General features: G+C 47.6%; 2 protein-coding genes across 2 annotated transcripts in view; both read left to right on the top strand.

The window, feature by feature from the left end:
• Positions 1–48,169, top strand: part of RSPO4 (R-spondin 4) — a 54,791-nt gene extending 6,622 nt beyond the window's left edge. Inside the window, exons 2-5 of the mRNA XM_084851775.1 lie at positions 19,897–20,085; positions 35,161–35,304; positions 39,193–39,378; positions 47,943–48,169. Of these exons, the coding sequence (XP_084707901.1) occupies positions 19,897–20,085; positions 35,161–35,304; positions 39,193–39,378; positions 47,943–48,169 (746 nt within the window). The remainder of the gene's footprint in view (positions 1–19,896; positions 20,086–35,160; positions 35,305–39,192; positions 39,379–47,942) is intronic.
• Positions 48,170–64,011: 15,842 nt separating this feature from the next.
• ANGPT4 (angiopoietin 4) lies at positions 64,012–121,672 on the top strand. Its single transcript, XM_084848433.1, has 9 exons — positions 64,012–64,735; positions 93,930–94,085; positions 98,109–98,230; positions 104,785–105,017; positions 106,819–106,934; positions 107,715–107,816; positions 108,420–108,586; positions 115,733–115,863; positions 118,081–121,672. The coding sequence occupies exons 1-9, from the start codon at positions 64,415–64,417 to the stop codon at positions 118,251–118,253; spliced, it is 1,521 nt and encodes a 506-aa protein (XP_084704559.1). The 5' UTR covers positions 64,012–64,414; the 3' UTR covers positions 118,254–121,672.
• The last annotated feature ends 22,507 nt before the right edge of the window (positions 121,673–144,179 follow it).

The following is a 144,179-nucleotide window of genomic DNA, read 5'->3' as shown; positions in this document are numbered from 1 at the left end:
CTGAACTATACCTCTGGCCCTGGGTGGATTCGGAGTTAGAGCAGGCTCTGGAGGCTTAAGCCAAACATTCAGCCGCTCGATTCTAGTAGTGACAACTCCAGATGCAAATACTTTCAGCGAAGCTCTGCTTTTCTTGAATTCCTGTTGTTTTTTTGTTGGGATAAAAGAGATGACAGGCAAGCCGAGATCAGCGACAGAGAGCAGGCCTCAGAAGCCTCTGGCTTGCTCTGCCAAGCTCTGCTTGCAAACCAAACACACCTGCTCTCAAGGTCAGAGGTGTTGTTGTGAAACAGCCTCCTGCCCATGTCTTCCAGGTGAGGGTACCAGAGTAAGAAATGGAGAGGGGAATGCATTGAGAGGTGCCGCGTCTGCCTCTTTTGCTTTTCAGTACACGGGTGGGGAACAAGGGCTTCTGGCATCCAGCAATGAGCATCCAATGGTCCGTCAACTGAATGCCAGATCTTACTGGATCACAGCAACTGCATGTCTGCAATGACAGCTGGGCAGTTTCTCTTTCGAGGGATTTGTTATTATCAGAAATATGGTGGTGTGAGCCTCAAAGAATGTTTAATTATCTGTACCTGCCCTGGTTGCCTGCAGTGGGAAGGAAGGAAGAGAAGGAATAAAAGAGAAAGAAGGAAAGAAGGGAAAGAAAGAAGGAATGAAATTAAAAGAAAAGAAAAGAAGAGAGAGAGAGAGAGAGGGAAGGAAAGAAAGAAAGAAAGAAAGAAAGAAAGAAAGCAGTAGGAACAGAAGGAAGGAAGGAAGGAAGGAAGGAAAGAAAAAGAAAGAAAGAAAGAAAGAAAGAAAGAAAGAAAGTAAAGGAGGGAGGGATAGAGAGAATGAACAGGGGAACTTTGTTTTTAACATTTCCCCCAAGTATGCATTTTGTATACATTTTACCTAAAATATGCATTTTACCCTAAAATGCATTGTGTATGCATTATACCCTAAAATACATGTTTGTGTACACAATTTTACCCTAAAATACACATTTCTCTATGCATTTAAACCTAGAATATGCATTTTTATATCCCCTTTGGTAAATTTTGGGCCAAACACTGTACTGCAAAATTCAGAGAAGTGTAAAACCTAAAGGATAACTATACTCCACTTTGCATATTAGTCCAGGAAGGAAGTGCGAATCAGGTTGGTCCACTTAAAAATGGAGGGAAGATGAAATCCTGGAGCATCCCTCCTTCTGAGGTATGGTTAGAGATGAAGGCCTGGTTTGTTCCTGTGTTGGTTCCCCACATGGACCACTCTGGATTTCACTGGGACACCTCTGGGGTCATGACCTGACAGGAACAGTGGTGGGGTCCCTGCAGCCCCCAGTCTGATTTCATGTGGCTTTCCAGATAGTGCAGGCCCACTCTTGCTCTCCAAACCACCCCTCTGGGAATTGCTTCTGGAGTGTGTGTGTGTGTGTGTGTGTGAGAGAGAGAGAGAGAGAGAGAGAGAGAGATGCATCTACCACAGGGTGGGGGGAGCCAGGAGGGAGAGGAGGACGGTGGGAGGGGGAAAATGGAAATAGATGGAGCTGAAACAGGCGGAATAATGGAAGTACGTATGGGGGGGGCTCTGCAAGCAATCAGTTCTGACCAGTGTTAATTGGGGGGACGGGACAGGGGAAAAGCCAAAGCAGGTGGCAAAAAGGAAGGTGGAGAGAACACAGAAAGGGGGTGGGAGGGATGGAGGAGATCGGGGGGGCACAGAAGAAGAGAGAGTTATGCAATGCGACTACAATGCTTCAACTCCACCTGTACTTGGCTCTTGCTCCGTGCATAATCAGAACCAGCTCTACCACCATCAGCTGTGCCTCACCCCATAGACTGTTCCAGTGGGTAAATGGCCCTTCACAGGAAAAAACGGCCCTCCACCTTTGGCACAGAGGGTCAAGGTTTTGTGCAGAGAGCCTAGTGGATACTTCGGAGTATTTTGTAATATATATTGAGCAGGAGGTTGGACTTGATGGTCTTATAGGCCCCTTCCAACTCTGCTATTCTATGATTCTGTGATTCGATGTTTATTTTAGGGATGAACAGAAATTGGCCCCTATTCCACTGCCCCACTTGCAGCTGGTGAAGAGGGGATTTTGTCTCCCCTGCATTGGCTGGGGGTGGTTTTGAGGGTGGGGGCATGAAACTCGCCAGCACTCTTCCTGGCATCCAGTTGCTCTCAGCCACTATGTTTAATTCTCCATAATGACCCCCCAACGACGCTGTCATGGCGTAGTGTCACTCTGAGGGGCATTGTGGCGGCCGGGAGCACCGTGCTGCCTGCGTTGCTGCCGTCGTTGCTCACTCCCCGGTAAGTCATGTTGCAGTTAGGGTGCCAGACTAGGACTGGGGAGACCTGGGTTCAAATGTGTTGGACTGCAACTCCCGTCATTCCCAGCCAGCATGGCCAGTCACCAGGTTGGGCCAGGCTGAACTTGTTGGGACTGTGAAAGTGACAAGCCCAGGATGTCTAGTGCTGTTCTCCACTCTGGCTTACTGGCTTACACCTCCCGCCCTTCCATAGTGGTAAGTATGGGCCAAGCAGATCTGACTCGGAATACCTGTGATATGGTAATAGTGGTAAATATGGGCTAAACGGATGTGACTCAGAATAACTGTGATTGGAATTCTGGAATGCTCCCCACCCCTATGCTATTAGCTGTGCTGGGGGAAAAACAGGCACATCTCCCCCAACCCCCAGTGGATAGTAGCAGGGGTGTGTGTGTGTGTGTGTTTCATTGGGAAAATAACCTAGGGAGCTAGCATTAAACACTACCTCCTCCACTGCCTCTGCGCCAGTCCAATTCAGAACTCCCTGTGGACGCTTATAAGATTCCGTGTTGGCCCCAAGATGCCTACTTTTGACAGGCAGTAAAGATTTCCTCTCCTTATCTCAGGAAGAAAGGCTGTTGTGGTCACATTCCCAGGGTGCGTCCAGGTGGAGGGCTCCTACCACTGCTAGCTGGAAGGCCTTGGGCAGCTCCTCTGTCTTTTTCTGCTTAGCAAATTTTCTGGCATAAGAGAAAAGGCAGAAGTGGTGGGAAAACATGGGAGGGTTATGAGTGGAAGAGGTTGTCGTCTGGACCCCCTGTAAGATTCCATGGATGAGGCAGGGCAATGGCACCATAAAAGCCTAGTCTGAAAGCACCCTGAGAGATGGAGGACATATGACTTCCATTCCTTAGAAGCACCGGTTATGCCTCATTTTGAGTACTGTGTCCAGTTCTGGGCACCACACTTGAAGAAGGATGCAGACAAACTGGAGAGGGTTCAGAGGAGGGCAATGAGGATGATCAGGGGACTGGAAACAAAGCCCTATGAGGAGAGACTGAAAGAACTGGGCATGTTTAGCCTTGAGAAGAGAAGACTGAGGGGAGATATGATAGCGCTCTTCAAGTACCTGAAAGGTTGTCACAGAGAGGAAGGCCAGGTTCTCTTCTCCATCATCCCAGAGTGCAGGACATGGAATAATGGGCTCAAGATACTGGAAGCCAGATTCCGGCTGAACATCAGGAAAAACTTCCCAACTGTTAGAGCAATACGACAATGGAACCAATTCCCTAGGGAGGCGGTGGACTCTCCCACACTGGAGGCATTCAAGACGAGGCTGGACAGCCACTTGTCAGGTATGCTTTGACTTGGATTCCTGCACTGAGCAGGGGGTTGGACTCGATGGTCTTATAGGCCCCTTCCAACCCTACTGTTCTATGACTCTATGACTCCTTGGAGACTGCTGGAAGCAGCCTTTGCACAAGGGCCTCTTCTATGCCAAACTGTCCTTTGCATTCTGGTCCTCCCACAAGCTGTAGAATCTCCTTTTGCCAAGCAGCAAGTGGCTGATACCAGGATCCTGCTCACTTCATGCCAGGATTGTCAAACCTTTTTTTGTTGGGGGAAGGGGCAGATTCTCTCCCAGACCAATCTAGGGGGGGGGGAAGCAGATAATGTCAGAAGGGTGGTACCCCACCCCAAATCCCCATCCCCACCCTCATATCATCCAGTCCCACCCATTTTGCTTTTCTCCGTAGCTCTCTCTGCACAGAGAAAAGGACTCTTGCAAGCACCAGTCGAGACCCTGGGTTTGCATGCTGCTCATTGGGACAATGAGCGACATGCAAAGCTGAATCCTCGCTGTTATCTCCTATCAGTGAGTGGAGATAACAGTGGGGATTCTTCCAAGGGATGAAGCTTGGAGGATGGGCTACAACGATAGTGCTGCTTTTCTGCAATCATACTGCCCTTACACAAATCTATGGTTCAACCACACTTGGAATACTGTGTACAGTTCTGGTCACCACACTTTAAAAAAGGATATTGGAGAGCTGGAAAAAGTGTGGAAAAGGGCAACTAAAATGAAGAAGGGGCTGGAGCAGCTCCCCTTTGAGGGAAGGTTACAACAGCTGGGATTGTTTAGCTTAGAAAAAAGGAGGGTAAGGGAAGACATGACAGAGGTGTACAAAAAATCATGCATAGTGTGGAGAAAGTGGATAGGGAGACATTTTTCTCCCTCTCTCAAAATGCTAGAACCCAGTGGGGCCATCCTATGAAGCTGATTGGTGGAAGATTCAGGACAGATAAAAAGTTTTTTTTTTTTTTTCACACAGTGCATAGTTACAGTATGGAATTCACTACCATAAGATGTATGATGGCCACCGACTTGGATGGCTTTAAAAGGGGGTTAGACAAATTCCTGGAGGAGAAGGCTATCAATGGCTATTAGTCTTGATGGCTGTATGTTTCCTCCAGTATTAGAGGCAGCATGCCTATGTACATCAGTTGCTGGGGAACATGGGTGGGAGGTGCTGTTGCATTCATGTCCTGCTTGTGGGTTTCCCGTGGGCAACTGGTTGGCCACTGTGTGAATAGAATGCTGGACTATATCTATATGGACCTCGGTCTGATCCATCATGGCTCTTCTTATGTTCTTCTGGACTATCTTCTCAATATCTTCATCACCCTCCAGTGCTACCTCCAGTACCAGAGGCAGTGTGCTTAGGTAGACCAGTTGCTGGGGAACATGAGCGGAAGGATGCTGTTGCAGTCGTGTCCTGCTAGTGGTTTCCTTGTCGACAGCTGGTTGGCCACTGTGTGAACACAATGCTGGACTGGATGGACTCTTGGTCTGATCCAGCAGGGCTCTTCTGATGTTCCTATGCAGTTTTCTGGGAATAAAAACAGAGCTTCTGCATGTGTTGCACAACCCTGGTTTCAAGTATAGTTATTGAGAACACTAGTGAGAACAAACCAGGATTGAGCTGTGGTTTCAGAGCCTGGCTTATTCTGAAACTGCTGTTTAAACAAGCCAGAGTTCCGCAAGTTTGGACATCACAAGGAACTGTGGTTGGTTTAAAACTGGAAATGGATGCTTCCACTCTCTTCCTTTAGTGTGCAAAAGAGGAGGAGAGGGGAAGGAGAAGCGTGCAAGTGTGAGGTTCACCGTGGCTTGTTCACATAGTGGTTTCCTGAGAAGTCTAAACTGTTTCAGCTTCATGAAGGGGCTCAGGGTGGGGAAACAATTCCAGTTAGCAATAGGGTTCCATCGGGAATCACATTAAGCTGTTTCTTTGTTTTGATTTTCAAACTAAGGTGGCAGAAAAGAGAGGAAAGAAAGAATATATAAAAAAGGAGAAGTTGAAAGAAAAATAGACTCAAATCAAACATGCCATGAAGTCAGATTGGAGTCCTGGGAGATGCAGTCTGCAAAACAGATGTAGCCGGCAGTTAGCAAATATGTAATGCAGACCATAAACTCTTATAACTCCCAGGTGCTGTAGTAACTGGAAGAGAGGATGTTGAGCTCTCGGTAGCAACAACCATATCAAATCACACTCTTGTCTAGGAGGAGCTTGCTTTGCTTAGGACGGATTCGCTACAGCATATAGCTGTGTGCTTAATGGCCTCTCAGAGTTCTCCACTCTCTTTGAGGGCAGAGAAACCATTTAACTGAATTTCTCCAGGGCGAGGAGAAATTCTCTGATGGTTTCTCGAGTGGGGCTCACCCTTAGCAGTGGTTGCTGCACAGCTTCTTTTTTCCTACAGGTTTTTTTGGGGTGGTGGTGGGGGTTGTGCTGCCACCATTTCATGGTAGGTTTTTCAAAATTTAATTAATTTATTTATTACATATAAACCTCTTTCCAGGGGGCTATCAAAGCCATTTAAAGAAATGAAAACCTCATAAAATACAGCAATAAAAACACAGTAAAATAATCACTGGTCAACTACAACCATACTAGCTGGGACACCCTTCATGGAAAGCCTGCATTGAGCAGACATCTGCAGATCATAAGAACATACGAAGAGCCATGCTAAATCAGACCAAGGGTCCATCTAGTCCAGCATTCTGTTCCCACAGTGGCCGACCAGCTGCCCATGGGAAACCCACAAGCAGGACATGAGTGCAACAGCATCTTCTTGCCATGTTCCCCAGCAATTGGCATACTGCTTCTGATCCGGAGCATATAGCCATCAGGACTAGTAGCCATTGATAGCCTTCTCCTCCAGGAATTTGTCTAACCCCGTTACGAAGCCATCCAAATTGGTGGCCATCGCTACATCCTGTGGTAGCAAATTCCATAGTTTGACTTTGCACTGTGTGAAGAAATATTTCCGTTTTTCTGTCCTGAATCTCCCACCAATCAGCTTCACCAGATGACCCCTTTGGGTTCTAGTATTATGAGAGAGGGAGAAAAATGTCTCCCTGTCTACTTTCTCCAACAGAAAACATAGCCTGGTAGCTTACTGGCAGCCAGTGCAGTTCTTTTAACAGACATGTAGCATGATGCCAAAAAGAGGCCTCTGTTAGTAGTCTTGGAGCTGCATCCTTCATCAGCTGCAGCTTCCAAACCAGGCCTAAGGGCAGCCCCACACAGAGCATACTCTAATCATCCAGTCTGGAGGTTGCCATTGCCTGAACCACAAAGGCCAAGGTATCCATGGTCCAAGAACAGCTGTAGCTGGAGAACCAGTCAGAGCTGGTCAAAGGCACGCCTAGCCACCAAGGCCGCCTGAGCCTCTAGTGACAAAGACGGATCTAGAGGTTTTCTTCAGCTTACCTTATTGTGGTGAGGGGGCTGAGGGGGCAGCGTGTGTTATTTCCTCCTATTATATATCTCTTCATCACTCTGCAGCCTCCCTGGGTGCATGGGCATCCTGATCTGAAAAAGCCCCAGCGGGAGGAGTTACCTCATGGTGCCTTTCCCTGGGCCTTAATTGACGTGTAGGAAGCTGGGGATGCCGCAGGCTGCCAGGGAGATGATTGTACAATGAAAGACAGGACACCTGTGCACACACTCCTCAGTCACCTTATAAGTAAATTAAGCACAAGAACCCTGAACCCCACCTTGAGAATTTCTCTGAAATTTTCTTCTCCATTGAACATTTTTTCAAAAGCAATTTCTTTTCTATGAAATGGCATGAGAATGGTTGAAAAAAATGTGGAAGAAATTTTCAGCACAGCACTAGAAACCTACTTGCAAGTTGCCACTATTCCAGAGAATATTAAGTCATTACCAGCTTGTCCAGCCAAAGTTCAGTGACAGTGCCCACGCTTTGCATGCAGGATGTCCCATGTTCGATTCCTGGTATCTTCAGCTAAAAACAATCACAGTTAACAGAAGAATGTAAGAACAGCCCTGCTGGATCAGACCGAAGGTACATCTAGTCCAGCATTCTGTTCACACAGGGGCCAACCAGCTGCCCACAGGAAACCCACAAGGAGGACACGAGTGCAAGAACACGCCCCTGTCCATGTTCCCCAGCAACTGGTGTACATGGGCATACTGCGTCTGATACTGGAGGTAGCACCATCAGGTTAGTAGGGCTGGGGAAGGCTGACACTTGTGAACTGTTGCCAGTCAGAGTAGACAATGGTCACCCAGCTTCCAAAGTGGCAGTGAGCATCCCTGCTGAGATTTGAACAAATCCCAAAGGTTTTTCAGTGTTTAGGTCCCTTCCCCTAAACATCTGCTTCCATACAATCTCACCTAATCCTTCGGATCTGCTGGAGCGGTTCTCCTCCACATCCCACCAACATCGGAATTGCATTTGGATGGGGCATAGATGTAGGGATGTCCGGATTTTGTGAAATCCGACCCATGTGCGTTTCATGGATTGTGCAGTGTCATTCGTTCCTGCATCTGATCACAGTCAAATTCAATTTTTTCTCGTTATGTGGAAAAATACGCAAATAATTCTGTAACAGGGTTCACAACAATTTACGTAATTTACATTAGCACGTAACATTTAGCGTATTGTCCCCATTCCATTCCACTTTTCCCTGCGTATATTTACCAGTCTCAGCAGAAACGTGTGTATCTTCCTATGACTATATTTGCATAAATTTTGGGAAAGTAAAAAATAAAAAAGATCTAAAAGTCCACGAACTCTGTGTGGCCGGAGGAGGCCAGTCTGCAGCAGATTCTGCAAGACAGATGCTTAGAAATCCAAACTCATTTTAGCTGTCTTAAATTTCTCCAGCATCCCTACATGGAAGAGGGCCTTCTCTGTAGTCAAGCCTAGACTGTAGAACTGAGGGAAGTCGACTTGATCCCTACCCGATGGCCTTCTGTTGGCTTGCAAATATTTTCTTTTCTCAGGCATTTGGCTTGCCACGCTACTGATATTTTAAACCCCTTGGTTTTTCCGTTTTAACCTGCTCTCTCCTAATCTTGTTTTTATCACTTCTTTTCTATTACTACTACTACTACTACTACTACTATCTCCTGCATTTTTTCCTCTTGCAAGGAACCCAAGGTGACTTACATGGGTCTCCTTCTCCCCATTCTACCCTCACAACAACCCTGTAAGGTAGGTTAGGCTGAGAGTCAATGACTGGTCAGTGAGATTCATGGCCAAGTGGGGACTAGAATCCTGATCTCTGGAATCCCAGTCCAATGCTCTAACCACTACATTACACTGTCTCTCAAAAAATTATTATTTTAACTGTTGTTTTAAACCACCTTGAGCATTTTAATGGAAAGGCAGAGTATATCTATATATGAAAGATAGACTTTCAACAGAGTAATTTCAAAATATATTCAGTGCTAAACGTTTCAGCTTCTTCCTTCATCAGTAGCTGCAATACATACACACACTAACTTAAATCTAGAATTTTCCATGCCAGCTGATACTTGCCACAACGTTCCCTCCCACCCCATTTTGTTCTCTCTGTTGAAGTGTAATAATTAATTCAGGCTCCACACAGTTGTTGGCAATGAAACAAGTTATGAAATGGCAGTGCCTGCCCAAGACATTTTTTTGCCTGAGGTGAAGAACAAGATGGCGCCCCTTCCCACGTGGAGCACAAAAGCTAGCTGGACTGGGCGATGAATCTGTCTTCATCATTGATTATGAGACAGCACCCTCTGCTGCACCTGAAGGCAGCAGGCTAACGTAGGGGGTGGAGAGCTGGCATCACAGCATACAGGTCTCTCCCCCAACTTCTTGCTGTCAAGAAGGGAAACTCTGGATGTCCACTCTGGAGACAGGCCTGTTGCGCAACTAGACCTCCTTTCTCTCCTTTGTCAGGTGTGGATAGCATCTCTCTTAGCATTAGTCTCTTACGGACTAATGCCAGCGTACTGGAAGAAGCAAAGATCACCAGCATTGAAACAATTATTCTCCAACATCAACTTCGCTGGACTGGCCATGTTGTTCGAATGCCTGATCATCGTCTCCTAAAGCAGCTACTTTACACCCAACTTATGAATGGAAAATGGAATATTGGTGGACAGCAAAAGAGATTTAAAGATGTTCTCAAAGCATTGAGAACTGGGAAGCTCTAACCAATGAGTGTTCCAGCTGGAGGTCAGCCTATATTAAAGGCGCTATGGACTTTGAAGAAGCACGAGTACGGGGCGAAAGGGAGAAACGAGCTCAACGGAAGGCACGTCAAGCAAACCCTCACCGTGATCGCCTTCCACCTGGGAACCTATGTCTTCACTGTGGGAGGCTGTGTGGATCCAGAATTGGCCTTTACAGCCACCTGCAGACCCACTGCTAAGACTCTACTCTTGGAAGACAATCTTACTCGATCACGAGTGATCGCCATGATGATGATGATGAGCATCTCTCTCCCTTGTCCATCTCCACACCAACATCTTTGCTCTTTCTGGATCAGGGGAGCTGAACCTCTTTCAGACTGAGGATCATATTCAATTTCAGAGAACCTCTTGAGGGCCACATTCCAGTGGTGGGAGAGGCCAAAGGCAAAAGGGGCTGGATGCTATTTTTAAACCTGAACTACTAGGAAAAATGGTTTTGCTTTGTTTTTACAGCTGGAGTTCTTTCTTTCTTTTTTAAGTCTTCTAACCCAAAGATTCTTTATTGGCAAGACCAAAAGTTTTAAAAGGCAACCCATGCTTGGGTGGTGGGTGGTGGGTGGGAGGAAATCAGAGACTGACAGTATAATCCTATGCAGGTCTAATCAGATGGAAGTACCAAGGAGTACAATAGCAATTCATCCCAATGTGATGAAGAATCCGCAAAACGATTCAGAGAAACAAAGTTGGGGGAGGGGCCATTTCATGAACTATTTATCCTCGAATTACTAGGCCAATTACATGATTTTCTAGTCGAATCATTGCTGTCCCTGGTTCTGTTAGGAATCTGCAAAGGTCAACAGATGCTCGCTTGATGTGACATTGGCAGGATGAGACATTATGGCCCATCTGGAATTTAGCTTTGTTGTTTGGTCTTTCCTTGCCCCCTACCCCGATCCCAGTGACATTTAGACAGTAGTGTGGCCAGGTGTCCTACTTTACAGGCAACAGACCTCAACTTGGAGGCCTGTAAGAGAATAGATGTCTGTTCAAAGATGTCCTCCATCCTGGAGGAAAAGGCTATCAATGGCTACTAGTCTTGATGGCTATGTTCTACTTCCACTACCAGAGGCAATGAGCCTGTGTACACCAGTTGCTGGGGAACATGGGTGGGAGGGTGCTGTTGTACTCATGTCCTGCTTGTGGGTTTTCCATGGGCAGCTGGTTGGCCACTGTGTGAGCAGAATGCTGGACTAGATGGACCCTGGGTCTGATCCAGCAGGGCTCTTCTGATGTTCTTATGTTTGAAGGGCTGTCCAGTCCAAGTCCAGTTTAAAAATAAAGAACTATAGGGAAGAGAGCCACAAGGGGATTGAGATTGCCCATCAAGAATTAACACCTGGACAGCTGACTAACCAGGCACATAGGTCACATGGTCATTCTTCCTACTATAGTGAGATGTGTGATATTTCTAGTTATATTATAATTCATTTCTAAACTTGCATCTGTATGTATAAATAAGCATACGCACATGTTACGCAAACTGTTGTCCCCTTTTGTCCTCTTTTTGGGTGATGCATTTCCTCTTGTTTGGCAATGTGTCAGTGGCCACTCTATTAAGCAGGCATCAACTAATCATTTCAGGAAGTTCCATTCCTAACTGCCAACCAGTTCTTGATTTTCCGTCCTCTGGAATAATTGCAGCTGGATGTGGAGTGGCGAAAACGTCCTCCTACGTAAACTCAGTCTTATGAGTGTCGCCAGATGAAAGGTGCTGCCCACTGTCCCTGGTTGCCAGGCTGGTGAGCATTCGGAGTATGAGGCAGGACTCCCTAGGGAGGTGCAGGTGGACACCCCAGAAGTCTGGACTTCTTGTTAAGATACTGTAACCTGCTGGACCCAGTTGACCAGAGTTGGGAGAGGGACAAAAGAAAGGAGGAATGCATTTATTTCTTGCGTAAGAGCGCAATCCTAGGCACGTTTAGACAGAAAAAAGTCCTACAGCTCCCAGCATTCCCCAGCCAGCACAGCTGGGAATGTAGGACTCTTTTCTGTCTAAACGTGCCTAGAATTGCATCCTTCAGCTATTGGGCAGTATAGAAATGAAATGAAATAAATAAACAAATAAATAAATAAAATCCTACATTTCTTAAATGCCTCATAGACAAAATATCTCTAAGTGCCATATAGATTAAAACAAAAGTACAGTAAAATCCACAATCAATTAAAAAACAGCAATGCTTTTTTTTAAAAGTCCAGCTAACACATGACAACCTAATACCAATCGTTAGAAAAATAAAAATGTCAAAAACAGCCAACAGGAACAGGGGTTAAAACAAAGCCATAAGGGCTAACATGCAAATCTTAAAAGTCTGGGTGAAAAGGAAATTATTGGCCTGGCACTGAAAAGACAGTAATGTAAGTATCAGGCAGGGCTTCTTCAGGAGAGCATTCCAAAGCCAATGTGGCCACCACTGAGAAAGCACTCTCTCTCTCTCTCTCTCTCTCTCTCTCTCTCTCTCTCATGGCCACAGTGACAGTCCAAATAGGAATAGGTGAATCTGTCAGTTTTGATTTTGCCCACATTTGATTTTTTTTTTTAATCTCAAGTTCGTTCTCTCCCAGATATGAAGAACTTCACAAATTTTGGTAAATTCATTTCAAAACCAAACTAAAATAGAATTCTCACCCCTCTGCAACAGCCAAATTCAAAAGGTATGGCTATTCCTAGGATGGGGAGGAGCACGATGTACCTTCCTGCCATGTATATCATGTACATGGCAGGAAGATGAGGAGTTAAAGATGAGGAGCTTGGCAGAAAAGAAATGGTGGCAGCCCTGATTCAGCAGTAACACAGTAAACTAGACCGGGGGCCTGTCGTCATGGCTGATTTGCTGAGGACTGGGACCATTTGGAGGTCCTTTGTGGCACACGATGTTGTGGCTGGTCTGCAGCCACCTCAGAGTTTCCTTGTGAGGAAGCTGCATTTTTGCAGAGTACTTTTATTCCATTTTTTCCCTTTAATTCAGCTCCCCTGCTGTTCAGCTGCTGTGTGCCCATCCTTCCACTTTAAATTTGGTGTGATCAGGTGTTCCTAGGGGTGTGTCTTTCACCTGGCCGTGATCTTGGTAACCTTGGTAACTAGAATAACTAGCCTGCCATTCCAACCCATCAAAGCAGTAGAGCGCTCTACGAAGATGATCAGGGGACTGGAAACAAAGCCCTATGAGGAGAGACGGAAAGAACTGGGCATGTTTAGCCTTGAGAAGAGAAGACTGAGGGGAGACAGGATAGCGCTCTTCAAGTACTTGAAAGGTTGTCACAGAGAGGAAGGCCAGGATCTCTTCTCGATCATCCCAGAGTGCAGGACACAGAATCATGGGCTCAAGTGACAGGAAGCCAGATTCCAGCTGAACATCAGGAAAAACGTCCTGACTGTTAGAGCAATACGACAATGGAACCAATTACCTAGGGAGGTGGTGGGCTCTCCCACACTGGAGGCATTCAAGATGAGGCTGGACAGCCATCTGCCAGGGATGCTCTGATTTGGACTCCTGCATTGAGCCAGGGGTTGGACTCAGTGGCCTTGTAGGCCCCTTCCAACCCTACTATTCTATGATTCTATACTTCGTTTTCGCCAGTGGGAGTAAATTGCCTTAATTTCCCGGCCTGGCCCCCTTGAGAGCCTTCTCCGATGCTTGTGAAATTTTGCTTCAACTGATACTTGTGTTACTTTGCTGCTTCTCGGCATGGTGGGAAAGGGCTGGCTGGAGTTGCCTCCCTCTGCTAGCACTGCTGCTGCCTCTGCTAGCCGCCTCCTCTCCTCCCTCTATTGCGTTCTTTAGTTTTCATTGTATCGTCATATCACTACAGAGAAATATGTCTGCATATCTGAGGTTGTTGATAATTCTCCCAGCAATCTTAATTCTAACCTGTGATTCATCCAACCCGGCGTTTCTCATGATGTACTCTGCATATAAGTTAAATAAGCAGGGTGACAATATGCAGCCTTGTCGTACTCCTTTCCCAATTTTGAGCCAATCGGTTGTTCCATGTCTGGTTCTTACTGTTGCTTCTTGACCTTCGTACAGGTTTCTCAGGAGACAGGTAAGGTGGTCTGGTACTCCCATCACTTTAAGAATTTGCCACAGTTTGTTGTGATCCACACAATCAAAGGCTTTAGCGTAGTCAATGAAGCAGAAATAGACATTTTTCTGGAATTCTCTTGCTTTCTCCATGATCCAGCGAATGTTGGCGATTTGATCTCTAGTTCCTCTGCCTCTTCGAAACCCAGCTTGTACTTCCGGTAGTTCGCGGTTCACATTAGGGGTGGACAAAACTCACTTACCTGTCCTCGAAGTTTTTCGCGGTGGGGGGGAGGCGCTTCTCTGCTCCCCCTGCGAAGTTCAGGCTGGGGGGGGGAGGCTTCCCACCTCGCCCGGCCGAAATTCAGGCCGGGGGGGGAGGCTTCCCGCCTCGCCCGGCCGAAATTCAGGCCGGGGGGGGGAGGCTTCCCGCCTCGCCCAGCTGAAATTCAGGCCGGGGAGGAGGCGCCTCGCCTCGCCTGGCTGCGAACTCAAAAGTTTTTTTTAAAAAAAATAAACGCCCCCGTGATAGGCTACGTGACGATTAACGTAGCCTATCATGGCTAGATCTGCAAAGTCAGCCGTGATAGGCTACGTTAATCGTCACGTAGCCTATCACGGGTGACTTTTTTAAAAAAAGAAAAAAGCGCGTACGCAAATGGCGGCCCCCATAGGGAGCCGCCATTCGCGTTCCTTATTTGGTCGCTGTAGTCTACGTAAAGGTTTACATAGACTACGGCAAAAATAAGGGCAACGCAAATAGCGTTGCCCTTATTTTCACCGTAGTTTACGTAAATCTTTATGTAGACTACCCGAGCCCAAATAAGGAACGCAAATGGCGGCGCCCATGGGCACCGCCACTTGCGTATGCGTTTTTTTTTCAAAGTCACCCGTGATAGGCTACATGACGATTTACGTAGCCTATCACGGCTGACTTTGCAGATCTAGCCGTGATAGGCTACGTTAATCGTCACGTAGCCTATCACGGGGGCGTTTTTTTTTTCTTTTTCTTTTATTGGAATGGCGGCGGTGGCAGCCGGTCGAAAGACCGGCTGCCCCTCCCGCTCCGGACGAACACCTGCCGAACCGCCGGCCGGACCCGCCACCGGGAGGGACATTCGGCAAAGGTAAGTCCCGTCCTGGGGGGGCACGGGGGGTGGGGGGGGCGGAGAATTTCTTCCCGAAACTTGTTCGGGGGGCTGAACATGTTGGCGCTCGGCCCCCCGAAGTTTCGGGGAGAAATTCTCCGCCATCCCTAGTTCACATACTGCTGAAGCCTAGCTTGTAGGATTTTGAGCATCACCTTGCTGGCATGTGAAATGAGCACAATTGTACGGTAGTTTGAACGCTCTTTGGCATTGCCCTTCTTTGGAACTGGAATGTAAACTGACCTTTTCCAGTCTTGTGGCCATTGTTGAGTGTTCCAAATGTGTTGGCATATTCAGTGCAGCACTTCAACAGCATCATCTTTTAGGATTTTAAATAGCTCAGCTGGAAGACTGTCATCTCCACTAGCTTTGTTGTTAGTAATGCTTCCTAAGGCCCACTTGACTTCACTCTCGAGGATGTCCGGCTCAAGTTCAGTGACCACACTATCATGGCTATCAGGGACATTAAGATCTTTCCTGTATAGGTCTTCTGTGTATTCTTTCCACCTCTTCTTAATCTCATCTGCTTCTGTTAGGTCCCTGCCTTCTTTGTCCTTTATCATGCCCGTCTTTGCACAAAATGTTCCCTTCAGATCTCCGATTTTCTTGAAGAGATCTCTAGTCTTTCCCATTCTGTTGTTTTCCTCTATTTCTTTGCATTGTTCTTTTAAGAAGGTCTTCTTGTCTCTCCTTGCTATTCCCTGGAAATCTGCATTCAGTTGGGTATATCTTCCCCTTTCTCCCTTGCTTTTCGCTTCCCTTCTTTCGTCAGCTACTTGTAAAGCTTCATCAGACAGCCACTTGGCTTTCTTGCACTTCTTTTTCTTTGGGATGGATTGAGTTGCTGCCTCCTGAACAATGTTACGGACCTCCGTCCATAGTTCCTCAGGCACTCTGTCTATCAGGTCTAATCCCTGAAATCTATTCCTCACCTCCACTGGATATTCATAAGGGATATGATTTAGGTCATACCTGAATGGTTTAGTGGTTTTCCCTATGTTCTTCAATTTCAGCCGAAATTTTGCAATAAGAAGCTCATGATCTGAGCCACAGTCAGCTCCAGGTAGGGATGTACGAAAGTCACTTACCTGGTCTCGCAGCTTGCTTCGCGGTGGGGGGGAGGCGCTTTGGTTCTCCCCCCGAAGTTCAGGCTGGGGGGGAGGCACCCCGCCTTGACCGGCCGAAATTCAGGCCGGGGAGAAGCGCCCCATCTCCCCGGCCGCGAAATACAAAAGTAAATGTAAAAAAAAAAAACCACACACAAGTGATAGGCTACGTAACGATTTACGTAGCCTATCACGGCTAGATTTCCAAAGTCATCCGTGATAGGCTACGTAAATCGTTACGTAGCCTATCACGGGTGACTTTGAAAAAAAAAACGCATTCGCAAGTGGCGGTGCCCATGGGCGCCGCCATTTGCGTTCCTTATTTGGGCTCGGGTAGTCTACATAAAGATTTACGTAAACTACGGCGAAAATAAGGGCAACGCAAATAGTGTTGCCCTTATTTTTGCCGTAGTCTACGTAAATCTTTACTTAGACTACCTGGGCCCAAATAAGGAATGCAAATGGCGGCGCCAATGGGCGCTGCCATTTGTGTACGCGCTTTTTCTTTTTTTTTTCAAAGTCACCCGTGATAGGCTACGTAACGATTTATGTAGCCTATCATGGCTGACTTTGGAAATCTAGCCATGATAGGCTACGTAAATCGTTACGTAGGCTATCACGTGTGTGGGGTTTTTTTTTTACATTTACTTTGTAATGGCGGCGGCGGCAGCCAGTCGGAAGACCGGCCGCCGCCCCCGCCGAACCGCCGCCGAACCGCCGCCGGGACCTGCCGCCAAGAGGGATATTTGAGGGAGGTAAGTCCCATCCCGGGGGTGGCGGGGGGGTGGCGGAGAATTTCACCACCAATTTCGGGGGGCCGAATGCGTTGGCATTCAGCCTCCCTGAGATTCGTGGAGAAATCAGAGCAGCCCCCCTCTCTGGGCACTTTTGCAGGTTGGGCCCAGAGGGAGCCAAGCAAATGGGCCACAGTGACAATGGTGATGAGGGGGAAGGAGGCCCATGCAGGGCATCTTGCCGAAGTTTCCCCAAACCCAAGCCCAGCACTGGTGATGCTATTGCTTATTTTTATTCTTTGCAACGTGTACTTGCTCAGTAGAACTGTCTCCTCATTCAAGCTGAGCAGGTGAGTGGCAAACTGCAGGCTTGCAGTTCTGAAAAGTCCAAACTGGATCTGGATTAGTGTCACAATTTGCTTCCAAACATATCAACAGCAAGGACCTTTAGAACGGATGCATCTGGCTCTGATGCGCTTTTCGACTGGAAAGTTGACCTGCCACTACTAGTCTTCTAATTGAGGACAGCTTCTTAAGCTTCCAAGAAATGTGGTATATTCATCTAACACATCTATGTTTACAATAAAATGAGATGACTGATCCCTGCCCCAAGGGGCTTACAACCTAAACATATAGAAGGACAAGCCTAGCCTGTGTTGATTTCTAACAGCCCCAGCCTGAGTAAGGGTGAATGTGTACATACAGCGGCATGTGCAAGATTTGGAGTGGGGTGCATTTAACTGTGCTGGAGAAGGGGCAGAAAATGGCAACTAAATGATCCAGGGGCTGGAGCAATGCCCCTATGAAGTTTTCAATGTCTGGAGCTGTAAAGCTTAGAAAAAGGGTGAGCAAAGGGTGACATAATTGAGGCACACAAAATTATTTAGGGTGTGGAGAAAGTGGATAGAGAGGCATTCTTCTCCTACCCATTATATGACCATGTTCCCATGGAGCTGATTGGTGGGAGATTCGGGACAGATAAAAGGAAGGGCTTCTCTTCACACAGAAGTGATGGAATTTGCTACCTCAAGATGCAGTGATAGCCACCAACATGGATGGCTTTAATGGGGTATTCGAGACATTTATGGAGGAGAAGGCTACCAATGGCTACTAGTTCTGCTACCTCCAGTGTCAGGGGCAGTGTGCCTCTCGCGCTTAATGCAAGTTGTTGGGTGCTGAACTGGAAGGTACTGTTGTGCTCATGTCCTGCTTAAGGGCTTCCCATGGGCTTCTGAAAGGCTGTCATAGAGAGGAAGGCCAGGACTTCTTCTCAATCATCCCAGAGTGCAGGACATGGAACAATGGGCTCAACTTACAGGAAGCCAGATTCCGGCTGAACATCAGGAAAAACTTCCTGACTGTTAGAGCAATATGACAATGGAACCAGTTAGCAGGGAGGTGTTGGGCTGTCCCACGCTGGAGGCATTCAAGACGAGGCTGGACAGCCACCTGTCAGGGATGCTCTGACTTGAATTCCTGCATTGAGCAGGGGGTTGGACTCGATGGCCTTGTAGGCCCCTTCTAACCCTACTCTTCTATGATTCTATGATCTGGTTGGCCACTCTATGAACAAACAGAATGATGGACTAGAGAGGCCTTTGGTCTGATCCAGCGCAACTCTTCTTATGTTCTTGTGTGCTTCAGAAATACATTTTAACTCCATCGTAAATATTTCCATATGAAATATTTAACTCTGTATTCCTAGACGGTTGTGTTATTTGGTCTTTGGCATGCTATTTTTTCCCTAGAACTTTACCACAAAGTTCTTTCTTGCAGCCTCAGGGTTGATTATGCAAGCTTCTTCTTATTTTTTTACATGGATGTAAAAACAAGATCACTTTTTCCAAGGAGTTTGCCATGTTCAGCTTGTCTTCTGAATGTTCAGACATGAGCTGTTTCACCTCCCTGAGGTGGTTCTGCAGAACTGATTTTGCTACTAGCCTTGATCCAGCCAAAGGCAGCAGGTGTCTGTAGCTGAATGGAGCATTGTGAATCCATTCTGGGCATTGTTCCCCAGACACAACCAGCCTCTGGGGTTGTTTATGCATAACCCTTTAAAGGAAGCTAGAATTATCCATATCTGGGAAAGGATGTGGGAAGAGTGACCATGAGTCCTACTTTACAGAGGGCAGTCCTCTATTTCAATTCATCCTATGTTTGAAAGGCCCTCCAGTCCAAAGCCAGTTTAAAGCTAAAGAACCGTAAGAAGGAAAACCAGTGGCTTTGACTTACCTGTCAGAAGTTAGCACCTTGACACGTAACTGAGCAGCTAGGGTGGCCATTTGTGAATCCCCCCCCAAGACATGCATCATCAAAAAAGAGGACAAAATTGCACACTGATTTGCATAACATTTGCATTTATAGATGCCAATTTAGAAATAATCATTATAATTTAAATAGAAATGCGGAGCATCTTGCCATAGAGCATGTCCAGATGCTGCTGATGGGCAACTTCAAGGCCCTTTAGTTCTTCGTTCTGACGGTTCTTGATCTTTATCGTGGACTTGGACTAGACAGCTCTTCAGACACTGGATGCTTTCAAAACGGAGGATACACCTCTGATAGCCCTTCAAACAGAGGACTGTCCTCTATAAAAGAGTACACATGGCCAACCTTTGAGCAGCAGGCACACAGGTTACCTTCTTCCCCACTCTGGTGAGATGTACTGTATTTCTATTTAAATTCTAGACATTATGTCTAAATTTGCACCAATACCTATGCATTCGCATATGCACATTCCATGCAAATCTGTATCCCCTTTTGTCTCCTTTTTGATGTTGCATTTCCTCTTTTTTGGCTCTGCATATGTGGCCACCCTAGACATGGGGTGGTGGTGAATTCAGTTCCCTCTCCTTGCCACACAGATCACTGGTGTAACTCTGGCTTCCTTAAGGGACTGTGCATCTATTTGCACAGTTGGACTGGGGGTTGTTAAAAGCTGTGTCTCATTCAGTGGCGCAACTAGGTGACTTCAGAACCTGGACTTAACAGTCTGGTCCAAAATTATTGTTGCAATTGTTGTTTTGTGTGGTACTGACTTGCATCCTGTATTTATTTCCCTTTCAGTGAGTGCTGCGTTGTTTGAGAACTGCACCGGATGCGTTATGTGTTCAGAGGACAACGGATGCATCTCCTGCCAGCAGAGGCTCTTCCTGCTCATCTGGAGGGATGGGATCCGCCAGTACGGCGCCTGCGTCCATGCCTGCCCACCAGGGCACTTTGGGGTGCGAGGCCAAGAGGTCAACCGATGCATTAGTAGGTGGCCGATTACACAGATGTGGTTTCTACCCCATGGCACTCCTTCTTCACTGCTTGTCCGTTATTTATATGTGTCGCCTGTCTATTCTTCAGGGGTTGTGCAGGTTCCAATTTAAAGCTCACCTAAACATGCTGGATGCCCATCTGTAACCACATCCTTTATTGCAGAGCCTGTGCTGAGCAGGGGGTTGGATCTCCATGGCACCTTCCAGATCTATGATTCTGTGTTGTGTGTGTAATATAGCAAGAGCTTATGTGGTGGGACAGCCAAGAGGCTGAGTTCGAATCCAGACGTTCTTGGCTTGAACCTCTTACCTCTGCTATGAACTCAGCATCTGACATAAGGCAAGCCACCCTCTCAGGCTTGCTCCCACCCATACCCCAGAAATATGGGGATAATAATGCTGGCCTACCTTGCAGGGTTGTATGTATTAGTTTAAAACATTTTTAACCAAACCTTACCATAAAAAATTCAGAAGTAGCTAACGTTATTTCTAAACAATTAAATAATGCAACAATGATAATATCAAGGTGGAAAACAACAGAGAAAATTGACATATATTTTTTAAAAAGCAGACCTGCTGAAGTTAAAAAGCAATTTCCCATAGAACAGCTTTAAAATCTAATACTAAGAGGGTCACAACAATGTCTGATGCATTTTCCTCGCTCAGGGCAGCTTGCAACAATTTAAAACAAAATAAGGGTGTAATCTTATGCATGTTTAGACAGAAAAAACTCCTACAACTCCCAGGATTGTAAGAGGTTTTCCATCTGACCATGCATATGATTGTATCCTAAAAGAAATAAAGCAATAGCATACAAATGGAAATAGGTTTTACAGATAAAAACATTCTAAAATGAGGATCCCCATGCAAATAACATCTGCCCAACAAGATAAATCCTTGCTGGAGAAAGTTTGCACAAGTCAGCAAAAGACAGTAAGGGCTTGATCCTATCCATGTTTAGACGGAAAAATGTCCGACAACTCCCATGCTGGCTGGGAAACACTGGGAGTTGTAGGACTTTTTTCTGCCTAACATGCATTGGATCGTGCCATAAGGGAGGGAACCAAATGGAACTCATAAGGCATTCCACAATCTGGGCGAACTGAAGTGGTTTAGGTTTACACACTCTAGAATTCTGCATCAATGTGAAGTAAGCAGCAGACAGAATAATAAGTATGTTTGCCCCTTCCCCCTCGTTAATCTTGGTTGGCCAAAATTAGAAGGCTTATGCAATCCTATTCAAGTAGGCGGCTGCCTCTGAACTCGGAGGCGACCGCCTACCCAATGCAGGGCAGGAGAAGCACGGAGGGGATCATTCCCTCCACACTTCTCCTGCCCTGCATTTTCAGCTAGACAGCCAATTGCAGGTGTCTAGCCGCGAGAGGGCAGGGTGGGGGATGAGGCTGCTGTACGACACATGGGATGTGTCGCACAAGGCATTTCCTTGACCCTAACCCTTTTAGGCCGCTCCGCACTCCTCTTGCGAGTGCGGAGGATGGGGATGTTCCTCACTGCCTCTGAGGCAGCGTGGAAGTGGGGGGAGGTCAGTTCTCTGGGAACTGACTTCGGAGCGCGGGCTCTGAGGTCAGTTCCTGGAAAACCAGATATCCTATGGTCGTCTAGCTACTGTGTAGCGGCTATAGGATTGCTCCCTCCATAGATCTTTTTAAAATACAACCATAAGTTCTGTTCTGAAAAGTGAATGAGATTACGGGAGACCACTTTTTCCAACCCATAGCTCTGAACAAATTTAAGGAGTTCCTAGTAGAACCTTTATGTGGACTAGTACTTAATTGTGAAAACATTTTAGGCTGCTTTTCCATATGCTTAAAGTGGCTTACAACAACAGACTTTTTAAAAATGCCAGTGCATAAGACAACACATTAAAATGGTTAAAGCCTTCAAGGCAAGAGAGCCACCAGTAGCTAAAACTGCAGCATTAGAACGTAAGAACATAAGAAGAGCCCTGCTGGATCAGACCAAGGGTCCATCTAGTCCAGCATTCTGTTCACACAGAGACCAACCAGCTGTTGACCAGGGAACCACAAGCAGGGCATGAGCGCAACAGCACCTTCCCATTCATGTTCCCCAGCCACTGGTGTACATAGGCTCACTGCCTCTGGTTCTGGAGGTAGCACACAGCCATCAGGACTAGTAGCCATCGATAGCCTTTTCCTCCAGGAATTTGTCTAGCCTGCTTTTAAAGCCATCCAAATTGGTGGCCATCGCTAAATCCTGTGGTAGCAAATTCCATAGATTAACTATGTGCTGTGTGAAGAAGGACTTCCTTTAGGTTTTGACCACCCTAAATAATTTGGTGTCATCCACAAACTTGGCCACTTCACTGCTCACTCCTAATTCCAGATCATTTATGAACAGGTTGAAAAGCATTTGGTCCTAACACAGATCGCTGTGGGACCCCACTATTTACTTCCCTCCATTGGGAGAATTTACCATTTATTCCTACTCTGCTTTCTGTTCTTTAACCAGTTACTGATCCATAAGAGGGCCTCTCCTCTTATTCCATGACTGCTAAGTTTGGTCAGGAGTCTTTGGTGAGGAACTTTGTCAAAAGCCTTTTGGAAGTAAACAATGTCTACTGGATCACCCTGTCTATATATTTATTGACATTCTCAAAGAACTCTAAAAGGTTAGTGAGACAGGACTTACCTTTGCGGAAGCCATTTTGATTCTTTTTCAGCAGGGCTTGTCCTTCTATATGCTTACTAATTTTATCTTTAATAATGCCTTCAACCAATTTACCTGGAACAGACGTTAAGCTAACTGGCCTGTAATTTCCTGGATCCCAACTGGATCCCCTTTTGAAAATTGGTGTTACATTGGCCATCTTCCAGTCCTCTGCTATAGAGGTTGATTTTAGGGACATGTTGCATATTTTGGTTAGAAGATTAGCAATTTTATATATGAGTTGTTTGAGAACTCTAGGATGGATACCATCTGGGCCCAGTGATTTATTTGCTTTCAATTTATCAATAAGGTTGAGAACTTCATCTTTTGTCACTACTGTTTGCCTCAGTTCCTCAGACTCCCTTCCTGAAAACATCAGTTCAGGCACAGGTTGTTCAGTTGTTAAGTCGTGTCCGACTCTTCGTGACCCCATGGACCATAGCACGCCAGGCCTTCCTGTCCTCTGCTCTCTCCCGGAGTGTGCTCAAGTTCATATTCATTGCATCGGTGATGCTATCTAGCCATCTCATCCTCTGCCATCCCCTTCTCCTTTTGCCTTCAGTCTTTCCCAGCATCAGGGTCTTCTCCAGGGAGTTTTCTCTTCGCATTAGGTGGCCAAAATATTTGAGCTTCAGCTTCAGTATCTGTCCTTCCAATGAGCAGTCAGGGTTGATTTCCTTTAGGATTGACTGATTTGACCTCCTTGCAGTCCAGGGGACTCGTATCTGTCCTATATCTTCTGCAGTGAAGATGGATGAAAAGAATTCATTCAGCTTCTCTGCAATCTCCTTGTCCTCCTTCAGTCCTCCTTTAACTCCATTGTCATCCAATGGTCCAACTGCCTCCCTAGCTGGTTTCCTGCTTCTGCTATATTTAAAGCATTCTTTATTGTTGGCCTTGATGTTCTTAGCGATATGCTCTTCAAAATGTTTTTTTGCATCTCTTATTGTCTGCTTGCATCACCTCTGTGCAAGGTTGTGCTCCTGTTTGTTTTCCTCACTTGGGCAAGATTTCCATTTTCTGGAGGAAGCCCTCTTTTCTCTAATAGCTCCCTTAACGCTGCTTGTTAACCCTGTCGGCGACCTCTTGGACTTGGTGCTACCTTTCCTAAGCTGTGGTATACATTTTAGCTGGGCTTTTATTATTGTGGTTTTGAGTAGTCTCTAAGCCCTTTAAAGGGATTTAATCCTCTTGACTCCCCCTTTTAACTTCCTTTTCAACAGTTCCCTCATTTTAGAGAAGTTCCCTCTTTCGAAGTCAAATGTGACTGTGTTGGACTTCCTGGGCAATTTTCCAGTTAAATATATATTAAATCTGATAGCACTGTGATCACTGTTTCCAATTGGTTCAACAACATTTACATCTCATACTAGGTCCTGGGAGACACCACTTAGGATTAAATCCAAGGTCACCTCCCTTCTGGTCGGTTCCATGACCAACTGTTCTAGGGCACAATTGTTTAGGGCATCGAGAAATTTAACCTCTTTGTCATGGCTGGAACATGCATACATCCAGTCAATGTGGAGGTAATTGAAGCCGCCCAACACTTCCTCGTTTGGAGGCCTCCCTGATTTAGTTTTCCATCTCAAAGTCACCCTGAGCCTTCTGGCTTGGGGGACGATAGCACGCTCTTAGTACTAAATTAGTTTCAGAGCCCCATATTGTCATGATCCACAGCACTTCTGTGGCAAGGTCTGCCCCTTTTAGGTCTTCTAGTCTGCTCAGTACTATGCCCTTTTTGACGTACAGAGCAATACCTCCCCAGTACGCCCTCCCCTGTCCTTCCTGTAGAGTTTATATCCAGAGATGACTGTACCCCACCGGCTCTTGCCATTCCACCAGGTTTTCATAATGCCCACTATATCTAGGTTCTCTTTTAAAACCAAGAAATCCAACTCTCCCAGTTTGGCATGGAGGCTTCTAGCATTTGCATAAAAGCACCTATACATGGTGTCCCTCCCCAGTTGCCTCTGGTGTGTATCTTTTGCCGTGGGACGCTGGCCCCTCTGATTGGCTATTATGTTCTACCATGTGCTCCTGGGCTATTTCCTCCCCTTTTACATTTGGGCAATCAAAAACATTTTCATCTTCATCCCTTTGGGATGATTTAACCCGAACCAGATACTTCCCAGCTCCTGTTAGTTTTCCACCAGGTTTTAGTTTAAAAGCTGCTCCGCCACCCTTTTTATGTTTGGTGCCAGCAGTCTGGTTCCATTTTGGTTCAAGAGGAGCCCATCCCTCTTGTACAGGTCCGGTTTGTCCCAAAATGTTCCCCAGTGCCTAACAAATCTGAACCCTTCCTCCCTGCACCACCATCTCATCCATGCATTGAGACTCCTCAGCTTCGCCTGTCTAGCTGGCCGTGCGTGTGGAACAGGTAGCATTTCAGAGAAAGCCACCTTGGTGGTTCTGGACTTCAACCTCCTACCTAGCAACCTAAATTTGGCTTCCAGGACCTCACGACTACATTTCCCCACATTGTTGGTACCAACATGGACCATGACCACTGACTCCATCCCAGAACTTTATACTAGGCTATCTAGATTGCATTTGATATCTGCAACCTTTGCACCAGGCAGGCAATTCACCATGCGGTCTACATACCCATCACAAACCCAGCTGTCTATGCGTCTAATGATCTAATCTCCCACTACCACAAGCCCCCCTCCCCCTGGAAGCACATCCTCAGTGCAAGAGGATATTTGTTCATCTTCTGAGGAGTGGGTCCCATTTCCCTCTCCCTCAGAATGATGCCCCCCTTCCCCGAGACCCGCATTCTCCACGACAACAGAGGAGCTGTCACCTTGGGAGTGGGACACAGCTAATAGGTCCCTGAAGGTCTCATCCACCAACCCCTCTGCTTGTCTTAGCTTCTCCACATCAGCAACCTTGGCCTCAAGGGAACGCACTTGTTCCCTGAAAGTAGGGATGTATGAATCCCTTACCTGGCTCTGTTCAGGGGCATCCGCGGTCAGGGGGAGGCTCTCCATCCCTTCCCCCGGAATCCTCCCTGGCCGGCTCCACAGTGGCTCTGCGGAGCTGCTGGCTGGGGCCAGCCGCAGCTGGATTCCGGCTGCTGCCGGGCTGCTGCGGTCGCAAATGGCCATTTGTGCCCCTGCTCTTTGCTGTAATAGGGTACGTAGCCGCCATTTGCGTGGCTGCCTTTTGCCATGATAGGCTATGTAAAAACTTATGGAGCCTATTACAGCAAAGAGCAGGGGTGCAAATGGCGTAGCAGCCACCATTTGCGCCCCTGCTCTTTGCTGTAATAGGCTATGTAAATACTTACATAGCCTATCGTTGCAAAAGGCAGCCACGCAAATGGCGGCTGCTACGATAGCTGCCATTTGTGGCCACAGCAGCCCGGCAGCGGCTGGAAGAGGAGCCGGAGCTGCCGCCGCCGCCGCATCTGCCGCCGCATCCGCTGCTGCCACATCTGCCACCAGGTAGGCTCTGTCCCAGGGGGATTCCACGGGGTGGCAGGGGGGGATTGCTCCGTTCCGCCATGGACTCTGGGGGGCCAGATTCTAAAGAATCCAGCCTCACTGGAGTCCATGGCGGAATTCTCCAACATCCCTACCGGAAAGCCAGGAGCTCATTACACCGAGCACACACCCACAACCTCCATCCAGCAGGTAGATAGTCGTATATGTGGCACTCAGTGCAATACATTGGATAGCCCCTGCCCCCCCGCTGGCTTTCTACTTTCATAACTATTTTTTATTAGCCTCTTGGGTCATGGGGAAAAGATGAACAATCAAAAAGTAACAGGGAACTCTGCATGAACAGAGTGCCTTACCCTAATAAAGACAAACCCCTTCCTGAATTTGTAATAGGCAGACATGCCCCCCAGAAGAGAATTGTTGAATTTGTGTTTGTTCCAAGAAAGTAGGATAGTTCACTAATTAAGACAAACAGGAGCCCCACGTGCAGCTTTTGCTGGGCTGCACCGTTTTAGACTGAAGGTGATAGACTGCAGGGCTGTGCACGGACCCCCTGATTCACTTCGGATGCTGCTTTGGATCATCCCAAGCAACCCCGATCTGCCTTGGACCGATTTGGAACCCCTCCGATCTGACTCGGATCTAAATTCGAAGCGAGATGTGGAAATCCAGATCACCCGTTGGGGGCATTTTCCCATTGACTTGCATGGGAAAACACTAACAGTCAAAACTTTTTCAGTTCTTAAACAGGCATGAAAATTGGGGACCTCTCTACCCCCCTGGAGAGGAGGCCACCTGCAAAATTTCAGACACTTTGGCCCAGTGGTTTTTTTGCTACGCCGAGTTAAATTCTGAGGTTTTCCAAAGAAACTCTCCAAACAAAGAGCTGTAACTTCTCGCTGTTTCCAAGCATGCACGTGACACCTTGGCCCCTCTCAGATCCCTTCCATGGCATGCTCCTCGCAAAGCCCAGGCAGTCTGGCCCACGGGCTTGTGTACTAGGTGCAGGCGAAATTTGACTTTTCCCAGCAAAACTCCCAAAGCGAAGAGCTGCCAGTGCCACTTCTCCCTGTCTCCACAGATGAGTGTGAAATCTGGGCCCCTCTTAGCCCGCTCCAGGGCATCACTCCCCCACAGCCCAGGCAGTTTGGCCCACTGGCTTGAGTGGTAGGCACTGGTGAAATTTGAGTTTTCCCAGGAAAACTCCCAAAGCTAAGAGCTGCAACTTCTCCCTGATTCCACACACACACATACACATGACACCTTGGCCTCTCTCAGCCCCCCTTGAGGGCATTGCACCCCCTAAAGCCCAGGCAGTTTGGCCCACTGCCTTGTGTGCTAGGCGCAGGTGAAATTTGACTTTTTCCAGGAAAACTCCCAAAGCAAAGAGATGCAACTTCTCCCTATTTCCATGGAGATGTGTGACACCTGGGCACCTCCCAGCACCCCTTGAGGGCATCACACCCACCAGAGTTCAGACACTTTGGCACACTGGTTTTTGTGCAAGGCACTGGTGAAATTGGAGGTTTTCCAAAGAAACTCAGAAAGCAAAGAGCTGTAACTTCTTCCTGTGCATGTGTGCATGCGTGACATCTGGTCCCCGCCCAGCCCCCCTCAAGGGCATCCCACTTGCCAAATTCCAGGCACTTTGGCCCACTGGCTTGTGTGCAAGGTGCAGATGAAATATGATTTTTTCTAGGAACACTCCCAAAGCAAAGAGCTGTAACTTCTCCCCACCTCTGCCCCTGCCAACACCCTGAAGATGCTTCATATTGCGCTGAATTGCTTTGCCGCACAGTGGACTGTTATTGGAATAAGAAAGTAATTAATATAAATACTATTTTTCTCGGGCTTTTTCAACACTGCCTTGAAATCTGGATGTATAGTGTTGGTGGAACTACAACCTAGCACACACGCACACATGGACACAGACACACAAGAGGTAAAGAAAAGCAGAACTACCTAAGCAAAGAATAGCTATCTTTAATTTATTGTTTTATATTTCATGTTCTTTTATGGAAGGCAGGATAACTTCAAGAAGTACAGGGTGACAGGCCAGGCAATTAGATAACAGCCAAATCAAACCCTATTTTTTTTTTTTTTAAAAAAACCTTCTTTAATTTCTGTTTTGGGAGGATCAACACAAAGAAGACACAGATGGTTCACTTCAGTACAGCGGTGGGGTGGGTGGGGGAACAAACACTACACACATGGGCTGGTATAATATTCCTTTCTTTAAGAATTTAGAAAGACAAAACTAAATGCTTGAATATGAGTTAAAGGGTGGGGGATATGCCCAGCACTCGATGTTTGTTTTGTAAAAACGCAGTAAGACTGGGTTTGTAAAAATGTAAAAGAGACAGCATTGACTGACAAAAATGACAAAGAAATAGAATGGAGAAAGCAGAAGTAAGGGTCGACGTTACACAACAACAGCTCCCATTTATGGAGTCCAAAATCGAGATAAACAAACAAACAAACACAGGACTACCGGGGGGGGGGGAGCGTAGCAGCAATTTGCAAGGAAAAGCTATGTCAGTTTGAACAAATATGGAAAGGAGAGATGAATCTAATCAAATACAAATAACAAATGAGTTGGAAATATAGGAGAAAGAGGCTGGAAGAGGTGCTGCAAAAGGCACCATCCCAGTGATCAAGGAGCAAGGGAAGGGAACGCTCCCACTGCAACCAAGCGGTTTCCTATAAATATAAATTCTGAGGAAAGCCTAAGGGCGATCAAAAATGAAGAAATAGAGGGAACAACTCCAAGGAATGCACACTAGGGGTGTATGAAACCCCAATTACCTGGCTACGCTGGGGTCCGCGGGTGGGGGGAGGCGATCTGTTCCTTTCCCCAGAATCCTCGACGGGGGGGGAGGTGATCCAGTCCTCCCCCCCCCCCGGAAACCTGCCCGGCTGGCCATGCTCCGCGGCCAGTCCGTGGAGCCGCTGGCCGGGCCAATCAGCAGCAGGGCCTCCACCCGCTGCCGGGCTGCTGCAGATGCAAATGGCGTCCTGCGTAGCAGATGCCATTTGCATCCCTACACTAGCCCATGATAGCCTACATAAATATATACGTAGCCTATCACGGGCTAGCGTAGGGACGCAAATGGCGGCTGCTACAATGCCCACCATTTGCGGCCGCAGCAGCCCGGCAGCCGCCGCCACCGCCACTTCATCCACCGCTTCATCTGCCGCCGCTGCATCTGCTGCTGCCACCGCATCCACCACCAGGTAGGTCCATCCCGGGGGGATTCCGCAGGGTGGCGGGGGGGAGGCCTTTCCTCAACGGACTCCGTGGGGCTGGATTCTTTAGAATCCGGCCTCACTGGAGTCCGTGGCGGAATTCTCTGACATCCCTAATGCACGCATGCATAAACACACACACACACGATCATCTACCTAATAGACCAGCCCTCTTCCAAAGACACAGCTAGTGCGATGACCGAATGCAGCCTTTCACCGAAGTATATATACCCCCTTCCTCCATCGCTCTCTCTGATTGGAGACTTCTAGCGTCAGTTCTGGCTGAGGGTTCCTATTCACCAAAGCACACTCCCTCTTCCTCCTGCACTTGCCTTCCTGCCTCCCTCCATCTTCCTGTGTTCACTCGCCTTCCCCCTCTTCCCCTCCTCCTCATGCCCCTCCATGTGAACATTGAGAAGATACATTTGGGAAACAGCCTGTCTGGACTGCTGTGGCATTCAGTAGACCACTGAATATACTAGGCGGAGGAGGCACTTCACCCCAGGGCACCTTGGTACTGCTCTGACTTGCCTCGTATCATGAGGCTTTTGCTCTGAAACAGCCCGCTTTGCCTCGTTATTCGGGCTTTGTAATGAGGTGGTGCACAGCCCTAGTAGACTGTATCTTTGAATGCTCTGTCATATTAAACACATGCACACGCACAACTCAGTGTGAGGGCCAGTGTAGTGTAGTGGTGAGAGTGTTGGACTGAGACTCGGAAGATCCAGGTTCAATCCCCCACTCAGCCATGAAGCTTCCTGGGGGACTTTGGCAGTGCTAGGGGCATGCTGGTGGGAGAGGAGGGAGTAGCTGAGGATCTGATGGACCCTAAACCCTCTCATTTGGCTTAAATTGAAGAACGTAGGGAAAACCACTAAACCATTCAGGTATGACCTAAATCATATCCCTGATGAATATACAGTGGAGGTGAGGAATAGATTTCAGGGATTAGACCTGATAGACAGAGTGCCTGAGGAACTATGGACGGAGGTCCGTAACATTGTTCAGGAGGCAGCAACTCAATCCATCCCAAAGAAAAAGAAATGCAAGAAAGCAAAGTGGCTGTCTGATGAGGCTTTCCAAGTAGCTGAGGAAAGAAGGGAAGCGAAAAGCAAGGGAGAAAGGGGAAGATATATCCAACTGAATGCAGAGTTCCAGAGAATAGCAAGGAGAGACAAGAAGGCCTTAAATGAACAATGCAAAGAAATCAAGGAAAACAACAGAATGGGAAAGACTAGAGATCTCTTCAAGAAAATCGGAGATCTCAAGGGAACGTTTTGTGCAAAGACGGGCATGATAAAGGACAAAGAAGGCAGGGACATAACAGATGCAGATGAGATTAAGAAGAGGTGGAAAAAATACGCAGAAGAACTATACAGGAAAGATCTTAATGTCCCTGATAGCCATGATAGTGCGGTCACTGAACTTGAGCCGGACATCCTCGAGAGTGAAGTCAAGTGGGCCTTAGGAAGCATTACTAACAACAAAGCTAGCGGAGATGACAGTATTCCAGCTGAGCTATTTAAAATCCTAAAAGATGATGCTGTTAAAGTGCTGCATTCAATATGCCAACAAATTTGGAACACTCAACAATGGCCGCAAGACTGGAAAAGGTCAGTTTACATTCCAATTCCAAAGAAGGGCAACGCCAAAGAGTGTTCAAACTACCGCACAATTGCGCTCATTTCACATGCCAGCAAGGTGATGCTCAAAATCCTACAAGCTAGGCTTCAGCAGTATGCGAACCGAGAACTACTGGAAGTACAAGCTGGGTTTCAAAGAGGCAGAGGAACTAGAGATCAAATAGCCAACATTCGCTGCATCATGGAGAAAGCAAGAGAATTCCAGAAAAATGTCTATTTCTGCTTCATTGACTGCGCTAAAGCCTTTGATTGTGTGGATCACAACAAACTATGGCAAATTCTTAAAGTGATGGGAGTACCAGACCACCTTACCTGTCTCCTGAGAAACCTGTACGAGGGTCAAGAAGCAACAGTAAGAACCAGACATGGAACAACCAAGTGGTTCAAAATTGGGAAAGGAGTACGACAAGGCTGCATATTGTCGCCCTGCTTATTTAACTTATATGCAGAGTACATCATGAGAAATGCCGGGTTGGATGAATCAGAGGTTGGAATTAAGATTGCTGGGAGAATTATCAACAACCTCCGATATGCAGACGACACCACCCTAATGGCAGAAAGCAAAGAGGATCTCAAGAGCCTCTTATTGAGGGTGAAAGAGGAGAGTGCAAAAGCTGGTTTGAAACTCAACATTAAAAAAACTAAGATCATGGCATCTGGCCCTATCACTTCCTGGCATATAGAAGGAGAAGAAATGGAAGCAGTGACAGATTTTACTTTCTTGGGCTCCAAGATCACCGCAGACGGTGACTGTAGCCATGAAATTAAAAGATGCTTGCTCCTTGGGAGGAAAGCTATGGCAAACCTAGACAGCATAGTAAGAAGCAGAGACATCACCTTGCCGACAAAGGTCCGTCTAATCAAAGCTATGGTTTTCCCAGTAGTAATGTATGGCTGTGAGAGCTGGACTATAAGGAAGGCTGAGCGCCGAAGAATTGACGCTTTCGAACTGTGGTGCTAGAGAAGACTCTTACGAGTCCCCTGGATTGCAAGGAGGTCAAATCAGTCAATCCGAAAGGAAATCAACCCTGAGTGCTCATTGGAAGGACAGATACTGAAGCTGAAGCTCAAATATTTTGGCCACCTAATGCGAAGAGAAAACTCTCTGGGATGCTGGGAAAGACTGAAGGCAAAAGGAGAAGGGGAAGGCAGAGGATGAGATGGCTAGATAGCATCACCGATGCAATGAATATGAACCTGAGCACGCTCCGGGAGAGAGCGCAGGACAGGAAGGCCTGGCGTGCTATGGTCCATGGGGTCACGAAGAGTCAGACACGACTGAACGACTGAACAACAAACCCTCTCAGCCCTCAGCCATCCCCCCAGCATGAAAGGAAAATTAGAAGTGCTCTAACAGAAATTCCCCTTTTGGATGGTGGTGTATTGGATTTGGTTTCAGAAGAATGGTGGGCAGTCAGGCGTGAATTTACACAGAGATATGCAGTATTTAATGCAGTGTTTAATAGCATAAGTACATGGAGAGGCAAATGATGCCACCTCTGTTCCTCCCACCCTACCAGCAAGAGTGAGATCGGAGTGCTCCGTCGATAGAGCTCCTCTCACCCTCCAGATTGTTCTGTGAGGGTGCTTCCAGACGAGGCTTCTGTTGTGCGATTTACCTCATTCACATCATCACCTTCCACTTGTAAATCCCCCCACACATTGTTTTCCCTTCTGTCTTTTTCTTTCCACAAAAAAATCCATAAAGAGAGGAGAGACGGACTAGCTGCATAATGCGAGGAGCCCTTCGTCTGGGAGCAGCCTAGAAGTCTTTTTCTGCCATACTGGTATTCCAGGAGGCTTTGCTTTTGATTTTAAGTAATGAGGGAGCATTTCTGGATTGCCACTTGCACTCTTCTAGTCCTGCAGATATTGCACAATGTAACTGTTCCAATGGTACTTTTGGGCTCATCGATTGTTAGTCTAGCCTGTCTCTGTGGCTCCAAGTGAGTAGCAAGCAATACAGTAGAACAGTACTGAGCAGCTAAGTCAAAAGGTGAAATAGCCACAACATAACAAATGTAAACGCACCTCCACCTGCACCCGGGATGGACAAACCTGTCACTTTCACTTTCTCCCCCATGCCAAGTTCCCCACTTACTGGGGAGCCATGATTTGGCCAGGAGCACAAGCTGGCAGCAAAGGCAGGAAAGGCTGCTGAGCTGCGATGCTGGAACCTTCCCAGGAAGAGGCCCTCTGAGCCGATCGGCCCTCTGATGGGATCGATGGAGGCCTCCCACAGGACTGCAACATTGCAGTCACTGCCTTCCCCACCCACCCACTGCCGGTAGCAAGGTGTCTTGCAATGGCAGTAGTAGTCACCAGTTAATGGGGCTGGGAAGGAATTCTATCTGCACAGCAATTGACAAACACGGTCCAGGGTTTTCTTTTGCATTCCCCACTGCAAGATTGATTCCATTGTAAATAAGTTGATCTGGACTCTCAGTACATTCTTTGTGTGGATGCTTCATTTTATAACATGTATCACAACTATGTAGGTGTGATCTGCACTGGGCTGGATCCATTGGTGAGGGGGAGCGGGATTGGGCTCCCATAAGGGACCTCGGGAAGTGGCACCAGATAAGCACGGAGGCTGTGAGCTGGCCACGTCCGGGGTGGTGGAAAGGGGTTCATATTAGCAGTCTGCGCTGTGGTGAGCCCCTGGTCCTGCCATCCACCAAAAACGCTCCTGGCATTTGGGCCAGGAAGGGGAATTGGAGAGCAGGTGGGCTGGCCGATGACCTGATCCACACCATATGCCTCCGCCAAGCCTGTGCAAGTGGACGTCAATAAAGCAGTGGCCAATTTATTAACCCAGTGAAGTCTCTGTGTCTAATTTGTTCCCTTCCGTTCGACACCTGTCTGGGATGCTCTGACTTGGATTCCTGCATTGAGCAGGGGGCCTTGTAAGCCCCTTCCAACCCTACTATTCTATGATTCTATGATTTATGAAGACATTTGCAAATTTTAGTAAGTCCTTATATTTAAAAAACACAAACCCAACCAAACAAAATTCCGACCCATCCCTAATACTAGATATGGGAGAGAAATCTGTTTGGTTTGGATTTTAATGCACACTTACTGAATTTTATACATTTGAACTATGATATGAACTGAAACTTGGTTATCCTTCAAAATTTGCACTTCTACAAATTTTGCAATGGGGTTCTCCATTCAAAAAAATGCATACATTAGGGGAACGTCCATACAAAAATACATATATTCATGACAATAGCATTAAAATGCATTATATTAGGAAAATTTCATGTAAAAAGTGAATATTAGGCCAAACCTCATATACAAATGCACAATTTGGAGAAATGCATAAAAATGCATACACATTTTCAAGCAATTTCTAAAAGAATCTCAACGTTTAGGATGAACCAAGTTTAAGAGTGGAAAAATTAGAACCGGAGAGAAACTGAAATGGACAGATTTGTCCTAACACAACTTATATGTGGATATCTGGTCTGCTTTTACTGAAGTCTGTGTGTAACCTATTTCTCCCCTTTTTTCTTTCTAGAATATTGTAAAATTTGAAACTGAGGATTTTAGAATATGTTGTTATATTTTTATTTTTATTTTTTGGGTTTTGTTATGTTTTCTATTTGTTTTGTTTTGTTAAAATTCACAACAAAAAAATGAAAGGAAAAAAAAAAGATTTGTCCTAATACATGTGCGGAAGGGGGAAGAGAGAGCTTAAACTCTGGTCACCAAAAAGTAATGGTGCCGTCTTCTTCTTCTTCTTCTTCTTCTTCTTCTTCTTCTTCTTCTTCTTCTTCTTCTTCTTTTTAAGAGCAAATGAGTACCTCTACTGTCCTGGAAACTGGACTGCTGAAATTCACTGTAGGGGTGGGGTGGGGAGGAGGAAAAGCCAAATATGTGATCTGCATTGCAAGTCCCCACCCTCACCCCATTAGCCTTGTGATTGTTTCCTGGTATCCTTTGGTATTATTTCTTTCTCTCTGTGTGTGTTTTGTTTTTTACTTTGCAAACTTTTACTTTTACTTTGCAAACCACTCATTCTCTCCTTTGCTGTTTGTGCAGAGTGCAAATCACCCAGCTGCGACAGCTGTTTCAGCAAAGATTTCTGCATGAAATGCAAAGAGCAGTTCTACCTGCACAAAGGCAAGTGCTTCAACACATGCCCTCCTGACACCATGGCTCAGTCCGGGACCCGGGAATGCCAAGGTAAGTCAGGCAGGCCATCTTCTTTCCTTTGGGGAATGAGCGTCATCATCGTTGAGGCTGCTCAAGGTTCTTGTCCCATTGAGGCTCCCACATGAAAGGACTCCAAAACCCAAGGTGATTCTGTTGCACCCAAAAAAAGAAAGCGTGGAGTTGGGGAAAGTATAGAAAACAGCAGCTAAAATGATCAAGGGGCTGGAGTCACTCCCCTATGAGGGAAGGTTACAACAGCTGGGACTGTTCAGCTTACACTTACTAAGGTGAGACATGATAGAGGTTTAGATAAAGTGGTTAGGAGACATTTTTCTCCCTCACTCATAATATTAGAACCCAAGGTCATCCCTGGAAGCTGATTGGTGGGATTATTTATTTATTTATTGCATTTATATCCTGCCTTTTAAATTAAAGCTCATTGAAGAGAGGGCATGGTGGCATTCCCTAGGGAGGGAGTTCCAAAGAGTGGGGCCCTCTCCCTCATCCCCACCAGCCTAGCTGTCCTGGCTGATGAGACAGAGAGAACGCCATCCGAGGCTGATCTTGTTGAACAGCCTATCTGATGTTGCTGGAGGTGCTCCTTGAGATAGGCTGGGCCAGAACCGTATAGGTTTTTAAAGGTCAAAACCAACACCTCGAATTTGGCCCAGAAAGCAACTGGTAACCAGTGCAACTCCTTCATCACTGGAGTGACGTGATCACACCAGCAGCTGCCTTTAATCAGGTGAGCCGCTGCATTCTGCACCAGCTGCAGCTCCCGAACCATCTTCAAGGGTAACCCCACGTACAGCACATTACAGTAGTCTAGACGAGAAGAGACTAGGCCATGTACTACCAATGGGAGCAGATGGTCAGGAAGGTAGGGGTGCAGCTGCCGTATCAGATGGAGTTGGTACAGTGCTGTCTGGATCACAGCTGACACCTGAGCCTCCATGGTCAGCTGGGAGTCTAAAATGACCCCCAGGCTGCAGACCTGGTCTTTCAAGGGTAGCCGTATCCCATTCAACACCAGGAATATCCCTCAACCTCCTCTTGTCTCCCACCAAAAGTACCTCGGTCTTGTCAGGGTTCAGCTTCAGCTTATTCCTCCCCATCCAGCCACTCACCATCTCCAGACATTTGGACAGGGATTCTATGGCCAACCTTGGTGAAGATTTGAATGAGAGGTAGAGCTGCGTGCCATCTGCATATTGATGACACTGCACCCAAACCTCCTGATGATAGCCCCCAGCGGCTTGACATAGATGTTAAATAGCATCGGGGAGAGGATGGAACCCTGAGGCACCTCACAAGTGAGCAGCCACAGGTCCAAAACCTCCTCTCCCAGCGCTGCCCTCTGGTACCTGCTGGAGAGGAAGGACTGGAACCACCGTAATACGATGTCTCCAGTGCCCAACCTCTCCAGGCGGTCCAGGAGGATACTGCGGTCAACGGTATCAAAAGCCACTGAGAGGTCAAGGAGAACAAGGAAGGAGCATTCGCCCCTATCTAAAGCCTCTTATCATATCATCCACCATGGCGACCAAGGCCGTTTCTGTCCCATGCCCAGGCCTGAAGCCCAATTGAAATGGATCTAGATAGTGATAAATTTAGTTCATTCCAGACACTGAGATTTACACACGAGAGAGAGAGAGAGAGAGAGAGAGAGAGAGAAAGACAGAACTGCGTGACAATTCCTATGCATTCTTGTGCACTTCTTTTGAATAATACTTTAAATGTTTTTACCCAATTTTGCCTAATGTACACATTTTTGCAAGCAGTTTTCAAAATATATTGCATTTTTTAACATCATTTTCACTAACAAGCATGTTTTTGCATACACTTATTCCCAATTTATACTTCTTTGGTAAACATTTTTGGACTGGAGAACTCCACTGCAAAATTTGGAGAAGTACACATTTCAAAGGATAACTGAATTTTGGTTCATGTAAATGTGAAACAAATGAAATGTGAAACCAATGAATTTCTTCCCCATCTCTAGCCCACTGGAAGCACGAATGACTATGTTTTTCCTTTTGTTAAGAGAGGATCTCTAACTCAGTTGTAAAGCACCTATGTTGCATGCAAAAAGTCCTGGTTCAATTCCTAGCATGGGCGTTATAAAAAGGCACACCAGAGCATGTGCCCTGGAATGATGAGCTGAGCCCTGGATCTTTTGAGTAGCTCCAGTGAAATCTTCTGCCTTAATACAAGCCTGCCTCTTCCCTCTGAACTCACTAGCCTTGCAGTGACTAGGAGACTTTAGGATCACCCCCTTAGCAGACCACTAGGGGTGTAGCATGAAGGCAGGAGTCTTTTAAACTGCAGGAGACCCTGCCACCTTTCCTGACACAGTATGTTCACTGTTGTTTTTACCTCTTTATTCTTACATGCCCAGAGCTGGGAGGGAGAAGGCAGGAAGAAAGTATAAATGAGTTTTAAGTGATCACCTGAGGTAGTTTAATAAATAAAGCAGTAAATAGCACTCACCTTCTCCTTGCATGGGTGCTTAACTCACTTGTATGCTGATGCTTTGTCACTGGGGCTCCTTGTGCTCAGAGAGCCCAAGTTACTTTTGTGGCTAGGTTTGCAGCCTGATACTCTGCATGTTTACTCAGAAAGAAGCCCTGAATTATGAGCGTGATACTGCAGGCTTAATAAACTCTGTTCCCCATTCCATTCTGCTGACTTGGCTACTCTTTCAGCCCACTCCTATGCGTGTTTTGTCATTTGTGTTTTTCCCTTTTTGTATGTACTCTAGCTTCAGTGGTGAGGGAAAGGCACTTGGTATATGAAGTAGTGAGGGATTTTGTTATATTCAGTGGTATATAAGTGTCACAAATAAATACATACATACATACATAAAATGCTCAGAGGTGCTTTCTCCATAACTTGTCCCCAGTTAGATGCTATTGCACTCACGTCCTACTTGTGGGTTTCCCACAGGCAACTGAGTGGCTACTGTGTGAACAGAATGCTGGACTAGATGAGTGTGTGGTCTGATCCAGCACGGCTCATCTTATGTTCTTCTTATGTCCTTTGGAGGCTGGGAAGCAGGGTTTCTCTTGAGTTTGTGCTCAGCATGGCTTATCTTATGTTCTTAGTATTGAAAACAGACTCCTTGGCTGAATCCTGGTGAAATCTTGGCACAAATTAAGTTATGTGGAGGAAGAGACAAAGAGAGCTTGTACATAACAAGGAAGAGGTAGAGTAGAGTTACAAAAAACCAAAAACAAAACATCTGATTTTATGAAGAGTTGCCGGAGGATGGAAAAGTGAAGAGGGATTATTGTGTGAAGGGGAACAGAATGTATATGATCTGGTTGTAGTTTCCTTGCAACAAGTATGGTCAATATTCAGTCTCTAAAAAGTGGATGCTGATCTGTGTGGGATATATTCCATCACTATTAAGTGTGTGGGGAGGGGGAGGCTATAATTGCTCAGTGGTGAGAGAAAATCATTCTGCATATGCTCAGAGGCACTCTTTGTTTCACTGTTATTTTTGCTAACATTGGTGAAATGTAAATGAATTCTAGTAATTCTAAATTTCCATGTGTATGTGTGTGTGTACACACTCACACTCATACTCTCTCTCTCTCTCTCTCTCTCTCTCACACACACACACACACACACACACACCTATTGGCACATGCAAATTTGTATCATGGGCCTATGCCCCAGATCTTTTAAGTACCTAATGAGGCCACTGTTTCCTGGCCTCTTCAGTTAACAGTGAAAGGATCATGTAGCAAGTAATGCAGAAGACTCTTCTCTGCCTGAGACTCTGGAGAACCGCTGCTGACAGTCAGAGTAGGCAATTCTGGGACAGATAAACAAAGTGTCTGGCCTGGGATGAGGCAGCGTCCTAAATTTCTATATCCTGATGGTGGATTTCTCTTCCTATCTCATCCCTGCCAGAAAAGTGTGAGATGGGTCCGTGGGGCGACTGGAGCCCCTGCACCAACCAAGGCCGTGTGTGCGGCTCCAAGTGGGGCTCAGCCACGAGGGCCCGTGAGATCATCAGGAACAGCAGCGAGGATGCGGCAACATGTCCGATGCTCTCCGAGTCCAGGAAATGCCGGATGAAGAAGCACTGCCCTGGAGGTGAGGCAGGGCAGGAGGGGACAGAGGTGGGGATGTCTGCTAGGTGGCCAAAGACACAGGAACATGCCATTGTTTTATCATTCCAAGCTGCTTTCTTAAAGTTTGCAATGATGTGGATGGTTTGGGCAAGATGCCCTTCATCTAAGGATGGCGGAGAAATCCACCACGGACTCCAATGAGGCTAGATTCTTTAGAATCTGGCCCCCGGAGTCCGTGGTGGAACAGACTACCCCCCCGCCACCCTGCAACATTTTTCCAGGACGGATCCTACCTGCCGCCATCCGGTCTGCGCATCCGTTGCCCCAGTCTGCGGAGGCAAATGGCATCCAGCATAGCGGACGCCATTTGCATCTCTGCTTTAGCCGTGATAGGCTATGTAAATCTTTATGTAGCCTATCACGACAAAGAGAAGGGACGCAAATGGCATCTGCTACGCCATTTGCGTTGCTACTCTTTTCGTGATAGGCTACGTAAAGATTTATTTAGCCTATCACGGCTAAAGCAGGGATGCAAATGGCGTAGCGGACGCCATTTGCATCCCTGCTCTTTGCCGTGATAGGCTACGTAAAGATTTACGTAGCCTATCACGGCTAAAGCAGGGATGCAAATGGCATCCGCTACGCCGGACACCATTTGTGGCCGCAGACCAGCAGCGGACGGAAGTTTGGCTGCGGATGGGCCCGGCCGGTGGCTGTGCGGACTTGCCGTGGAGCGGAGCCGGCCGGGGAGGATTCCGAGGGGAGGGATGGATCGCCTTCCCCCCCTGAGAGGATGCCCCAACCAGATGGGTGCATGTGTTTCGTACACCCCTACTTTCATCTCATGGAATACGCTACACACACACCTGACAGTGTGGTGGCTCCAGGTTTTTGAGGGCTGTCGAGGTCCCCCTTACGACTTGTAGCCCCTGAGCAACTCCTTAAGGATCTCTTGCCTCCTTGAGTGTCAGCCTGTCAGGAGTGAATCTGAGCTTGTGGAGATGTTTAGTAGCTTGGATTTAGAATGGGAACAGGCAGAACAGGGGGAAGCTCCCTCCCTAGTGAGCTCAGATATGGCAAGGCCTTTTCCCCAAGACCTTGACTGACAGATGGCTCAGTCTGAATGCCCCCCCCTTTCCTCCTCCATGAGAACCAAAGTTTTGGGGGAGGAGGAGAGTGAGGGGTATGACTTGAGGGATGCTAGTGTCCATTGCAGAGTGAAGTGGGAAAAGTTAGAGGCGGAGCTCAGATGCTCCACCAGGTTGGCTATGAGTGAAAGCCTACATGGGAGGGAGCCACCGTAAAGAAGCGGCATCCCTCCTAAGCTAGTCTGGCTGAGTAGTTCTTGTTCAGACTGCTGGCAACTTCTCTAACTTCAGCTCCTCTGTTGATATTTGTAACTGTGTGGAGTAGCTGTTTTCATTGCAGTCTGAGAGTTTCCTAGAGTTTGCATTTGTAAAGAAGCTAGTTGTTAACTAATAAAGTAGCGAGACTGAAGCCTGGTATCCTGGAGTGTGTTGATTGTGAAAAGGGAGGACAAAGGAACATAACATTAAGAGCCCCACCTTCCTTCTTTTACCTTCCCCTTTCCAGTAACGTGGGGTTTAGGCTGTAGGCATGGCGTGACTGACACTCTAGACACAGGATTTAACCTCAACAGTTTACTGGTAAATTAAAGCAAGCAAATCACAAGTAAAAAGTTTTTACACAATAGAGCTAAGTGATACAAAAGACCTTTAAAAAAAGTTGCATAATGCAAGTTCCTTTACCCTAGCTGTACTTAGAATCCTCTAGGCTGCTTCTTCCTGCTCCCTCTTCAGGCTCTGGTCTCCTGACTCTGCTCTTACTGGCTCTCTCACTCACTTTATATACCCTTTATGTAAAGGGTATATAATATTATATATTTATATTTCATTTATATGAAATGAAAGTACTGTTTCAAACCTGAAGAAATATGTAACTGAGGAAATGAAACTGAAACTTAACAGGGGAAATGTCACTACTCTCAGAGTTACCCCTCCCAACAGAAAACTCCAGGCCTCTAGGCCTGACCTTTTTCCTTGCCTCTGTAGGCCTCAAAACTTCACAAGGGCCCTTGAGCAAGACACCCTCTCTAAGTCTACCTTCTTGCCACCAGTGTCACCAGCTCCTGCTCCTCCTCTTCCTCTTCCTCATCATTATGACCACTTGCTTGCTTGGCAGGCAGGCAGAGAGCCAGGGAGCAAGCAGGCAGGGGCATCTCCTGCTCCTTCTCACCACCACCTCCGTTGTCTGGGCCATAGTGAGAGGCAGCTGAACAAGCAGGTTGCAATGATGAAGGAGAGGAGCAGGTCCAGGGAGCTCTTGCCAGTGGACTCCTGCTGAGGTGTGGGCCCTGAGCAGGTCCCTGATCACGCCTACCCTTGATGCCAGACCTGATGTCTGGTTTGTGTGTTTCCCTGGGACAATTCTCTGTGTGAAGACCATTCTGAGTGGAAAAACGTGTGCATGTGTGGGGTGGTCATAAATGGGGGGGGTCATAATAGGTTAAGCAACCTCTCTGCACCCCACCATTCCTCCACTCCAACCAGTGATGCAATGGAGCCAGGGCTCACTGGGGCACAGCATTTTTTTAGGGGGGCAGAAGATGAATTTTCCCAACAACAATATATCGTTTCCTGTTGTAATGCAAGGTATCTTGGGATGGCTTCATCGTGAATGGCCAAGTCAGACCCATTAGCTTTTCAAAGGACCTGCTCTTGTTGGAGATAGTGTTACTAGAATTGGTTGGTTGGTGCAGAGCACCACAGCTGCCTGCGTTTTTGGCCTCTCCACAGTGGCGTAGCTATGGGGCCTGTCATGAGGAGCGCCTGCACTTCAGAATTTACCACTACACCACTTGACTCCAGTTGGCAGTATGCTGAGGCTGATTTGGAAATCTATGGTGTGCAGAGGAGGCTGGAAGCTCCAACGTCAGTGGGGCAATAAATCCGCTCCGGGTTTCAATCAGAACCAGTCAGAACTCTAAAAGAGCCAAGCCAAGATAACTCCTTTAGAGTTCTGACTGGTTCTGACTGAAGCCCAGAGCAGATTTATCGCCCCACTGACGTTGGAGCCTCCAGCCGCCTCTGATGGTGTGTGTGAAGTATACTTTGGCCCTGGAGGCCCTAGCTTCATGTGGAATGTTCCCGCCTGGTTCAATCTCTCACATGCCAGGTTAAAAGATCTCGGGTGTCAGGCCTGCGAAAGAGGGCTGGAGGCCTTGCAGAGGCGCTGTCAGTCAGCAGAAACACCTGGTCTGTTCTAGATTACGGCCAAGCCAGAATTTTGAGAATGGCCACTTTCATATCACCTCTTACTTTCCCAAGATGGATGGCTTTGTTCTGAATTGTCCCACTTTTTAGCGCAAGCCCTCACGAGGCAGCATGGTGTGGGGGAACTTCCCAAACAGACCCCATGCAAATCATGTGAAAACTGGAAGTTAATTTGCTCTTTTACATCCCTGAGCAAAATGCGCACGTGCACACCCACCCACCTGGACACCCCCCCCCCCCACACACACACACAAACACACAGGTTTTGCCAGTGGCTGTGCAGAAATTCCAAAGAGCTGGTTGTTGTTTTGTCCTTGTTGTTCTAAGTCTCGAAGGAGCTGAACTCTTCTACAAAGACCAAGCTGAAGGAAGCTCCTTGACCCCCCAAATGTCAAGTGGCTGATGAAAAGGCAGAGAAAAACAGAAGCGTTTTGTTTTGTTAATGACAATCTTAAAAATGAAACGGTGTGGGTAGTTTTGTCTCAGTTCTGGATGAACCATTTGGTTTTGGTTTCGCTTAGGGCTGACGTTCTCAACCTGGTAGCCTCCAGAGGCATTGGGCTGCAATTCCCATCACCTTCATTGGGGATGATGGGAGTTATAGTCCAACCTGAAGACCACCAGCTTGGGGAAGGCTGGTTTAGAATATTAAATAGATCCCTGTACTAACTTGATTCTGTTTTTGTCTTTCAGAAAAGAATGAAAACAAAAGAAAAGAGAAAAGGGAAAAGAAACAAAAGAAGAAGAAAAAGTTGGAATCCCAAATGGTCACTTAATCGGCTTCAGAGCAAGTGGAGTGTCGGGGGGGGGGGGAACACATGAGGCAGTCCAGCAGAGGGCACTGTAGTGGACAAAAATACCTCTCTCTGCCTCAGCAAAGTTTGTTCCACAGCTACTATATTTTCCCCCATCTCCTCCTTTCCATCCAGATCCTGTTGCACAATACTTCTCAGCCTTTTTTTCCAGCATGCTCTGACAAAGAAAGAGAGAAGAGGGAGCATTTACAGCCTGTTACATACATCCCCATTTACAGTTTCAAATCTGAAGCATCACCCCCACCCCACCCCACACACAACAACTCCCCCCAACCCCAATTTGTTGGAACGCTCATGAGATTGCACAAATAGGACAGCACCGAAGGAAACATCATGGCTAAATATGATGGCCCTTCTGTTACTGAAATGGAGAGACTCTACAACAGGATTCACAGAAGAGTGGAGAGAAGAAAGCCTCCCATGGCATGTGGGCAGAAGGAAGCTTTCATAAAGCCCTTGATCCAGAGACAGCAGGACATCCTAACTCGGTTAGGGACAGGAAAAATTAATGTATCATAGGCCTTAGACTGCCTTTCCCCCTGCTCTGTACATCTCCCTGCACAGCAACACAGAAATGGTCGCTCACAAGTTTATGCTATCACAGATTCTTCCGCAGATGGAGGGACAACTCCCTGCCTTTCCCAGATGGGCCAGCTCCCCTGTTTCTCCACATCCTTTACCTAGAAGCGGAATAGGTTGTCTAACAGAAGTGACCTCTTCCAGAGGGAAGAACCTGGCTGGGATCTAGCAGGCACCCTGTTTCTCACTGGAGAAGAGGATGGACAGAACTTTGAGCAGTTGCTAGGCTACCATCCCATGCTTTTTCATCCCCTTCCACTGGAGCCAATAAAGACAGTAGCCTTTCTACACAGAAGAGATGCCAAAGGAAATTGCTAGAAGCATCTCTTGAGGCCATTATGGATTCTTGATCTGTGGTGAGGACAACTGAGTTCCTGTGCTGGTTCTGCTTAGCTTCATCCTAATCTCCCAGGTGGTCATCAGGTGGGATAATGCTACACCCACCTCTGAGCAGTAAGATGTTCCAGAGGTGCAGCACTGCTTGGGGTTGGTAACTTCCTTTCAGTAACTTTGAAAGGAAGTTACTGGGCACTTATTGGTGTTTTATAATATTTGGTTATTTACGTTGAGCATAGACGGAAGTGCAGCTTTAAGACTCCAATTTTGTTGTTGTTGTTCAGTCGTTCAGTCGTGTCCGACTCTTCGTGACCCCATGAACCATAGCACGCCAGACCTTCCTGTCCTCCGCTCTCTCCCGGAGTGTGCTCAAGTTCATATTCTTTGTATCGGTGATGCTATCTAGCCATCTCATCCTCTGCCGTCCCCTTCTCCTTTTGCCTTCAGTCTTTCCCAGCATCAGAGTCCAAAATGCACTGCTCTCACAGCAGAAATCCAGGGAGATGGCCAGCACCTGAAGACGTTATCATTCCAGAACCCCAAACTCAGATCTCTGACCCTGTCTGAATTACAACTGCAATCTGCCAGTCTATCCATTTATTTCCTATATACACACAGAACTAGCTTGCCCCCTCCCCTGGAGAGGGGGAGGGAATAATGTGGGGTGGCAAGGTGTCCTATTTCAACCCAGATAATCCTCTATTTTAACTTCTGCTGGGTTTCTATTTCTAAGCGGGTCTTAGCCCCTGCGCTGCCCTCTTCCATTAAAAGTGTGCTCCTGTGCACATTTACAGGATCTTCTGTCACCAAAACACTCTAAAATTTAACGATGCAGTTGCTGGGTCATGGGTTGGAGACCTTTTGTATTTGGAACTGGATAGTTTGTGTGTGCTTAACCAGTTTTCCATTCATTCATTCATTCATTCATTCATTCCATTTCTATAAATGAATGAATAAAAAGAAAATTGATTAAGAACACACACACAAAATTGTAGGCCACCTTAGGAGGGCTTTACCCTGAAAGGCAGAAATTTGTGAATGTTTGTGTGTGAAATTAATTGGCTTGCCTTGCCTTCTATAAAATTTTAATTCTAGTAATTATTTATAAATATGCATCTATGCATATAAATGAGCATAGTCAGATTTGATGCAAATCCTAGCCCTCTTTTTTGTTGGTGCATATCCTCTTATTCAGGGATGTGTAAGTGCCCACCCTAGAATAATGATGAGTCATCTCCACCCATCACCTATTCCTCTTAGCCAATTTTGTCCCCATAGCAATGTATCACCTGTATTTGCCTAACAAAAGATATGCTGGTCCAGGGCCATTATGGTAATCTTGTCTATCCGAACCCCAATCTTAGAATCATGAGTTGGAAGGTACCCTTGAGATCATCCAGTCCAACCCTCCCCCAGCTTACAACAATAATTTAATCAGGAATTTAAAGAAAAGCAAGTGGTACATATGTTTCAAGTGTGTGACATCCCCAAGGTTGTTTCCACACATGCATTTCATCTACCACTTGCTAAATGCTGTTGCAGATATTCCTAGTCAACCTCAGAGTAACGTTTTACAGCATTTTTTTAAAAAGCTAATTAATTAAATATCACCACCTAATTCAGCTTGACAGTTCCACAGCCATAATCCTTCATCCTCCAAAATCTCAGATTTGAAAATGAACCAATGTATTAGGATTGCATAGACCTGGAATGATGGGATTATATAGTGGGCACAATCCACCAGGAAATGCTCCTGTGCAAATGATTTTCAGAGGCTTGCATAGGACAATGTCCTAGTAGACAATGCCCATTATGTCTATAGTTACTTCTGAGTAAACATGCACTGTAAATCTAGATGGGTCCACTTCTTCAGCAAGGTGTGGATTTCATATAGGTTTCTGTGATTCTGGATGAAAGAAAAAGACATTTTATTGTTTCTATAAATAATAAATAAATATATATTAAAATATAGAGAATTTATTTCTAGAATGTCAATGTATTTAAAAATGCCCTTCATGATATATATATATATATATATATATATATCTTAATTTTTTAAAAATTATATTTTTGTCTTTTGAGTTGGTTTCTTTTTTTTTTTATGAATGATGCATTGTAAATAGCTGTCTGGATTTCAATCTTCATCAAGACTTAGGCTGAAAAACAAATAAACCAAAAAGCATGCAAGACTGACACAAGCTTTGCCCCTTACTTTTTATCTTGGCAAAAAAGTTATCTAAGCAAAATTCATTCCTTCTCCACATACATTTTTATTGGCAACCACATGGAGGTGCTACAGAGTAGAGGATGACTGATGTTGCTTTTCCGTATTCCTGCTTGTACTTAATAATATTTTTAAACTGTTGCTTTCTGGTGAGTGCAAGAGAAACACTAAAGCATCAGCGATTACAGTTTTATATATTGTCTGTATTGCATCAAAAAGCAGGGCAGCTGTCTGGTTTACTCACTATTCAATAAAGACTTTAAAAAAACAGTTTGGGCTGTGTGCGTTATAGATCCTTGTTTTTTAGAGAAGTACTACAGTTAAGGCAGCCTTCTCCAATGTGGCGCCCTCCAGATGTTTTAGACTACATCTCACATCATCCCCACCTAGCTAGGCAGGGATGATGGGAGTTGCAGTCCAACACCACATTGGAGAAAGCTTTCTTACGTCATGAGCTATTCAAAGTTAGGAACTTTTAAGTCCCAATGACTTCACACCCTTGTTACCTGAGGGCAAGCCCTCGGGTACTTTACTTACTTACTTTGTACATTTACTGTGCTTCAGATGGAGGGGGTATTTGGAGAAAGTGCATGATCTTAAGGCATGGGTCGGTACATATATAGGGGAGGAATAGGCAGGGGCAGTTTGACTGAACAAAGTGGGATTGAGGGAGTAAGTTCCACTTTTTTCAATGGAACTGTCTCTGCATAAGTCCTCTGCATGGTTACTTAGGGAGTAACATGCAGGATTGGGTTGTTAGCAGAGCTTAATTTTGGGTGGATCATACCATTACGCCTCAGTCTTTTCAGCCTCAGGACCACCTTATCATAGAATAATAGTGCTGGAAGGGACTGCAAAGATCAACTAGTCCAACCCCCTGGTGATTCAGGGAACTCACTACTCCAGCATTCGTGATCGGTGGGAAAGCAGCCTCTGCTTCAAAGCCTCCAGTGATGAATTGTCCACCACCCTCTGAGGCAGCCTGCTTCCTAACATTTAGGGCACAATCCTATGCATGTTTAGACAGAGAAAAGGCCTGCAACTCCCAGCATTCCCCAGCCAGCTTTGCTAAACATGCATGGGATTGTGCCCTAAACTTTTCTTGTGTTTTGATTGAACCCATTGATGTGGGTCTTGCCCTCTGGAGTAACAGAAAACTAATTTTCTCCATCGTTCATGTGACAGTCTTTCAAATGTTCGAAGATGGCTATCATATTGTCCCTTGATCTTTGGCTATTGGGTGGTATAGAAATGAAATAAATAAAAAATAAAAATAAATAATATTAATCTTCTCTTCTCCAGGCTAAACATACTCAACTCCTTCAACCTTTCCTCCTAGGACATGGTCTCCAAGGCCCTCACCATTTTTGTTGCCCTCCCCTGGACCTGTTCCAGGTCATCTGCACCCTTCTTAAAGTACAGTATCCTTTGGACCCTGACTTGGGGATCCACATTCACATCTTGGTCAGGGGTGTGGAGAACTTTTCAGCCCAAGTGCTGCATTGCCCTGGTGGAAACCTGTCGGAGGCCACAGGCTGGCAGTGGGTGAGGCTGAAACTGAATTGAGTCTGGCCAAAACTAAAGTGGGTGGAGCCATAGCTAGTGGTGGGTGGGGCCATCCCTCCCTTACACACACGCGTATATACCCCATGCACATGCAGCAGCCTTCCCCAACCTGGTGCCTGGCAAATGTGTTGGACTACAATTCCCATAATCCCCAGCCAGCATCGCACCAGAAGCGATCGCACCAGCATCGCACCACCTTTCGCACAAATAGTGGATGAGGAGGGTGGGGAAAGGTGCTGATCAACCGAACACAAGGTTCTTTCCCTCCACGCCCCAACTGTTTCCCAGCGAGCAGCAGGCAGGGTGAGTTTTAATGTTCCCCTCCCCTGCAACCTCCCTCCTCCTGCGCTGCTCAGGTCAGTGGGGCAATGAGTGAGTGTCTTGAGTGGGGATAGGCGGTTTCACTTTCTCCCGCATTCGAATTTTTAAAATCTCAAGTTCTTTCTCTGCCAAACATGAAGAACTTTGCGAATTTTAGTACATGCTTATAAAAAAGGAACTAAAACGATATTCCCGGCATCTGTACCAGCCAAATTTAATAGGTACCACTGTTTCCCGCATGGAGGGGACCACACTGTACCTCCTGCCATATAGCTGCTAAAGATGAGAAGCCTGTCAGAAAAAAAGAGGTGGCAACCCCAGTTCACCACACAAGGATCCAAACCAGAATTTTAAGAGCTAAGTACTCAAAGCCCTGGGCCTAGATGGACTAATCTGTCCGTTTTGGTTTCTCCAACATTCAATGTTTCTTCATCTCAAATTATTTTTGTCCCAACTATGGAGAGCTCTGCAAATTATGGTAAATACAAAATCCGCATCCATCCCTATCCTTCAGGTGGGGGCTCATGACTGGGCTGGCTTCACTTGCCTGGGAAGGGAAAGGGGTGAGGCCACCCTTCAGGAACCACCTCAAGGCACTTAGATGGCAGCTTCCAACTGAGCGAACTTCCCTTCCTCCCCCCGCCTTTCCCCTTCAGATGAGCAAAGCCACTTCAAGATGTTCTCCGGATCCTTGGAGGAGGCTGCGGCTCTCAGTTGCAGGGCCAAAAGGCAGGGCTTCAGGAAGGGGAAGGTCTGGTGGACCATAAAGGGCCCACAGGATGGAGGCTCCTCACTGCTGATATAGGCCCATGTCACTAGGAAAACAGCCCTGTAGAGGCTTGCATACGCACACACGCACCTGGCTCACATGCACACCTGGCTAAATGTCCTATTGTGCGGGAAAATGTAGAGACACAAAATGATGTATTTGAACTCAACTGGTTTGCTAGGCAGGCCTAGTTTTTGCGAGGGAGTGGGAGAGACTTCAGAATCCTGTTCTGCCTGACTGGGGAGGTGGCAGGTTGGACAGTCAGCTTGTTTGCGGGCCACATGGTCTTCATGGACCAGGACTGGGGAAGTATCATGTTTGATTTGTGATTCTGGATTCTGGGGGCCCTTCCTCCTCCTCCTCCTCCTCCGAGAATGAAGCCAGCTTTGATAAATCAAACCAACCAATGCCACCCATGCTTGGACTCCACCCCCATCTCACGTGCTCACGACATCCCTACCCTGGCTTGCTGTTGGGTTGTTCAGAGTGGCTTGTTTTTGGAGTGGCTTGTTGTGACGTGTGAACCCAGCAGAGTGGCTTATGTGTGGCTTGTTGGAAAGGGCTACAGAGCTACCTGGCAAGAGCAGCAAAAACTGTGGTTGCTCCTTGCAATCTCACTACTGCCACCCCCTGCCTTCATCCTTCCTTCTCCCTCACCATCCACCCCTCCTCCTATACATCAATAAGAAATGACACTTGTCAGTTTACTCCTCAGCTTCATCACCTTCCTAGACAGTGACACTTTAAAAAAAAATCTTTGGGGAGATTTGCACGTATTTACCATTATTTTTTTTTACCTTCAGGGAGATTTGAGGTAATTTAACATTAGTTTTGATTTCATCTTTCAGGGAGATTTGTGCAAATTTGCAGTAAATACTGCACTTTAATACATTTGTGCAAATCTCCCCAAAAGTTTTTTTTAGAAAATAAAGTTATATTTGCACAATATATTATTTGACTTGTACCCCACCTTTCTGTCAAAAATGGCACTCAGAGTCCTCAAGGGCACTCAAGGGCACTTCCTGAAGGTGGGTGGAGGGAGTCAAATTTGGGCACATCTGCCTAAAGGTGAAAATAAAATTATACCATAAAACAAACACCAACTCTGCTGATGAGACCATATGCGCTCCTTGATGGAATACTGGGGTTGGCTGCTGAGGTTGTGCCACAAAAGCCCCTGCGATATGTGCTGGGAGTGGGCATGAGGACAAAAGGGAAAAGACTACAGCAAGTCACAGAGTGCTTGATCATCTGTTGGGAATAACATGGGTTAGTGATCGAACAACCCACCCACCGTGGTTTATTTTCAGCATGGCTTATCGTGATGTATGAACCAGCCCTCTGTCTCCATCCCCAAACTGCTTCATTTGTGTTTCCCCCAGTGGAGATTGGTGGCTTTGATTTTGCTGGGGCTTCAGTCAGAACCAGCCAGAACTCTAAAGGGGCTATCCAAGGTGCTCAACCCCAACCCCAAAATAGGTTTAGCACCTTGGATAGCCTCTTTAGAGGTCTGGCTGGTTCTGACTGAAACCTGGAGTGGATTCACAGCCCCACCAAAATCAGAGCCACCAAGTCTCCAGTGGTGTCCCGTCCCCCCCCATCATACACACACACACACACACACACACACTTACTTTAGTTGGAGGTCTTGGGGTGCATCACAGAAATAAAATTCAAAGTGATCTTGATAGGCTGGAGTGCTGGGGAGAAAACAACAGAATGAAATTTAACAGGGACAAATGCCAAGTTCTACACCTGGGAAAAAGACACCAAATGCACAGTTACAAGATGGGGGATATGAGCCCACTACCTCCCTAGGTTCCAGTGTCGTATTGCTCTAACAGTCATTAAGTTTTTCCTGATGTTCAGCCAGAATCTGGCTTCTGGTAACTTGAGCCCATGATTCCGTGTCCTGCGCTCTGGGATGATTGAGAAGAGATGCTGGCCTTCCTCTCTGTGACAACCTTTCAGGTACTTAAATGCCATAGATTCTCATAGAATGCCATAGGTCATGGGCTCTACTTCTGTGCCACTATTGCACTCTTCGTTCTAGGTGGTGGTCCTCACATTTCTATTCTAGCGAAAAACGAAGTCAACTGCACAAATCCCGAGCCCTATCCTATGTGAAGCATGGTGAAGCCCACGGATTTCTGCCAGTTTTCATCTATCCAGCCTTGCACAAGATTGTAGCATAAGTATGACAATTTGCATCGGAGAGCAGGGGAGGCCGGGCCAGTTCTCTTTCCAAATGTGGACCAAAGGGCAGGGCCTTGGAGCAGCAATGAGTCCAAACATGTAAACAGAACTGGCCAGGATGTTTACTTGCCCAGCTGGCATGGCCCCAGCGCGCCTGGCAGAATGGGGAGAATTCCTCAGAGCTTCTGTTGCAACATCTCTGACAAGGACTCAGCCTCTTGTGCTGCTTGGACAAAGCCTTTGCATTCCTCTTAAGAAAGGGGAAAGTTACAGAACAAACACTTCATTATCGATGAACATAAATAAAACCAACTCCAAAACAGCATTGCAGAATCTTGGGTCTGATTATTTATTTTCATTTATACAATTTCTGAGGCCACCCTTTAACCAAAGTTCTCGGGGTGGCTTACAAGGCTTAAAGCAAAAGAAATTACAATAAACCAACACACTACAACCAAAATACCATGATAAAATCTCAAATCACTTTAAAACAGAGAACAGAGGAAAATAAACTTTGCGGCAACAAGGCAATTGACTAAGGACCGAGAAATAGATCCAGAGAGCTAAAACAGTGTTGAATGATTTAAAAAACCAAACCCTGCTGGTTGAAGATGTGCCGCGGTCACCAGTAATGATGTTGTACAGTGTCACTAATTGTGCTTACTTACAACTTACCCCACCCCCCCACCCAACATGTCCTCACTTTTTCTTCGTCTTTCGAGTCCAAATCCAGATGGGGAGGAGGATGGCGTCCCTGGGATCGCTCCACAGATGCCCCATGTTGCCTTGGTCCTCTGTTACCTTATGAAGCACCTGAAGGTATTGCTAGAGCAGCATTCCCTGACCTGGTGCCCTCCAGATGTGTTGGACTACAACTCCCATAAGCCTCAACCGGCATAGCCAATGGTCAGGAATGCTGGGAGTTGTAGTGCAAAAGATCCGGAGGGGGCCAGGTTGGGGAATGCTGACTTAGTTCCATAGGGACTTTCTCCCTGTTTTGGTTTATTTACTGGCTTAGCAGCTCACTCTCCCTCCTGTCTCCTCCTCCCCACTTTGCCACACAGGCCATATTAAAACCACAGGCTTAAACAGATTTAATAGTCATTCCTTCTCCCCCAGGGAATTGTAATTCTGTGATGGGAAAGAGGGATCTCTTCCTAACAGAACAGTCTTAACATTCTCAGTAAACAACAGATCCTATGAGTCTTTGTGGGAGGCCATGACTGGTATAAAATTGATATCGCTTTGGAATGGAGGTGAGTCCACAGTGCTAAGACCTGTACCTGTAAAACGCTGACCCACCCAATTGGGCTTTGATGCCATTTTAACTTAGAGTGTGCTGTGTGTGTGTGGGCAATGAACACCATCCAAACAGGCACATTTGGAAGCTTATATTCCATGAGTAGGCTACAAATCTACAAATCTACAAGTACAAATCTACTATGCACCAGAAACCTCTGTACAAAGTAGAGTTGCCAACTTTTTTTCCTGGCCCTGCTCCTGTGTGTTTAACAGCAGCTCAAAGCACATAAATCTACCAAGTCAAGCTTCTGCTTGGACAGCAATAATGTTACAGGGAAAGTTTTGCCTGCTTAATTTCGGGCTACTTTTAAAAAGGAGGAGGACTAGTATAACAGATGGCAGACCCAGCACAAAAGAAAACAAAGTTTTACTCCGGGTGAGTCTACAGAAGTGATTTATTGCACACTCGTGATTGGTCATTCACGGAGTTTTGTGGATCCTTTACATGTTGTTGTCAACCTCCGGGACGCCTTGTGCACATTTTCCCCTTTATTGTGCTTTCAGAAAGATCAGAGATAATCTAGTAATAAAAGCTAATGGCGCCATATTGGCAGTGTGTAATGCCAGGTTAGCACCAGGAACTTGCTGAGGAAGGTCTTTCCTTGATTCATACCATGTGTCTCTCAGAGTAAAATGCCTCCCTGCAAGGAAGGGAGACAGATCTGCTCCCCCACCCCACTAAGCTCAGAATCAACATCCTCTGTGGATTCAGAGCGCCCCATTAAGTTCAGTGGGGCCCACTCCCAAGTAAGTGTGCTGTGGGTTGCAGATTTACAGTGTGATCTTATGTCTACTCAGAAGTAAGTCCCATTGACTTCAGTGGGGCTTACTCCCAAGTAAGTGTGCCTAGGGCTGCAAGGAGAAAGTACAGCACAAGTTAGGTGAGGAATGCAAGACTCCCCGCCCAGCCCCATTCTTTTGTGACCTGCCCAGAATGCTTTGGCTATGGGGTGGTATAGAAAAATAATGAATGAATGAATGAATGAATGAATGAATGCACTGAGCAGGGGGTTGGACTCGATGGCCTTGTAGGCCCCTTCCAACCCTACTATTCTATGATTCTATGAATGACTGCCAGGGACGGAGGTGCTTCCTCTATGCAAACCACATGTCTGCTGGGTAAAGAACCCCATCCTAACCCCACAAAGAAAGCAAAAGCAGAAAGCCCCGGAAAGGATGTGGGTTTATTTGCTTAACGTAGAGACACCCCCAGGCTGTAGGCAAGATGCTTGAGTTCACTGGTAAGAACTGGCATGTTGACAATCCAAGGTGTGCTGATTCCTGATACCTACAGGTAAAGCCGGGCTGCAGAACGTCAGGCCCTCCTGGGATCTGAATCCAGCACTCTGGGGTTCCCCAGACAGTCTTGTCCCCTTCCCCGCCCTCCCGCCCCGCTTTCCCCGACCACTGATCATTGGGTGGTTTTTGTGCAGTTTTCTCCTCATTCTAAAAGGCTGAAATGCATCTGCTGAAGCTCAGGTGCTGGCAGTCGGAGCCTTAAGCTATATGGGCTCCTATAGCATGGTTCCAGGCCGTAGTCTGACGGCACGTGAACCAGCCACTTCGTTGAAGCTCAGCAGGTCTGGGTCTGGTCAGTGCTGGAGACCACCTGGGGACTGCACGTAGTCACCTTGACTTCCACAGTGCAAGAAACGTGGGATATATGGTATTTGGGGTATTTGGGCCCCCGTCCCTTCCCCCCCGGCACCGCCCCCCACTGGGCTGCGGCCCCCGAGAGCTTCGCCAAAATGGAATTGGGCCCCTGGGCCGGAAGAGGCACAGCACTCCGAGTGGAAGCATCCCACGCAGCAGGACTGACAACACACCCTGCTGGAGAGCCACGGCAGGCCTCAGGAGAGGATCCTGGGCCAAAGACAGCATTCTTCTCCTTCGCTATACAACATCTGCAAAGGTCAGACCCAGTTGGTCCTCACTAGCCCCACCACCAGAAACCACCGTTCGGGCTGCTGCCTTTCTCTCTTTCCCACCGAAGAGGAGCTGGCCCTGCAAAGGAGAGGACTGCTGAGGCAGCCTTCCTGCAGTAGCAACACCAACACCATTGGGTTACCTGGTAAACTGAGGCAGATAGAAGGCCATTTGTCCAGGGCACCACACATTGATCGCTGTCAGAGGTGAAATTTGAACGCAGCTCTCCTGAAGCCAAACCCCCACTCTACCCAGTAGGTGATACCAGACGTCTTTAACAGAAGCTGTACTTATTCATAGCATCATAGAATTAGAAGGTTCCTTGGAGCTCATCTAGTCCAGCCCCCTGCTCAGTACAGGCTCTGCAACAGTGTTTGCTATTTTGGCTTTTGCTATTAGCTCCTTTCCCCTATCAGGTCCTGTCTCTGAGCCCCTAGTCACAGCCTGGCTCTGACTGCTGACCCACTCTTGAGTCCTGCCTCGACACTAGGCGCCCCTCCTTACTAAGGATGTTGGCAAGATCCTCAATGGATTCAAATGGATTTGGATTTCTATGAATCGGACCTGCTGATTCCACAGCGGACCAGCATATTCTGAGTTGTGCGGACTTCCAGACCAGTTTTTCACTTGGAGGAGTGGGGGGGATTTGTGCAAATGCGCATCAGCACAAATGCACACTTGCAAACAGGAATGAAATTCTTGCACAGAAATCCAGTTCCGTCAGTGAGCAGGGGACGGGAAGAAAGATGCCTGACAATCCACAAAGCACAGATGGAACGGATGTAACAAAGGCCAGATCTACGCCTTGTGTCATATCGATCCCATCATGGTGACACTATATCCCTATTGCCCATATATACCTCATAGGACACACAGTGACATTTGTTGCGGTATACTGGATAATGTGGAATAAAAGCAGGAAATAACACTACAGAAGCAGTATACTGAATGGGCAATGTGCCCCAGCAGTTATCAGAGCACTTCAGTACTGCGATAAAGCAGTAGCGTAGCCGCTGTCCGTACATCCCTACCCCTTTCCTATGTTTCTCTACTCCTGGTCTTTCAGGATCCACCCATTCTGTCCAAGGTTCCTTCCTCTGAGATTGAAGGTCCAAGGACCAGGCAGCCCTAGATGAGACCAGAGTGTTCAAGCCAAGCAGAAAATGGCCTGGTTCTGCCCTTCCCCCTGAGAGTTTACTTTTTTTCCCTAGAGCCTCAGAGGAAGCTAAAACCCCAAAGGCTCAAGCCAGCCCTTGAGACTTGGCAACCCTCATCCTGCCACAATGTTTCCGCTGCTAAGCTGAGAGGTGAAAAGTCTTGAGAAGACGGGATTGCACTTTGGCCTGGCTCTGGCAAGTCCCCTGGGCCCTCAGAAAAGGCTAAGGGAAAATATAAACAGATACTATCGGAAGCACAAATGCTGCACTGCCTCTCTTCCCCAGGGGCCAGAAGGCACTTTGCCGTCCTAGTCTCCCCTGCAAGTTGGAACAGTTGGGACAGCAAGTCGGGCTCAAAAGTCAGCAAACGGACACATGGAAGAGATGGGACAGTTTCACAGTGCAATCTTGATTGTGTTCAAGTTAGAGCTGAAAGTGATTCACTCCCCTAAATTCCTCTCAATATATTCTTCTTTTCAAATTTGGTGGTGAATATTTCTCCAGATGCAAAAAATACACTCATATATTGGCTGAATACACGGTGCCTGTATTTGAAACCTGGAGGTATTTGATTTTTAACATTTGATGGCTGACATGCAATAGTTTTTAGTATTTGGCAGTATTGGTTGCTGAGATATGATGGGGTATCACAGTACTTTTCACCTTTTCTATCTTGAAGGAATACCCCAGAAAGTTCTCTGTTTTTCCCCACAGGGAACAGGGACTAATTGAGTGGCAACTCATCAGTAATGATTTGGCCACCTTGAACAGTTAACAGTAATAATAGGCAGCAGGCAAAGGCAAGCCAATAGCTGCAGAAACATCTCACAGCGTGCTTGCTGCCGAGCCATGGGGGAATCCTTATACATCTGGAAAAGAACAATTAGGAGAGCTGCCCAGTCCCCATATGGTAGCCTCCCCCAGTTTGGTGCCTGCCAGATGTTTTGGATTTCAACACCCATCAGCCCCAGGCAGCATGGTCAGGAATGTGGGGGAGTTGTAGTCCAAGACATCTGGAGGGCACCAAACTGGGGGAGGCTACCATATGGCATTTCCTTGGAAAGAGGCCAGTTAGCACTAAGGAAACTACCCTGTTGTACCCATTGAAGACTCTGGGACTGGATCTACATGGGGCTTTTACGCCAGTCCTACTGCACCCCGAAATTGATAGAGTCAGATGATGCATGCCCTTCTCTGTAGCCAGCAGCCTGTTTCTAGCTCTAACATCTGGTGCTTCTGAAACTGCTTTTCTGATGGGTTATCCCATTGCAGGGCTTTCATGGCGCTTTCAGGGACTGTGTGAGCTCAACTGCCCCCGCTGTGGGCTGCTGGAGCAGCGCTGATCGGGCCGGCTGAAGGGAAAGTGGTGGTGGGAGCGGGGAGAGCCGAGTCATGCCTACCTGGAAGTAACTTCAAATTGCACTTTGCCGAGTACAGGAGCAGAGGGGTTGGGAGAATCCCTTTGCCTCTTGTTATAATGTTCATTGAGGGCAGGAGTGAGGAGTGGGAGTGATGAAGAGCCTGCCTCAAGCCTGCCGTTTTAAAACCACACATCCCTGCTTGGAAGTAACTCGGCCCTTTTGCAGTTCACTGCCTGCAGGGGTGCGGGGAGAGTGGCAGAGAGCAAGCCTCAAACTGCAGGAGAGGGACGGAATGGAAGGAGTTAACCTTCCGCTTCTCCCTATCTGCACACTTACGAATATTTTTTAATCAATCTTTTGTTGTGAGTTTTAACAAAACAAAACAAAACAAAACAGACAAACAAACAAAAAACAGAACAAAACCAAAAATATTAAAAATATAGCAACAGTCAACATAACACACCTTCTAATAGGGCTGAGGCCAGTTCTCTCCTTTCTCCCTTTTAATTTCTTTGCCTGAAGGAACAATGAATTGGCGTGGATAACCATGTCTACTCAGAAGTAAATCACTTTTTTTTTCCAATGAGGCTTACTCCTGAGAAAGTCAGCAGGTTGCTTTTGGATTCCCTTTGTAAATATATATATATCCACACAGCATGGTGTTTTATACTCATTATTGATTTTGAGCTGATGGTTTGAATCTGTGCATATACGGGATCATCCCCACCTCCACCCCGCAATAACTCAAGACCTTTAATTCACCCCAACTTCCCTTGAGAGAGGGAGCACATGAGGGGAGGTGTTCACTAAATGTGCCTACCCGGACGTAAGTCATGCACATCCATGGAACGTGACGGAGCAGGCAAGGAGAAGGGAGGCAGAGAGCGAGCCTCTGCTCATTGGCTGCCCCACACCTATGCAGTTCATGACATCACTCTCCGCGCCCAACTCCAACCCCAAAGTAATGCGGCTTCAGCTGCCACTGGCCCAGTGCAAGCAGGTTTTTTAAAAAAGAGGTATACATCGCTTTACTGGCTACCGTGTGCCACCGAAGACACAAACCTGAATTGATGAAACTCCTGATTAAAATGGAAACAGATCGTGAAGCGCCTCTAGAACTTGGCTCAAAACTTGAATCACCCTCTAGCTGTGGAAGTTGGTGGCTCTGATTTCAGTGAAGCTGTGAACCCATTTTGGGTTTCAGTCAAAACCAGTCAGAACTCTAAAGGAGCTATCCAAGGTGCTCAATCCAACCCACAAAATGACTGAATTAGCATATGCACATTTTATGCAACCCGTGCCTCCTTTCTCCTTCTTTTTTGGCAATGTGGAAATGGCCACCCTAGTTCATTAGTGAGCCAACCCTGCAGGCACATCATAACAGTGTGGTGTCGTGGTGAGAGTGTTGGACTGGGACTCAGGAGACCCAAGTTCTAGTCCCCACTTGGCCATAAAGCTCGGTCGGTGACTTTGGGGCCAGTCCCTGACTCTCAGCCTAACCTACCTCACAGGGTTGTTGTGAGGATACAAACGGAGAGGAGGACCACAGGAGCCACCTTGGGTTCCTTCAAGAGGAAAAAAAGGCGAGATATAAATGTAATAATAAATGAAAAATAAACGTAAAAAATACAATAATGAATAAATAAATAACAGAAGCTTCATTTTCAGGCAGCATATGTGGCTTACAGAAGTTTGGCTTACTAGCATGTCAACCCCAGACAGTGGCTGGACGGAGGGGGGGGGGTTGTACCTCAAAAGCACCAGCTGTGCCCCTTGTGCTGTACTAAACACATATCAAAATATTTCGAGTATTTCAAACTTGAGAGCAAGTGTGGTGCAATGGTGAGAGTGTTGGACTGGGACTCGGGCAATCCGAGTCTAGTCCCCACTTGGCCATGGAAGCTCACTGGGTGACTTTGGGCCAGTCACAGACTCACAGCCCAACCCACCTCACAGGGTTGTTGTTGTGAGAATAAAATGGAGAGGAGGGGGATTATGTATGCTGCCTTGGGTTCCTTAAGGAGGAATAAAGGTGGGATCTAAATGAAATAAATAAATAAATAAATAAATAAATAAATATTCTCCCTCTCTCATAATACTGGAACTCAGAGTTACCCAAATGGATTGTCAGTAGTTTCGGGGCAGATGAAAAAGGAGCACAGACCTCTGAATCTCTCCCCACTTTAAAAAATTTATACAACCCATAATTCACACAAGGAATTCACTGCCACAAGAAGTGGTCTACTAGCTTCGGTGGTTTGGGGATAAGACAGACGTTATGGAGGAGAGGTCTATAAACCCTAACAGCTAAACACAGCCTCCATCTTCTGGGGCAGTGTATCATTAGGGAAGTCAGAGAAATCCAGAATGGATTCAAATGAGTTCAGGTTTCTATGTATCTGCCTATGGATTCCACAGTGCGCTGGCTTTTTCTGACTCATCCAGATTCTGCAGGTTTGCAGACTGGGTTTTTACTTATGGGGGGGGGGGTGTCAAGTGCGCACTTGTGCAAGTGGAACAACATTCTTGTCCATCCCTAAATAAAATCCGATTCCATCAATGGGTGGACGAGGAAACAAATGACGCCTGGCAATCCACGACAGACGGAACAGATTTAACAAAATCTGTACCTCCCTATGTATCATAAGCACATATTAGATGTGGTTGTTTCATGATTTAGTTATTAGCTGAGGCGCATTTTCTGTGCAGTATGTGTTATGTTCTTCATTCTTTTCTCTTCTTTTAATTAATAGTTGAATTACAGTTTGTAAACAGATTTCTTATCAGGGTGCCATGTATAATTTTACTCAAAGAATTATTTTGTACAAAGTATTTTGAAATATGGTGTGTTATGTATTTCTGTGGTCCTGAAGTGCTAGTACTTGGATGAGCTTTCAGAATCCTGAACATTCGATCCAAATTTGGGGGCTTGTGGTGAAAGAGCAGGGCAAAGTTGCCTCTTCTCACTTGCATTTCAGGATGGGGGTCAGGGAGTTCAAGGATAGGGGGTGCAAAACTCACAGGCACTCCCCTTGCTCCTTGCTACTGCTGGCCACCATGTTTAAATCCCCCTAATGCCCCTGGAACCATGCTAGAAAAAAACATAGCATTGTTCTGAGTGGCATTCTGGGGGGAAAAGATGGTGGACCCAACAGGTAGCCTCCATTTTTTCTCTTGAGAATTTCCCTCATTAGCATTCTGAGGGCATTCTGGAGATTTAAACCCTGTGGCCAGCACCACCAAACAGCCAGGAGGAGCGAGGATGGCTATGTGATCTCTTTCACAGAGAACAGTCAACTGTTTGAAGGGCTGCCAGAGGACCATCCTCTATTTTATGGCATTGTCTACTGAAGGGCTGTCCTGTCCAATTCCAGCTTCAAGATAAGGAACCATAAAAGATGTTGTCCATCACCACTTAGCACCTGGCCAGCAGACTGAACAGGCAGGCACACTGCTCACCTGGTCACAGTCTGCCCCACTATGGTGAGATGTAGTATATTTCTATTTAAATTATAAAAATTGTTTCTAAATGTGCATCTATATTATGCAAATTTGTCTCCTCTTTTGTCTTTCTTTTTGGTGATGCATTTCCTCTGGTTGGCCACAGTGTGAACAGAATGCTGGACTAGATGGACCCTTGGTCTGATCCAGCAGGGCTCTTCTGATGTTCCCTTTTTTGGCAGTTCATAAGTGGCCCCCCTAGGCAGACTGCTGGTGAATTTGTTCTGCACATCTTAGTGTTTTACATTTTCAAGCCTATACTTGAAACATCCAAGCTGTGCTCTTAGAAAACATGATTATGTGTGGTGTGGCACAAACAAGGTGCAACTCCTTCTCACATGGGAGAAGCATTGCCCCTCCCAAAATAGCATCTCCCTTGGGGCTCAAGTAATATCAGAATAGGCCTTAAATTGGGTCTCTCTCTCTCTCTTTTCAACTTATTCTGATTTTATTTTAAAGGAGAACATAAGAACAGCCATGCTGAACCAGACCCAAGGTCTATCTAATCCAGCATTCTCTTCCCACAGCAGCAAACAAGCTGCCGGTGGAAAGCTCACAAGCAGGACATGAGTGCAACACCACCCCTCCTGCCCATGTTCCCCAGCAACTGGTATTTTGGATACTAGGAGTAATATGTAGCCTTTGCAACAAGTAGTAATCAATCGCCTTCCCCTCTGTGAATATGTCCAATCCCCCTTTAAAGCCATCCAGGTTGGTGGCCATCCCGACATCTTGTGGACATGAATTCCATAGTTTAACTATGTGCTGTGTGAAGAAGGATGTCCGTTTCTCTACAATATCCTTCTTTAGGTGCAGTGACGAGAACTGGACACAGTATTCTGAGTGTGGTTGCATGCACCACATCATATAGCAACCATGTCTGGCCAAGACTCAGAAGTGGTTTGAGTGGGACCGTAGAGGACTCTGCATTTTCTGTTTATTTTGAGGGAGAATTCCCCTTGATGGGAGAAATGATTGCAGCTGGGCCCTGACTCAGTTCCCTGGGATATTATAAATATACCAGGGGGAAAAAGAAGACTGAAGTGCTTACTCTAATCTGAACCCTGCTCCTCTGAACCGAGCAGCAAGGTCACAGCTGGTACTGATCAGGGAGGGATCTGCTGAGTTTGTACCACAGAGGGGACTGTTGAAAAGAAACAGCATTTGCTTCTGAGACGCGCTCTCTGCTTTGTCCCCAAGGATGGGCTCTGGTTTCCAATAAGACCACATCCAGCCCTCCTGGGATTGCAGTTTGACCCTTCAAGCTTCCCCAGGTGGCCACACCCCCTCCCCCTGGCCACACCCTCTTTCTCCCAACCACCAATCCTTTGGTGGTTTCCTGGCTTTTGTGCAGTTTTCTACAAGATTGAAATTAGAGCTACGCTGTGCACAAAAAAAAAACAGCCTCTCAAACTTCTCCAGCCTATTCGTGGGCAAAGAAATTGGGGGGACAATTTCATTGAATTTCTCCCAGGGGAGGAGAACTTCTCACAGACGGGGCTCACTATTGGAAGGGGTCATGGCACAGCTTCTTTCTTTTTTCCTGAGGTCTTTTGGTTTCTTGCACTGCTTCTGTAGGTGGCAACAGCATCAACTGTGTTGAGGCTTCCACTCTTCTGAGGCAGAATTTTGAATTTCTTTTGGTGGTATTTTTGAGCTTACTTAAACATTGTGAGGCGGCCGAGGGTTCTGAGTGTGTTTTCGCTCTCTGTTACACATCTTTCCATTGCTCTGCAGCTTCCCAGGCCACCTGCACTTCTGAACTGAAAAAGCCCCATGGAAGGAATGGCCTCATGAGGTCTTCCTCATGTGGGCTTCAACTGAAGTGCGGGAGGCTGAGGAGGCTGCAGGCTGCCATGGAGATTTTTGTACGATGACAGACAGGACACTCATGCACACTCCTCAGCAACCTCATAAGTAAGGTAAGCACAAGGACCCCAAACCCAACCCGTGAGAATTTCTCTGAAATTTCTCCTCCTTTGAATTTCTTTTTGAAAGCAATTTCTTTTCTGTCAAATTGAATGAGAATGGTCGAAAAAAATGTGGGATAACTTTTTGGCACAGCAGTAGTTGAAATGCCTCTCCTAAGGGTTTGTTACTGACAGGAGGAGTTTTAAGGGTGCAGTCCTATGCATATCTACACAGAATAAAGTCCTACAGCTCCCAGCATGCTGGCTGGGGTATGCTGGGAACTGTAGGACTTGATTCTGTGTAAACATGCATAGGGTTGTGCCCTTAAACTACAATGGACTGGGGTTTTTGGCTCCGCCTCTTTTGCCTTTGGCCCCGCCCATCACTAGAATGCAGCCCCAGAGAGTGTCTCCAAAATGGAATTTGGCCCTTGGATGGAAAGCAGTCCTGCACCCATTTTAAAACTTTTTTTGATGGGGCGCACATTGCCAGGCCCCATGGAAGTGGCGGACTTATTTAGCTTGATCTCACATGGATACCGTGAAGCTCTTTAGCAGGGCAGACTGCAGAGAAGGGCTGGGCCCCCCAAAGCCCAGGGCCCTCCCAGGTGACCACCCAGAGAGGGCCACGGCAGAGGGCTCTGGCGTCAGCACCAGTGGAGGCTGGTGGTGCCAATGCCAGCAGGGTGATGAATCCGCTCCAGGTTTCAGTCAGAGCTAGTCAGAACTCTAAAGGAGCTCTCCAAGGGGCAGAAGGTGCCTGATTACAGATGCTCCTTTTTAATGTTTTCCTTTAAAAATACATTAGCCTTTTCTACAGCACAACGGTGTTATTCCCAAGTAAAGGAGTTTAAGATCAGAGCAGCAGAAGGAAACGCTTTTTTATTCCTGTAGCCAAGATGGCGCTGTGATTTAAATGAGTTTAAAAATGCAAAACTGCACATGTTCAGAGTATATCTTGTCTTTAATCAGGGTTGCCAAACAGATTTGTGCGGGGTTCCCTGTAACATATCAAGAATGTAGAAGCAGTTGTAAAGCATGCAATGGCGGTCCGGCGGGGAGAACAGAAACGTTAGGTGTGTTCTTCGCATCTGAAGTAATACACTTGGCTGTGTAAACAGGGCCCCCCGAAAGACCGTCAAATCCAGGGTCTAAAGTTCCCTAGCTGCGCCACTGAAAGTTAAGGTTGGCATTCACTAGACAAGCCCAGCAAAGTGTGCCTATCTTTTTCACACTGGCAAATTCATCACACATCGGCAAATTTATATAAAACATTTGTAGCTTGCAGGGGCATTTGTTTCAGAAAAATGGAATCTATGCATAGGCCTGGAATGAGCTGTTGACTTGGCTGTGTGCGTGTGCGCGCGCGCACGCGTAACTTCAGATTTGAAACTTGAGCTCTTGCAGTGGGATAGGAGGGAGTGGGGGAAGCATCAAACTCTTCTGGGGTTTTTTTGGTCCTTTTTTTTTTGGCAAGACTGCCCAATATTGCCGCAGGAGCCAGCATAATGATAAAACAGCAGAGACGCGGGGGGGGGGGGACTGCTAGAAAGAGAGGGGAAAAGAGGAGGGGGTGAAAGGAAGTTCTGAGTTTATGGAATTTCAACGTGTTTCGAAGGACGGAGAGACGCAGTGTGCCTTGCAAAGGAGAGCTGGAGAGTTTCCTGCAGCCAGCCCTTGCATCCCCCAAGTCTGCATCCAAGGAGGCGGCGTAGTTTTCACCATCATCAGCCTCTGCCTGGAGAATAACACCTGGGTGTTGGCACCCGCTGGGTGGCCCATCGCTCAGCCCCCTTGCAGCCATGTGGAAGGGCGCCAACCTCCACCTTTGGGCCTTTGGGTCCTTGCTGGCAGCTTTCTGGGTGGCGGGCAGCCAGCGGAGGGCGACAGAGGGCGGGATCCGCAGGCGATCTCACCGTGTGCAGCACGGACGCTGCAGTTACACCTTTGTCCTGCCGGAGGCTGACCTGCCGCCCTGCCAGCACCCTGCAGAGACCTTGAACGTCAACACTCTCCAGAGAGATTCCCCCGCCGGCCCTGTGCTGCAGAACAACGACCAGTCCACGCAGCGCGTCCAGCAACTCGAGAGGGTCTTGGAAAACAACACCCAATGGCTGCTGAAGGTAAGGGAAGGGTCTTCCTGGGGCAAGGCGCAATAGACCTGGAACCGGAGAGGCGCTAGGGTTCAAGCTTGCCCAGAAGAGATGCCTGAGCCCAGATGTCAGGGGACTGGCCGCGGCGACTCAACGGCTAGAATACGGCACTCTTCTCATGCCCAGGAGCTCTTGCGCCCCTCCTGCGGGTGTAGGAAGAAAGTGTATGTGTGATATGTGAGACGTGGTATCAACTGATGGGTTCTGGGGCTGAGCCCTGGAGGTATGGGGGCCCATGCAAAACAGGAGGAGCTCTAAGCCCTCCTGGAGTGAGCATCACAGATACCAGATCCGCCTTTCCATCTCAGGTTGCCAGTTAACATCAGAATACTGAAGGGCCAGTTGCTTTGCAGGGGGGCGAGAGGCTGCCATGGTGAAGAATGAAGGAAATGCAAATGTTCGAACATTAGCGCAGGCTGATAAGCAGCCCCCCTGGTTGCCTGCGGCGAGTAAGAAGCACCTCTGGACACCCAGGGAGGCTGGTTCTGTGTTTTCTTTCTTTCAGGCCATCCCGGCGTAGGTGTGGGCTGGTAAATGTCTTGACAAAGCGCTTTTGGAATTCCCTCTCTCTGCAAGCACCTTCTCCTGCTCATGCAAAATACCTGCAGCGCACACAGGCTGTTGGTGGGGAAGGAGAGACTTTGGCATAGATACTGTCCTGACTAGGGAAACGGCTGTCATTCGGGGAGGGGAAGGGCGTGTTCGTTGCAAGGGCCCCCAGTGGTGGTAGTGCAGGAGATCTCTACCCACTGCACGCTGTATGTCACCCCCTCCCTCTTGCAGGATCCGTGACAGCCAAGGTGAAGTAGCCCAGTGTAAGGGGTGGGGGTATACCCCCCCAGCACAGCAGTGTTCCCACATGTCACAGTGCTTTGCTTTGCCCCACGGGGATGAATGGAAGCACTTGCTTTACAAAGGAGGAAGTAATTGGGTACCCTCTGGGACATTGGCTTCCTGCTTGTGGTGACCCCCAGGCATGGAGAATCAGGCCTGCTTTCTGTCTGCGTAGCTCCGCCTCTCCTGTCTGCATGGCCCTGCCTCAGCTTCTATTTCTTGGTCACGCTGGAATATGACAGGATGTTTGAAACTGGGAGAGACAGGGGGAAGTAATGCTGTTGTTTTTATTATTATTATTAACTCACAGTGGGGAAATATAAATGGAGGACTACTAGAGATAAATGGTAGCCTGGGGGGCCACTAAAAAGAGGAAATGCATCACTATAAAAGAGGACCAAAGCAGGCACAGATTTGCATAACATTTGCACGTGCTAATTTATATGTATAGATGCATGATTAGAAACAAACCAGTATCATTTAAATAGAAATACCATACATCTCGCCATAGTGGGAAATAGGGATGTTGGAGAAATCCACAACGGATTCAAATGAGTTCGGATTTGTATGAATCTGACCTGTAAATTACACAGCACACCAGCTTTTTCTGAGTTGCATGGGTTCTGTGGACTTGCAGACATTTTTTTAAAAAAATATTTGGGGGAGTATTTGCACAAAGTCGCACTTGTGCTCATGCGCATGAGCAGAAGTGCAAATTAGCACTAATGCGCATGAGCACAAATGGAACAAAATTCTCATGCATCCCTACAAAGAATCTGATTCTGTCAAGGAGTGGATGATGGGATGACAGATGCCTGACAACCCACCAAAGGCAGAGGGAATGGATTTCACAATATCTGTACATCCCTCCTGGGCAAGACGGTGACCAGGTGACCTGTGTGCCTGCTGATCAGTCTGCTGCCCAGAAGCTAACTGTAGATGGGCATCTTCAAGGCCTCAGCAGGTCAGCCTCCTTTGGGTTCTTGGTATTTAAACTGGACTTGGACTAGGCAGCTCTTCAGACAGAGGATGCCTTCAAATAAAGTCAAGTCGGACACATGGCCACCCTAATGGCAGTGATGAATCAGTAAGGATCTGAAAGCAAAAGCTCCTCCCTTGCCCTTTCTTGAACTTCAGAATGGAATTTCTGCCGGCCCTGAATTCAGAGTCTGGAATCACCTATACAATGCACAAAGGCAGGAACTTGACTGGGTCTGTACCTGCGGAACAGTTGCATGGAACCATGCCATGGAGCACATGCAAAACGCCATCGCCTCCTGGCAAATCAATCACCAACAGGCTGCCTGCAGGGGGAAATGTGCATGAATATTTTTCAGAGTGTGCCTCTCCCCCAGCAAGAAAGGATGGCCAGTCCCTCCCCTACCACTGACCCTGCCTTTGGGATCAGAGCAGAGCATGAGGCCAGAGGATGTGGGTTCCCAGTATGCGGCTGAAATGTTTGCTTCATTTTGCTACCACACTTGCTTCCGGGGCTCATGTCAATTCCGTTCCACAGAGGATTTTTGGAGGCACGTAGCCAGGCACTGATGTGCATCGGCTTGTGTATGTGTCAGCGGGCAGCTGAACTGTGGGAATCCTGGATGGCCCATGGAAAGCAATGCCAAGGAGCGGAAACCTAAATCCAAGTAATCTAATATATGTAGAGTGGTTTTGCTGATTAATTTTAATGAAATAAAAACAAATGTTAAGGATTTTTTTAAAAGAAAAGAAAGAAAGCCAAATGCTTGTCCGTAATCCCAGTTCTGGAAGATGGGACGTAAAGACTGACTTCTTATGGAACCATTGGCCTGCCCATGTTCCCATATGTAAGTCAAAGAGTTAGAGCAGCCCTCCTCAAACTGGTATTATTTATTTCTTTAGGGTGCAATCCGATGCATGTTTAGACAGAAAAAAGTCCTACGACTCCCAGCATTCCCCAGGCAGCATGGGAGTTGCAGGACTTTTTTCTAAACAGGAATAGAATTACACCCTTCATTTAGTGAATTAATTTCTATCCCGCCTTCCCCCCACAAAAAAATGGTACTTAAGTTAAGGCAGCTAATGATAAAATCCAGATTAAAAACAAAATCTTAATTAAGACATAGCATAAAAACGCAATTAAAAATACAACAATAAAAGAAGTAAACAGCACCAACCCATTAAGACCACCTTCTGCAACAGACCAGTTTATATGCCAGCACCTTCCAGATGTGTTGGACCACAACTTCCATCATCCCACGCCAGCATCGCCATTGGCCATTCTGGCTAGGGATGATGGGAGTTGTACTCCAACACATCTGCGGAGGGCACCAGGTTGGGGAAGGCAGAATTAGTGACATATCTCTTGGTTAAAGAAGAAAACAGAAGGTGGGAGGAAGTTGATAATTTAGGGAAGGGGCTTAGAATATTTGTGAGGGGTCCAGCGCCCCCCCCCCTCCCCAGCACACTCTTTTTTGCAGCCATCTGGCTCCCAAATAGGAGCCAGCCACACCAAGGAGGGAAGCCCTCTTTTCTCCCAAGTCCCATCTGAGTTCACATCTGTCATCTCTGAGTAACAACTGCTTGCGTCAGGCCCGCAAATAGCTGCAGCCCTGACTGGCTCAGGGGGACAGAGTCCCAAAGCAACTGGAGAACAACTGAAATGAACTAAATTGTACAGCAAAGGAAAGATCAGCTCTGGGCCCTGGGCTTGTCCTTTTCATGAGAAACGGAATGGGGAACATGGACAACCATGCTCAACAACAGCCTGCTCCCCATTGACATCCCTGCTAAAGGCCTATTCTGAGTGGGATTGGGACCTGCCCTGTAACTGCCCTTGCTTATCAGAGAAAGTGTCTGTTTCCTGGTGTGTGTCCTTGGTAAAACAGGATGGTCTTTAAGATGCTGTTGCTGATGTGCAGGGCTCATGTGCACCCAACTTCTTCAGGTTTCCGTTCCTTCACTCAGAGCTTTAAAACCTTTGAGTGGGAAGGGGTGACATGGATGCCTTCAGTGTGCATGCCTGCAAACCTATACATACACATGCAGGATATATATTGGTGCGTTTCTTCTACCCATAATAAGCCAGATGGTCTAAGCCGGTGAATGGCTTTGGGCTGCAACTGCTCAACACTCAAGTATAAACAGCTCCACTGTCATGAGACATTATGTTAAACACACTGAAGATGAAAAAAGACAACTGCTCTGGTCCATTTATTAACACGTGTGGTCTAGAAGCCGGTGCAGGCCAGGCCATTGTGGAGTCCATGAATGCACCCTACACCAGGCAGGCCAGAGCTGCCTGCAAAGGTTAATACAGCCTTCCCCAACCTGGGGAAACCAGTGTGGGATGATGGGAGTTGTAGCCCAACACCTCTGGAGGGCACCAGGTTTGGTGTAATAGGATGAAGGGGTAGAGTTGACTGGCACTCCGGCAGTAATCCATGATGTGAGCAGTGGTGCAACTAGGTCAGGGGTGGGCTGCACGTGTGCACCCAGAGTTGCCACTGCTCTGTGCCACCGAAAATGGCCCCTGATTTGACACTGGAAATCTCCGCTGCTGTGCTACAGCAATTCATCTGAGAAACAAGGTGTGCAGGGAGAGCATGCCTTGTTCCTAGCAGAGTTGTTAGTTAATACTAGACTCTGGACTTAATGGTCTCCTCCTCCTCTTCTTTGATGGTCATGTACTTTACTTACTTCAAAATGTGATAAACCAGCCCTGTTGCAGTTGGGGGCCCTCCATTCTGCGGCGCAGGGCCCAGGGCTCCTGCCCCAAAGTCCACCCTGATGGTGCCACTGGATGTGAAAAGGAAGGAGGAGCTGTGGGCTGTCTGTCATGGAGCCCATCTTAAGGAGGTTTCTTCGGAAACAAATCCAGTTGACTCCAGTGGGGCTGGTCTTCAGGTAAGTAGCTTAGGATCGCAGCCTAAGACGTCATTTACTGATTAAATCTGCAGGCATGTGCCTTCTATGCTATGGAGGGGGGGGGGCATCGTTTTTAGGCGATGTACTTGTAGTGCGAATCGGCAAAACTCGAACTCGCCAAAGTTCCCTAAATTCCATCTTGAAGCTCGTTCCAACTCAAGTCCATATCAGGTTGCGAGCTTTGTGTTTTGCTTTCTGCTTGAGAATCCAAACATATCTCATGAATCTTTTCCCAAATGGATGCATCAGTTGTGCGCATCTTTGAAATGTGTGCATTCTTCTCCCATTGATCAAAGTGTATTTGTGCTCATTTTTCAAAAGAAGATTTTTTTCATGTGTATTTTTCAAATGTATGCACTCTGTTGAGCGCATTTGGAGGGGAAGGGGCTGCAAATCACATTGCAAGCTCAGAAATGTACCAACTTCGACTCCAGATTGCGTCCAAGTCCGTGTTTGATCCTGAAGGTGCAAACTGGTTAAATCTTCATCAAAAATGAACTGAAACAAATTTTTCATACATCCCTATGTACCTGTACTTGCATTTTACAGCAGGTGCCATCATAGAGGAGGCATTCCTTAAGACAGGAGAGGGTGAGAAGGAGGGATGCCTCTTCTGAGATGTTGCCTCTGATACCCACAGTTTTCATAAGTTATTCTCTTCAAACATAACTGGGTTTTTTTGCCAAAAGCTGTCTGATGAAGTGGGCACACCTTTTCAGTTGACTGAAAGGATTTTCAAAAATAGATTAAACTCACTGATGACAATCCTATAGTTGACATAGGAGTGCTCCATGGAGGAGGAGTGCCTGATACATCCAACACCCTGCCACCTGGGCAGAAGAGGAGGAGGAATGGCATTCGCTGCTCCTCCTAACAGATCTCCCCCCCCAACACAACTTCCTTCCCAATTGGAGAGAGTGAGTGAAGTTAGACCAGCTCCAGGGCTGGTCTAAATTTCCCACGTGGTTGAGGGGAAAGCTTTGGATGCTATGGCGGGCTTTGGATCCTGCCAAAGGCTGGGAGGGCTTTGGACCCTACAGAACCTTCCCTGCTCCACCCACACTAGATCCATGATCATCTCCCTTTCTCCCATCTCCAACGTCAGAGCTCTGATGTCACAGAGGCAAGGGGCGCAGATCTTTCTGCAGGGGCAAGGATGGCAGATCAGATTCTGTCTTCCAGAACCTTGGCTCTGACTTCAGAGGGTTATTATTATGATCCAGTCTATGGCCTGTACCAGAAACCATAGGACTGCAGCCTAAATTACTAAACGTTACAACTGTAACACGTGCACAAGGGCTTGTCCCCCACCCCTGTTTTCAGTTACGAAATGTTGGAAAGTGCAAGATCTCCAGGGCAGGTTTGACTTAAAAACCACACTCTAAAAAGAAGAAAGAACAAAATTCTGCTGGCTAGGCAAGGCTGTGATCTTAGACAGTGTCTGTACACACATGCTCAGTTTGTAAAGAAAAGATAGGTGCCTGGGCTCTTCCTTGGAAGCGCCGTCTCCCCAGCCCTGCTCCCTGCTGCCTGCTGGACATTTCAAGGCAAACATGGCCTAGCTGTGATAATATATTAATGACTGGAAGACACACTGCACGTGCTCAGAGGCACTCTTTTCTCCTTTAGTTGCAGATACAAAGTAGCTCTAGCTCAAGGCTGAGCAACTTGTGCCCCCCCCCCGGATGTTTTGGCCTGCAACTCCCATCAGCCCTTGCCAGAATAATCAATAGTGAGGGATGACGGGAATTGTAGGCCCAAATATCTGGAGCAGTGGAGGCTGGTGCCTCTGATGTCAGTGGGGTGATGCATCCGCTCCGGGTTTCAGCCAGAACCAGTCAGAACTCCAAAAGAACTCTAAAGCTCCGCACTTTGGATGGCTCCTCCAGAGTTCTGATGCTTCTGACTGAAACCCAGAGCAGATGCACCACCCCACTGACATCAGAGCCACCAGCCTCCACTGAACTGGAGGGTGATTAGTTGCCCACCCCTGATCTAGCCCCACTGCCCCTGCATGGGGCAAGGCAGCAGTGCATCATATATTGTCAGGATTGCGCCTCTTGAAGGGAGATCTTCACTGTCCAATGAGTTCCAGTGGACCAATGGACGTTTCCCTCCTAGGACTAACAGCAGCTGGGGAGGGGGGGGCACGGGTTCAGTGGGACCATGACATGGAGAGAAAGGGTTAGCCCTCCTCCCCACATGCTGCAGTCCCAACCGGGCTATTGTTAAAGGAAACAGCCACGGAAATAGCCAGACATTTGTGCATTTGATGCCACTTCTGCATTGCAGCGGCTTTGAGCTGGGAACTCCCCTTCCCGTGCTCCTCGGGGAGAATGTCTCCTTGCTGTTGTCCTGCTCCTCTTCTGTGTACACAGCTGCGTCCGAGGTTGCTACTGGGAAAGTGCTGCTGACGCAGCGATGCTGGGGAGATGAAATGCCTTCGGAGCGGGCGCTGGGCTGAAATAGCAACAAGCTACTGCAGCAGCACTGTCTGGTGGTGACCGTGACTTACACTGAATCCAGCCCCCACTCCCCACGCTTCCCCTACACCGCCATGGGCCATAGCTCGCCGCCGGCACTCTTCGCTGTGGGCTGTGGCTACATGCAGAGACATCGGCATGTTTTGAGGCTGCGTGAAACGACTGATGACAGGACTGTGTGTACTCCACAAATCCTCAGGATTGCTGTGCAACCACAGGATTTGTCTGTCACTGAACTGGGCAACCCATTCCTGCCAGTCTTACTTAAATAAAATTCATAGCATATTCAAAATGTTGCAAAATAAATAAAATAAATAAAATGTGCAGCGTATTCAAAATGCTGTGAACTTGGCTGAAGAGAGTGAGAAGGTGACCATGGCTCCTTCTGTCTTTCACCTCCACATGATCTGGTCCTCTGCCCAAGCCCCAGGCAGCTACAGAGCTCCAGGTATGTTGCACGGATGGTGTTGGTGCTGAAAAAGCTGAAGATGATTAGATGATGGGAAGGAGTAAGTGGGAGGAATTATTATTTATTTTTATTTCTATACTGCCCAATAGCCAAAGTTCACAAATGTTACAAGCCACAACTATAAGATAATAAAAACATGATATAAAATCTTTTAAAATACAAAATTTAAAAACAATTTAAAACAGCTGAAACAGTTGCAATAAGATACTGGACCTGACATAAATGCCCCACTATATGCTGTCAAATGTCTGGGAAAAGAGGACAGTCTTAACCTGGTGCCAAAAAGAGGACACTCTTGGTGCCAGGCAGACCTCAGTGGGGAGACTATTCCATAACAGGGAGGCCACCACCAAGAAGGCCCTCTCCCTTGTTGCCACCTTCTGAGCCTCCCTCAAAAGAAGCACTCGGAGGAAGGCCTCAGATGTTGATCGTAGTGTCTGGGTGGGTTCGTGTTGTGAGAGGCATGGGAAGAAGTGTGACAGCCTTCCTTCCTGCTTTATCCAGAGATTTAAAGGGTTATGTCCTGCACCTGTAACTTGCAAGATTGCAATCTAGGAGTCCCGCAAATTGGCACGTACCCACACGGATTGAGGCTGCAATCCTATAAACTAGCCTTCCCAAGCTGGTGCGCTCTGAAGGCCAAGTTGGCTGGGAATTATGGGAGTTGCAGTCCAACACATCTGGAGGGCACCAGGTCAGGGGAGGCTGTTATTAATACGGACCACAGAAGTAACTTCCATTGAATCCAATGGAACTTAAGCCTGATTAGACATGCATAGGATTTCACTGTTAGCCCGATTTAACAGGCATTCCCAGTGAGGCTATGAGAATTGTAGTTCCCGGGTAGGTTGGTGGGTGAGCTAGGGATCACCTCACAGAGAATTCTCAGTCCCTAACCAAACTTCAGTTCCCTGGATTCTTCAAGGGAAGCCATGACAGTGGAAACTAAACTAAAATGCTATCCATTTGCAGTGCACTCAAATGATGCCAGGGGTCTGTCTCTCTAGGCCTGGCCTGGCTCACCTTTCAGGCAGTTTTGGCTTAGAACTGATTATAGCACTGGTAGGGTGGCCAAAACTGCCAAAACTGAAGAAACACATCACCCAAAAAGGAGGAAAGCAATTGGCATGAAATGTGCATACGCTAACTTATATGTATAGATGCAAATTTAGAAATAATTATTCTCATTTGGATAGAAATGAACTACCCCTCACCATAATGTGGAAGACTGTGACCAGGGGACCCAGGTGGTCCTTGTTCTGTCTGCTGTCCAGGTGCTGTTGATGGGCAGCTTCAAGGCCCATTTGCTCTTCCGTCTGATGGTTCTTTATCTTTATTGGACGGGACAGCCCTTCAAATGCAGGATGCCTTGAAAAGAGAGGGCTGTCCTCTGACAGCCCTTCAGATAGAGGACTGTCCTAAGTAAAACAAGACCCATGGGCGACTGCTGCAGCAGCAGGCATGATTTTGGCTTTAGAGGGAGTGTGGGGGAATCTAGTGCCTCGATGGCAATGCTGCTTTCTCAGGGAGTGGGAACCAGGCATTTGCTGCCTTGGACTGCCTTTCCAAAAGGCCTGTGTCCCCATGCCCCCCGCCCCCCGCCGCAACATTGCTCTTCCAAGATAGGGTTGTTTTTCACAGACCCAGCTGGAACCACTTAATGGGACCTGTTTTCTTTGGATTTGGATCCTGAAACAACAAGTAGGAGGCACTGGTGGTGAGGTGGGGAGGGGGGGAGAAAGGAGGGAGGGGGCTATAGCAGAATTGGAAAATGCAAGAAAAATATTGGCCAGCCAGTTAAAGAGAAAGTTCAAAATGGCTTCAGGCCAAGGTGCCTGGCTGCCAAGGCCTTGAATTGTTAGGAGGGAGGAGAAGGAGAAGGAGCAGCAGCAGCCCCCATGCCAAGTGACAGACCCAGCCTCAACAAACATGAGATTAGGGAGGAGGACAACGAAAGGTCAGAAGAGAAGATGAGAGTTGCAGGCATATTTCATGTCCAAGAAGTCTCCTTTAAAAAAAACCACCCAAACACAATTTTGAGATTTTTCAGGTTAATGCTGCAAATCAGGGAACTGGCTTAAATGGACTTAAGCTACTGACTACACTTACCAAGTCTAGAAAGTGTGGGATTTTGGAGCAGGGGTCAGAAGGCATAGCCCAGCAGCATCCCGTGGGGTCCAGGGTGGCACCGGGTGGGCTAGAAGCCTTGCAGGGCCTGGTTGCTCAGGTGAGGGTCCTGAGGCGCATGGACAGGGGGAGGGGAAGCTAATGCCATGAAATGTCATGAAGCCAAGCAGATAAGAACCACTTGCGTGAGTTCTCACTCACATTTTCATAGAATAGTAGAATCACAGAATAGTAGGGTTGGAAGGGGCCTACAAGGCCATCGAGTCCAACACCCCCACATTTTACACCTCTGTTCTTGGACAGCCCCCTGTGGGAGCTGCTATCCTCCACCCCCACCCCGGAATGCTTTTCTGAACAATGCTATGTCACAATCTAGTGCAGTTCCAGCAGGGCTTTATGAAAATTTAGATTTGGTGACAGGCACCAGAAGGACTGAGGGGAGTGCCGGTGAGTTTTGTGTTCCCCATCTTTGAAATTCAACCCGCAAAGCAAAAGCGCGCCCACACATACGCACACGCATACACCCCTGGACTCGGGTCAAACATTCAGGCAGTGGAGCAGTGGCACATTTTGAAGTGGAAGTGCTCATCCTCACAGCCCCCATAGCCATGCCTCCAAGGAGAGTCCAAGCAGTGTGTTGATCCATATCAATATATGTGCGCGTATTTATAGATATGTAGATCAAGATTATGAAGTGTACATTTGAACATCTCTCCTGCAGCCGTCAATCTCAGATGGATGCTTATTTAGATATATATGGGGGCTGTCCTCACCGGGAGTTGCTGCAAATTGGGAGCATTTTGAGGTCAGTGGCAGATGACATCGTGGCCAATCTGCAGCCACCCCAGAGATTTGTGGTGGAAAAGCTGGATTTTCTGAGACTACTTTTACTCTGTTGGATTTCTTTAATTCTTGTTCTCCGCACTTCTGGTAATGTGTACCCCTGTCCTCCGCATTTACTTCGGCATGATAGCCCTGCCCACAGGTGTGTCTTTCACCTGGCTGAGCCTTCCAGCCTTCAGAATCACCCAGCTCTCCCATTTTGCCAGTAATTAGCCTCCATGATGATGCACTTCTCTGATCTTATTTTCTCACTTCTCTGATCTTACTTTGCTTCTCCATTGTTGTGTTACATTGCATCTCTGACATTGTGTAAAGTCGCTTCTTTGATGTTATGCTAAGTCACTTCTGCCATCTGGCAAGGTCTCAGGAGTCTATCATTGCAAGCAGAGAGAAAGTGCCCAGTGAAGGAAAAAGGGTGGTGGTAGAAGAATAACTCCGCAATAGTTTTCTGGAATGGGGTGAAATTGCAGGGGATTGCTCTCACGGGGAGCCTTCAGATACTGCACTTGAGAACTGGGGATTTTGGCTTCTTAAAGCAAAAGTGTGCACATTGGGAAAAATGTGGTGGGAGCAATAATTCTGTGACAGATTGCTAGGGATGTACGAAAGTGACTTACCTTTCCGCAGATTATGTTGATGCTGGGGGGGAGGCGTTCCGTCCCTCCCCCCGGAATCCTGGCCGGGGGGGGAGGTGCTCCATTCCTCCCTCCCAGAATCCAGGAATTCTGTGGAGTCGCCGGCTGGCTCCGCCAGTAGCCGGACATCCGGCTGCGGGCTAGCAGGGACGCAAATGGCGGCGGCCGTAGCCACCGCCGTTTGCGTCCCTGCAGTCAGCCGTGATAGGCTACGTAAATGTTTACGTAGCCTATCACGGCTGACTTAAAAAAAAAACAAAAAATGCACGTACGCAAATGGCAGCGGCCATGGCCGCCGCCATTTGCGTTCTTTATTTTGGCACATCTTAGTCTACGTAAACATTTACATAGACTAAGACGGCGAAAATAAGGGGAACGCAAATAGCATAGCATCTATGCTATTTGTGTTCCCCTTATTTTCGCCGTCTTAGTCTGCGTAAATGTTTACGTAGACTAAGACGTGCCAAAATAAGGAACGCAAATGGCAGCGGCCATGGCTGCCACCATTTGCGTACGCGTGTTTGTTTGTTTTTAAGTCAGCCGTGATAGGCTATGTAAACATTTACGTAGCCTATCACGGTGTTTTTTTAAAAATCTAGCCGTGATAGCCTACGTAAATCTTTACGTAGCCTATCACTTTGTTTGTTTGTTTGTTTTTTACTGGAAATGGCGGTGGCAGCAGCCAGTCGGAAGACTGGCCGCCGCAGCCGCTGCTGCCGAACCGCCGCCGGAGCCGCCGCCGCCGCCAGAGCCGCCACCGGAGCCGCCGCCACCAGGAAGATCCGCCCCAGGTAAGTCTCATCCCTGGCATTCGGCCTCCCCGAGATCCGTGGTGGAATTCTCTGACATTCCTACAGATTGCTGGAATGCAGCAAAATTGGGGGAGGGGGATGTTTTCAGTGGGGAGCCTTCAGATGCTGCACTCAAGAACCAGGGATTTTGGGTTCTCTGATAGGGATGTACGAAAGTCACTTACAGTTTCGCGGATCTGCTTCGCTGTGGGGGGGGAGGTGCTCCGTCCCTCCCCCCGGAATCCTCGACGGGGGGGAGGCACTCCGTCCCTCCCCCCGGAATCCTGCCCAGCCAGCTCCACTCTGCAGGGATTCTGCGGAGCCGCTGGCCGGCTCCGCTGGCAGCTGGACATCCGGCCGCTGGGCAGCAGGGAAGCAAATGGCGGCAGCCATAGCCGCTGCCATTTGTGTCCCTGTACTTAACCGTAATTGTTGTTTATTCGGTCAGTCGCTTCAGACTCTTCATGACTTCATGGACCAACCCACACCAGAGCTTCCTGTCAGCCGTCACCACCCCCAGCTCCCCCAAGGTCAAGTCCGTCACCTCCAGGATATCATCCATCCATCTTGCCCTTGGTCGGCCCCTCTTCCTTTTGACTTCCACTTTCCCTAGCATCAACATCTTCTCCAGGGTATCCTGTCTTCTCATTATGTGGCCAGTGTACTTCAGTTTTGCCTTTAATATCATTCCCTCAAGTGAGCAGTCCGGCTTTATTTCCTGGAGGATGGACTGGTTTGATCTTCTTGCAGTCCAAGGCACTCTCAGAATTTTCCTCCAGCACCACAGTTCAAAAGCATCTATCTTCCTTCACTCAGCCTTCCTTATGGTCCAGCAAAGTAAAAAAAAAAAATGCGTATGCAAATGGCGGCGGCTATGGCAGCCGCAATTTGCGTTCACTATTTTTCACCGTTCTAGCCTACGTAAATATTTACGTAGGCTAGAATGGCTAAAAATAGCAAACGCAAATGGCGGCCGCCATAGCCGCCACTATTTGCGTATGCTGCGCCCAGCCACGGCTGGCCAGGAGACCAGCTGCACCCGCCGTCGCCCCCGCCGTCACCCCCACTGCCGCCACCGCTGCTGCAACTGCCACCCCCACCGCCGCAACTGCCGCCCCTTCCGCTCCCCCTGCCCCTTCCGCCGCCACCCCTTCCGCCGCCGCCCCTGCCACTGCCGCACCTGCCGCCACCACTGCAACCGCCGCACCTTCCGCCACCACCGCACCTTCCGCCACCACTGCTGCTGCCGCACCTGCTGCCCCTGCCGCTGCTGCCCCTTCAGCCGCCGCTGCCCCTTCCGCCGCCCCTTCTGCCGCCGCTGCCGCGATGACGATGCCACACCCGCCGCCGCATCCACCGCTGCATCCACTGCATCTGCCCCAAGTAAGTGCCGTCCCAGGGGGTTCCGCGGGGCAGGTGGGGGGGGCAGGAGGCCATTCCGCCACGGATTCTGGGGGACTGAATGCCAGTGCATTCGGCCTCACTGGAATCCGTGGCGGAATTCTCCACCATCCCTAGGTTCTCAAGGCAAATGTGTGCACATAAGGAAATAGGGTGGGAGCAATAACTCTGTGGCAGATTGCTGGAATGCGGCAAAATTGGGGGGCGGGATGCTTTCATAGGGAGTCTTCAACTGCTGTACTGGATAACTGGGGATTTTGGCTTCTTTGGGGAAATCCGCACACATGGGGAAAACCTAGTTGCTCTCCATTCATAATAATGTAGTAGCAGGGGGGAGCCTGGACATGGGCCAGGAACACGCCTCTCTCATTGACTGAGCAGCCCCTGCCAGTTTGATGACACCCAGGTCTACTTCTCCCACCCAGAAGTATGTTCCTTTCAAGTGCAGTACGATCCCTGAAAACCAGACTTTAAAGGTATGCTGCACTCAGCTTATCTTGCTTTCTGAGTCCCTGACAGACCAAAGCCGATTCCATGAAATCTGAATAATACTCCAACGTGCTTCTCATTCCGTTGTTGTGAAGATCTCCCCCCACCCCCGCACAGGGTCTGCTTATATTAATGTGTGTGTGTGTGTGTGTGTGTGTATGACATAGAAGTGTCAAATCCTTCTTTTTCCCGTTTTTCCTTTTTAATGTTTTTTTTAAAATTAATGGTAAAAAAAAAAAGAATTTCCAAGAATTTCTTTTCCCAGCACCAGGGAGAAACATTTTATCTCAAAGTCAACAAGCCAGTTCTAGCAGTTTTCATCTCCACCAAGAGCAGGTCTTTTGTAAAGTGAATGGGTCTTCATTGCCCATTAATCGCTCCCAGGAGACTTTTCATTGCAATAGAGATAGCTCAGAAAAATATAGTGTTGCTGGGAAAATCCATCCCCTGCCCCCCAGCTACTGTGAGGATTGTAGTTGAGCTCAGAGGGAGCAGGGAAGTCTGAGGTGAGGCTGGCAGATGATGTCATCATCCCTGCTAATCAAAACGTCCCCGTGCTTCGACCCTGTGAGCCCTGCCTCCACTACACCACTGCTTCCAGGGTTCCAGAAGTTGACCCCTGGAGTAGATAAAACCTTGAGACCTCTGGCAAGCCTCACACCGTCCTTGGTAATCAACATTTCAACAAGTTCTTTCTTTCCTGTGGCTTTCTCTCTTCTGCTCCTCTTGGTCTCAAGAATATACAGTGGCCAAGACAATAGCTTTGGGGGTCTTCTCCTTGGAACTTTGGTTTGTTGTTCAGTCGTTAAGTCGTGTCCGACTCTTCATGACCCCACAGACCATAGCACACCAGGCCTTCCTGTCCTCCACTCTCTCCCGGAGTGTGCTCAAGTTCATATTCATTGCATTGGTGATGCTATCTAGCCATCTCATCCTCTGCCGTCCCCTTCTTCTTTTCCCTTCAATCTTTCCCAGCATCAGGGTCTTTTCCAGTGACTTTTCTCGTTGCATTAAGTGGCCAAAATATTTGAGCTTCAGCTTCAGTATCTGTCCTTCCAATGAGCAGTCAGGGTTGATTTCCTTTCGGATTGACTGATTTGACTTCCTTGCAGTCCAGGGGACGCGTAAGAGTCTTCTCCAGCACCACAGTTCGAAAGCATCAATTCACCTGCGCTCAGCCTTCCTTATAGTCCAGCTCTCACAGCCATACGTTGCTACTGGGAAAACCATAGCTTTGATTATACGGACCTTTGTCAGCAAGGTGATGTCTCTGCTTCTTATTATGCTGTCTAGGTTTGCCATAGCTTTCCTCCCAAGGAGCAAGCGTCTTTTAATTTCATAGCTGCAGTCACCGTCTGTGGTGATCTTGGAGCCCAAGAAAATAAAATCTGTCACTGCTTCCATTTATTCTCCTTCTATATGCCAGGAAGTGATGGGGCCAGATGCCATGACCTTAGTTTTTTTAATGTTGCGTTTCAAACCAGCTTTTGCACTCTCCTCTTTCACCCTCAACAAGAGGCTCTTTAGATCCTCTTCGCTTTCTGCCATTAGGGTGGTATCATCTGCATATCGGAGGTTGTTGATAATTCTCCCGCCAATCTTAATTCCGACCTGTGATTCATCCAACCCGGCATTTCTCATGATGTACTCTGCATATAAGTTAAATAAGCAGGGTGACAATATATAGCCTTGTCGTACTCCTTTCCCAGTTTTGAACCAATCGGTTGTTCCATGTCTGGTTCTTACTGTTGCTTCTCGACCCTCGTACAGGTTTCTCAGGAGACAGGTAAGGTGGTCTGGTACCCCCATCTCTTTCAGAATTTGCCAGAGTTTGTTGTAATCCACACAATCAAAGGCTTTAGCATAGTCAATGAAGCAGAAATAGACGTTTTTCTGGAATTCTCTTGCTTTCTCCATGATCCAGCGAATGTTGGTGATTTGATCTCTGGTTCCTCTGCCTCTTTGAAACCCAGCTTGTACTTCCGGTAGTTCTCGGTTCACATACTGCTGAAGCCTAGCTTGTAGGATTTTGAGCATAACCTTGCTGGCATGTGAAATAAGCGCAATTGTACGGTAGTTTGGACACTCTTTGGCATTGCCCTTCTTTGGAATTGGAATGTAAACTCTAGTCTTTTCCATTCTATTGTTTTCCTCGATTCCTTTGCATTTAAGAAGACCTTCTTGTCTCTCCTTGCTATTCTCTGGAACTCAGCATTCATTTGGATATATCTTCCCCTTTCTCCTTTGCTTTTCACTTCCCTTTCCTCAGCTACTTGTAAAGCCTCATCAGACAGCCACTTTGCTTTCTTGCATTTCTTTTTCTTTGGGATGGATTGAGTTGCTGCCTCCTGAACAATGTTACGGACCTCCATCCATAGTTCCTCAGGCACTCTGTCTATCAGGTCTAATCCCTGAAATCTATTCCTTACCTCCACTGTATATTCATAAGGGATATGATTGAGGTCATACCTGAATGGTTTAGTGGTTTTCCCTACGTTCTTCAGTTTAAGCCGAAATTTTGCAACAAGAAGCTCATGATCTGAGCCACAGTCAGCTCCAGGTCTTGTTTTTACTGACTGTATAGAGCTTCTCCATCTTTGGCTGCAAAGTACATAATCAATCTGATTTCGATATTGACCATCTGGTGATGTCCATGTGTAGAGTCGCCTCTTGTGCTGCTGGAAAAGAGTGTTTGCTATGATCAGAGTGTTGTCTTGGCAAAACTCTATTAGCCTTTGTCCTGCTTCATTTTGTGCACCAAGGCATTGCTTGGCTGTTGTCCCGGTGATTTCTTGACTTCCTACTTTAGCATTCTAATCCCCTATGATGAAAAGGACATCTTTTTTTGATGTTAGTTCTAGAAGGTGTTGTAGGTCTTCATAGAACCGATCAACCTCAGCTTCTTTGGCCTCAGTGGTTGGGGCATAGACTTGAATTACTGTGATGTTGAATGGTTTGCCTTGGATTCGTACTGAGATCATTCCGTCGTTTTTGAGATTGTACCCCAGTACTGCTTTTCCCACTCTTTTGTTGACTATGAGTGCTACTCCATTTCTTCTCAGGGATTCTTGCCCACAGTAGTAGATATAATGGTCACCTGAATTAAATTCGCCCATGCTTGTCCATTTTAGTTCGCTGATTCCCAAGATGTCGATGTTCAAGCTTGCCATCTCATGTTTGACCACCTCCAGCTTGCCTTGATTCATTGATCTTACATTCCAGGTTCCTAAACAATATTGTTCTTTACAGCATTGGATTTTCTTTTCCCCCCAGACACATCCACAGCTGAGTGTCCTTTCGGGTTTGGCCCAGCTGCTTCACTCTTTCTGGCGCTACTTGGAAATTTCCTCTGCTATTCCCCAGTAGTATATTGGGCACCTTCCAACCTGAGGGGTTCATCTTCCAGCGTCATACCTTTCAGCGTTGTGATACGTTCCATGGGGTTTTCTTGGCAAGAATACTGGAGTGGGTTGCCATTTCCTTCTCCAGTGGACCACATTTTGTCAGAACTCTCTGCCATGACCTGTCCGTCTTGGGTGGCCCTGCACAGCATAGCTTATGGCTTCACTGAGTTATGCAAGCCCCTTCGCCACAACAAGGCAGTGATCCATGAAGGGGGGAGCTTTGGTTAGGCTTGATTAAATGGGTAGAAGCGTTTCCAACTTATTTTGATAGAAAGCAGGAGGCTGGCTATCTGGAACACATGAAATATAATGTCCATAGAAACCATGCATTAGAGACAGGCAATGGTTGTAAAGGGAAATTCTGTCATGTATTCCATCGGATGTCTTGGCTCGGCCTTGTCTCTGGTCAAAACAACTATTGCAGGCATTGGAAGACTGCAAAAATCTACAAATGCTTGCATGAATAGAGATGAGTGTCACACACACTCACGCACACACAATCCTGAGTGTGCAAAGCCATGAGCAATGATGCTGGAAGAAGCAAGAGGTTGGCAGAAACAGCCTAGATTCACCATGCTTGCTGGATGCTGGCAACGTGCCCTGAGCCTGAGTTAGGAGATCTAGCCCTGTCTCTTTGTGCCAGCTGCTTCTTCCATACCATCCCTTCCTAACCTCTACATTCAAAGATAAACAGATTGTGAGTAAGACCCTCTAAGACAGGGGTCTCTGACCTTTTTGGACCTGTGGGCACATTTGGGGATTTGAGAAACTGCTGTGGGCACCACCACAAAATGGGTCCCACGGAGGATGTGGCTAGTCACATAATGGCTGCTGTGGGGGCCTGGCTAGTCAAAAGAGGTTATGGGGACAGAAATAGCAAGGCTAGAGGCTGGGAGGGATGGGAAAATAGCAAGGCAAATGAATAGAGGGGAGAGAAAGAGCGAAGCTAGGAGGGGGGAGAAACAGCAAGGGAAAGCGGTGGTGGGGAAGAGAAAGAGCAAGGCTAGAGGCTGGGAGTGGAGGGAAACAGCAAGATAAAGGGGTGAGTGGAAAAAAGAGCAAGGCTAGAGGCTGGGAGTGGAGAGAAACAGCAAGATAAAGGGGGGGTGAGTGGGAGAGAAAGAGCAAGGCTAGAGGCTGGGAGTGGAGGGAAACAGCAAGATAAAGGGGTGAGTGGGGAAAAGAGCAAAGCTAGGGTCCAGGCAGGGAGAGAAAGAAGAAGACTAGGGACAGGGAAGGCAGAGTAATAGCAAAGAGAGGGGTTGGGTAGAGAGAAATAACAAAGCTAGGGGCGGGGAGTGGTGAGAGAGAGAGAGAGAAAGTGCAAAGGGAAAAGGTCTTCCGGGATGGAAGAAGATTGGGTGCGGCCAGGAAGCGACTCTTTCCTTCTCTTCTTGCCCACTGAACAGCTGATCAGCAGCAGGTTCAGGAACAGGAAGGGGAACCCAGCACCCTAATGTTTCTCAAGGTTTTTTAAAACTAAAAATACATTTGTGAAGAGGACAGGGAGTGGAGAGCTTCAGGGGCACCGTTGGAGGTCCCCTTGGGAGCCATGGCACCCCTGGGTGCAGTGTCAGGGACCCCCTGCTGTAAGACTCTCCCAGTACCTCTCCTCCAGTGGTTGCTGACTTTGTAGAGGCTGGCTTCACACACACACACACCACTTCAGCATAAGGAGATATTTTGTGGAGAGGGCCTGCCAATTCGTCTTGGTCTTGGGACTGCACTGGGTTTCTCTCTTCTGCCCTTCCTTTTTGGCACCTACACCCCCAACATCCCCAGACAGCACCGCCACTGGGACTTGTAGCCCAGCAGATCTTGGGGGGGGCACCAGGTTGGGGAACAGCACCCTTTTAAAGCTGCCACTACATTGGAGATGTTGAGCAACGTCTGCCTCCCTTGGGATCGTCCTATGAACACTGTAAACATGGATCTGACCTACAGTTCCCAAAATAGCAAGGAGCGTACCCCCCCGACCCCATCCCTTTCTCTCATTGGTACTTTTGATGTTTTCCGAGTGTGTTATTCTTACTTTATCTGAGGCCGTAGAGTTCTTTGGAAACTGGTTATTTTTCATCACAGGAGAAATTCATTTTGGTTCAAAGGAAAACACGGAATGGAGCCAGTGTGGGGAGCAAAGACGAGGAACAGGGAGGGGGAGAACATGGGGCTCCCATCAATGCCCTGCTTGGCAGTAAGGAACTGTGATTAATGAGAGGCTGTCAAGATGCTGCAGAGAGGGTGAATTAGCAAGCTGTTCTTGCCCCCCTCCCAAATATTCCGATTTGATAGCTAGGTTCCTGCAGGGCGACCATCTGTCTTGATGGATCAGGGGACAGGCCAGCGGATGGGAAGCAGCTCAGCCCAAATCCCAGGGGAGTAATAATATTGTTCATCTCAAAACGGGGAAAATTTCATCTAGGAAGCCGTCTGTCCTGCAAGGCACACCAATTCTATTACAACATACTTCTTTTCCTTGTATTGCTTATGCTGACCAGTCAAAGCTGTCTGCCTGGTACTGGCTATTAAAATTTCACCCCAGTTGTTTGTTTATTTCAATTATTGTTGTTGTTGTTCTCGCTGCCTTTTTCAGCCAAGAGGCCGCTCATAAAAAGATTTTAAACACCTGATTAATAACAATGTAAAGCCAATTAAAATGACAATAAAAAGAGCAGCTCTTAAGAGTAAAACCAGGGAGTACGGCGAGATGCATAGAGTCTAAAATATACCCATGCCAGCCCATGAGAATAATAACAATTTTTTAAAAACCCGGCACAAAAAGACAAAAGAGTCGGCAGCACCACCAGGCAAGTATTTCAGTGGTGGAGCGCTCGCTTTGCATGCAGGAGGTTCCAGGTTCATTCCCTAGCACTGGTAACAAGGAGCGGATAGCAGGAGCTAGGAGTCCTGGAATGCTACTGCCTCTTCTATTAAATTGCCCTGAGAGATGTCATTACCCAGCAAAACCTGATTGGCTGTGTTGACTCACATGATTTTCTTTACTGACATTCCCTGATGTCAGACGTTGTGCCGTGATGTCATCCCAGCGGTCCTTGGCTGGGTTAGAAAACCTATGTGACCAGTTCAGGAAGCATGAGCCCTAAGTCTTCAGGTATCTAGGGAGAAGGATGAACCCGCCCAACAAAAGCGCCGATTCATTTCTATGCGGAGGACTATAGTCCTCCTTATTTTATTTCTAGTGCACTGTGTTTGTCATTATTTATTCATTCTTCTTCGCTGAATCTCTTGTGTTCAAAATGGGCAGCTGTTCTCTCAAAGCAGATAAATCACTGAAGAGAGAGATCTATGTCTGTGGCACCCGAAAACGCAAGAGAATGGTGCTGACTCATGAGCAAACTGGCCCCGTGGAGCTGGCACAGGATCCATGGCTGCGAGGAAGCAATGAACCGAGGAGAGGTGATGGGGCAAGTGCGGTTGCCTCCATTGCCATGACAGTGGAGGTGTGCCCATGCCCACCAGAGGGGAAGACAGTGATTCCACGTTCATCCTGGAAGTTCCCAGGCTCACAAGATATGGTGATCATGGAGGATCTGAGGAATAAGCAGGAAGTCGTATCAGCTAGCAAGGAAGCAGGAAGTGGGCATCCATTGTCAGGCGTTTCAGGATGGGATGTGGCCAAGCTAAGGAGGACTTCCCTGGCGCTCAGCTGGGTGCCTGGTAGTGGACCCCAGGAAGGAGGAGGTGGAAAGCTGTGTGCTGTCTAGCCTTCCCTAACCTGGTGCCCTCCAGATGTTATGGACTTTAGCTCCCGTCACCCCAGCCAACATGGACAATGGGCAGGAATCCTGGGAGTTGTGGTCCAAAATATCTGGTGGGCAACCAGGGTGGGGAAGGCTGGTCTAAGGCCTGAGTGGGAGCCCTGAGGCAAGAGTCCCACACCCCTTGCCGAGTCTTTTTGCAATTCCCCACACTGGTTTACTGAGGCACCATGAGCTTGAATAGGCAAACACATTGGCAGGGGCAGGCAGGGGTGGGGTGGGCAGGGGAGAATAACGCCTAAAGAGGTATATACAATATCCAACCAAGTATTATCCTTACAGTCACCTGTCATTCTCATTCAAGCTCAGAGAAATACTGTCAAAGTTGTGAATGAATTCCCATTTTGAAAAAAACAAAAAAAGTCTTCTGTTACAACAGGGAACAGTCTGTCCCTCTTCTTTATCTCTCCCCCCACCCCACGCTTATGGGCTTTAACATTAAACACACACACACACACACACACACACACACACAGATCAGAGTCTCCTTCATGGACGCTTTGTCTTTTCGCCCCATTTCCTGTGTTCATCCGGGGGATTTTTAAAAACCTTGGATTTTCTTAATGAAACTTCCATCACCCCCAGGGAGAATCATATCCTACAGGGTTCAGCAGAAGCAACATTTCTGCCTGAGCAGGAGCAGGCTTCCTCATGCCTGCTCAGCAATTTGTGCCATTGGCCATTTGCTTCCAGTGAGTCAGAGTCATCCTCATTCTTTACTCAGCCTGAAAACTTAAGAACATGGACAGCCTAGAAACTTTTCAGCTTGTCCTTTACAGTAGATTTGCTAGGTTGGACACTTTTATTGGTGGCTGAAGGCAGTGGAGAACTGGAGCCGTGATTCATTCTTGGTGGCTGGCCCTGGTTATGGACAATTAAATCTGCTAGCCCTGTAAAAGATCTCCAGCTAAGATAAGTGTAATTAGGAGTTGGTTCTGGCTGACTGGTGTTGGAGAACTGAGTTTGAATTCCTGCTTAATCATAATGTTTCCATGGTGACCATGGGAAAGTCACTGTTATACATGTAATGTGTAGCAATAAATGTAATATGGATGGGGGAGGAATTTGTTTGATCAACATTTTAATGTGAACTTACCAAACTTCACGCTTTCATACCAATACACAACCCAAAACTCAATTATCCTTTGAAGGTCGCACTCCTTCAAATTTTGGAATGGAGTTGCCTAATCAAAAAATGCATATAGAAATGCATATATTAGTGAAGATAATCTTCAAAAATGCATTATATTAAGAAAACTGCTTGCACAAATGTGCATATTAGGCAAAATCACATACAAAAACATGTGTTTGAGAAGAAACGTGCACAACATTGAGTGTGAATTTTCAGCTTTTAAAAAGAATTCTCAAAGTTGGGGATAGAATGAACCTACGTTTGGGAAAAATGAGAACCTGAGAAAAACCAAGAGTGACAAATTGGCTCATGAGTAAAATGTAAATATCTGCACATATAATTCGTGGATACGCAAAGAAAGTGCACTTAGAGGCAATGATCAGGCTAGAACTATAGATAAAGCAGGTGCCCATTGAGAAAGCAGGCAGGAAGGAGGGGCAAGAAAGAGGTGCAGAAAACTATTCACAGGAGTAGCTAATACCAAAGGAGGGTCTGACCAGGCTAAAACTGTAGAGGAAGAAGACAATCCAGACTGGCCCGTCAGGAAGGCCGTGGAAGTGGAAGGTGCAGAAACTGCTCTTGTTGACTTTCTGGTGCCAAATGAAGACCTTTTTCTTCTCCTGGGCCTTTAAAGAGCATTCCAATGTCCCCTAGACAGCAGGATTTCCCAGTTTCCCAGATCGGAGCTCGAAACCAGGAAACTGTGCTCCCCTCCTGCTCATAGCCGGGACAGAGAGAACCACGGCAGCTTCCCCTCCATGCCTGTGCATGCTTGTAACACAGAGCATGGACAGGGCAGAAAGGGGGCATTCCCAGGGGCGGGGAGGGGAGGAGACCAGGGAAGCTGTTCTGGCTGCTTCCTATGTGGTCTCCAGCCCTGTTCCTGCCCCCTCCCTGAAGCCGCGCTTAGACCCCCGAAATCGAGTGTCTCAGGCTAATTGCAGGGCAGCCAGGGCGCAGAAGGAATCTTCTCCTCCGTGCTTCAGCCACCCTGCACCGGGTAGGCGGCTGCCTCCAACTCCAGAGGAAGTCAGAGGCGACCATCTATCCCAATAGGATTGTGCCCTTCATTTAATTTTAGCTGCTGCTTGTTTTAATATGTTTAAAGCTGCATTTTACAAATGTCCTTCTCCATGTTTTTAGCTGCTTTGATACTGATCTTCTGCTTTCAAAATTGTCACTATTGCTGCTGTTAAATTCCTTTCAATTCTTTTTCTTTTAAGTCATATTATTGGTTTTATTTTTGATTTGGTTGTGTTTGTTCTTATTATATATGTCGCCTTGAGAGCTTTGGCTATAGGGCAACTCATAATGGATATGATGATGATGATTGATTATGATTATGATTATTCTTCAAGGGGAGAAGCAAATTAGATAGCAAGGGGGAAGGAAAATTAGATTGAGGGAAGAGGCCAGGATGCAAAAAAAGAAGAAGAAAATTTTTGTTGTTCAGTCATTAAGTCGTGTCGGACTCTTCATGACCCCACGGACCATAGCACACCAGGCCTTCCTGTCCTCCGCTCTCTCCCAGGGTGTGCTCAAGTTCATATTCGTTGCATCAGTGATGCTATCCAGCCATCTCATCCTCTGCCATCCCCTTCTCTACAGTACAGAGTTTGTATCCAAAACAGATGAATTGTTATTGGTAATTCAGCAACCCAAAACATGGAGAGTTCATAACAATCCTCATTATAGGAATGGGAAGGAATGGAAGAGAAAAATGGAGATCCATTCCTGCTGCTCATTGCTTCTTTACAATGAATGACAGACCTTATTAATCCTGTGGAGCATGGGCGTATCTGCCCAATTGTGCCGCTGAGCTGAACATTTGCCATTGTCAGTTCTTGGGATGAAACTTGTGATTTTGGCAGAGTACAGTATCTTCTGTACTTATAATGTGTGATTCACTCCCCCACCCCATGCTATTTGGTATTTGTATTTCCTGAATAGGTCCAATAGGTGATCTTATCCATTCAGGGATCACTTGGTGAATTGGATGATGTCATGACACTACCTCTGACATCACAGAATGTCATTAAAGAAAATCGCATGAGTCAACACACCCACTTGGGTTTTGCCAGGCAATGATATCGCTCATTACCTAGCGAAACCTGAAAGTGACGGCAATTTAAAAGAAGGGAATTCTTGCAGAAGGAGTGCTGGAAAAATCGCCCCCCCCCCCCAGGCTGTGAATGTTGATATTAAAGATGATAAGTTGTTTGGGCTCAGTTGCATTCATTCTAATGAGCTGCAGCTTCTTGCTTCCTCCAACCCAAAGGCTGAAGCTAATTTTCATGTTTAATTACACCTGGTTAACGATTAGCATATCAATTTTCACAAGCACATATGATGCAGAGCTGCAGCTGGTGGATGTGTTATTTTCAGTGATGTTCCTCCAGGCTGCCTTGTGTCCCCCCCCCCCCCATACCAACTTCTGTACTCAGCTCACAAATTTGTTTATTTTCGTAAAGCAAAGTTTTGCCTTGCAAAGTTGCACGATTAATGATGTGACAGTAAGGGCAGGTTTCCAGGAGCCACATGGCTCCACAAAATGCTCTCCAGATATACTCTCAAGCTTCTCTGTTCCAGAAACTGCTCTTGCCGTATCAGGCAAGTGATGTGTGTGGAGGTGTGGGGGTGGGGGGAAGCCACATATCCTTGGTGGCAAGTCTTGATGTGTTTCCATCATTCCAAGCAGTTTTTGAGGAGCCAACCCTTCCCTCCGATTGGGTCCCCAAAATGTTTCTCTAAGTCCCAACTTCCAACAGTCTAAAGCAGGGATGGCAAATCTCAGGCACGTGGGCCAAATCCAGCCCACCTGGCATTCTAATCTGACCCTCTGGAGTTCCCCAAATAGCCATGCCCCCACCCCTTTCCCCTGACTGCTGATCATTTCATAGAATCATAGAGCTGGAAGGGGCCTTGGAGATCATCTAATCCAGACCCCTCCTCAGTGGAGAACCACCTTGAGTGGCAATCTGCCCCACTGCTGAGCAGCTCTCGTGCTTTGGGAATTTCTCCTAATGTTAAGGTGAACTCTACTTCCCTTCAGTTTCCACCCGTGGTTCTAGTCCTGCTCTCAGCAATAACCGAGAACAGGTCTGCTTTTCCTTCTGCACGGCAGCATTTCAGATATATCAACACTGTTATCATGTCTCTCTTTAATCTTCTCTTCTGCAGGCTATTACACACCCAGCTCTTTCAACCGTCCCTTGTAAAACTTGGCTTCCAGACCCCTCACCATCCTGGTTGCTCTTCTCTGGACACACTCCAACTTGTCAGTGTCCTTCTTAAAATGGTGTGCCCAGAACTGAACTGGTTTCCTGGCATTTTCATGTTTTTTCCCCATTCTAAAAGGTTTCATTGCCACCCCTAAGCCTTATGCCAGTAAGAGCATTAAGCTGAAAGATGCCGGCACTTCGGGTAATTTTGCCCCACCCCTGTAGTTTTTGGCCCCACCCACCCCTGAAAAATTCTCTGAAACTGAACTCAGTCCTCGGGCTTAGCGTTGGGATGCAGGGAATTGGTCCCTGAGCCACAAGGGTTCCTAATCCAAGTCCTGACCCCAATTTTCCCTTCTAAGGTCTTCGCTTTTGTGCTGATTCCTACAGTATGAGGATGTTTCTGCTGTCCTGTTCCCCAGGGGCCTGAACAGCATGCCTTTCGAAGTCCCCATTTCCCCATCTCCCACAAGTCAGTCCAAAAAGCTGGGCACCTGGAACGTATCATCAAATTAACCAAACATCTGATTTATAATAATATCTCCTAAAAATAGGAAAGTTTTGGGAAATGCATTTCCCTGGTGGATTAAGAAAGAGGAAGTGACATCTGACTTTAATCTGTGTCCTAAACTTGCGGCTTCTTTCCATCTTTCGCAAACACCCCATCTGCAACTGTATCATGTCCAGCCTCTTAATGGGACATTTATTTATTCATTTTATTATCTATTTATTGAAAGTATTTTTATCCGCTCCTCATCTAAAAAAGCTCCTCCTGCAGTGGCTTACATATAATCAGCAGAAGAAGACGGTCCCTGTTTGCAGTCTAAAAAGGCACAACACACAAGGAAAAGGAACGAGGAGGGAAGAAGGGGAAAAAATCAAGTATTTCAGAAGGGCTGGTCACACTTCCCCCTCTCAGCTCCCTCATTTCAGCCTGCTGGAATGGCTGGTGGTGGTGATAGTTAAGGGCGGAGAGAGGTCTTTATGGAGATGGCCTTTTGTGGATGGGTTTCTTTGTAACTGATGTGACAGAGGCATCAGGTTCTCTCTCTATTATTTATGTATGTCTATTCAGAATTGACATCCTCGCATGTATTAGAACAATCATGGTTGATTGGCCTCATGAGGGGGAATTGAAAATATCTGAGGCCCACGGGCCTTAGGAAATTAGTACCAAATATACTAAATGCTGTTACATGTCAGCTGTCATGTACCATGAAATGCTGATTGCTACTGCCCATCACTGGTCAAATGCATGTCAGTGGTCAGCTAATGTCAAACGTTGATTGCTATCAATAAGACAGTGTCAAATGGTGACTGCTGCTGCTTGTCAACTGACATATGCTGTCAAATCCAGTTCCAGTTGAGCTCCGCACCCGTTTGACTGAGCAGGGAAATGTCGTTGCTGAAGCCAGTGGAGGCTGGTGGCTCCGATTTCAGTGGCTCCGTAAAACAATTTTCAGTTCCAGTCTGAACCAGCCAGAACTCTAAATGAGCTATCCAAGGTGCTGAACCTATTTTTGATAGCTCCTGTAGAGTTCTGGCTGGTTCTGACTAAATCCCAGAATGGAATCACAGCTCCACTGAAATCGGAGCCACCAGCCTCCACTGGCTGAGGCCATCACAGGGAAGGCTGGGCTTTGCTTTCTATAATGTATGCATTTTCCCCAAACACACGTTTACTCCTTCTGATTTCCACATCAGTTTGCAATTACTTTATTTCATTTGTTGAAGTTTGCATGAAAATTTGCACACGTTTTTGAAAGCACATTTTTTGGTAAGTAACTTTCTTTAATGTTAATTTTTCTACACGTTTTTAATGAACAATTGCAAAATCCAGAGAAGTGTGTGTTTATTTAATTTATTTATTATTCAGATTTATATTCCGCCTTCCCCAAAGGTATCAAAGCAGTGAACATAAAATACAATGGCATAAAAGCACCCATAAAGATAACAATAAAAACAACACCATACAATTAATCAGCAATAAAACTGCATGTTCTACTGCCCTTTGAAAAGAAAACCAAAGAACGATTGCATTCTGGCTTTCAAATTACTTCGAGAAATGTGAATTAGCTCATTCGTATAAAGCTGTGAACCCGACAAATCTCACCCCCAACCCTAACCATGGCTAGGCTGTCTTCATTATGCCTGACCCCAAAACCAGTTCAGAATGTTTCGGCCCGCCTCTGTCACCCAGCAACATTTTGGTGTACATTTTAATTGCTGCAAGCTACTCACTGGCCAATTGATGGCCAAAAAGCAAGAGATAATTGCCAATTGCTACTGAAAGATCATTGGACAGCAAATGTGCTCTCACCCCATTAAAGAAATCTCAGTTGATTGATTTAATCGTAATTGTTTGATTAATTGATTACATTTGTGCGAATTTGCATATGCCCAGACAATGGGCTGGGCGGGGAGCCCTCTTTCTTTCTTCTGAGATGATGCACACGTCAGACCCAGCAGGTGCCATCTTGGAAGAGGCTTTCTGACTTCGCTCTCAGACAGGAGGAGGGGGGCTGCTTCCAAGATGGGATCTGCCAGCTGCAGCTTTTATAAAATAATCCTATTAAAAGGAATGAAACCTTTTTTAATTAAAATGTTTTAGATTACACAGCATCCGTGTTTTCTAAAAGGCTTTTCTAACTGATACATTGGTCACAGTTGCAACTCTAATCAGATGTCCGTGTTAAATAGGAACTGTTTGTTAAACCAGGAGCCAGTGTGGAGTAGCGGCGAGAGTGTTGGACTGGTACTCGGGAGATCCGGGTTCTAGTCCCCCCTCGGCCATGAAGCTCAGTGGGTGACTTTGGGCCAGTCACTGACTCTCAGCCTAACGTACCTCACAGGGCTGTTGTGAGGATGAAATGGAGAGAAGGAAGATCATGCCGGATGCCTTGGGCTCCTTGCAAGAGAACTTTGGAGTTCTCCTAAGCCTGTTCATACCTCCCTCTTCTGCTACACAAAGATCCACACTTGGATAATGAGTTTGCTCAGATTTTCTAGCAACATTTCCGGAAAGGACCATTTGGAGGAGAGCAAATGTTCTTCCCGCCTGTGCATGGTTGGGACAATGTGCTCAGAAAATTAAACTTTGAAGATGCCCTGAGTTCCAGCATCTGCTTGGTCAAGGGAGCCTTTCCAACACTTACATAGTCTGTGTGTTGTGAGGGAAGGGGAGGTTAGAAAACAGGAAGGATTTCAGGGACACAATCAGCATCTAATATCTTCTTAACCAACATTTCTCAGAGAGATTAATTTTTCCAAGAGGAGTTTTTTGTTTTTTGTTTTAGTTTTTTTTCCCCCCAGAAGGCACTGGTCCAGGTTGCCAAGAGCATGCTCCGACCTCTGGATGGCTCAAGATTTTGCTTGACCACAAAAAGCATTCACGATAATAATTTAGGTCAAGTTGCCCTGAGACATATTTCTTTGGAACTGCCCCACGCTTGCCATCAGTTTGAAGGCGGGAGAATCCAAGGTTTGCCTCTAGAGACAAGCTCAGCAATTATTCATCTGAGGGAAACAGGGAGGCAGAGATTATTTTTGTGCAATAAGCTGAAGGGAGGTTGGAAGCCAAACTAGAGCTGGGGCTGCGGAGAAGAGATCTCATATAGCTCCCCCATAACATTTCGCTGCTTCCCCTTTAGTTGGAGAGCTACATCCAGATGAGTATGAAGTCGGAGATGGTGCAGATCCAGCAGAACGTGGTACAGAACCAGACGGCTACAATGTTGGAGATCGGGACAAACCTCTTGAATCAAACGGCTGAGCAGACCAGAAAACTGACAGATGTGGAGGCTCAGGTGTTTTTTGCTGGGCAGGGAAATACAGGGGAAATACAGGGACAACAAATATATTCCTAAGGAGAGGGGATCAGGAAGGAGTGCTAGTTCCAGTTTTCAGGCAGGCTGCCTCTCCCAGTTTGAGCAGGAGACAGTGACACCAAATTTGAGGCCATCTCCCAGCTCTTCTGTTTTGATCTCTGGTCTCGGATTTAATATTGATTTAATATATTTGTATACCACTTACCATATTTTAAAATATCTCTCTCTAAGCGGTTGGAATGGAATCAAAGAGCCTTACAGGGGAAGGCCCGTGGCTCAGTGGTAGAACATATGCTTTGCATGCAGAAGATCCCAGGTTCGACCCCCGGCTTCTCCAGGTAGGGCAAGGAATGGATCCTGCTTGAAACCCTGGAGACCCACTGACAGTCAGTGCCGACAATACCGGGCTAGATGGACCAAGGGTCTGACTCAGTATCAGTGTCAAGGGCTCCTTGGAGGCCTCTCTCAGTCTAATCCAGTAGCCAAGTCCAGACACAGACAAAGGGATTCCTTTCAAAGCTTTATTCTTCTTTTACAACTTAACAACTCTACAGGTAGCAACTAGATCTGAGCAGCAGAGTATCTATGCCCTAAGTTGAAACAGTTGGTCCCCATTTGAAAGGGAATCACTGGCAGACCCCTGAACTTAAGGGCCAGGGAGAGTCCCTCCCCTTTTCCCTTGGATCCTCGGGGCGCAGCCGTTGTTTGCGTGCCAACCGGGCACTGCGCCTCCTTTCCGCACCCTCCATCTGGCGCCGCTCTCTGCGTCTGCATCGCGCATCCACCATGTCTGCTATCTGTGCTCGGTCACTCCCTGGACTGCTATCTAAGCTAGGAATGCCTGTGGGAGGAATCTCCGTCAGCTGTTGGCCCTGGGAAAGCGGAGCGCGCTCCTCTCCCAGGAGCGACTGCTCTTCCTCAGAATCAGAACTACTCTGGGATTCTATGGGCTCAGTGTCCACCCTGACATCAAGGCAGCTTCCTATGTTTCTATGTACAGCACATGGTAATATGACTCATCTTAATTTTTTCAAACCCTCAAGTTTGGTAGCCAGGATGGGGGGCGGGGTACAATTTCAAGATCAGGGAGGTGGATCCCAAATCTCTCACTGAGAGATTATAAGAACAGGGATGAGTTCTTCCAGCATCTTCTCTGGACAGGTCAGTACAGCCTGTGGAAAAACAGCTCCACGTGGCAATGAAGCCACAGCTGGCCACTGCTGGGCTTGGTTTGCACGTTCACGCTCATTCCTCAGTGATGGCCATTTGAAGTGGTGGCGTCTTGCATTGTGAATGTGCAAATTAGACCAGCTCCGCAGGCAGGACTTTCATGTGAGCTTAGAAGTCATGCTCCTTAGCTGACACATTCAGCTGCCAGTCATCAAGGACTAGTTGCTGATTCACCTTCATGCATTCACATCAGGGGTGTTCAACTTCAGCTCTGTGGGCCAAATGTGGCCCTTCTGGGATCCCTAGAAGGCCACGCCCCTTCCTTTGGCCATGCCCCCTTTCCCTGACTGCTGCTTGTTGGGTGGCTTCCTGGCCATTCCAAAAGGTTGAACTGCCTCTCCTAAGGGTTACTCACGGACAGAAAGGGCTTTACACTAAAATAGGCTGGTATTTTTGGCCCCTCCCCTTTTGTCTTTGGCCGCACCCATCCCTGGAATATGGCCCCCCGGAGCTTCTCTGAAAGGACATTCGGTCCTTGGGCTGAAAGAGGTTCGACATGCCAGCGAACATCATGTGACATTTGATGACTGACTCTTGAATATGAAAAGCATTGCTACTGTCAGGAATGAACCTGAGCATGTGGAGATGTCTGGCAGCTCAGATTCAGAATGGGATCAGCCAGAACAGGGGGAGGCTCCCTCCCTAGTGAGCTCAGATATGGCAAGACTTTCTTCCCAAGACCTTGACACATGGATGGCCCAGCCTGAACACCCCCCTTTCCTCCACCATGAGAACCCAGGTTCGGAGGAGGAGGAGGGCGAGGGGTGTGACTTGAGGGGTGCTAGGGTCCGTCACAGAGTGAAGGAGGAAAAGTTAGGGGCAGGGATCAGATGCTCCTCCAGGTTGACCACTCATGGAAGCCAATACAGAAGGGAGCCACCCGAAGGGAGAGGCATCCCTGTGAAACTAATCTGGCTGAGACGTTCTTGCCCAAACTGCTGGCAACTTCTCTAGCTTCCACTTCGTCCCCTCTACTGATATCCGTAGATGTGTGGATCAGTTGTTTCATTGCAGTCTGAAAGTTTCCTAGAATCTGCATTTGTAGAGAAGCTAGTCGTTAACTAACAAAGAAGTGTAGCTCGAAGCCTTGTTTCCTGGAGTGTGTTGATTGTGGAGGGAGAGGACGGAGGAACATGACAGCTATTAACCATGAGAACTAAGTAGAGCCCCAAGTTCAGAGGCAGCTGAGCTTTCTGAAAACAGTTTCCACTGGTGCAACTGGTGTGGGCCCTTGCCTTCATGCCCCTCTTATGGTCTTTCCCAGAGCATCCAGTTGGGAAGTGTGACTGGTGAGAAACAGGATGCTAGACTGCATGGGCCTTGGCTCTGATCCGGCAGGGCTCTTCTTTCATGCAAGTAGGGATGTATGAAAGTCACTTAACTTTTACGAAATTTGATTTGCGGTGGGGAGGGGGAGGCGCTCCGTCCCTCCCCCCGAAATTCTGGCCGGGGGGGAGGTGCCCCGTCCCTCCTGCCGCGAATCCTGGCCGGCCGGGTCTGCAAATGGCGGCGGCCGTAGCTGCCGTCGTTTGCGTCCCTGCAGTCAGCCGTGATAGGCTACGTAAATGTTTACGTAGCCAATCACGGCTGAGTTAAAAAAAACAAAAACAACCGCGTGTACGCAAATGGCGGCGCCCATGGGCGCCGCCATTTGCGTTCCTTATTTTGGCATGTCTAGTCTATGTAAACATTTACGTAGACTACGGCGAAAATAAGGGGAACACAAATAGCGTAGACGCTACGCTATTTGCGTTCCCCTTATTTTCGCCGTAGTCTACGTAAATGTTTACGTAGACTAGATGTGCCAAAATAAGGAATGCAAATGGCGGCGCCCATGGGCGCCGCCATTTGCATACGCGTGGGGTTTTTTGGTTTTTTTTTAACTCAGCCATGATAGGCTACGTAAACATTTACGTAGCCTGTCACGGTATTTTTTTAAAATCTAGCCGTGATAGGCTACGTAAATCTTTACGTAGCCTATCATTTTTTTTTTTTTTAACTTGGAAATGGTGGAAGCGGCGGCTGGTCGGAAGACCGGCCGCCACCGCCGAACCGCCGCCGCCAGGGAGATTCGCCCAAGGTAAGTCCCGTCCCGGGGGTGGTGGCAGACCATTTCGCCACTGATTTCGGGGGGCCGACTGCGCTGGCATTCAGCCTCCCCGAGATTCGTGGCGAAATTCTCTGACATCCCTACATGCAAGGTGAAATCAACACTAGTCTTTGGGGAAAGAAGCATTCCATTTTCCCAGGTAAATATGATAGGTTAGATCCAGATTTAGGTGCGTGCAACTGGACTGGTGGAAGTGGACTACCACACCCCCTCCTCCCCAGGGCATTGCCTCCAGCCCCCTGAGAATGCTACATGGAGAGCCAGGGGACCCTGCTGAATGGGACAAGCTGTGGTGTGTGTGTGTGGGGATCCTGAACATTGGGTGGAGGTATCTTCCATGGATCCTTGCTGTCAGTGGAAGGCAGATCCTGGATCCAGCCCTATGATCAAGTGTTGGGAGGAAATATGGATCCACGCAAGAAATGTGGAGTCAAGCGCCCTTCATAATGTAAAGGACGAAAACTGCCTAGAGACCCGCTTCTCAAGCATAATGAGTGGTTGCAGTTGCTCTGTGGCCAGGGAGACACTCTGCACATGCTCATCACTTTTTATTCTCTGTGCCTGAATTCCAGTAGTGAAAAGAGATTCTGGGATGAATCTATGATGGACCACCAGCTCCAGTTTTAGCCCTGACCTCGGGTTTTGTTTTGCGCCTTCCACAGGTGCTCAACCAGACCTCCCGCATCGAGATCCAACTCCTGGAGAACTCTCTGTCCACCAACAAGCTGGAGAAGCAGCTGCTGATGCAGACGAATGAGATCCACAAACTGCAGAACCAAAACAGGTAGGCTGTTGGGTGGAAGAGAGCTGGATCCCAACTGAACTGCCTTCTCCTAAGGAGGGCGGCCACCAGTTGAAGCCGGTGGCTACGATATCAGCGGGGTGGTGAATCTGCTCCGGGTTTTAGTCAGAACCAGTCAGAACTCTAAATGAGCTATCTATGGTGCTTCTGACTGGTTCCGACTGAAACCTGGAGTGGATTCACTGTCCCATCGACATCGGAGCCATCAGCCTACCCTGGTGGCCACCTGTGAATCACCCAAAGGAGGAGATGCAGCACCAAAAGTGAACACAGAAGAAGATACTGAGTGGCATAACATCTACATATGGTAATTCTGGGGTCTCCAGAGTGGTGCCTATGGGCACCAATGTCCCCACAGACACCTCTCTTGACACTCACTGGGCTTCCTGCACCAGGCAAAGATGTTTCTTTCCTCCCAAGCATTTTCAAGACCTAGTTCTAGATTTTTATGGCTGTTTAATCTGTTCCTGTGCAGTTTATATTAATACTGTAGTGAAAATTTTGATTCTTCCATTTTCGTCATGCGGGGGGGAACAAAAACTCTGGCGAAAGAGGCTAGGAGGGGTGAGAATTTTGGAGAATTTTATCTTCGGGAGGGGGACAGGGTTTTCACATACCATTTTAAATATAGGCAATTCTTGAGGGGTCTTCTTTTTATTTCTTTTTTTAAAAACACCCCCCGCAATTGCAGAAGCCCAGTACTCTTCTCTAGCCCGGCAGTTCTTTCTGAACTCCCAAGAGACCCTGTGACCTCACCCTCTTCAACAGGCATTCAGGAAGAACTCCTGGATGGAGAAGAGTCCTGGGCTCCAGCAAGTGAAGGGGGGGGGAGGGCAGTTAAAAAGAAGACCTCTCAAGAATTGCCTGCACTAAAAAGGTAGGTGGGAAAACCCTGTCCCCCTTCCCAAGGAGAAAATTCTCTGAAATTCTCCCCCTCCCTGCAAAAGAGGCAGAAAAAAAATGCCTCTTTCACAGGGAGAGAAAAAAGTCCTGAAAATAGGGGGCAGGTTTCGGCACAGCACTACTTTGTATTGCATTGCATTGCATTGCATTGCATTGCATTGCATTGCATTGCATTGCATTGCATTGCATTGTTTTAAATATTTGCATTGTATTATATATTTGAATGGTTTGTATTGCATTTTAGTCCTTTAACTGTTTGTAATTCACCCAGAGAATATTTGTTATTGTGGAGATTAAAAATACAATAAGCAGCCATGCTGCCTGATGCGCATGTGTTCTGTGAACATAAGAAGGGGTTCTATGTGCCTATCGATGCATAGAGCTGCTGCGTGCAAAGAGGGATCCTATTTGTCACAAGTTCTCCCCTCACATGGCGAAGCTGTCCATGCATACATGGGTTGTGTGCCCAGTTGAACTCATGGCTGATGGGGGGCTTAGCTGGCCTTCATGTTGGTGGCAGAGGGGGCTTATGAGCTGGACTTCATGCTGGAAGGATGAGCCCAGGGAAAGGATGTGCGGAGGAGGATGTGGCTTTGCCTGTAGTGTTCCCTTAAAGCAAAGTGTTCTCTCTCATTAATTCCTGTGGTTGCGCTTCCTTCCATCCGGCAGACACGTTCCCCTAGGTGACACAGATCTCCAGTTGGTTAATCCTCTGAGCCAGGAATCCAGGCAGTCTTGGCCTAAAATTCGGAATTGATTCACAGCTCAGAAACGCCACTGGGAGACAAATTTTATCTGCCCTTGACTGGGCCAGCCTCACTCCCTTACCTTGGTCTTGCTTTCCTGAAACGCCGCCCTCCTCAGCCTCCCAAGGAGTGGGGTTCTCTTAGCCGCCACCATCACTGCTCTACTGATGTGAGAGGGCCGCTTGCTTGCTGCTCTTCTGTATTGCAGCACTGTCAAGAGGAGGGCCTTGTTCCGGGGCAGAGGGTCCCTTCATGTTAATGGCTTCCTTGGCTGAGGCTCGGCGGCTGTGCCGGTGGACCCTGCCATGTGGTCCCCAGAAGATAAGAATCATAGAATCATAGAATGGCGGGGTTGGAAGGGGCCTACAAGGCCATCGAGTCCAACCCCCTGCTCAATGCAGAAATCTAATCTAACCCCTGACAGATGGCTGTCCAGCCTCGTCTTCAATGCCTCCGGTGTGGGAGAGCCCACCACCTCCCCAGGTAATAGGTTCCATTGTTGCATTGCTCTAACAGTCAGGAAGTTTTTCCTGATGTTCAGCCAGAATCTGGCTTCCTGTAACTTGAGCCCATTATTCCGTGTCCTGCATTCTGGGATGATCGAGAAGAGATCCTGGCCTTCCTCTCTGTGACAACCTTTCAAGTACTTGAAGAGCGCTATCATATCTCCCCTCAGTCTTCTCTTCTCAAGGCTAAACATGCCCAGTTCTTTCAGTCTCTCCTCACAGGGCTTTGTTTCCAGTCCCCTGATCATCTTTGTTGCCCTCCTCTGAACCCTCTCCAGTTTGTCTGCATCCTTCTTAAAGTGTGGTGCCCAGAACTGGACACAGGACTCCAGATGAGTCCAGATGAGGCATGACAGAAACACAAACAAGATAAAGCACGTTTCACTGTGGCAACGTCTTCAGGGGAAAGAGGATGCTAGTGTTCAAGACACAGAGAATAAACTCTGCCACCAGCTGAAGCTGTTTGTCACTGTTTCCTGGATCTGACTCGTGGATCTCTTCCAATTCTTGAGGTTCAGTCTCCGGGGAAGTTTCAGTCCATGTGTCATGTCTGCTTACTGTAAAAATCACTCAAGACATCTCTAAAGAGCCACCATGTTTCATTAGCAAATCACTTGCAGGCTTTAGATAAGAGGAAATCTTCTTCAGTTATAAGTGAGCTCAACCAGTCAGCTTAGGCCAGCTGCACTAAGAAACAGCCCCTGAGCCAGACTTCCTGTCGCATCACTTCCTGTTCCCTTACTAAATCCTGAGTCCCTCCATTTAGTTCCATTACTCATGATGCAGACATCAACAAACTGGATTGCATCCCAAGGAGAGCAATGAGGATGGTGCAGGGATCTGGAACCAAGCTCTGTGAGGAACCTTTGAAAGACCCAGGGGAAGAGAAGACCAAGGCAAACCATGATCGTCTTCCAATATTTGAAAAGCTGTCATGTAGAAAATGGAACAAACTCTCTGTTCCAGAAGGCAGGGCTGGAAATTGCAAGGAGGCCGATTCCGGCTTGTATTGCCCTGGCCGTGGGCTTCGACCTCTTAGGTTAGAGGTGCCAAGATAGTGATAAATCAGACCCAGGTTTACTTACAAGAAGTACTTTATTGAGTAACTTACAGCACACGGGTGTACCCAATGGTTGGATCAGACAGCTTCTCTGAACCCAGAGCCATGGGGTGCAATGGGTTTTATACCATACATGTTAGCAATGAGGCAGCATGACAGCAGCAAGCGCCCCCTAGCATTCATTCCCAGTATAGACTAACAGCACTTGGTTCTCAGCACAGCCACCTGCAGCTTTAAGGTAAACGAACTTTGCTTCCCAGGCAGAGTGCTTGATAACACTCTCACTCATTAGAATGGAATGTGCTAGGCTGTGCTATCGGCCCTTTGACTCATCTTCACATGCTCAGAGGCTTACTAACAAGGGAATTGCACTAATAATGAACTTAAGCAAGCATTATGGATCTCTACGCCCCTCTAGCACTACAGGTGACCTGGTTACATTCCTGGGGCCAATACATGGCTAGACATTAGGAGAAACCTTCTAGTGGTACAAGTTATTCAACTGTAGAATGGACTGGGAGCTGTTGGGCTCTCCTTCGTTGGAAGTATTTAAGCAGAGGCTGGATTGCCATCTGTCAGGGATGCCACAGTCACATACTGCTTTGCAGATGCTGCACTGAGCAATGGATTGGACTGTATGACCTCCAAGGTCCCTTCCAACTCTATGATGCTATGAAACATGCAGGGAAAAAAAACAATTTTTACTGAGCCTGCCAAAGAAGGGAACAATGTGCATGCATCTTAAGGCAAGGGAGGCACGATCACTCAAGCCACCTCAACCACTCAGAAAAGATTGCTTCTGTCATCATCAGGCATCTCTCACAGGCTTGAAAATGGATCTTTGCAGCCTAAGTACTGTGTTGTGTGTGTGTGTGTTTTAAAGAATGACTACCAAGATCCGCAGGGAGCTGAATTCTGTACCAAATGATTTGCATTTGCAAGGGATCTTGGAATACATGACCTTATTTTTCTCCTCCTTTTTTTGGCAAATCAAGGTCACCATCAACTGGCTTTTCATAACATTTTGGCATGGTGAATGAGTCTTGTGAATGGTCCAACATGTGATGCGGTTGCAACTGAAATCATCTCCCAAAACGTTGGGAAGCCAGCTGGCCAAGATGTAATGAGCTGTCATCTCAGCACAAGTTGGCATGTTCACAAGAATGGAGGGGAATTACACCATGGAAAACCAAAATCAGCTCCAAGTGACTTCATCAGGATTTTTCTTTTAATGGTCTTTTGTACTAGCCTAAGAGAGTTGAACAGGGACCTGTGATAACTGATCAGACCATCACCTGGTAGAAAAAACAAATGTGCCGTTCTTCTACATAGAAGTCCAGAAGCCACTGTGGTGTAGCAGTTAGAGTGTTGGACTGGGGCTCAGGAGACCTGGGTTCAAATCCACACTCAGCCATGAAGCTCACTGGGTGACCTTTGGGCCAGTCACTGATCCTCAGCTTGACCTACCTCACAGGGTTGTTGTGAGGATAAAATGGAGAGGAGGAGGACTTTGTAAGCTGCCTTGGGCTCCTTGCAAGAGGAAAAAAGGCAGGATATAAATCTAATAATAAATTTTAATAAATTTAAAAAATTAAAAAATAATATACATGGAACTGTGTTTTCTCATGTTGCCCCTTGTTGCCTGTTCTAACCATCCCCTTTTTCTCCACTTTCCCATTATCACACTGAATAACTTAAGGTTAAGAGCCTAAGAGCCCTGCTGGATCAGACCAAAGGTCCATTTAGTCCAGCATCCTGCTTCTTGCAGTGGCCAGCCAGACATGTTGGAAAAGCCCACAAGCTGGACCCAAAGGCAATAGCCCTCTCACACTTTTGCACCAGCACTGAGCCAAATATCGCGACGCTTCCATTTTCCACAATTCGTGGGGGCAAAATGAAGACTCCTGTGAAAGAGGCTGGGGAGGGGGAGAGTTTTGAAGAACTTTCTCACTGGGGAGTGGGGCAGGGTTTTCATGGAGCTTTTTTTTTTTACTGTAAAAATGCCCCGCGCACTTTTGAAGTGTCGTGGGGTTCTTAACAGAGAGCTTTCAGTCTGCTGGCAGCAGCTCCTGAATGCTGGGAGACTGTGTAACATCCCCTGGTCTCCTGGGCATTCCACGAAGCATCAGCAGGCTGAGAGCCTCTGCTCTGAGCGCCCCGCGACTCTGCAACAGCATCTGGGCCATTTTTATCGTTAAAAATATATATAGAAAGACGCCCCGCTGGCCACCTCCTGCATTTAAAAGATAAATGAAACCTCTGCCCTAGTTCCTAATGAGAAAATTCTTTGAAATTCGGCTATGGGTTGGTAAAGAAATAATAATAATAATAATAATAATAATAATAATAATAATAATAATAATAATTTCTCACCCTTGCTGTGAAAGTGGCAGAAAAAACCATTCGTCTTCCTCAGGGAGAGGGGAATTTCATGAAAGTAGGGGGCAGGGTTTGGCAAAGCACTCTTTTGCACTCCAGTAACTGGGATTGCTCCAAAGCGAAGTGGGAGCCCTAGCTGCCGCCACCTTAATTTCCCAGGAATGCCTCTGGGCAGGTGACTTGTCCTTTGTGACCAGCCAAGCCCACCTATGGCAGCCATTTTATGGTTGTGCCCACAGCAGCTTCTCAAATGTCCAAATATACACATGAGCCCAAAAGGTTGCCTCTCCCTGGTATGCTACCTATGAACATGGAGATCCAATATGTAGCCATCATGGCTAGTAGCCCCTGACAGAGTTGTCCTCTGCCATGATTTTGTCTAACTCCCCTTAAAGCCAGCAGGCCCATGGCCAGCATCACATCCTCTGACGGAGCATTCCATGAATCAGGATGATTGGATCTCTTTCAGCCTGGGGTCCAAATTCAATTTTGGAGCAGCAGTTTTGGGGACACGTTCCAGTGGTGGGTAGGGCCAAAATACTATATTTTGGCTGAAAGCTCTTACTGCCACTAACCAAGCCTTAGGGGGGGCATTTCGAGCTGTTAGAGTGGGGACAGAGGAGGCGGGGACTGCTCAAAACCTGGAAAACCACCTAATTATTGGTGGTTGCGTGAAGGGGTGGGGCCATTGTGTAAAGGGGCGGGGCTAGGAGAGAGGCATGGCCAGAGTTTTAGGCCAGATTTGACCCATGGGCCCAAGGCTCAACAACCTTGCCATAGGTCAACTATAAGAACATGTCTGTAGCTTCTGGGGGGAAGTTCCAGCCCTTCATGAAATTCTGTACAGCAACAGCATGTATTGATACCCACAGTATTCCTGTGCATCAGTCAGTTGTGCCGTACCTGCTGGGTTGTCACCTTTTCCCTGCTTCCCTTTTGCAGCATCTTAGAAACACGGGTCCTGCAGATGGAGACCAAGCACCAGATGGAGCTGGAGGGGATCCGGACTGAGAAGGAAGAGCTTCAGCAGCTGGTGAGCCGCCAGAGCAACACCATGGAGGGCCTGGAGAAGTCTCTGCACGCTGCCAACAGCAACACCAGCCTGCTCCAGCAACAGCAGCTGCAGCTGCTGGAGTCAGTCCAGAGCTTGGTCCAGCTGGTCTCCCAAGGCAAAGGTGAGCTCAGAGGCACCACAGAAAATGGATGGTGGCTTCAAATGATGCAGGAGCCACATGTGTGCCTCTGTCCCTTGGGAGCTTTGGAGGATGCACATCAGTGCTAGGGATGCTGCACTAAAGGATTTGGCTAGACCATTCAAGGCAGTGTGTGAAACTCAGGACTGTCCCCGCAGGGGTGTCGCTAGGCGCTCAAAAGGTGTGGAGCCCAGGCCCGTAGGACACAAATCTTCATCAAATTTGCAGATGCTGACTTATATCTATTCATGCAAAAGTGGAAAAAAATTACTAGGATTTACTTAATGTTTTCACAGGAGGCAAAGCCAGCCAGTTATGGTGCAATCCTATGCATGTTTAGACTGAAAAAAGTCCTACAACTCCCAGCATTCCCCAATCAGCCATGCTGGTTGGGGAATGCTGCGAGTTGTAGGATTTCTTTTGTCCAAGCATGCATAGGATTGCATCTTTAATGTCTCATCCAAATCATCTCACATAAAATACATTCTTCAAATATTTTGCACCCTGTCCCAGATCACCCCAACCAATGGGAAACAGGATTTTTTTCCCTAAACGCAACTGCTATGCAGGGAGAAATTTTTCGGCAGAGGGGGTGTTCCAGAGGGGAGAGTGACCCTTTCCCACCTCAGCTGCAATCCCTCTTGAAAATCACCCCCCTTGCCCTCAGCATGACAGTTAAGCTAAAAAAAAAAAAAAAGCCCCTTCCACTGACACCAATGAACACTCAGGGCTCTGGGGAATAGAGCGGGGCCCCTAGGAAATAGATTTGGGGGCCCAGCTCTCCCCCAGCCACCAACTCTTTGGCTTGTGGCCTCTTGACTCACCATCCCCCTGCCAGCCCAGTTTCCTTGTCTTTCTGTTACCGTTCTCTCCAGCAGCTTCAGTAGCTCGCAAGCTCTTCATTCCTTAGGCCTCCATTGAGATTTTCCCCTTGCTCCTTCTCTCAATGTTGTCTTTCTTCCGCCAGTCTTGGCCACAGGTCCAAGCATTTCAGCCGACCTATTATCTCCCATTTCTGGTACTCTCCCTGTTGCTTATGTCTCCGCTTCTTGGCCCCACTCCATGCTCTCAGCCACCCCACATGCCAACCACCTCCGTCACGCCTTCCTATCACACCCTCCAAAAAAGCCTGAATGTTCATTTCCCTCACAGATGTCCATGCCCCATTGTTGATGCCTTCCCCTCTGGGTAGTGAAATGGTTTTGAGAACATTCTGTTGCATCACAGCAACTCTGCCAATGGCAGCAGAAAGACCCCCAGAGAACAAGCAGCTGATATTCTTTTGACATTTCATTTGAAAAGCTCAGATGTGCAGGAAAATAACAGAAGAGCCCCATTTGGCACAACGTACATAAAAGAGTAAAGTGACTGCATTCCGCTTTGAGGAATGCTTTGGGCAAACTTAGAATTATAAGTCTTCTTGATACATTTTAAGGCAATAGACGTGAGTATCAACTTGTTTAATTCAGTACTTTTAAATCATGGCTTCCCATCCCCACCTGCCCACCGCCCACCTTGGCCCGATAACCCAAATCTAACAACATCTGGAACTGGGAAAGATGAAGATGGACAATGACACAAATTGATTGATATGATTATGGATTTTCCCAAGTAAATTTTAGTTAGGAAAAATTGCTCCAGAGTGGCAGGTCATGGTAGTTGCATCCCTGCATCAAAGCAGTTATAAGAGACAATCTTCCCCTTCCCCGTTTAGCTCAAGAAATTAAAGGCTCGCCTCCTTTGAAAGGGAAAACTCCTTAGAGTTTGTCTTTTTTCTCTCTAGTTCCTCTGAAGAAAGAAGATCGACTATTTCCAGACTGTGCAGAAATCCGCCAATCTGGACTCAACCTCAGTGGGGTATACACCCTTCATATCAACAATCTGACTGAACCCAAAAAGGTCAGTAAAAGCCCCAAAGGTGATCAGTCTAGATGAACGGGATTACATTTATATCCCACCTTTTTTCCTCTTGCAGAGAACCCAAAGCGGCTTGCATAGTCCTCCTTTCCATTTTGTCCTCACAAGAACCCTGTGAGGTAGGTTAGGCTGAGTCAGTGACATGCCAGGAACTATGTGAATCTCATTCTTCTACAACTGCACTATGCAAGTGAAGAATTTGGCATTCGGTGCACCATCCTTACAATATCGGTTTGCTTATTTTAAAAAAATTAGGTTTCTAGCCTTCAAGGCAATGAAGATAAATGCAGGAGAAATTGAAACCAGCTCTTCCTGGTACAAACCTTACGCTCTGTTCACTATTCCATGTTAGAGATGGACAAATCAACCTATTTCCAGTCTTTGTGACTTTAATATGTGTTCACCCATGTTTATCCCTCCCCATTTCTTAATTAATGTGTACATTTTAATCCACACAAAAATACATTTAAATAACATTGAAACATGTCATTTTCAGTATCTTTTTCTCACAGAATACACATGTTTGAATGTATTTTGAACTTGATCCATTTTTTTGAGCCAAGAACTGTGTTCAAACATTTGGAAACTGAGAGAGCTGGTGGAGAATTAAATTCTGACCTGCACATGAGTCTGGGAATTGCAGTCCAGATCAGTTTCTATCAGGATTTGCAAAGGGCAAATTCTTCTCATATCCCTCTGCCCAGCTGTGCTCCTGACTCACATTTCTCCCCTTCTAGCAGTCTCTGCTTTCTTCCCTCACAGGCCTATTGTGACATGGAAGTGGACGGAGGGGGGTGGACCGTGGTCCAACACCGAGTCAATGGCAGCGTCAGTTTCCAGAAGAACTGGAAAGAGTACAAACAGGTCTGGGCTTGCCTTGGAGTTGTCATCCTTAATTCTTCAGGAATTTCGATCAAAAGAAGCAGAGAGGAAACCACACAGCAAGGAACAGGGGAATCCCCACTCTTATCTCTGATCTCAGATTGGAGATAACAGCAGGGCGGTACAGGAATACCAACCGGTCAGTGGAGGCTGGTGGCTCCGATGTCTGGGGCAGTGAATCCGCCCTGGGTTTCAGTCAAAGCCAGTCAGAACACTAAAGGAGCTCTCCAAGGTGCAAAGCATTAAAATTTGTTTTACTGTTGCTATATTTTTATACTTATAATTCACCTTACTACGAGGAGCCTCCTGGTGTGATTGAAGACCCTGGAAAATCAGGGTTTTAATGAGTTGTGTGAAGAGCCCCCATGGATAGATTCGGCTCCTCACTACAGAAGTCACAGTCAATACATGAAGGGGTGAGGAGGGCAGCAGTGGAGGGGAGCAGAGCTAGCATGCCTGTCCCCACTCTCTCCCCTTGAGTCTACCCAGTTTAAGAACACCTGAACAGGGCTGTAACCTCTTAGTTGATCGGTACCAAGAAGACATAGAGCTCCCCACTTACAGCTTGTGTTCCACCTCTCTCAGGGCTTTGGAGATCCAGCAGGAGAGTATTGGCTGGGTAACGAGGCAGTCCATCTCTTGACCAACCAGGTGGCCTATTCATTGAGGGTGGAGCTCCTGGACTGGGAGGGCAATCGCGTATACGCCCAGTATGAAAAGTTCCAGCTGGGGAGTGAGCATCAACGGTACAGGTAAGAGGTGATTGTCACCAGCTGCACACAAGCAAGATGGGAAAGTTAGGAATGGCGTGGGGGGAGTACATAAGGAGAGCCCTGCTGGATCAGACCAAGGGTCCATCTAGTCCAGCATTCTGTTCACACAGGGGCCTGCCAGCTGCCCACAGGGAACCCCAAGCAGGACATGAGTGCATCTCTCTCTCTCTCTCTCTCTCTCTCTCTCTCTCATAATGCAAGAACTCAAGGTCATCAGATGCTACAAGATGTAGTGATGGGTTTTGGCCTACATGGCTTTAAAAGAGATAATTTCGAGGAGGAGGAGAGTTCTGTCAACAGCCATGAGGCACAATTGGTCCTTTTCTATTCCACACATGTCTGCTAGACACTTTCATGGAGGATAAGGCTACCAATGGGTCCTAGTCACGAAGGACATGTGCTGGCTCCAGGATCAGAGGCAGGATGCCTTCCAATACCAGTTGCTGGAGAGGATTCTCATCCTCATCATGTCCTTCTGTGGGCTTCTCAGAGGTATCTCGCTGGGCACCCTGGGAAACAGGATGCTAGACTAGATAGAAAGGCCTTTGGTCTGACCCAGCATGGCTCTCACGTTCTTATTCCCAGTTAAAAGCGCTCAAGTACAGATGCTGGGAAAGACCCGTCTCTGACTGAGACCCTGGAAAGCCACTGCCAGTTAGAGGAGACAAGGCTGAGCTCGAGGGACAAAGAACCTGATTCACAATAATGCTGGCTTCATATGTATGTTCCCATCCAATCCGCCACCTGCTGGTTCTTCACTGGAAATTATAGTCTTCCAGCCTGACTGCAAAGGAGCTGTGGAGGCTGGGTGGCCACTTTTGCATTGCCAGACATTTAGAAGTAATAATTGTAATGAGGGCCAATAAATTGGTTGAGGTCCAATAAACTGAAGCTAAATCCCGACAAGATGGAAGCTCTGTGGATTGGTGCTTCCCAAGTCTGGGAATAGGGTAAGTCACCTGTCCTGGACAGGGCTGCACTCCCCCTGAAGGAGCAGGTGCATAGCTTGGGAGTACTCCTAGACCCGTTCCTGTCACTGGAGCCCCAGGTGGACGCTGTGGCCCAGAGTATTTGGGGCCAGCTCCAGCTGATCCACCAGCTACAGCCTTTCCTGGACAGGGATAACCTAGCCACAGTAGTACATGCACTGGTAACTTCCCGATTAGGCTACTGCAATGCACTTTATGTGGGGCTGCCCTTGAAGATGACTCGGAAGTTGCAGCTAGTGCAAAATGCAGCAGCTAGACTGTTGTCCGGAACATCTCGTAAAGATCATATAACACCAGTTTTAAAGGAATTGCACTGGCTGCCAATACGTTTCTGGTCGGAATTCAAGGTCGAAGTGATGACATTTAAAGCCCTAAGCAGCTTGGGACCTCGATATTTGAGGGAGCGCCTCTCCCTATATATGCCTGCCCGAGGACTGAGGTCTGTTGGAGGGGCCGTCGGCATACACTATGGTGGGATGTGGGAGAGGGCCTTCTTCCAGTTGTGGAATGCCCTCCCCTTGGAGGCCCAATTGGTGCAGACATTGGTTTCATTTTGGTGCCAAGTTAAAACATGGCTTTTTACCAAAGCCTTTGAGGGCTAAGTGCATTCCCTAAAGTTGCAAGCTGTTTAAACTGTTTTATTGTTTTAGATTTTTAATTGGTATTAGCTTGTTGAAGGGTCTGATATGGTTTTAGCTGTTTGAATTATTTATTGTTTTATACTGTTTAAACTGATTTCAACTGCATGCCATCCTGAGGTCTTAATTATACAGGAGGGGATGCAAGTGTTTTAAATAAATAAATAAAATTTAAATAGAAGTACAGTACATCTCACCATCATGAGGAAGATCATAACTGCTGACGGGCAACTCCAAGGCCTCTGCAGCTCTCCCTTCGTAGGGTTCTGTATCTTTAATTCTTATTGTCTTACAAAGCCCTAAACAACTTGGGACCAGGATACCTAGCAGGCCGCCTTCCCTTACACACACTCAGGCGACCTTTAAGATTGTCAGAGGAAGCCTTGCTGGTCGTTCTGAAATGAACGGAATGTCGCCATGCAATACCACAGCGGAGGGCCTTCTTGGTAGTGGCACCCACCCTCTGAAAAATGCTCCCTCGTGAAGTGTGAGAGACAGAAAATGTGGCATCTTTCAGACTCCTCCTGGACTGCAACTGAATGTCTGACGCTGCTCCATCTTACTGCTCCTCGTATTGCTTTTTAACTGGAATGGGAATTGTTTTTCATGTTGTGTTTTTAATATGGTATTTTAAATGTGATTTTAATATTTATATGTGAACCGCTTATGGATTTTATTATATTTAGCAGTATATAAATATCACAAATAAATAGATAAATAAATTTAAACCGGACTTGGAGTGGACAGGCCTTCAAATAGAGGACCACCTTTTGGCAGCCCTTCAAATAGAGGACTGTCCTCTGTAAAGTAGGACACATGGCCTCAGCCTCTTTGAAGACATGCGGTGGAGGTGGGACAAAGAGTGTGACTACGTTGCTGAAGAACTTTAAAAAGAGACAGCCCTTCCCCATGGTAGATGAGATCAGCAACCCTCCCTTCCTGAATTGAGCCCCTTTATTCATTTCCATCTTCTGAGAGACTTACATTTTAGAGATACTCCCATACAGGGCCAGAATTCCGATGGATGATAGGCCTCACTCTCACTTATTCAGCCATCCGGTTGTGTGCAGAGGTTCCACAGGGGTGCCGTGTAGGTTTTTAAAGCACAGTGGTCACCAAAACAGCAACGCTTGGCCTGGCCAACTTAAAGTCAGTTTAAACTTTCTCCAGAACCGATGTGGCTGCTGCTTCTGACTGATCTGTGAAATGGAGGACAGCTACCTAGCCGATCATGACCCATTCTCTCTCCGTTGGTCCCTGGTGTGGAGATGGTCTCTGGTGGGTTCAACAGGAACGTCAATACAGCTTAAATTGCCTGTGATGAGAGAACTTTGCTATGGAGGACCATCACCTAGCAAATCATCCGCCCTGTTTCTGTCGGCACCTCCGTGATCATTGGAAGTCGTCCATCTGAGTGCTGAGTGTGCCAAGCCCGTTTAACTTGCTGATGTTCATGAACATGAGCTGAGAGCTTGTTAATGGCTTCTGGCAAATGCCTGTTTCTGAGGAACATGGCATTTTTTCAAGGTGCTTGTGAGTCCTTCTCACCCCCAGCCCACACAAATGCATTTTGCCCTGTTAATGTCTACTTTTTCTGGTCAGACATGTATTTATATATTTATTAAATTTATTAATTGCCCATCTGGCCGGTCACCCAGCCACTCTGGGCGATGTACAAAGTGTGTAATAGAACAGTTTAAAACAATAAAATTCTACAGTAATATTTCTAAAATTACCCTAAACCACCCAAAATGCCTGCCTGAACAACCATGTTTTTAATGCATGGTGGAAGCTCATTAAAGAGGGGGCATGGCAGAGTTCCCTAGGGAGGGAGTTCCACAGAGTGGGGGCCACCACACAGAAGGCCCTCTCCCTCGTCCCCACCAGTCTAGCTGTCCTGGCTGATGGGATAGAGAGAAGGCCATCCGAGGCTGATCTTGTTAAGCGGCCTGTCTGGTGTTGCTGGAGGCACTCCTTGAGATAGGCTGGGCCGGAACCATATAGGGTTTTAAAGGTCAAAAACAAAACTTTGAATTTGGCCTGGAAAACAACTGGTAACCAGTGCAACTCCTTCAGCACTAGAGTGATGTGATCTCGCCGGCGGCTGCCTTTAATCAGGCGAGCCGCCACATTCTGTACCAGCTGCAGCTTCCAAACTGTCTTCAAAGGTAACCTCACATAGAGCACATTACAGTTGTCTAAATGAGAGGAGACCGGAGCATGTACTACCGATGGGAGCAGATGGTCGGGAACATAGGGGCTCAGCTGCCGTATCAGATGGAGTTGGTACAGCGCTGTCTGGCTCACAGCTCACACCTGAGACTCTATGGACAGCTGGGAGTCCAAAATGACCCCCAGGCTGCGGACCTGGTCTTTCAAGGGTAGTCGTACCCCATTCAACACCAGGTCAACATCCCCCAGCCTCCTCTTGTCTCCCACCAAAAGTACCTCGGTCTTGTCAGGGTTCAGCTTCAGCTTATTCCTCCCCATCCAGCCACTCACCGTCTCCAGACAATTGGACAGGGATTCTATGGCCAACCTTGGTGAAGATTTGAACGAGAGGTAGAGCTGCGTGTCATCCGCATATTGATGACACTGCACCCCAAACCTCCTGATGATAGCCCCCAGCAGCTTCACATAGATGTTAAATAGCATGGGGAAGAGGATGGAACCCTGTGGCACCCCACAAGTGAGTGGCCACGGGTCCGAAACCTCTTCTCCCAGTGCTACCCTCTGGTACCTGCCGGAGAGGAAGGACCGGAACCACTGCAATACGGTATCTCCAATGCCCAACCCCTCCAGGCGGTCCAGGAGGATACCGTGGTCAACGGTATCAAAAGCCGCTGAGAGGTCAAGGAGAACAAGGAAGGAGCATTCACCCCATCCAGAGCCCTCCTTATATCATCCACGAAGCTGACCAAGGCCATTTCTGTCCCATGCCCAGGCCTGAAGCCCGACTGAAATGGATTTAGATAATTGGCTTCTTCCAAGTGTGCCTTCAACTAAATCGCCACCACCCGCTCAATCACCTTGCCCAAAAATGGCAGATTCGAGACTGGGCGAAAGTTGTTTAAGAGTGGTCTTATCACTGCCTCCCTGAGGGCTGATGGCATCACTCCCTCCTCAAGGGATGCGTTCACCACCGCCTTGATTCCCCCCCCCCCCCGAGTCTCTCCCTGCAGCTCATAATGAGCCAAGATGGGCAAGGATTGAGTAAGCAGGTGGTCGGCCTTACACATGAAAGCACCTTGTCCACTTCATCAGAAGGAAGAAGCTGGAACTGATCCTACAAAACCAGTGTGCCACAGACCACCTCCTGCTCACTAACTGTATCCACAGCGCACGGAATAACACTCCTAATCCAATCAATTTTATCCACAAAGTGCCTTGCCAAGGCCTCACAGGAGGCCTTAGAATGCTCCAGTGGTTTCGGAGCCACAGGACCGACCAGGCTCCGGACCACTTGGAACAGCCTCCTGGGACAGCACTCTGCAGACGCGATAGAGGCAGCATAATATTCCTTTTTTGCCACCTTCACCACCACGTGATAGGCTGAAGATACAGCTCTAGCCCATGTCTGATCGCCTTTGGAGCGAGACTTCCGCCACCGGCGCTCTAGCCGTCTCACCTCTGGTTTCAAAGCTCATAACTGCGGATTGAACTATGGTGCAGTTCAAACCCTGCTCAGGGGGAGAGGGCATTTTGGAGCCACCCGAACTAATGCCCCAGTGATTGTGGCATTCCACCCACCCACCAGGGTCTCGACCGAGTGGCCGTTGGCGTGCTCCAGAGAATCCCCAAGCGCATTCAGAAATCCATTTGGATCCATAAGATGCCTGGGGCGGACCATTTTAATGGGTCCTCCACCCCTGCAGAGGGGTTGTGGAACCGAGAAGTCCAACGTCACCCATACACCCATATAGCCGGTCATGCGCTAGACCTTGTGTTTGTTTCTGGAGAAGCGGGGAGTGATCTGGAAGTCAGGGGTATATCCACCACCCCCTTGCCATGATCTTCATGAAGTCCCAAGTAGGAATGGGGGAGAATTTCTCCCCGAAACTTCGGGGGGGCCGAGCGCCAACGCATTCGGTCCTCCGAAGGTTGTTCGGGGAGAAATTCTTCGCCCCCCCGCCCCCCCCGGGATGGGACTTACCTTTCACGAATGTCCCACCCGGTGGTGGGTCCCAGCGGCGGTTCGGCAGGTCTTCGTCAGGGGCGGGGGCGGCAGCCGGTCTTTCGACCGGCTGCCGCCGCCGCCATTACAAGCAAAGTAAAAAAAACAACAACGCCCCTGCGATAGGCTACGTGACGATTAACGTAGCCTATCACGGCTAGATCTGCAAAGTCAGCCATGATAGGCTACGTTAATCGTCACGTAGCCTATCACAGGTGACTTTAAAAAAAAAAAAAAGCGCGTACGGCTAATGGCGGCCCCCATAGGGAGCCGCCATTCACATTCCTTATTTGGTCCCTGTAGTCTACGTAAAGATTTACGTAGACTACAGCGAAAATAAGGACAACGCAAATAGCGTTGCCCTTATTTTCGCCGTAGTCTACGTAAAGATTTATGTAGACTACAGCGACCAAATAAGGAACGTGAATGGCGGCTCCCTATGGGGGGCCGCCATTATCCGTACGCGCTTTTTTTTTTTTTTAAGTCACCCGTGACTGCTCTGCACCCGTTTTGCAAAACGTTTCAATAAAATAGTGTTGGATCCACTGCTGCCTGCCTGGCATCCTTTCCTTCTAAACCGAAAGCAAGGACTATTTTTATCTAACACCAATAAGCTAGGGGACTGCACACGCACATCAGAGACCACCTCAAGCACCTCGGCCAGGGAGTCAGTCGTGCAGCGGGCTGGGCGGTACACGAGCAGAATCCCCAGACTGCCCTTCGGGCCCATCCTCCATGTACAGTATTTGTCACCTTCTCCCAGTCCTCTCTGTTTGGCTTTGCTCTTTGCCTGGGCCGCCAGAAAGACTTAGCTTCTTCTGGGTACTGATGAACTGTGCCAGGTCTCACATTAGCCAATCAGATTTGGCTATATGATGACATCACTGATGGGCAAGTGAAGTCCACTGGAAGTGGAAGGAAGAGAAGGCAATGTTTTGCAATGAGCACATTTGCAATGAAGAATCACTGGAAAAGATGTTTTCAATATTTTGGAAAATGTAGGGAACATAGGAAGCTGACTGATACTAGGTCAGACTATTTGTCCGTCTGGTGCAGTATTGCCTCTCCTGACTGCCAGTGGCTCTCTGAGGTCTTTCTGATCATCTGCAGCTGAATCCTTTTAACTGGAGCTGCCAGGGAATAAGCCTGCAACCTACTGTTTGCAAAGCAAGTATTCTAACCTTGAGCTGTGGTTGCCAGCCTAAATGCATGCTCGCTGTGCATTCACAAAAACCTGTCCCTGATTATTTTCAGACTTACAGGGTGAGCAGCTATTTGGGGAGCATACAAAAAGTTAACTTCACTATGCCTTTTTGCTCCTCAGGCTCTTTTGGAAAGGCTACAAGGGCACCGCCGGGCAGCAGAGCGGCTTGGCTCGCCAAGGGACCGGCTTCAGCACGCGAGACGCCGATAACGACAACTGCATGTGCAAATGTGCCCAGATGCTTTCTGGTGGTGCGTATGTATGCCCTTGTGCCAGTCGACTCTGGCAAGGACAGAAGGTGGAGTGGCGAATGGAGGGCAGGGAGTAGGATGGGAATCCGGGAGCCTTGAGCATACAGACTTTGATTATGAGTGCTTTTGTGCTTTCTTCTTAGTGGGAATGCCTGAAAAATCAACCTTCCTTCCCTCCCTCCCTCCTTCCTTCTCTCCTTCCTCCCTCCTTCCTTTCTTCCTAAATTCCAGGCTGAATAAACTATGTCAGCATGGCTGTATATGGTTTAGCCCATGCACCCTACTTCTGAATGGTGAGATGTTTCAGAGCTTCTAGCATAGACCAGGATTCACTTTCCTAAGAACCTGAGTGTTGAACCTCTTTCAGCCCGAGGGCCAAATGCAATTACAGAGAAGCTTTCGGAGGTCGCATTCCAGTCGTGGGTGGGGCCAAAGGCAAAATGGGGCAAGGTGTGAGTAAAGGGGACAGGGTCAAGATACCCGAAATGCCAGCCTGTTTGAGCTTCAAGCTTTTCCTGCCAGTCACGAAGCCTGGGGGGGGGGGCATTTTGACCTTTTAGAATCAGGGGGAAAGCTGCACAGAAGCTGGGAAAACACCAAATGATCAGCAGTTGGGGGGAAGGGGGCATGGCCATATGGGGAACCCCAGAGGGCTGGATTGGAACCGCAGATGGTCCAGATTTGGCCCACAGGCCTTAATTTTCCACCCCATCTCAGAAGAATGTCACTGGAGCCTTGCAGCATTTCTGTGATATAAGGTTTATTGTAGTGCTGTGCCAAAAACATCTCCCACATTTTTTTCGACCCTTCACTTTCAATCTGATAGAAGAGAAGTTGCTGCCGAAAAGAAATTCAATGGTGAAGAAATTTCGGAGAACTTCTCCTGGGCTGGGTTTGGGTTTCTTGGGCTTCCCTTGCTTAGGAGGTGGCCAAGGGGTGAACGCAACTGCCCTGTCTTTCATTGTATAGTCATCTCTCTGTCCTCCTGTAGCCTCCCCAGCTTCCTACATTTCAACTGAAGCCCAGTTTAAGGCACCATGAGGTAATTCCTCCCATGGGCCTTTTTCAGATCTGGATGTGGAGGCAGCCTGGGAGGCTGGCTGTGATTAGGTGAGCTCAAAAACACCACAAAAATGCATTCTAAAACATCCTGAATGAGGCAGAACAATGGAAGCCTCTTTCATGGGGGGAGAAAACCTTCAGGAATTGGAGGACAGATTTTGGCAGAGCACTAACTCCACCGCATCCCTGGAGCTGGATGCAACACGGCCCCCACCTGCATTGCAGGGGATGCATACTGGGGGCCGGCCTGCCAAGGTAGTTGATGCTGTTGCAGCACGAAGATCCCCTAAAACCCTTAGGAAAAAAGAAAGAAGCTGTGCTGCAAGCCTGCCAATGGGGAGCCCTAGCTGGGAGAAACGGTTGGGAATTTCTCCTCCCCCTGGAGAAATTTGATGAAATTGTCTCCCAAATTTATTTGCCCACAAGTCAGGTGGAGAATTTCAAGAGGTCAGGAGAGAAAAGTAAGAGATGAATGTTTCCCCCCAAGACCTCCCCATCCTACCTTCCATTAAAACTCATCAACAAAATATTTCCGCCCATCAGCTGTTAATTGTCAACTCTTTGAGCTTTTCACAATTGAGGAGGGTGAAGGAGCTACACAGCAGCACCTGACTCCCTGACTCCCCACCCGTAGCTTGGCACTCTCCCTGATCATAGCAAGTCCTGATCGGTCTCCCTCTGGCATCTTATATTGCAGAAGACTCTCTGCCCACACGTTTTCAAGTTTTTCTTGGTAATCACAAGGTCTAGAAACTTGCTGTTTCAAGCAAACAGAAACTTAGATTCTGAGAGTGCTGAATTTTGCACTAGGAAAAACCAACCAACCACATGCATACTATGTGACCAGATGAGAAGGAGTACAGGGCTCTCAGACTTTTCAGCAGTTTTGTACAAAACTGAAATGTTGCCTGCTGCAGCTTGTCCTGCAGAACTAGGGATGAGCAAAACTACACCTGCTGAAATCCCTTCTTCTACACAACTCCAAAAGGAAGGGGGTCTCTGACCCCAGTTTGCACCTGGTGGTCAACTGTTGGCAGTATTTCACTTTTCCCTAAGTTATTCTCAGGGTCATTTTTACACACTGTACATGCTGTTTTGCACTGAGGCATTTGCCCTTCATCTACAGCTTACTTCTCCTGATCCTTCCACATTCAGGTTGGTGGTTTGATGCCTGTGGGCTCTCAAACCTGAATGGCATCTACTATCCAGCCAGGCACAACATCCGGAAATTGAACGGGATCCGATGGCATTACTTCCAAGGACCAGGTTACTCATTAAAGGGCACGCGAATGATGCTCAGGCCTTCGAGCAGCCGTGAAGGGGCATAGCAGATTCAGTTCCTCCGAGCCAGAGAGAACAATCTTGGACGCACACCAGGAGTGACTTCAGCTGTGGACATGCAGCAACAGAGCAATGGCAAGCTCCGTGGGGATGAGGCCCTTGGGAAAGGGGGCTAGGAATTCTCCAGGGAGGAAGGACGCAAGCAGCAAAACTCACGTTTCAGATGACAGATGAAGCTTCCTGTGGGCTCCTGGTCTTCCAAGGAACAGTGAAAGTTCCTTGAACTATTTGAACTATTATGTCTGTTCAAAGCTAAATCTGACCTAGGAAAAATGGTTGGTTAACCTTAGAAACATCTGGTAAGGTATGTTATACTTCAGGATTTTTTCAAAGTGCCACACACACTCCCTTTTGTGTCGGAGAATGTTTCTGCAGATTTTTAGTCCTATATGTTGAGTACTGCGTACCACTGCTGGCCATGCTCAAGTGAGCAGTTACTTCAGTTTAACAAACCCTCGGGGTCCTTTCGTTTAGGGCAGCCTCCCCTGACCTGGGGCCCTCCAGAGGTGTGGGACAACTCCCATCATCCCCATCATTGGCCATGCAGGCTGGGAGCGTTGGGAGTTGCAGTCCAACACATTTGGAAGGCACCAGGTTGAGGAAGGATGCCCTGGGGATTTGTGCAAAACCTTCCCTATCCTTTCTGCAGGTGAAAAGGCCCCTTGCACACTTAGACATCCTTAAGCAAAAGTGGACCAGTAAACTCAGCAAATGTAGGGTTTTCCAAAAGGCTGACCTGGTTAACAGTGAGCATTGCCTTGCATGGCTATGCTGTGTTCCCCATGAAATTGCTGGACAGCTGGCCATGTGCATGGCACTGGTCTGTTGTTCCTGAGGCTGGACTATTGTGCTTTTCCCTCATTGTGTGCGTCGGCTTAAGGCACAATCCCATCCATGTTTAAACATAGGAAAGTCCTACAATCCTATGCATGTTTATTAGAGAGAGAAAAGTCCTACAATCTTGTGCTTGTTTAGTTGGAAAAAAGTCCTACAACACACAGCATTCCCCAGCCAGCCATGCTGGCTGGGGAATGCTGGGAGCTGTAGGACTTCCTTCTGTCTAAACATGCATAGGACTGCACCCTTAGTTGCGGGATATCATGTGCAACAAGCCACTGCTTCTTGAGATCCACACCAGCCCTTCCTGCAGCAGCAAGATGAGCAAAATGTGTTGTCGTTTGTTGTTGTTTTGGACAGGGGAGCATTCAGACATACCAGCCTCCACCCTGCCATCTAAGAAGCTGTATCACTTCCTGCTGCATGGCTAAATTAAGCTGCTGTGAAAACAGGGCCGGCGTTATAGTACACCTTTTGTTCAACTGAAGTAACAGCTTGTGCTGGGAACATGTGAGGTGGTGCACATGTGAAACGGATGGTGTGCACGTCTGCCATCTGCTGACCTTTTCTTTGTAACACACCTCTGAGCAGCCCCTTGGTGAAATCATGAATGTCATTTTTTGCTTCGTCCTCCATATCATCTGTCCTTCTTTTCCCCCATCAAGCCAATGCAAGGCCCAGGGAGTGAATGGCAGGTGTAGACAATGGGACGCCCTCCAGATGTTTTGGATTACAACTCCCACCATCCCTTACCGTGGCCCATGCCGACTGGGGCTGATGGCAATTAGAGTCTAAAACATCTGGAGAGCATCAGGTTGCCTCCCCCTGATATAGGGGCTTCTGAATAGCCTCAGCTGGCCCACTGGAGACAATGATGATGCCCCGGGAAGGGACAACAGAGGGCTCGCTTTCCTTGGAACTTCTTCCCAATGTGTCTTTTACCCAAATCCATGTTGTTGGTTCCTTTCTTCACCCAATTTCTTTTTCCTGCCCTGCTTCAGAACTACCTGCAATCCCCTTAAAAACAGAAGATCCTACAGGTCAGAAGGGGTCACTTCTCAGAACATGAGCATGGTGGGACAAACTGCGATGGGGGAAGGAGGTGGACAGTTTGGGAAGGAAACTAGAAGACTGGGGTGGAGTATCCAGTGCTGGGGTCTCTCTGCAGATGGGCCCTTGTATCTGTGCTGCCAAATGATACATGTACAACTAAGGATTGTATGAAATCTGTTCTGTCTGTGTTTCGTGGATTGTCAGGCATCTTTCGTTCTGCCGTCCGCCCATCGACGGAATTGGAGGGGGAGAGTGTTGCCAAATTTATGCAAATGTGCATTTGTGCAAATTTGCCCAAGCAAAAATGCACAAATTCCCCCCAAATGCACATTTTCACGCTTTAGTCTATGGGGAAAATGTGCATTTTTGGCTTGTTTTTTTTATTTTGCGTATTTTCCTATGACAAAATTTGCGCAAATTCTGGAAAGTTAGAAAAATGGTCCGCAAGTCTGGAGAATTTGCCCGATGGGAAAAGCCAGTCCGTTGTGGAATCTGTGGGTCAGCTACATGAAAATCTGGACTCATTTGGTTCTGTTGCGGATTTCTCCAACATCCCTACATACGACAAAGATGTTTTCAGAGGACACAGTGAGGAGAAATGTACACAATCTCATTGTGTCATGAACTTCTGCTTTTTCAGCTGCACTGTCACAGATTTCCACAGCAAATGCACCTGGCCTTGTATCTGCTCCCATTTGCACTGTGTTCTCCTCTGACCATAAGTGTCAAACAGTCCCAGATGCTGTCATGCTTAGGTGCTTCAAGGACAGATGTGCTGCATTGCGTGATCTATAGTCTATAGCAGGGATGGAGAACTGTACAACGAGCAAACTGGCTGCCCACCTGGCTACATCTGGCCCCCACCTGTAATTGTCTGACCCCTTCAACATCCCCCAACATGGAAGCAGCAAGTTCCAATTTTGTGATGGGAGGAGGTGCTGGTGGTCAGGTGAGAAGTGGCCTTCCAGCTTCTTTCACAGGTGGGGGCATTGGGGTAGGAGGAGGTGGTCCCCAACCATGCTCCCCCAGAATTATGATCTTATTGCTGGGGCTCCAGCCCTGCAGCACCTTGGCAGAATAAAGTTGGACATCCCTGATCTACATTAAACTCCAAAAAGCATGATTCAGTGTGACTGCCAGTGAAATGGTAGAGCACTATGTATAGCAGGCAGAATCTCTAGATATGGTATTTTATTCTTGCTCCTGTCCCAATCCTGCATAACAGGTCCGTCCCAGTGGGAGGGAATGTACAGTAGAGAGAAATGATGATGTTTCAGATTATGAAGACAACACCTGAAGATGCTAGGGAAAGCAAGCAACTGGAGATTACAGAATATGACCAACATCCTCAGAATACATAGAAGCCTTTCAAAATCTGACCGTATAGTAGATGGTTTGTGTAGTAGATATAGACTCTGGGCAGGGACCATATCAGTGTTACATTTTGTACAGAACCTGCCATGCCATTGGCACTAATAAATGTTAATTAGTAGCATGGCACCATTTTCTCTAGCTGAAGCGGCTGCTTCCCCTTCTTTTCCTGACATCAACACAAATGGCAACTCCTCATAGGTTTAGGAATGTCAGGAGTTGAGTGTCGTGTCTCCAGACTCTCTGCAGCACCCTGAGGAGGACTCAGAGTCCAATGAGGCCCTGGTCACCCCACTTCAGGTACCTTCCAGGCCTCAGGTCATAGGCTTCCCCTCATCCTCAGACTCTGAGAATGACTCCCCCATGGCTTCTCTCCCTCAGCCACACAGAAGCATAAGGCTACAGAAATAACCATGGGCCCTTTAAGAGCTAACACCTGCATCCAGCAGGGGTGGAGCCTCCAAACCTCCTAGCCAGCCTTCTTAAGGCCTCAGTTGTCTGCAACTCCTGGCTGAGACAACAGCTCTCCCTGTGCAACAGGTCAGTGAGTGTGTCCCACTACAGTACGCTGTCCAGGGTCCTGACAATTCTTTACCTTGCAGTGAGCCTGCTCTCCAGGACCTGACTGTGTTTTACTAGCTTGACTCCTCTCTACCTGACAACGAACCAGTGGAGGCTGGTGGCTCTGATTTCAGTGGGGCAGTGAATCCATTCTGGGTTTCAGTCAGAACCAGCCAGAACTCTAAAGGAGCTACCCAAGGTGATGAATGTCTTTGCCATACATCTGGTTCTAGAGGTATCAGGGCAGGCCTAATATAATTTTTTATTTACTATTTATTATTACATTTCTATCCTGCCTCTTTTTCTCCAAGGAACCCAAGGTGGCTTACATGGTTCTCCTTCTCTCTGTTTTATCCTCACAACAACCCTGTGAGGTAGGTTAGACTGAGAGTCAGTGACTTGCCCAAAGTCACCCAGTGAGCTTCTCTCCAAGTGGGGACTAGAACCTGGATCTCCCGAGTCCCAGTCTAACACTCTAACCACTACAACCAGTGGCTCTTCTAGCTGCCACCTAGCTGCTTGAACTGAACACAACCTTCGAGGGTGGGGGTATCTCTGGAGCTCAGCCTAAAATCAGTTCTCAGAAGTCCAACCCCCCAAACCCACCAGTGGATTCCAGATAATATTTTATAATGATGGTAACATTCACCCCCAAATAGGAAGTGAAGCCGTGACCTGGGATGAAGAAGAGGAGGAGCCCCAGTGTGAAGAAGTAGGCATATCCTTGGCTTCCATTTCTAGCTGTGTTTCCTTTCTGTGCATGATACCTTTTAGTCTGGGCTGGGTTACCTGTGAATGGTATAAATATGGGATAGAAAGTGGAAGGAGCCATTTTCCAACTGAGTGACCTGTCTAGTAATATGTGTTCAAGTTACAGACACAAGCAGGGCTGGATGATGCTGTCCTACTGGCACTGTTGAAGCAAGATTCAACTGCCAGTCTGGTTGGATTCTGTATGTGGCATGGTGGGGGGAGGATCTTCTACTTTGCCTTGGGGAGCAAAATATTTTGGGTCTGCCCTGGAGACAAGAAATGCAGAAGATACTTACCCCTGTTCAGACAACACATTTGACTGGGTTGAGCAGATGTGTGGGGACAGACCTGATAAACTTTGTGAACAGACATGCATATAAACTGTACATGAGTAGGGTCTCCTCTCAATGCTTACTGAATACACACGGGATCCTGAGACACACGCACACCTCAAATGCTCACCCCAAATATGTTGTCTGAACAACAGGGCTAATTTAAGCTCAACTTGTGAGAAAGTCAGAGGGTCTAAACACAAACTTGCAAATGGAGCTCTCACCAGTAGAGGTTGCCAGAGGACAGTTATAGAATTTCAGTGCCTGCCTGCAGAAGCAACTATCTTCCAAGACTTCCACCCAAATTCAGCATAAATGTGCACAGGGTGTTGGTGATTCCTCATCAAGCAACACATCCCAGGTATGACATTGGAAGCCTTTCTGGGGGTTTTTAAAAAAAGTTTCTCAACAAGACTACCAAAATTAGGTACCTGAGTGACATAAGCCACCTTTCTTATGTCACTCAGGTACCTAATTCTTTGTCTATTTGATGATGATATCTTTATCCCAGCCTTCCTTCAAGGAAGCCACTGTCTAGACCCATCCTAAGGGGAGCAAACAGGATTGCATTCAAGGTGTAGCTTAGACAGCCCCAAGAACTCATCTCCAGCTCTCAGACTTGATGCTCTGCAGCATGTGAAGCCATAAGAGGGATGAGGCTTCTTTTGATCACATGCAGATGTACAATGAGCCTGTTTAATTTGACCGTGCAATGCCAGCCTGGTCACTGTGTGTCTGTATAAACTCCCAAGGAGCGGAGGCAGGGAGCAGGGCACCCTCTGCATAGCAAGGGGCAATGGGGAACAGATCTGGAAGAATATGGAACATTTATTTCATTTATTTATTTATTTATTAATCTCCAGACATTTGGACAGGGATTCTATGGCCAACCTTGGTGAAGATTCGAATGAGAGGTAGAGCTTCATGTCATCCGCATATTAATGACACCGCACCCCAAACCTCCTGATGATAGCCCCCAGCGGCTTCACATAGATGTTAAATAGCATGGGGGAGAGGATGGAACCCTGTGGCACCCCACAAGTGAGTGGCCATGGGTCCAAAACCTCCTCTCCCAGTGCTACCCTCTGGTACCTGACGGAGAGGAAGGACCGGAACCACCGCAATACGGTGTCTCCAATGCCCAACCCCTCCAGGCGGTCCAGGAGGATACCGTGGTCAATGGTATCAAAAGTCGCTGAGAGGTCGAGGAGAACAAGGAAGGAGCATTCACCCCTATCCAGAGCCCTCCTCATATCATCCACCAAGGTTTCTGTCCCATGCCCATTTATATTTTGCCTTTCCTCACACAGAGCCCAGGGTGGCTGACAACCTACATAAAACATAATGCGTCACATAGACAACGTTAAAACTATAGGGCAGTATCCAACTGTGACATTCTGTTAGCACAAATGATGTGCTAGTGGAAACTAGGTTCTGAACTATGTGCAAGAGAAGAATCCAACTAAAGTTACATTTGCACAAGCATGATTGTGCAAGCAGTTGTGAAACCTGTTGTGCATAACTCCTGTGCAACCAGTTGCGTAAGTGTGATAGGCAACCACTTGCCCATGGAAAGATTCATGCAGAGCCCCACTAGTGCTATTTGAGTTTGCAGAATGACACTGTTAAATACTGCCCCATGACTCTAAAATCAGCAATACATAATCAAATACTATAAAACCATCAACAGAAATCAATAAGAAAGAAACAAAAAAACAAATGGAGTACTTGCTTATACCCCCAAAGCCTGCACAGATAAATATGTATTTAACTGGTGCTTAAAAGGCAACATGGCAGAAAGGGAGAACTCTGGAGGAATCTATGGAGGGGCTGCCTCCCACCTGGATGCCTTAAGGGTGAGGAAAAGGCCAAAATAGCTAAATGGGTCATGGCTTCACACAGTTCCATTTCTCCCAGAAGACAGCTTCTAATGGACAAATGCCTTGATAAACAGTGTTGCAAGCACCATGTTCTGCCTTAATGTGGCTGAACTGGTTTGGCCCCAAGAGCCACGGTATGTTGGGAGTCCTTGGCCAGTGGTTTCCATTTCAGCCCACAGCAGGAAGAAACCAAAGGGGAAGTTTTGTCTGGGTGACACTAAGGCTGAATCTACACATAGCAGTTATACCATTAGCATAACTATTGGTGTCATGTGTCCCAATAGTTACGATAATAGTATGATAACGGTATAACTGCTATGTGTAGATGCAGCCTAAGGCTGCAAGACTAAACACACTTACTAGGGAGTAAACTCCGTCAGGCACACGGGAGCCTCTCTTGCATTCTGGGTGTCACCTGCAAATGCTGTTAATGCAGAGAGAATTCGAAAGGGGGGAACTGGCTCATGAGTTCTCTGCTCCTGCCAGCAACACAGCTGTAGATGAGAAGCAGGGGTGGCAAAAACACACAGCCCCGTGACATCAAGGTCCACGGGAAGTGTGATGGCACACGGCAGAAGGGGAGTGGGCGAACTCAACACAGGATGCTTTTTTCTGTGGCAGTGCCGTGCATTTTCCGTTCGCACGCCCACCACCGAGTGGGCAGAATGAAGGAGCCAAAAACCGGCATCTGAGTCATCCCACACTTGGAGGGGAAATAGGACGAAAAAGAGACGTGAAATCAGGTGAAAGTTCAATATTTGAACTGTTGGATTGCAAAAAGCCAAAAACTGATGTTTGAGTTACAAGCATCAGGCAAACATGCCTAGTTACACACACACACACACACACACACACACGCAGCAGAACCTGCAGTCAACTAAAAATTCGAGACAGATGTGAAAGTTGGAAATTGAAAGGCTATATTTTAAAGATGAAGATGATGATTTCTCCAAGTGGCCAAAGCATGGTGAGATGTGGTCAGGATCCTGGCTCACAACTGACACTCTGAGTCACAAGGGTAACCTGAAAATTCAAGAATTAGAACATCTGTCCCAGATGCGCCTGATCTTGGAAGCTAAGCAGGGTCAGCCCTGGTTAGTCCTTGGATGGGAGACTGCCTGGGAATCAGGCTTCCTGCATTGAGCAGGGGGTTGGACTCGATGGTCTTGTAGGCCCCTTCCAACCCGATGATTCTATGATCCCCAAAACCAATTAGAACCCAGTACCATGAAATTAAAAGACGCTTGCTCCTTGGGAGGAAAGCTATGGCCAACCTAGACAGCATAGTAAGAAGCAGAGACATCACCTTGCCGACAAAGGTCCGTCTAATCAAAGCTATGGTTTTCCCAGTAGTAATGTATGGCTGTGAGAGCTGGACTATAAGGAAGGCTGAGCGCCGAAGAATTGATGCTTTTGAACTGTGGTGCTGGAGAAGACTCTTACGAGTCCCCTGGACTGCAAGGAGGTCAAATCAGTCCATCCTAAAGGAAATCAACCCTGAGTGCTCATTGGAAGGACAGATAATGAAGCTAAAGCTCCAATATTTTGGCCACCTAATGCGAAGAGAAAACTCCCTGGAAAAGACCCTGATGCTGGGAAAGACTGAAGGCAAAAGGAAAAGGGGACGGCAGAGGATGAGATGGCTAGATAGCATCACCGATGCAATGAATATGAACTTGAGCACGCTCCGGGAGAGAGCGCAGGACAGGAAGGCCTGGCGTGCTATGGTCCATGGGGTCACGAAGAGTCGGACATGACTGAACGACTGAACAACAACAACAACTTACAAAACACATTAACTACGCCTTGCAGATAACTTTCTATGTTAACTACACATTACATTGCAAATACTGTTGTTGGACTATTGTTTTTTTTTAAGAGCAGCTTAAGGGAAAGAGTTTGAGCAGAGAGGTGTTAGGTGGGAAGGGATGCTTAAGTCTTTCCTCCCTGCCCCTTCTTCACTCCCGACTGCTCCAAGTATCTTTTCTCCCTAACAGGTTCAAAGTATGTGTAAATTTGCATTTTGAGCCTCACAAGGAGAAAACCCACATGTTGTGGGCGGGGAGGGGGGGCGATTTGGACTGAAGAAATGGCAGGCAAAGAAATGGACAAAGCACATCCACCTTGGATTGCTTTTCCACTTCACATCATCCCATCCTAAAGCTATTTATCTTTTAAAATCTATAATTAAAATCTGGCATCCTTTGTGCATAGCATGCAGTTAGCCCAAGTGAGATTAAGACTTCTGGGAGGTGTGGACAAATTCTGAGAACCCAGAAGAAACGTTAGTGGGTTTCAGAGATGAATAGACAGCCTCGCGTAAAAGGATTAGAGACCATTGCCTGTTGCCCAATTTTATATTCTAGTCTATCTGCCACACCACCTGAGTCTAGACAATATTTTGAAAGATTTGTGTGAACTCCAGTCCAGGATTGGTGATTTGCAGAGATAACTCTTTCTGGATCCCCTCCGGGCATCCGTATGGATTTCTTGTATGTGTGCCTAGCAGCATTGACTGAGTGATCACACATCCCAGGGGGGCTGCTATGGCAACTGCCTCCCCCATCCTTGGCTCCCCCCCGCTTTTGCAAGTGTACATGAGCAGCCCCCTGCTTGGGGAGGCAAGTGAGACAAAGAGGGTGGGGGCTGCCAGCTGCCCGGAGCAATTACGCTCCTTGAAAACGTACAGATCATAATTGCAATCACATTAGCACAGACCCCACGCCTCCTGCTGCTTGTCGTCCCCCCCCCGCGGCCCTGCCCCCCATCGACTTTCCACCCGCTGCTCAGAACACACAGCTGACTGAGAGAGGGGCAATGAAAGGGGAGAGCTGATGACAGAGCTTCAGGGCTGGCTCTGGATGCTAAGTTAAGCGACCAAGAGGGTCCCACCCTTCCAGGCTGCCCAGAAATTATAGACAGATAGGAAGATGGATGGATGGATGGATGATAGATAGATAGATAGATAGATAGATAGATAGATAGATGATAGATAGATAGATGAGAGAGAGAGAGAGAGAGAGAGAGAGAGAGAGAGATGAGATGAGATGAGATGAGATGATGATGATATAGATGATAGATAGATGATAGATAGATGATAGATAGATGATAGATAGATGATAGATAGATAGATAGATAGATAGATAGATGCAAGAGATTAGATAGATAGATAGATAGATAGATAGATAGATAGATAGATAGATAGATAGATGCAAGAGATTAGATAGATAGATAGATAGATAGATAGATAGATAGATAGATAGATAGATAGATAGATAGAGGGATGGGATGGGATGGGATGGGATGGGATGGGATGGGATGGGATGGGATGGGATGGGATGGGATGGAATGGAGGAGCCAAGGTTTGGTCTGTCTGTCTGTCTGCTTGTCTGTCTGCATCTTGCTTTGCTTCTTTCAACCTCACCCTTCTGAAGCATAACCCTGTTGTTGTTGTTCAGTCGTTCAGTCATGTCCAACTCTTTGTGACCCCATGGACCATAGCACGCCAGGCCTTCCTGTCCTGCGCTCTCTCCCGGAGCGTGCTCAAGTTCATATTCATTGCATCGGTGATGCTATCTAGCCATCTCATCCTCTGCCGTCCCCTTCTCCTTTTGCCTTCAGTCTTTCCCAGCATCAGGGTCTTTTCCAGGGAGTTTTCTCTTCGCATTAGGTGGCCAAAATATTTGAGCTTCAGCTTCAGTATCTGTCCTTCCAATGAGCACTCAGGGTTGATTTCCTTTAGGATGGACTGATTTGACCTCCTTGCAGTCCAGGGGACTCGTAAGAGTCTTCTCCAGCACCACAGTTCGAAGTAGGGATGTACGAAAGGTACTTACCTTTCGCAAATTATGTTCATGGTTGGGGGGGAGGCGTTCTGTCCCTCCCCCCAGAATCCTGGCCGGGGGAGGAGGCGCTCCGTTCCTCCTCCCCCCCCCCGGAATCCTGGCCGGCCAGCTGTGCTCCGCAGCGATTCTGCAGAGTCGCCGGCCGGCTCCACCAGCAGCCGGACATCCAGCCGCTGGCTAGCAGGGATGCAAATGGCGGCGGCTGTAGCCGCCGCCATTTGCGTCCCTGCAGTCAGCCGTGATAGGCTACGTAAATGTTTACATAGCCTATCACGGCTGAGTAAAACAACAACAACAACAACACGTGCATACGCAAATGGCGGCGCCCATGCATCTACGCTATTTGCGTTCCCCTTATTTTCGCCATCTTAGTCTACATAAATGTTTACGTAGACTAAGACGTGCCAAAATAAGGAACGCAAATGGCGGTGCCAATGGGCGCCGCCATTTGCATACGCGCGTTTCATTTTGTTTTTACTCAGCCGTGATAGGCTACGTAAACATTTACATAGCCTATCACGGTGTTTTTTTTAAAATCTAGCCGTGATAGGCTATGAAAATCTTTACGTAGCCTATCACTTTTTTTGTTGTTGTTGTTGTTTTAACTGGAAATGGAGGCGGCGGCAGCCGTCAGAAGACTGGCCGCTGCAGCTGCCGCCGCCGAACCACCGCTGGAGCTGCCGCCAGAGCCACCCTCACCAGGAAGATCCGCCCCAGGTAAGTCTCGTCCCAGTGGGGGGGGTGGGGGAGGCAGACCATTCCGCCACAGATTTCGGGGGGCCGAATGCGCTGGCATTTGGCCTCCCTGAGATCCGTGGCGGAATTCTCTGACATCCCTAGTTCGAAGGCATCAGTTCTTCGGCGCTCGGCCTTCCTTATAGTCTAGCTCTCACAGCCATACATTACTATTGGGAAAGCCATAGCTTTGATTATACGAACCTTTGTTGGCAAGGTGATGTCTCTGCTTCTTACTATGCTGTCTAGGTTTGCCATAGCTTTCCTCCCAAGGAGCAAGCGTCTTTTAATTTCATGACTACTACAGTCACTGTCTGCAGTTTTTGGAGCCCAAGAAAATAAAATCTGTCACTGCTTCCATTTCTTCCCCTTCTATATGCCAGGAAGTGATGGGGCCAGATGCCATGACCTTAGTTTTTTTAATGTTGAGTTTCAAACCAGCTTTTGCACTCTCTTCTTTCACCCTCAACAAGAGGCTCTTTTGATCCTCTTCACTTTCTGCCATTAGCTCTCACCAAAAGCAATAAGCGGTACAGGCTTACCTGTGGGGAGGCACTCCAGCTTGCCTCTTCAAACAGCAAGTGACACGGGTGGGGGGGGGAGGCTTCTTCAGGAATGCTGCTCCTTGCAGGTAGGCCCACCAGGTTACAGATTGAAATGGCAGGTGAGGGTGCTTACTCATGAGGAGATGCTCGTTGCCCCAGGCTGCTCTCTCAGGTGGCGTGCTGGGGCCCTTACTTGCAAGGAAATCCATGCATGAGACCATGTTCCAGCTTGTCTTTTCAGAGGGTGAGATAGGGTGCTTCCCCAAAAGTGGTCCAGTTTGAAACTGAGTGCCCTAGCCAAGGGGTGGGCAGAAGGTAGATTTGAGTCTACTGGTAGACCCATGGGCACACGCACACACACGCTACATTCTACTGCTGAAATTAAGGAAGGTTATGGGGAAGGGATAACCAGGAGTGGATCTGTGTATGGAAGAACTGTGGGCTCCATTCACTACTAGTACTCAGAACGAAGTCCTAGGCCCAGAATTCTTTGCTTCTAAGTGCATGTCTTTTGCCCCGGGCTCCAGTGGGTGGACCTCGGAATTCTAATTAAAAAAACAAAGTAGATTCCTAAAGCCTGAAGTCTGCCCACCCCTTGCCCTCCCCTGTGACTTTGTTTTGTTTATTCATCCCATTTCTATACCACCCAATAGCCAAGCTCTCTGGACCATTCACAAAAATTAAAACCCTAAAAGACAGCACGGTAAAACATAATCTGAAATGCACCTGCTCTCTTCCCTCCCCTCCCATCCTAGCATGGCAATGTGTCCTACTTTACAGAGGACAGTTCTCTGAAACTGTGCTCTCTTCGAAGGGCTGTCTGGTGCAAATCCAGTTCGGTGGTGACGTTACCTTAGGGAGGGAGAACAGGGCAGGGGCCTTGAAGGCGCCGGTCTCCAGTTAGCACCTGGACATCGACTGAACAGGCAGGCACAGAGGTCACCTGGCCCCAGACCTCCCTGCAATGCATTCCTAGTGAAATGCTAGAAAGCACTTAACCTGTTAGCATATGCAGAATTTATGCAAATGTGTGCCCTCTTTGGTCTCTTTTTTGGCGAGGCATAAGTGGTCACTCTGTCACCCACCCCCATTCCCTTGTTGTTGTTCAGTCGTTCAGTCATGTCCGACTCTTCGTGACCCCATGGGCCACAGCACACCAGGCCTTCCTGTCCTCCGCTCTCTCCCAGAGCATGCTCAAACTGATAGTCATTGCATCGGTGATGTTATTTAGCCATCTCATCCTCTGCCATCCCCTTCTCCTTTTGCCTTCAATCTTTCCCAGCATCAGGGTCTTTTCCAGGGAGTTTTCTCTTCGCATTAGGTGGCCAAAATATTTGAGCTTCAGCTTCAGTATCTGTCCTTCCAATGAGCAGTCAGGGTTGATTTGCATTAAAACATAGCTTGTGGGGACAAAAGGAATCGGCATTGAAGAGGAGTTTGCCCCCCAAAGCTGTTTCAGTAGGTGTGGAAAGAAACCCATATTTCCTGGGACTGCACACCGGGAATCAGAGGGAGGGATGGAGGGAGAGACATGGGGTGGGTGGGGGGCGGTTCCCTCCATACTTCTCATCAATGTGACTTACTATCCCGCCTCTGCCTCCCATCCAGTGTGTAATTTGAGCTACTTTCTCCCTTTGATTCTCCAAAACTCAGACAATGCACTTTTTAAAAGTTTCCCTCTGAAAATCAGGAGGGCTAGCATCTTGTTCCTTTTAAAAGTAAATGCTAGGAATCTTGAGAACATTAAGGATGCAAGATGCAGGAGTCAAGCTCCACTGATTCTAGCACCAGTGGGTCCATCCTGAACCCTAGAGGATGTCAGGTGCATCCAAGTGCACCCCACCTGGTTCTGGCCAAAAGAACTGCAGGGAGATCACCCACACTAGCCCAGAAGCCTCTAAATGATGCTTGGCCAGAAGAGGTCCATCTGAACAATTCGGAGGCTTGGATCCTGGCTGCCCCTCAGGCTGGCCAGGGGGAAGAGGAAAAGGAGGAGAGGCACAATGGCTGGGCTTCTGGCAGGCAATTTTGGCTATGGAGGCTGTCCCACTGCCTCCCATCTCCCCCTCCAAGCAAAACTGGTGGCACATCCAGTGGAGGCTGGTGGCTCCGATGTCAGTGGGGTGGAGAATCCACTCTGGGTTTCAGTCAGAACTCTAAAGGAGCTATATAAGGTGTGAGAGAATCCACTCTGGGTTTCAGTCAGAACCAGTCAGAACCCCAAAGGAGCTATACAAGGTGTGAGAGAATCCGCTCCGGGTTTCAGTCAGAACCAGTCAGAACTCTAAAGGAGCTATACAAGGTGTGAGAGAATCCACTCCGGGTTTCAGTCAGAACCAGTCAGAACTCCAAAGGAACTATACAAGGTGCTTCACACCTTAGATATCTGCTTTAGAGTTCTGACTGAAACCCGGAGGGGATCCACCTCCCCACTGACATCGGAGCCCCCAGCCTCCCCTGGGCCCACTAAATGTGAGCCAGATCATGGGAGCAGCACTCTTGCCTGTCATGCCAACTGACACAGAAAGCCAACTGCCAGCTTTCACAGAGGTGTTCCAATAGCAGAGCGCACGTTGTAATCAACAGGTGGAAGCTCCCTGGTGTGGTTAAAAATCAGACCTGATTTCAGACTAAGTTCTACATCAGCAGAAGCGATGGGGGCTTCGGAAATCCCCCGTAGCTGCAACAGAATGCTAACTCCAAAATAGTTCAATAATTAAAGCACTTGTGGAACCTCAGGCCTGTGGGCCAAATTCCAGCCCACTTGGGGTCTGGGCCCTCCGAGGTCCCACTGACCGCCACACCCCCTTTCCCCAGCCTTGCCCCCTTTCCCCCAACTGCTCATCGATGGAAGGTTTCCCAGCATTTGCATTGTGTTTTCCCCATTCTAGAAAGTTGAAATTCCTCTCCTAAAGCTTTGTTCCTGGCAGTAAGGGCATTAAGCTAAAATGGGCTGGAATTTGGGGGGCTGCCCCTTTAGTCTTCAGCCCCGCCCACCAGTGGAATGTGGCCCCTAATAGCTTCTCAAAAACTGCATTCACTCCTTGGGCTGAAAGGAGTTCAGCAACCCTGGATTTGTTGATGTCGTTTATTCACTCAGTTGCTTCCGACTCTTCGTGACTTCTTGGACCAGCCCACGCCAGAGCTTCCTGTTGACCGTCGCCACCCCCAGCTCCCCTAAGGTCGAGTCCGTCACCTCCAGAATATCATCCATCCACCTTGCCCTTGGTCGGCCCCTCTTCCTTTTGCCTTCCACTTTCCCTAGCATCAGCATCTTCTCCAGGGTCTCCTGTCTTCTCATGATGTGGCCAAAGTACTTCAGTTTTGCCTTTAATATCATCCCTCAAGTGAGCAGTCTGGCTTTATTTCCTGGAGGATGGACTGGTTTGATCTTCTGGCAGTCCAAGGCACTCTCAGAATTTTCCTCTAGCACCACAGTTCAAAAGCATCTATCTTCCTTCGCTCAGCCTTCCTTATGGTCCAGCTCTCGCAGCCAGAGGTTACTACGGGGAATACCATTGCTTTCACTATGCGGACCTTTGTTGTCAGTGTGATGTCTCTGCTCTTCACTATTTTATCAAGATTTGTCATTGCTGTCCTCCCAAGAAGTAAACGTCTTCTGATTTCCTGGCTGCAGTCAGCATCTGCAGCAATCTTTGCGCATAGAAAGACAAAGTCTGTCACTGCCTCCACGTTTTCTCCCTCGATTTGCCAGTTATCAATCAAGCTGGTTGCCATCATCTTGGTTTTTTTGAGGTTTAACTGCAATCCAGCTTTTGCACTTTCTTCTTTCACCTTCGTCATCGTCATGAGGTTCCTCAGCTCCTCCTCACTTTCAGCCACCAAAGTGGTATCATCTGCATATCTGAGATTGTTAATGTTTCTTCCAGCAATTTTAACTCCAGCCTTGGCTTCATCAAGCCCAGCACATCGCATGATGTGTTCTGGGTACAGGTTGAATAGGTAGGGTGAGAGTATACAACCCTGCTGTACTCCTTTCCCAATCCAAACCAGTCCGTTGTTCCATGGTCTGTTCTTACCGTTGCTACTTGGTCATTATACAGATTCCTCAGGAGGCAGACAAGATGACTTGGTATCCCCATACCACCAAGAACTTGCCACAATTTGTTATGATCCACACAGTCAAAGGCTTTAGAATAATCAATAAAACAGAAATAGATGTTTTTCTGAAACTCCATGGCTTTCTCTGTTATCCAGCGGATATTGGCAATTTGGTCTCGAGTTCCTCTGCCTTTTCTAAACCCAGCTTGTACATCTGGCAATTCTCGTTCCATGAATTGCTGGAGTCTACCTTGCAAGATCTTGAGCATTCCCTTACTGGCATGTGAAAGAAGTGGCACTGTTCGATAGTTTGAACATTCTTTGGTGCTTCCCTTTTTTCGGTATGGGGATATAAGTTGATTTTTTTCCAGTCTGTTGGCCATTCTTGTGTTTTCCAAATTTGCTGGCATATGGCATGCATCACCTTGACAGCATCATCTTGCAAGATTTTAAACAGTTCAGCTGGGATACCGTCATCTCCTGCTGCCTTGTTATTAGCAATGCTTCTTAAGGCCCATTCAACCTCACTCTTCAGGATGTCTGGCTCTAGCTCACTGACCACACCATCAAATCAATCCCCAATACTATTATCCTTCCTATACAGACCTTCCGTATGTTCTTGCCACCTTTTCTTGATCTCTTCTGCTTCTGTTAGGTCCTTGCCATCTTTGTTTTTGATCATACCCATTTTTGCCTGGAATTTACCTCCGATGTTTCTAATTTTCTGGAAGAGGTCTCTTGTCCTTCCTAGTCTATTATCTTCTTCCGCTTCTGCGCATTGCTTGTTGAAAAATAATTCCTTATCTCTTCTGGCTAACCTCTGGAATTTTGCATTTAATTGGGCATATCTCCCCCTATCACTGTTGCCTTTTGCTTTCCTTCTTTCTTGGGCTGCTTCCAGTGTCTCAGCAGACAGCCATCTTGCCTTCTTGGTTTTCTTTTTCTTTGGGATGTTTTTTGTTGCCGCCTCCTGAACAATGTCGCGAACTTCTGTCCATAGTTCTTCCGGGACCCTATCTACTCAATCTAGTCCCTTAAATCTATTCTTCACCTCCACTGCATATTCATGAGGAATATTAGCGAGCTCATATCTAACTGATCTGTGGATCTTCCCTGTTCTCTTTAGTCTGATTCTAAATTGTGCAATAAGAAGTTCCTGATCTGAACTACAATCAGCTCCAGGTCTTGTTTTTACCAACTGCATAGATGTCCACCACCTTTGGCTACAAAGGATGTAGTCAATCTGATTTCGGTGCAAACCGTCTGGTGAAGTCCATGTATAAAGTCGTCTCTTAGGTTGTTAGAAGAGAGTGTTTGTTACGCACAGTGAGTTGTCTTGGCAAAATTCTATCAACCTATGTCCTGCTTCATTTTGTTCTCCCAGACCATGCTTGCCTGTAATTCCAGGTGTTGTTTGACTACCCACCTTAGCATTCCAGTCTCCTGTAATGAAAATAACATCTTTGTTTGGCGTACTATCCAGTAGGTGCTGCAGATCCTCATAGAACTGATCTACTTCTGCTTCTTCAGCATCTGTGGTTGGGACGTATATTTGGATCACTGTGATGTTAAATGGCTTACCCTGAATTCGAACTGAGATCATTCTGTCATTTTTTGGATTGTATCCAAGCACTGCTTTAGCCACTTTATTATGAATTATGAAGGCTACTCCATTTCTTCTGTGGTCCTCTTGTCCGCAGTAGTAGATCTGGTGGTCATCTGATGTGAAGTGGCCCATTCCAGTCCATTTCAGTTCACTGACACCCAAAATGTCTATATTTAATCTTGACATCTCCCCAATAACCACATCCAATTTGCCCTGGCTCATAGATCTTACATTCCAGGTTCCTATGGTGTGTTGATATTTAGAACATCGGATTCATCGTTCACCACCAGCACTGTCGGCAGCTAGCCGTCCTTTCGGCTTTGAGCTAGCTGTGTCATCACATCTGGGGCTAGTTGAACTTCTCCTCTGTTCCTCCCCAGTAGCATTTTGACCATCTTCCGACCTGGGAGTCCCATCTTCCAATGGTATACCGACATATCTCTGGTTGTACTGATCCTAGGGGTGGACAAAAGTCACTTACCTGTTGTCGAAGCTTGTTCGCGGTGGGGGGGAGGCGCTTCGCTGCTCCCCCTGCGAAGTTCAGGACGGGGGGGGAGGCTTCCCACCTCGCCCCGGCCGAAATTCAGGCCGGGGGGGAGGCTTCCCACCTCGCCCGGCTGCAAACTCCAAAGTTTAAAAAAAACGCCCCTGTGATAGGCTACGTGACGATTAACGTAGCCTATCACGGCTAGATCTGCAAAGTCAGCCATGATAGGCTACGTTTATCGTCACGTAGCCTATCACGGGTGACTTAAAAAAAAAAAAAGCGCGTACGCTAATGGCGGCCCCCATAGGGAGCCGCCATTCGCGTTCCTTATTTGGTCGCTGTAGTCAACGTAAAGATTTATGTAGACTACGGCGAAAATAAGGGCAACGCAAATAGCTGCCCCGCACGAACACCTGCCGAACCGCCGGCCGGACCCGCCGCCGGGAGGGACATTCGGCAAAGGTAAGTCCCGTCCCGGGGGAGGGTGCGGGGGGCAGGGGGGTGCGGAGAATTTCTCCCCGAAACATGTTCACGGGGCCGAACATGTTGGCGCTCAGCCCCCCGAAGTTTCGGGGAGAAATTCTCCGCCATCCCTAACTGATCCATTTAGTTTTCATGGCAAGAATACTGGGGTGGGTTGCCGTTTCCTTCCCCAGGGATCATATTTAGTCTGACCTCTCTGCCATGACCTTCCTGTCTTGGGTGTCCCTTCACGGTTTAGCTCATGACGTCACTGAGGTGCTCAAGCTCCAGCACCACGACAAGGTAACGATCTAAACCCTGGATTAGAGGCAAACAAAGAATGGGGGTTATGGGCTATTAAGAAGGAGTAGTTGAAGGTAGGGAAGCCGATTTAGGTTCCACGGGAAAGGAGGGGGGAGGCTGTGGAGAACAGAATACCTCTCTCCCCGAAAATAGAACCCTTTCCCTAATTATCTTCAACTCTCCAAAACTCAGACAATGCACTTTTAAAAGCTTACTCTGGAACCCTGCTTGTTATAAAAGTAAACCCTGAAATTCTTGAGAACCTTATGGAGGCTAGATGTGGGAGCTGAATTCCACAAATTCTAGCCACACCTGCTTATGTCTTTTTCACATCTGTAATAAATTAGAGATGTCCAAGAGATGGGATCAAACTGATCCTATGCATATGGGGGGGGGGGTGCGTGCATGTGTGTGTGTGTGTGAGAGAGAGAGAGAGAGAGAGAGAGAGAATATATCTGACTCAGGGTTGCCTTGTGGGTGGATGGCACATTTCTCTCCTGCTTCTCCCAAAATAGTCAGGATGATCCATGACTCAGCAGCTCAGAGGGCGGCTGCAGAGATGCACGACTCACCGCTCAGCTGCCAGCAGCCCACCCTTGTCCCACGGACCTCTTCGTAGGTACGGTACCATCCTTCTGTATGGCATACTTGTAACTTCCTCCCCATTCCTCCCTGCTGCCAAAACTTCAGAACTGGGATCCATTATAAGTCATGCCACAGTGCTAATTTACTGACACCTGCCCACACACCTGGTATCAATGGTAACATGCCCGTTCTCATGTGTTATCAAAAGCACATCTTCTAAAAAATGCTGTTGCAACACTGTCAAGTCATAAAGGCCTTCAGCAGTGGCCTGTAGGAACATGCAAAGCTGTGTCACGCTGAGTCGGGTCCAAAGGAGATGTGGCGCATGAGATCCACGAACACTACAGGATCGGTGGGGTGGGGTGGAGGGAGATTTGGACTGCAACTATGGCACTGGCAGATGTGTTTTTTAACCCTTCTCCCCACTTCAATTTTCCAATTAAAATAATTCCTCCCAGCTGCTTATCCCCAGCCCACCCCGCCGCTGCCCCTACCCCCAGGACATAACATGCAAGTACATGTATGATACCTTTATGTTCTGTCCTGTTGGGTAGAAGCTGGAAGCTGGGGTGGTTAATCGAGAAAATGTCATAGGGGGAAGATATTTTAAAAACCTATACATGAGCTGCACCACTTCAAACCGCAATCGGTGAGATGGTGGAAAGCTGCTTCATGAAAAAAGGTTCCTTGCGCATAGAAATCTAGCATGTCAGGCAGAAGGCTAATTTAAAAACCATTCCCCTGACATGCTACTTTTCTATGTGTTTTCTTTGAAGGTAGAATTTACATTGACAGGAAATCCCCATTGGTGCTCTTAAGAACATAGGAAGAGCCATGCTGGATCAGACCAAAGGTCTGCCTAGTCCAGCATTCTGTTCCCACAGTGGCTGACCAGATGCCTGTGGGAATTCTACAAGTTGTATTTGTTCAACAGCTCCCTCATGCTCATGTTCCCAAGCCAGAGCTGGTAATAGGAGGCCTACTGCCCCTGATACTGGAGGTAATATATAGCCATCGTGACTGGTAACAATAGACAGCTGTATCCTCCATGAATTTATCTAATTTGCCTAAGAGGAGGGGCTGTGTAGCTCAATGGTAGGGCCCCTGCTTTGCATGAAGACAGTCCCAGGTTCGATCCCCGGCATCTCTAGGTAGAGCTGGAAAAACTCCTGCCTGAAACCCTGGAGAGCCGCTGCTGCCAGTCAGTGTTGACAATACTGGGCTAGGTGGACCCAGGGTCTGACTCAATATAAGGCAGTTTCCGATGTTCCTAAACCTGTTTATGTTAGTAGCCATCACGTTTGTGTTTTTAAAGAACTCTCAGGTGGATACCATCTGGAACCAGCTATTTGTTTTCAGTTTGTCAATAAGGTCGAGAGCTTGTCACCACTGTTTGCCTCTGTAATGGCCCCAGGCCTGTAACCAAGTCACCAGTAGCTTCAGAGGGGCCTAGAGATCCATAATGCTCTCTGCTTTGGTTCATTATTAGTGCAATTCTCTTGCAAGGTGGGCCTCTTGGCTGGTAAGATGAGTCAAAGGTCGATATCGCGGCCTCACCACATTCCATGCTAACGAGCTCTGGTATCTTATCAGAGTCTCAGATGTGCCTAGGAAATGAAGCTCTGTTTGTCTTAAAGCTACAGGTGTCTGTGCTGGGAAAGTTCTGATTGTTTTCCTTCTGAACAAGCATTGTTAGTCTATGCTGGGAAAGTTGCAGATGAACGGTAATTAACGCTTGCTGCTGTCATGCTGCCTCATTGCTAACATGTATAGTATAAAATATACATACCCATCTTACCCCATGGCTCTGGGTTCAGAGAAGCTGCCTGATCCAACCATTGGGTATGCCTGTGTGCTGTAAGTACTCAATAAAGTCTCCTTGTAAGCAAACCTGGATCTGGCTTAACACTATCTCAGCACCTCTGCTAGGGATGTACGAAAGTCACTTACCTTTTCATGGATGTGATTCGCGGTGGGGGGGGAGGCGCTCCGTCCCTCCCCCCAGAATCCTCAATGGCGGGGGAGGCGATCCGGTCCTCCCCCCAGGAATCCTGCCCAGCCGGATCTGCTCTGTGGTGGCTCCGTGGAGCAGCCAGCCAGGGCCGTCCGCAGCTGCTGCGGATGGGCTGCTGCAGATGCAAATGGTGGCCGCCATAGAGGCCGCCATTTGCATCCAGCCAGGCTGCCGTGATAGGCTACGTAAGTATTTATGTAGCCTATCATGGCAGGCCAAAAAAAACCCAACATACGCAAATGGCAATGGCTAAGGCTTCCGCCATTTGCGTTCCCTATTTTTCGCCGTTTAATCCTACATAAATATTTACGTAGGCTATTACGGCGGGGAAAAAAGGGAACGCAAATAGAGTAGTGGGCACCATTTGCGTTCCTTCCCCCCCCCCGCCGTTTTAGCTTACGTAAATATTTACATAGGCTAAAACAGCAAAAAAAGGGAACGCAAATGGCGGCCGCCGTAGCCGCCATTTGCGTATGCTGTGGGGTTTTTTTGCTTGCCGTGATAGGCTACGTAAATACTTATGTAGCCTATCACGGCAAACAGCAGATGCAAATGGCGGCTGCGGCAGCTGGTCGAAAGACCAGCCGCTGCCACCGCCGCCACCATCAGAGCCGCCACCGCCAGAACATCTGCCCCAAGTAAGCTTCGTCCTGGGGGGGAATCCGTGGGGGGGGCAGGGGGTGGGAGGCCGTTCCACCACGGGTTTCGGGGGGCTGAATTCCAGTGCATTTGGCCTCACTGAAATCCATGGCGGAATTCTCCACCATCCCTACGTAAATTCTGGAAGCCCACTGCAGGGACATACGGCCTCCATTCCTCAAAATCCCCTATTGGAAATATCAGTTCAGGCATGGGGATCTGCTGAATTCATTCAGCTTCTCTGCAATCTCCACCTTGAGTGCCATTTTTCTGGGTAGAAAGGTGGGGTACAAATCACATCAATCCATCAATAAAATCTTATCCTCAAAATTCTTTTTTGCAGTCCTTATTGTCTGCTTGCGTTTCCTTTGTGCAAGTTTGTTCTTTTTCATTCTCCTCATGTGGGCAAGAGCTGCATTTCCTGAAGGAAGCCTGCTTTTCTCTAATAGCTTCCTTGACACCGCTTGTTAGCCGTACCTGCCACCTTTGGGACTTTGTGCACATGTGGAGGAGGGATTTCTCTGGAATGCAGCAGGGGAAGAAAGGATTAAATTCTCCCTCTACTGTCTGCTGTGATCCTCATAATTATCAGCCTCGGCCCCCACCAGCTGATGCTATTTGCATTTTTTGGAAATCTGTATGTTAAATGCAGAGACACAATTCACATCACATCTGGTTTGGCCCTGAGACTACGCACATATATTGCTCCACTTGAGTTGAGTTGGCAACGATTGGTTTCGAAACAGCTCTTCCGCTGCCTGGGGCAAATGGAACAGCTCAAGGAGAGTTGGGCAGATCAAGGCAGACTTGGATGGGGTTGGGCTGAGACCATCCCAATAGCCATGCCCCAAAGAGAGTCCAAAAATGCAGGCAGATGCATTGATCCATATCAACAACCCAGTTCTAGCAGTTTTCATCTCCACCAGGAGCAGAGCAGGTCTTTCATGAAGCTAATGGGTATTAATTGCCCATTCAAGACCAAGCCACCCCAAAAGACTTCGCATTACAAGAGGGATAGCTCACAACACTATACTGTTCAAGGTGGGTATATGTCCTCTTTTACAGAGGACAGTCCTCTATTTGAAGGCATCCTCTTTCTGAAGGGCTGTCCTTTCCCATTCTGGGTTAAAGGTACAGAACCCCAAGAAGGAAAAGCCAGGGGGCCCTGGAGTTGCCTGTCCACAGGTAGCACCTGCACAGCAGACTGAACAGGTAGGCCCGGAGGTCACCTGTTTGCAGTCTCCCACATGATGGTGAGATGCATTGTATTTCTATTAAAGTATAATAATTATTTTGACATTTGCATCTATACATATGAATTAGCATATGCACATTCTATGCAAATCTGTGTCCTACTTTGTCCTTTGTTCTGGAGATGCATTTCCTCTTTTGGTGATTCTGAAGTGGACACATTAATACCACTGTGGGGAATCCATCCCACCCCTGCCCCCCACTCCCCCAGGTACTGTGAGACTTGCAGCTAAGCTCAGGGGGAACAGGGAACTCTGAGGGGAACAGCAGAGGACATCATCCTTCCTGCAAAGCAAAACATCCCAGTGCTTGGATGCTGTGTGCCCTGGTTCCACCACACACTGGCCACAACTGAAGACGGTGTTGCAGCTCAGACCAGTAAAACGCTGACTGGTTCAAGTCGCACATCAGTACACGGGGTCCTCATGCGGTGGAGGCTGGTGGCTCCGAAGTCAGGGGCACAGGGAATCTGCTCTGAATTTCAGTCTGAACCAGTCAGAAACCTAGAGGAGCTCTCCAAGGTGCACCTTGGATCGCTGCTTTAGGATTCTGACTGAAACCTGGAGTGGATTCACTGCCCCACTGAAATTGGAGCCACCAGTGGTCCTCAGCTGGCTCCTGGGGCCTCAGCACCCTGGCACTCTCCCAGCAGACCCCTGCTCTGGCCCCTTTAGAAATTGGACATATCTGGTATCCTCCCTTTTAATTTCCCACAGTGCCCCTGAGGTGCTGTCGCTCAAAGAGCTCAGGAAGACCCTGTTGCTCCAGCACAACTCAGCTGGAACAAGAAAACCTCCTTCCTGCCCAGGGGCCTCCGATGGCCAGCCTGGGTGGGTGGCATCAGTCTTGCGCCTGAGGATACTAAACCCCCTTTGCAGATGCTGCAGCCCTCAGTTGAGTGGCTTCTCAAATGGGGCAGCTGCAGACGGACCCCAAAGCCCCCGGTTCAAGCTCCAGCAGTTCCTGGGAATCCCACATCTCTTGCAGATCCAACTCTACCTCAAAAGTATGGGGAAGCTGCATGTGCATGCACAAGTCCTGGGTGTGCCTGCAAAGGGAGCACAGGCATTCGGGACCATGCATCTGAGCAGTGGTGCTGCTGAGCCTGGTTTTGTTCATTTCTGGCTTACGAATTTTCTGAAATCAAAATTGATTGACAGTAGCCAGGTCTGAAACTGAGGTAGGGTGGCCATGTGTCCTCATTTACAGAGGACAGGCCTCTCTTTGAAGGGCTGTCCTGTCCAATTTCAATTTAAAAAGAAAGAAACATAAGAACTGTGGCCCATCCAGAGTTGGCACCTGGGCAGCAGACTGAACAGGTCACCTGGTCACAATTGCACTGTGGTGAGATGGACTGTTGTTGTTCAGTCATTCAGTCGTGTCCGACTCTTTGTGGCCCCATGGACCAGAGCACGCCAGGACTTCCTGACCTCCACTCTCTGCCGGGGTGTGCTCAAGACTCAAGTCCATATTCATTCATATTCATTGCATCGGTGGAGATGGACTGTATTTCTATTTAAATTAGAATAGTCTAAATTTGTATCTATACATATCAATTAGCAGATATAAATTGTATGCAAATTGGTGTCCTCTGTTTTTGGTCAGGCATTTCTTCTTTTTTGACAGTTCGTAAGTGGTCAGCCTATGCCCCTGACACCATGTTGCTCAAAGGCATTGTGGGAAATTAAAATGGTGGCTCCCAGATCCAGCCTCCTGGCACTGCCTGCTACTATCAGATAAGCCAGAGGGAACCACCAGAGGGCCCTTTGCCGAGGGCTCTCTGAGACCACCTGGAGCTGGTCCTGGGCTTGTCAACAACCCTCTGCCCCGTGGGGTGCCAGGGCCTGTGCAGAAGAAAGTCGGAATTCAGGAGGTTTGGTCTTGCAAGCTTCCTGGATGGAAGATTTCCTGGGAACCTGATAGAAGCTTCACAGAGCTCCTTGGAGGAACAGCAGGGCTAGAAGTGTTGTGAAACAACTAAATAAACAAAGGACCACAGTGTGAAATAGAAAGATGACAAAAGGGAGGATGAGCTCAGCAAACTGGCACTGAGGAATGGTGAAGAGGAATTGACACATCCATTTTACAGAGGGGGAAAACTTAGGCAGATTTGTCCCAGGGTCCTCCAGAGAATTCACAGATGAGCTGAGTTTTGAACCTAAGTCACAGCTCAGGCTCCAGCCCTCCATACCCCCTCTTACCTTGGAGGGGCTTTCCTTTCCACAGCTCAGTAACACACAAATAACCCTGGCAAAGATGGACCCCCTATGAAAGGGATTTCCTGAGACCAGCTGCCCCCTAGAAATTAAGAATCCCTGAGGGGAGGGAAGAGAAGAGCCTCCAGTCTCATTCTTTATGAAGATCAGCTCAGAAACCCAATCCCCAGCCAAGCAAACAGGTGCAGGGGAAAGCGATATGGGATGGAAACACACAGCCTGCAGCTGTAGTCAAGGGCACTCTTTGCAGCAGCCAGGCAGGGTGTGGAGAGGAATTTTTGCTGCTCAGAGTGTGGCCTCCCTGGGAAGTGGTAAGGTTGCCAGCTGACCAGAAGAACTGGCTTGGCCCCCATTCCTGCCCCCTAAACAGCAGCAG

The sequence above is a fragment of the Heloderma suspectum genome, chromosome 4, assembly GCF_057233095.1.
Source record: "Heloderma suspectum isolate Gila_16-S chromosome 4, 16-S_ref, whole genome shotgun sequence".
NCBI lineage: Eukaryota > Metazoa > Chordata > Lepidosauria > Squamata > Helodermatidae > Heloderma > Heloderma suspectum.
Note: the sequence above shows the minus strand (reverse complement) of the source record. Positions and strands in the feature narration are given on the sequence as shown.

Excerpts from the sequence above, each read along its gene's own strand:
- ANGPT4 (XM_084848433.1), top strand. The coding sequence starts at position 64,415 with ATGTGGAAGGGCGCCAACCTCCACCTTTGGGCCTTTGGGTCCTTGCTG. Across the intron at positions 105,018-106,818 it reads GCTGGTCTCCCAAGGCAAAG|TTCCTCTGAAGAAAGAAGAT; the intron begins GTGAGCTCAGAG and ends TTTTCTCTCTAG. Across the intron at positions 115,864-118,080 it reads TGCCCAGATGCTTTCTGGTG|GTTGGTGGTTTGATGCCTGT; the intron begins GTGCGTATGTAT and ends TTCCACATTCAG.